The sequence below is a fragment of the Cyrtonyx montezumae genome, unplaced genomic scaffold (genome assembly GCF_038088225.1).
Source record: "Cyrtonyx montezumae isolate F1298 unplaced genomic scaffold, pur_monq_1.0 scaffold_36, whole genome shotgun sequence".
Lineage (NCBI taxonomy): Eukaryota > Metazoa > Chordata > Aves > Galliformes > Odontophoridae > Cyrtonyx > Cyrtonyx montezumae.
The window spans coordinates 10,949,154-11,093,332 of NW_027072041.1; the positions used below are offsets into that span (position 1 = coordinate 10,949,154).

At 38.6% G+C, this 144,179-nt stretch overlaps 3 protein-coding genes across 4 annotated transcripts; all 3 read left to right on the top strand.

Annotated features, from left to right (window-relative positions):
• Window positions 1-3,095: 3,095 nt before the first annotated feature.
• Window positions 3,096-69,668, top strand: MEGF10 (multiple EGF like domains 10). Its single transcript, XM_065745586.1, has 24 exons — window positions 3,096-3,211; window positions 6,069-6,170; window positions 7,102-7,202; window positions 14,211-14,303; window positions 26,994-27,240; window positions 27,537-27,657; window positions 29,519-29,655; window positions 33,862-34,074; window positions 39,920-40,094; window positions 40,975-41,095; window positions 43,870-44,033; window positions 46,558-46,660; window positions 55,344-55,490; window positions 57,875-58,009; window positions 58,398-58,526; window positions 59,410-59,538; window positions 60,723-60,851; window positions 62,338-62,466; window positions 63,419-63,655; window positions 64,899-65,026; window positions 65,197-65,320; window positions 66,925-66,969; window positions 68,133-68,339; window positions 69,226-69,668. Exons 1-24 carry the CDS (start codon window positions 3,096-3,098, stop codon window positions 69,384-69,386), a joined length of 3,393 nt encoding a protein of 1,130 aa, XP_065601658.1. The 3' UTR covers window positions 69,387-69,668.
• Window positions 69,669-80,512: 10,844 nt separating this feature from the next.
• PRRC1 (proline rich coiled-coil 1) lies at window positions 80,513-102,864 on the top strand. Of its 2 annotated transcripts, XM_065745599.1 has the most exons (9): window positions 80,513-80,586; window positions 85,241-85,357; window positions 89,116-89,499; window positions 90,719-90,882; window positions 93,163-93,265; window positions 93,647-93,810; window positions 94,819-94,922; window positions 98,149-98,251; window positions 101,536-102,864. In XM_065745599.1, exons 2-9 carry the CDS (start codon window positions 85,261-85,263, stop codon window positions 101,743-101,745), a joined length of 1,329 nt encoding a protein of 442 aa, XP_065601671.1. In that variant the 5' UTR covers window positions 80,513-80,586; window positions 85,241-85,260; the 3' UTR covers window positions 101,746-102,864. The 2 variants fall into 2 exon arrangements, with proteins under 2 accessions (XP_065601671.1, XP_065601670.1); XM_065745598.1 differs by lacking the exon at window positions 80,513-80,586 and having other exon boundaries at window positions 85,179-85,357.
• Window positions 102,865-131,903: 29,039 nt separating this feature from the next.
• CTXN3 (cortexin 3) lies at window positions 131,904-141,066 on the top strand. Its single transcript, XM_065745487.1, has 2 exons — window positions 131,904-132,036; window positions 140,634-141,066. Exons 1-2 carry the CDS (start codon window positions 131,904-131,906, stop codon window positions 140,972-140,974), a joined length of 474 nt encoding a protein of 157 aa, XP_065601559.1. The 3' UTR covers window positions 140,975-141,066.
• The last annotated feature ends 3,113 nt before the right edge of the window (window positions 141,067-144,179 follow it).

Sequence of the window (144,179 nt, forward strand, 5' to 3'; positions counted from 1 at the left end):
TAGCTGTATCCTCTCTGTTATGCTTGTGGCTCTGCTTGGAGCAGGCAGAGGAATTCATTTGAAATCACTTCCCAGTTTTCAGTAGACAGGGGAAAATTATTTATTTCTCTTTATTTGTTACTTATTCTATGTATGCAGAGTATCAGCACTGCTGGTAGTCTCAGAGAAAGTGCCTAAAAATCTCAGATGACAGCCCTTGTTAACTTTGTTTATCTTTAATATATATATATATATGTATATATATATATGTATGTATATATGTGTATGTATATATATACACACACAGGTTTTTTCATCTGCTTACTGGTGGGATTAATGTAATTCATGTAGCTGCTCACATTAGAAGTGTTTTAGGTGAGTATCTGTAATTTTAAAGAGTATATTTTTAGGGTAAACCTGTTATTCTGTCTTAAAATTGAGCTTGTTAGTAATTACAATATGCCTTGGGATGTACAATTTGTTAATATTACTATTATTGATGGCTATTAATATCTTCTTTGATATAGCAGATGTATCATGAGCTAAATTTATCTAGTAGGAGTACAGAAACATATGGGAGTAACCTACCTAAACCTAAGTTTCATGCTTTGCTTTCTTGTTAAGATTTTAAAACTGGAACTGTGTTAAAGCCCGTGGAAACAGAGATATATCTGATGTAAACAGACTGTGACTTCATTGCACAGGACTTGCCTTAAAGATACTTCTTGAATGCAAGTGAAGATGACTTTTACTCCAAGTTTTAGGGTAATCAGATGTTAAAGTTTTCTGTAGATGCCTGGTAGAAAGTATTATGGCTTAGGGTCATGAATTACACAATATTATACAGTAGCCAGTGGGGCTTTCAGTTAATTTCCCTCTCACTTGTAGTAGTCACTGATTTTCGGAGGCAAGGCATTTATTACTTAAATCAAGGTACAGTATATGTAGATAGTGAGGACACTGATGGATTACTGGGTGAGATGGTTTAAGCAAAATCTAAGAAAAGTGAATTTCTGAACAGGGTATCTCAGTGCCAACTGCAGACATCAGGAGTTAAATCAGTCATTACATTTTTTACTGCTAATATAAACACTTCAGCAATGCTAATCAGTGGTGCTGATTTTCTGTTTTGATTTTCTTTAATAATTAAGCAAAAGATCGGGAATGCAATCAAGTTTTACACTAGGGGGTTCATGCAAATGATTTTTTTTTAATTTTATTTTATTAATTTTATACTTTGTTAAATGTTTCCAAAAGAAAAGTTATTGAAGTTGAGAAGAAGAAATAAATGAAATACAGTTTACTGTCTGCATAATCAAAGTGAATACTTCTAATGAGGGAAATCACCACTTCATTGAAATTATTAACTAGAAATACAGCTGCTTTTATTCCTCTGCTTTGCAGAGAAACAGTTACAGATCTTGAAATTTTCTTCAGCAGCCATGATTTTTCAAGAGAGATTTAGCAAAATGGGATCATCTCTGTATCCTCAAATATCTTAAATACAGTATGGTCTTTCTTTGAGCTTTTTTTTATATCAACTGCTGAAGATGGTCCTGTAAAGTAAGACTACTTAATCTCCTTATTTTCATGGATTCGTAGCTGTTTTTCTCTTAAAATAAGTTACTGGTGTGTGTTGCTTTTATCTCTTCCATAATATTTAAAATAATAAATGTCTATTTTCAATTATTTTACTTTCTAAGAAGCATTTCTAATATTTGAAAAGAAGTACATGAATTGGAGCTCATTATTCTACAGATCAGACTCAATAATATTTTTTGTTGGTTTTTTTTGGTGTGACGTCAGCAGCAGTATACTGTTAAAATTTGATCAAAAATTAAGATACAAGGTCAAATGTTTTGCAGAAGAGAAAACAGGGTTGTTTGCGCCATCACAGATGACCTTCTGCCAGCTTTCATTCTGGCAGAATTCTTGTGAATTTAAGATAAATCAAATTAGAAGTGTTTTGGTATGCAAATTAAAACTGTTTGCTTGAAATCTAAGATACACTCAGTCAAAGTACTGAGATAATCTTTTAGGTTTTTATGTTATTACAGTAATCTATTTATGAGCAGAATGCTCTTTGTACAACTGGTATAGAAGGGGACATGTATGCAGATTAGATGGGGAATTTGACTTAAAAGAGCAGTAACACTGCAGAATAAAATGTGATGCTGTCTTTTGACAATTTAAAGCAAAGTGATTGAAACACTTCTCCTCATTAATCAATTAGCTTGCATGGGAATTATTAGTTAATAAAAGGCACGGTGGCATTTTTGCAAATCTTCACCTAACACTGCTCCTACTAATAGTGTTGTTTAACATCTTGAAGAACTAATAAAAAGCCATATGACACCTTTCCCTATCCCTAGCTGGGAGGTGTTTTGTGCATGCACCCAAATCATGGTAGCACCAGGTATTGTCACTCAGCCTTTCCTGAGCAGACACCAGGCACTGCTCCTTTGCTGGCCTAGGTTCTTGGTGCTTAGTCATCCTTAGAGGCTGCATTGTGCAACTGGCTCATAATTCTGGGGGTATGGTTTTATCAGGGAGTACTACATCAATTAAAGCTGTTTGTGATGCTGCTTTATCTGTGGTTTTTAAAGAGCTGGCACTGCTATCCATCAATGGGGTAGCACAAGCCACTTTTTTTGAATATGTCATTCATGTTCGGTCTTTTTGATGACATGTTGTCAGCCAAAGCTTGAATGAGAGCATTTTTATTTTCGAGGTCTTCAGAAGACTCTAGTCGTTACTTTAAAATTACAGTTACCTGTATCTGTTATCTGACAAGAACATGAAACACCATGAAATGGTCTGAGTCTGACTGACTGTGATCTGGTGATAGGTCAGTACTGCTTGCCCACTGGCTGCCTGGCTGCTTGCAGAAAACTACTCCATTTGGCTTTTTCTACCAAAAGTGGATATGTATTTTCTGCTGCTGGGCAGGCACCATGTGCTTTTTGAAGCACCCATTGGTTTGTACCACCGAGCCTTTGAACATGTTCATCCTAATAAAATGAATAATTAGTTCTAGCTCCTTCTTTGTTTGTATAATACTCTTTATATATCTTTATATAAATGCGTATCTTTTTACAGGCTACCTTTTCAAAAAGATGGTTCTTCATTTGAACTCCTTTTTTGGATTCCCTGTTATTCTCCTGTACCATTGGCTGGGAACAACTTTATCTTTGAATCTTGAAGATCCAAATGTGTGTAGCCACTGGGAAAGGTAATAGTTTCTTTAACAGAAAACTTGATATAAATTCAGATTATAATAATGTTGATATGTTCTACTTAAGACATTTTTAATGATTTAAAGCTTTCAAATGAATAATGAACTATGAATAAAATTTTATGTTAACAGTGAGCAGGGTAGGTTCAGGGTAAGTAAAGACTTTCACTCTGGGTGAAATGCAGCCATCTTTGTGGTAGTAGTTAGAATGCAAAAACGCAACAGTTGCACAGGCAATGTTACAGAACCATCTAGAGACAAGAAAGTAATTTAAAAAAAGGTTTGGTTTTTTTTGTTGGTTTTTTTTTCAAATTTAAGTAAAAAGGAGCTTTTACATATGCAAAATGTAATTAGCCATACTGGAGTTTGGCCAAATTTGATTATGCTGATTCTTACCTTTTCAACATTTTTAGAATCTAAATTAAGATTTGTTGTTTAATATTTTTTGATGAGGTTCAGAAATGTGTAATGTACAGCTCAAAATTCATTCATTTAGTTAATCAATTTGCTCACCAATTTCATGTTAATTGCGTGTGGAATACTCACAGTGGGTAGGAAAAACTAAACTGCAAGCATTTGCTGTACTTTCCTTGAGTGAGGTAGTGAAGTAGTTATAGTAGTGAAACCAGGCCTGAATGTCTCACTACTATTATTTTATTAAGACCATGACCAGTCAGCTATTCCCTGAGACAGTCTAAATCTTCATTTGAAGACATAAGTATTGCCTTCATTGGAGGTAAACTGTTTTTTATGTTGGAAGTGCTGCTGAGCCACTTCACACTTATGTGCAATTGTAGTGGCTAAATCTTTGCAGGGAAAGTTGAAACTTGTATTTAATTTTTTATAAAGTCTGCATATCAAAAAACACACTTAAGGATTGTCCTCAGCAATTTATATCAGCTTGTGTTAAGCAAGGGTAGGAACAGATACCATGCATGCAATTTAGTATATACAAAATTTGGTATATGAAACAGTTACTGTATGAAATACCTATTTACAATATTCAGGCACAAGTTGAGGTTGTTACTTGATGCTACTCCATGTTATGCATCCTTTACTTTCTGTTTTTATCCATAAAAGAGGTTTTGCAGTGAGATATATCACAGTGAAACCAAAGTGGCAAAAACCAGTAATGTTTACCAAGCATAGTGTGTTTTAAAATGATTAAAACCCACAGAAGAAAAAATACTCATCAAGCACAACCAGTTTTTGAACGAAGTTTTACATTTCTGTAATTATTTATATTCTTTATTTTAAAAATTATTTAAACATAATTAAAAAAAATTATTTATATTCTTATTATTATTCTTATTATTTTTACAATTCTGTAATTATTTCGGCCTCAGAAATGAGCAGGAACAGCAAGTGAACTTCCTGAAACGTTGGTGCTAGAACAGGCTGCAGGGGAATGAATACAGCTGTGAAGGAGTAAAACTTCCAAATATGAGTTCGGTGCTGCTGCTGTTACTGGCAGGGAGTGCTGTATGCTTTGAATAAGTCTTCCCACCCTGTAATAAAACGATCTTCACAGATGAACTCTGATCATAGCAAGAATGGATGGGCTGGGTGTGGTGTTCAGCAAGAAGCAGGCACAGACGTTTTGTCAGGCTCTGTCTTACGGCCGGATGGATTAGAGATGCTTGCCTTTTTAGGGCATTGGGAACACGGAGCAAGTTCTGGGCAGTGAGGAGTGAGTGGGTCTGGATATGCTTTCTCTCAGTATAGGTGACGACAGCAGTAGGAGAACATTGTGGCTATTGCCCCGTAGTAGGTGCTGAGGGGTCAAAGGTACCATGAGTGAAATCCAGATGGACTGTACACTCAGTAAGTGTTTTGACTGCTCCTGGGAACCAGTGATACAACAGGGAGAGACCATGCATTCCCATATTTTCTAACCCATTTACGCAACCAGGGGCTGTCGGGCTGCCAGCACAAACAGTCTGCACAAGTTTTCTAGGGTGATTCAATATTTTTCCCTTCTGCAGCAGAGATCTCTTCCTCTGACCCTACTGACAGCTCTGGAGAGTCTGGATTTCAGAGCATAGATTTATTTCTAGGACACCACACACATAATTTGGTAAAAAGCAGTAAAAGACCTTCAGTATAGTACTTCTGAAAAAAGATTCCAAAAGGGTTCCCTGTTCAAAATTAAACAGAAAACAAACAAACAAAAATTGTGGACTCAAATATAATTTCTGACTGCTGAACAGATTGTTGGTTGCCACAGCTGTTTTATCTTTTTCATTAATTATTATTTCTATGTATTTCGGTACTAACACTCACTTTCCTATCAGAGTAAACTGGTAGACCTTTCCACTACTGTGTCAATGTTTTATTACTTTTTAACTTAAACTTTTTGATGAGTTTATTTGCATGTGAATGTTTTGTTAATTTTTATACTGTTATATTGAATCATTTTTATGATTTTTTATGATTTTTGATAAATATCTAATTTCTATATTTTAAAAGGAAATTAAGAACTAGTAGCATTTAGAATGTAAATAAAAGTGGTAGCAGACTACATGTAGGTCATTGGTAACAGACAGATATTAGACTGAAACTGACTATGCAGTTTTTCTTGTGGGGATATATGGAGAACCATTTTAGCAGTCCCTCTTCCTTGGAATGCAGAAAAGTTTGTGTCAGGGTCACAGTTGTCTGTTGCTAAGCGTGCTATGGCTAAGTATGCTATGAATATGTGAGCCTCCAGGAATTACAGGATATGCTTAAATACATGACAACTTATCAGCTACAACTAATTATCAGCACTTTATAAAAGACTTAATTAAATCAGACTGTACCGGAAAAGACTTGCTCAGTAACATGCCTGCCCTCTCTCTCTGTCTCTCCCCAGTTATTCAGTTACAGTGCAAGAGTCTTACCCACATCCTTTTGATCAAATTTACTACACCAGTTGTACTGACATCCTGAACTGGTTTAAGTGCACACGACACAGGTGATGTATAATTGCTAATATTGTCAGAATGTTGGTATTGTAGGTTTTTGTAGAGATCTTACATCTGTTGAAATAGAGCATAATATATAGGATATTTTATCTAAAGTGACTTCTTTGTATAATACAGAAGTTCTTTGACAACTGGAAAATGTGCAGTCCAAGCAAAGTAACATAAATTTTATTAGCAGGTCAGGATATGTCATTCCACAAAAAGCTAACAGAGAAAGAGCGGGTTAGAAAAAAAGTGTGCAGTACATTCTACTTAATTTCCCCAGATCCTGACAGATGTATTTGTTCCAGAATGTCATGAGGCACTTTGCTGCTTTGAATACATTTTTTTGGGGAAAATGTATGTTACTTGAAAGGGAAGTAAAAATATAATTCAGCCTCTAGAGATCATTTGGCCCAATTGCTCTGCTCAAGCAGAGACACCTAGAACAGGTTGTCCTGCACCACGTCTAGATGACTTTTGAATATCTCTAAGGAACAGTTCAAGCTATCTTAAAGTGCATTCACCAGTACTTAACCAATGCAATATCTCTGTCCCTACTGAAACAAATCACCCTTGTAAGGATAAACCCCAGAAGTGTCTACCTTGGAAACTGATACTATTAGCAATACAGCAAATGTATTTGTTTTGCTAGCCTTTAATCTTCTTTAGGGATGCGAGTAGTGAAGGCAGTGATACTCCTGTTTGTGCACTGCTGAAGTATCCAGAATGCTTAACTTTACTGTTGTCTGGCCACCCATGGAAATAAGGGGGTTTTTTTGGGAACCACAAAGACTCTTGAATTCAACAACAGATAAATAAAGGACTTTTCTTGGAGTCTCCTCTTTTAGCTAATGTCTGTAGATTTTTGAAGATATATAATATAAATTGTTCATTTTTTGAACTAAAATGCTTGCAACAACCATTCATTCTTTTCTTTAGAATCAGTTACCGTACTGCCTACAGACATGGTGAAAAAACGATGTACAGACGTAAATCCCAGTGCTGCCCTGGATTTTATGAAAGCAGGGAAATGTGTGTCCGTAAGTCTAGCTTTTTTATTTATTTTTTGCTTTGATAGTCTGTGTTTTATCGCCTTGCTGGCTTCCTTTTGGTGGGTGACTTGCAGGAAGTGAGCCATCAGAGCCTCAGTTATTCAGAGACAGTCTTGTGTATACACTGTCATTTGCTGGACTGTGTATGTGAATATACTCTTAGTAATTTTAGGGAACAGAATGTGCATGAACTGTATGGGAAAACAGCTCTCTCCATTCCTTAGTTTCCAGCTGTTCCTAGTAGTGCCTTTTCCAGGCAAGACCTGGACTAGCTGGCATACACAGTGCAGCCTTGGAGCAGGCCCTGCCCATGTCCGGCACCTCGTGGCTCCAGCCTGACCCCCTGCATTATGCTGCTTTACCTAGTGCTTTTATCTCATGATTATAACAAATGGAGATGCAGTCATTGCTTTATCATCTCCCTCACTGCTACAGTGACAGTGATGAACTTCCTTCAGAGTTTGGAGGAGCAAAACCTCCTCCAGCAAAACCTTTTGCAAAATAATGGTTGATGAGAGATTTCTCTTTGCCACTAGATTTTGCTAGTAAGTTTGGAGAAGACAGTACAGCATATAAGTCTTTGGTCTGAAAATTAGTATTAGTATACACACTGAATTTATTTATTCAATATAAATGTGAGTTTCTTAATTTGTTCTGGTTTGTCTGATTCATATTTAAGATTATATAAGAATGAAAACTCTCCCATGGAGCTAACTTCGCATTTATTTGATTCTGCAATAATTGACTCTGTGTGAGTACGAGGGTCCTTTACTCTTCAGTTGGATTGAGAACTCAAGAGAAAATGGAGTAGCTCAGTAGTTAACACATTAAGGGAAACATTTTGTGCTTCACGTTTCAGATAGCTTTCTTGACTTACACCATCTAGATTACATTCTGTACTTAACACATTCTGGAGCAGATGTTACCTGCATTCAGTGTGATAGTGCTGGTTGTCCATCTTAACTTAGAAAATAAGCATTGTGTTTTCAACTGGAATTAACCTGTAAAGGTTAGTGACATGAGGAGGACCCTTCTCCTGTGTCATTATAGCAGAAATGTCACTGTCAAAAAGCCAACACCAATTGTTTGTTCACAAGAAAATGATGGCCATATTGAAAAACACACATGCACTACGTCTTTTTTTGTAAGTGAAGACAAAAGAGATTAAAAAACAAATGTATTAGATATCTTTTTCTGTCATTGCTGCTCTGCAATGCATGCAGGATTTCTGTTACAGCTATTTCCATAGTGTGGATTATTTTTTACTTTGGGGAGCATGTAGGGTGCATTTATTGAGGTGAAAAAAAAATAAAAGGGTAAAATAATTGTGCTGTTGCTCCTTTATTTAACTTCTCAATTTAAAAAGCTCAATTAGACAATTCTGCTGGTAGATGATTTTGGAATGACTCAACACTTCACTGCATAGAGTGATGAACTGAAATCCTGTGACTTCCTTTTAAAAATATTAATTGGGAATTTACAGCATGAATACTCACAGTTTGCTATTGCCCTCAAGTAACTGCTTACGAATGGCAGAGCTACTGCATTGCTTATTATGGGAAGAGAATTGCTTATCATTATATAAAGTCATTGTAAAAATGTGGTAGTCTTACATTGCTGAAGACTCCAAATGTTGTACTCACAAAAGAAAAGAATGGCCAATAGTCAGATAAAAGCATAGACTGAATTTTACGTGTTTTACATACATACTTTTCAGAATCTCTCTGAGTCCAGACTGAATGAATTAATTTGAATTTACCTTAGGATAAGGGTTCTGTGGAATTGTGACTAACTTTCACATTTGTTCCTGAAAACTTTCAGTAGCTGGGGCTTGTGTTAACTTCCCCTTTTGGTGAAAGTTACATTTGTGTTTTGTCTTTGGACTCAGTAGGTATGGAAAAGATACAAACTGGCTTTTTTTTTTTAATCACACAATATTTCTTTTGCTTGCTCATGCTTCAATAAATGACAAATAACTGCTGTACTGTAAACTATCCAAATTCATATGCAGAGTTCTAGCATAATCTTCTTTTATTTAAACCACCTATAAGCTTATACATCATGTTGTAGTTAAAAATCAGCAATTTAAATACAGATATGATCGCTACAAATACATTGAAAAAAACTTGCACAGCTTTTTTTCTAGCAACAGTCAAGTAACACTAGTAGAAGAAACTACAAGAGAAACAAATATTGTCAGCAGTACTGCCATCAGCAGAAAACATTATATCATGTGTTGTGGTAGTTCAGGGTTGTCCTACTGACACTCCCCAAAAGAATTAACATTTCTCCATTTTGCAACTAAAATTGAGGCTTCCTATCTCCTCACATGATCTTTGATCAGATAACAAATGTGATTTTCAGAGGGCACTTTTGGATGACTTCCCTGAAGTCTGTGGTGAGGCTGTGTTTAACTGTGGTACTGTGGGAGCAGGAGCAGCATTTGCTTCGTGTACCGCATATACAGAAATACCAAATAAGCTACTGCAGGAAAAAAATACAAAAACAACAGCAAAGAAAGTCTGATAAGCAACTCAAATACCCTTTCTTCCAGTGTTTCTGAATTTGTGGAAATGATATTCACAATGCTATTAAGCAGTAAAGCAGCGCCAAAAGTCAGCCTCCATCTGTGACCTTTGGAAGCTTTTCAGGAACCTCTTGAGAAAGCTCAATATTTTAAATTATGTTAATAAACATTACAGAAGAGTATTTTTTCTATGTAACCTTTGTCCAGTAGATAGATTCCCTTGCAGACTAAGTTCATTATAGCAAGCAGTATTCAGTCATACTGAACAGAAATTTTTTCACTCTTTATTAATTATGCCACCTGGGCTACACACTGGGATTGTTTTACAGAAAGTGTAACCACCTCTTTTTTTTACATTTAGAAAGTCCATCCAACTTTTAGCACCTTTCTGAAATGAAGGAATTCAGGCACTAAGATATCTGCTGATTTGTTGTACATTGACAAACATAAAGTAGATCCTTGAAGCATTTTGCTAGCATGAACATTGACTTTACATGCAATTTCTATGGTCTAACAGATTCCTAAGAACATCAAGGGAGGATTAAGCCTGTTGAATCTCCCCGCAACAGGAAACGGAAATTAGGCAGACTGTGGGAAAAATTGTGAATCCATCTTAATGTGTATAACTGAACATCATTCACCTTAACAAAAAGCAGACATCAAGCGCAGAAAGAAAAGATTAACCAAAGGGTATGTTCTAGCATGCAGTGTAGAAGGAAAGAATTTATTTGAAAAAACGCATTTCATCCAGCAGTTTAAAAGGTACATGAATTTTGTCTTGCACAAAAAGTGCTGAGGGGCCACACTTAAATTAAAAGAAGTTGAAGTTAATTTCTGTGCAATATCTAAGAATTCTTTTCCATTTTGAGTATAATTTATTTATTCATTCAAACATCACTCATAAAATTTTGAGAACTTTAGCAGGTGACGAAGCTTATTTTTTTCCCTGAAAAATGGGATGTAACTGTTCAAATTATTCTTTCTGAAGATTGTAGGTATCCAAGTACATATAGAGAGGTATTAGCACAAATGGCAAAGCACGGAGTCATGTATTTGTTATGACTTCTTGTGTTGGAAATCATTTCTCTAAATAAATTATGTGCAGATGTATTAACACCCAAAAGCAGAGCTCATTCAGTTATCACTCTGTTCTTTCTAATATTAATTCTCCTTAAAAGTTGATAAAAAATTCACTTAATAGGAGATTTCAGGTATGAAATCAGGTATGACTTCAGGGAGCTGTTTATTTGATTATGTGACTCATTTGCTTAAAAGCTGGAAGTATAGTCTGGGAACTTTAGTAGATTCTCCTGCTTATTTACCTATGTGCATGCAAGCAAAATATTTCAACCTTTTGTTCATTTTAATTGATTTATGTTTGTCTTTTCAAAGAGAATAAATGACAGATCTAAAAATGCATGCATTAACTTCAGTTAAAGGCAAGAATAGTCTTTTCATATCTTATTATTGGAAACATTTTTCTATCTTCTTATGTAATGCAGTGCACAGCTGTCTAAATGTTGTCAATTGTGACATGATTAAATAACTACATAGCACTTTCTTAATCATAGATAACAGATTTAGAAAACGTCATTCAGAAGATTTGAGTTTAATAATCCACTCTTCATACTCTCCGACAGAGAAATGGTGTGAGACACTGGAGTTAGTCCTCTCAGCTGCATTACCTCAGGTAGTAGGAAGAACAAACTGCATCTCCACTGCAGGTGGTATGCTGGAGCCCATCAACATATACGTAGATGTTTGAATTGCAGTCTTCTCTTTAGCTGGAGCACCTTCTCTCTCTCTTTGGTATCAGCAAGAGCCATATAATCAGTATGTAAAAGAGTCATCTTGATCTAAAATTGCATTGCGTACACTGTGTTTCTTGTATGACTGGCTTATCCCCCTTGGTATAAGCTCCCCTCCCAAAGTTGTGGTGATGCAGCATGTCTGCAATTGGTTGTTTTTGAGAAGACCTTGCCTCACTTCATTTTCAGCTTGCTGTAATTGCGTGTTGATGATCTTGGCACTTACGACACATCTTTCCAATCTGATTCATTTTGCTGAGTTTTCTCAGCAGGGCATTTTCATTTGGCTGGTGGCAGAAACACAAGTAAGCTAGGAAGAGAACTTGAGAAGCCTGGTGACCTTCTGTCTTGGGAACTGGGCAGTATATTTTATGGATGCTTCAAGTTGGCTGATAATACTGTACACTCAGGAAAGACAAATCTACCTCTTGTGCTTAAGAAAATGCAAATATATGACCTACTGAAATATAGATAAGTTGGACAAGGCAAAATTTGAAGGGAGATCTTTAAGGAAACAATAAGACACAGAGGAGTAGGGAAACTAAGATGAAAAAGCAAATATGCAAGTGTAAGCTCTGATTGCTTTTCATATGATAACTGATTTTTGCTTAGAAAGGAACAAGATATGACTTACACAATTTACTGCTGTCAGTGAGTTTTTGGTTCTTTACGCTACTCAGTACCAAAGAGATTTCAGATTAAGTTTTAGATTTGCTGCACAAAGGTATTTTTTTTACAGCTTGTCAAGAGAAATGACAAAATTCTCTCTGTCCTTACTGTTGTTTAGGCCTTTTCAGCTTGTTTGGTAGTACTCTACACAAGGCTTGCACCTTTCACATTTTTTAGATCATGTAGTAAATAGTGGTTCCCTTGTCCCCATATTCATACATTTTGGTATAGACAGTCTCAGGGATGTTAACTATAGTCCTGTTAACAAGAAACAGTTAGCCTAGTTAGTGTATAGAGAATAATTCTTTTGTTTACAGAGTAGGTTTTTCTGTGTATCGGGAATATGAGGGAAATTGCTCCTTGTTTAGTGTATTTTTTGACATTAAGTAACCTAAAAAAAACAGGATTTTCTAAAAATGTTACCTTTAGCATTTTTGAAACATGCTGAAATGTGTGATGTATTATTTAGTACTATTTCCATAATAGAGAGAACAATGTAATAGTTCTGTACTTTATATTATTCAACAGTTGCAGTTATACTCCTTGTTGATTTCTAGTGAAGATCATTATAATGCACATCTGAAAAGTAGCTTGTAAGGCATAAAAGTTAAGAAGGAAACTTAAAGGTTGTAACATGTAATTAATGTCTGGGATCCCAAATAACCAGCGATTTTAGTAAAATATTTGAAGGGAGCTGCTTTGGCAGGGAGGTTGGACTCGATGATCTCTAGAGGTCCCTTCCAACCCCTACAATTCTGCAATTCTGTGATATATTCATCGCTTTGTGGTGTTCTGTTTTTTTGTGGCCACGCTAAATATAAAGATGACTGTCTTGCATTATGATTATGAATTAGGGAAAAAATCACAGGACATCTTGCAGGTATTTTTCCTAATTACTGTGTATCATTTTCAATCCATTCTGAACAGAAATAATTTTCATATAATCTCATCAATCTTCCTATAAACACCAGCGTTGGCTTTTTCCATTTTTCACTTTGTGTTCATTGGTACACCGATCAGTTTCCTGTCAAAGCTTTTCTGGAAATGAAGGTACAAGAAAATTCTCATCCTTCGCACATTTTCAAAGTTTTATTGTTGTTTGAACTGGATGGAAATTATTACACTGTGTATACTTTGGAAAGCTGAGAGCATTTTTTTATGAACATGATGCCAGCAACTTGCTGACTTGTATTCTGAGTCAGTTATATTGGTGTACTGGGCATTGGAGCCATTTCAAGTTTTGTTTAAAAGTTGCAAAGAAAAAACATATTTCAAAATAAGCCATTACTGTAGAAACACATGTGCTTATGTGCTTGCAAACCAGAATGAGTAATGATAGTGAAAAGTTTCAAGCAGCTCTGCTTGGCTCTTAATGTTAAGGTTGGAGCGATTCATAAAATTTGTACCTTATGCATTACGTTAATTGTCATCAGTGTTTTGGACTGTGAAACCATTCGAAAAAATCAATGTATATATATAGATATATACTGCAAATCATTTTATCCACTCTGTTTTTGCTTGCAGGTTTCCCTCTCTTTTGACATGAGTTGGGTTCACAGAATAACAGAGTGGTTTGAGGTTGGCAGACACCTCTGGGTCCATCTGATCCAATAATCTGCTCAAGCAGAGACACTTAGAGCAAGTTGCCTCTTAACCATGGCCAGACAGCTTTTCAGCCTATATTACAATATGAATTTTTTTTCTTTTTTTCATTAAATGTGGATGATTTTCTCTTCTGTAAATGTAGACATATTTGAGTAATACCTACATAGTTTAGCTGGAGTCTTCAAAACATGGAAAAATAGAAGAAACAGAAGTTAGAAAACATATTTTGAAGGGAGGCCGTCGAACACCAATATATTATTATTTATTTTGCTTTTAAACAGTATTGTAGGAATGAAACATCTTGATTGGGAGTAAGTTTTGAATATTTTTCCTAGTAGTAGGAGCTGTAATTTATAATTATTATTTTTATATTTCCTTCTCTGACAGCTCACTGTGCTGACAAATGTGTCCATGGTCGCTGTATTGCTCCAAACACCTGTCAGTGTGAGCCTGGCTGGGGAGGACCCAACTGCTCCAGTGGTGAGTTTTCACCTGCTTCTGCCAGTCTTGTGCTCTTTCCTCTGTGTTGTCCACTCTTTGTGGCAGATTATCACTGATCCTTGCTTTGTTTCCTGCTTTCTAGTTAGAACGTTTGAGTTCTCAAATTACAATGTGTGGGCTGATATTTCTCCATTTACTTGCAGACAGCTTTTCCCTGTACCAGCACTAAATGTCATGAGGTATTTAATGCTCAGAAACATGCCAAATAGTATACAAAATAGTTGCTGCAGTTAGTAAATAACATGATATTTGAATGATAAATCTCCAGTTTTTATTTTCTTGATGAATGAATGATGTTGCAAGGACATTTTTAAAAGCCTAGAGCTTTTAAACCCAGCTGTGTTCAACAGATTTTCCCTGTTTGCTTGGTCTCTTTTCATTTTTCTCACTTTAGTGATCTTTGTCCAACTTTTTTCTTCTTCCCCTTCACCTTAAGAGTGTACAGAAGAGGAGGGCAGCAGGACAGGAATATCAGGGACACACGTGGGAGGAGGGCAGATTGGCATCTTCACTGCTTGGTTTATGGCTGTACCCAAACATTAATCAGCTGGTGGTCATGCTTAATAAAAAATTATGTAGGTAGAGGCCATGATACAAGAGGTTGATACAAGAACACAGCAAAATATCAAAACTAAAGTGAAGTACTGAATAATAGCAGTTGATGACTCTTTTAATCACCACCGCTTTCTATACCCTCTGACTGTAAAAACAGGCACTGCAGTCAAGGAAACAGGCTGCAATAAGACAGTGAGTGTTGACAGAGGACAGAAAATCCTCCATGGCAGGAGTGACATCTTTGTGCACTCTCTCTTCCTCTGTCAAAAGTAATCACTTATGTAGACCATGAATTGTTTTTTTTTTCTTCATTTTTCTCAAAACAGAGGTTCTCAGAGTAATTCTGTTTTTTGCTCATTATAATAGGTTATCTATTTCCTCTTTCCACTCATAAGTTCATAAGTTCATAAGTTCATAAGGTTGGAAAGGACCTATAAGATCATCTAGTCCAACCATCCTCCTATCACTATCTCTACCCAACTACTAAATTAAGTCCTTTAGCACCTCATCTAAACGCTACAACCATGTTCTTCACTACAATCAAGTTCAAAGAAAGTCACTGTTAGAAACTATCCACTTGAAAGTAACATGTATTTCTAGTCATTAATAAAAAATAAATGTCAGGGGCCATATGAAAATCTTACCCACAAAACAGAACTGTGTCATGTAAAGATACTATGCTTTGAGTATACTTAGTAAGAGATTCCTGTAATAACAGTAACTATGGAAAACCTAGATCTTAAGCACCTCAAAAATAATTTTAGATATATTTCAGCCTTGTTTTTTTTTCCCCACTTAGTAAAATATGAAATATGTTTTGCTTTGCAGGCAAGATGCTAATGTGACTGTGCCTGGAATTGATCTGTTGTGAAAGCAGCTTATTTTATAAAATACGGAGTAAGAAATAAAATAATTTAATTACATGAAATAGAACTTGTTACAATTTGTCATTGTAGGATTATTGTATTTGGTATATTGTCTTCATATACAACTGATTCTTTTCATAAATAGCTCTAAAAAAGTTTTACTTCAGTCATAAAACAAAAAAAAAGAGTTGGCAGCACAGTATGCAGATCTCAATCTAGAGTGTAGAATTGTCAAAGGAAGTTGTTGAAAAATGTTAACTTTACGTCTTTATCTTTAAGCCTTATGAATTGAGCTTCTCTGTAACTACTCAGATTTACAAAAGTGTACTTCACTTTTATTTATTGAGATTTCCATGTCTGAAACTCACTGAAAAGGCAATTTAGGTGAGACAGGAATCTCTAAATCCCTCTCAGGAAATAATTTGTTCTCTCTCAGGATTTGCTAGAGTCCATTTCCTTACCTGCCTGTTATAACTCATTCTGAATACGTGTACAGATATTTTCCTGTGCTTCTTCCTCAGTTTGCTGCCTTTGACTTGCTTGTCATGGAAGTCTCAATACCAAAATTATTTTCTCATGTGAGTACGTAAAAGGCTAAAACTGAAAAAGCCTTTGTTTGTGCACCTCTGAATAGTGCAGTCCCTTGAGAGTTTTGTGATCTTCTGAAGACTTCTGTAGGGCACTAGAGCTGTGTGGAACTACAGCTATTTATTTCAGATTGCTTGCCTAGCCCAAGAAGAAGAAGAGGAAGGTGCTAAGGAGATGAAAGAGTTTTGTTCACACGTTACTGGGAGATTTGGCTTGGTGTTTGTCCTGTTCCATATTTACAAATTTAAGTAAGATGTTGCTTTCACTTGATGGTCCTTTTGAGTTTGAGTGCTGCTCTTTGTTGCTAGCCATGTATTACTTCCTTGTCCCTGTGTGTGAGAGCTACAGTGCAGACCACATCAACTTGAAGAGCAGAGAGTACTCGTGGAAAGACAGCAAGTCTTTGTATATCTGGCGCTGAATTTTGTTGCTTGCCCTATGTAGAAGTTTTGCACATTTTGCTTTTAGCTGTATTTCCTGCCTGATCTTTGACTTCATTAATTTTAGTAGCATAAAAACACAATGTGATAACATAAAGAGCTATTTATTTTTAAAATAATTTCCCTTGTTACAGTAAGTTATTAATTAAAAGCAAAATTCATACAAATACCTTGCTGTGTTTATACACTTGACTACTTCATTGAGTAATAGAGAAGGAACAATGATTAAGACATGTTAGTACTTTTGTAGGGCAGATGTTCAGGAATGTAGTGCTTTACTGAAGACCAGATAAGATACTGTGATGAACAGGGGGAGATTATTCTCAGGGTGTGTGGTATTAATCAAACTCTCAGATTTGAGTACTTGATTCAATTCCACAGACACAAATACACTAATAACAACTGTTGTACATATGCAAAAAACTTTTCATAGAACTGCAAAACTAAACTTTTTTTTCTTTTTTCTTTTCCAAAATAAAATCCTTTCTCTATTAGGGTTGATTATTCTCCTTATATTGTCATTTCATTGGTAAGTACCTGAGAACATATTTAGGCCTGTAGTGGTATCTGTCCATCTACCAAACTACACACCCCACACTTAATTTTTATCTGTTGTTTCTCAGTTCTATTTACCCACTTCGTTTAAAATAATTTTTTAAACCATATGCTCTGACTTCTATGGTGAGTGGATTCCTGGGAGGTAATTGCAGTTAAGTGCTTTCTAAACACTTAAATGTTCTCTCTAAAAGTGACAGAGTGATTGCATGGACTCAATTGGTGTATTGTGCAGTAAAAGCTGAATAAGCAAGCTTCCTCCTGATCTTTGCATACCAGTGTGTGCTATTGTCTCATAAGCTTTTCAGGGACTAAATTTTTGGAGACTAATTTCTTTTTGTGGCAACCATTATCTCCTAATAGCCTCAGTCAGTGATTGCTTTCAATTGAGGGGAAAGGGATGAAGATTTAAACAGAGTACCCTATCAGTATTCTTTTTCTGAGGCTGTCCTCATTCAATGCCTATTTCTAAACCAGCTCTTAACTTTTCCTTCATTCACATCCTCTGCCTTTCTAAAATCTTAAACTCTTTTTGAGAAGAAAATATGATTGGAAGTTTTCTTCTGTGAGTAAAACCTAAGATGTGTTTCCCAGTTTCGACTCATTAAATACTATCTCTCTGGAGAATGTTGTCTGTCTGAAATGTATTTTTTTCTTTAGGCCTTTTATTTTTAGTTAAAAGTATTGCAGTAAAGTATTCAGTGCTCGCAGTGACTTTTGGTGAGAAGTGATGAAGGCGATGATGCTAACAGACGTATATTTGATAGGAAAAATGACTTGGATTGGATGGTCATTTGCTCACGGAGCCCCTCCATTCTAGAAGAAAGAATGAAACTTATGCAAAACAAGTTATTCTAATAATAATTGATGGTGCACAGTAGACGAATGACAAATGAGTGGGCAGAAGACATGTTGAACCTGTACCTCAGATCGAGTGAGTCAGCACAACTAGCACACTGTCAGCATCACTTGGAGGAAATGTTTGGGAACTTCAGGAGCATAAGTTAATTAATTCTGATCTGAGGAGAGGGGCAAACTTTAGAAAAGGATAAGGTGGTAAAGATAGCCTTATTTGTATCTTAAAAATGTGAACAAATAGATTTTATAAAAAAATATGACAGCCAACCAATACATCAACCAAACCCACCTATTTTAGATTATTTTTTATATCAGATTAGTAAATTGCATGTGTCAGGTCGGTTGTCATATGAGAACATTATTGACAACAGGTTGTATATAAAGCAGTCTTCTATAAAAGTTGCTGTATACAGTGATAACTGTCTATCTAGATGTGTAGAGTTGATCAGACTATCTTTTCCATTTGTAGATTAGTTTTTCTGCTCATTTTCTATTCTCACCAGTAAAATATTATTTGCTATAAAACATAAAATATGGACCTGATCATCAGTTTTTTCAGGTACACATGCAGTCTAATGTGGAGCCCCAGTAAGTAATCAGGACATTCCCTTTGTTTTTCTTCTCATGCCTAGTAGTCCACAAATAATTCTGTCAAAATCAATAGGACAGTTTCTGCATAAACTGGAGCAAAATCGATAATACATTGGCTTGACTGAAAACGATACAGCATTCCTGGTCCCCAGCTGGCCTGAGTAATAAAGCAAAAGAGGAATGAATGACATATATTCCATTTTGGTTTATGATTAGTACACTAGAACTGCCTGTGGGAACATGAATAGTCTCCTTCTGTGTGATTGTTTAATCTCTGATTTGTTTGAGTTGCTGTATTTTCACCTGCAATTTAGTTCTGATGGTGATTAATAATAAATTATTGGGAGGGCACGGTGGTAGAACAGGTGGCATTAAGGCATAATCTAGCTCCATGGTTTTATAAACCATGAAAAGAGAGCAGCTTTGGCTTTTTCTCTAATATTTCAAGCCATGTGTTTACTATAATCTAAGAAAACCATCTTTTAACCTATAAGTACATGTGTTAAGGAAACTTCCGAGGTTCAGTAGCTCTGCTACAGTTAGATTTCACTTACTGACATGGATGCTGGTAAAGTTCTCAAATTCCATGAAAACCTTACTGTTTCCTTCATGATACTTGGCAGATGCGGAATATGGCAGAAACTGGATCACTTGGCACAGCTTGTGTGAGGCACTCACGTGAGCTGCAGGCACTGCCAGTTTCTCAGTGGAGCTTGTAATATCCATTAACCCTTTTGAAGTGGACACGTGAATGTTTTCTGCAGGCACCTTTGCACCCAAATGAAACAGCCCCTGAGTGCAGGCACCTGGCAAGTTGCCCAGGAGCATCTCATATGTTCAGTAGCACGGCTTTGTGAATCTCGAGTGCTGGCACTGCTTCCTGATTTTTCTTTTTTCTCAGAAGAATTCTGACTGAAAGATTACAAGATATACACAGAGAAGTAGCACTTTCTCAAGTTTACTAAGCCAGAGGAGTAGATTCTGATTTTACTTAAGGAGTAGATTCTGATTTTAACCACAGGCTCAAGCTGCTGAAGTTTAATTCATGGAACATTATAATTGCTGTACACACTAGTGAACAGTGCAGTGTCCTGATACAGAGCTGTTTGCTTTTATGGAAAACATAGAGGAATAGCTCATTCAGGTAATGTAGAACATTTCCCTCCAGCTTCTGAATGGCCACATGTGCTAATACATCCTGTTAGCAAAAGTGACAGCACATCATAAGCAGTTTTAATTTAAAGTTTTCCTACTATACATAACATTCCCATGTCCTTCATTCTGCAATTGTCCTGACCAGCGTAACACTTTTGCCAGCTGAATAATTTATTTTTGCCACAAAGAAGGCTAGTATCTATGGACTAAGAAACTAAACCATTAACAAGTTAGATCAGGTGCTAAGAGGGGAAACAGATATTACTGGAAGTTGCTATCACCTTCATTGTCAGTGTAGTCACTACAGAAAAGGATGAAGAAAAATAAATATATTTTCTGCAAAACTTAGTTATCAGTTACAGAATTTACTTATGTTGATGTTTACTGAAGAAAGGCATTACAGTAAGTGGTAATAATTTTATTCCTTTGTAAAAAATTTCTGCATCAGAGAAAAATCTTTTTTTTGTCTTTTATCATTTTTTAATCTCAGTATACCTGTGGTTACTTTAGTTGAGTTGATTTCTTGGATAACTTCTGTGTGATTATTTTTCCCGGTAACAATGCAAATATACTTTCAGCATTGGTTTTGTTTTAGTCTGTCTTATGTGTTTAGTCCCTGGCTAAATACAGAAGATAATATTTTATACCAGTTTAAAAATTAAGGTGATCTTCAAGATTTTACAAAGGCTTATGCAAAGAAAAAAGTATAAGAACTAATATTCTGTAAGGAGATCTGTGCAAAATGGGGATCGTGGACAACAGTCAATTTTTTAAAAATACAATCGTATTGTTATAATTTTATAACTTTTCCTGTAATAGTGATTATTTTTAACACATATTATTTCTGTACCAAGATAAATCAAACACCAAGACCCATCTGTATGTGTTTTCCTTAGCAATTATCCAGCTTTGTGTTCCAGTGTCTGAAGCACTTTAAAGAGTCTTCTGAAATTTGTGGCATGTGAAAGGCATATAGTTCCAGTCTTTCATAGGATCTGAAAAACACATTTTTATTGTTCTTCCACTTCACGGGTCAAAAAGCTTTTACAAAGTAAAAAGTGGAAAAAAAAAACCCTAAATTAAATTGAAGCTTAGCATTTTGAATAAAAATCCTTTCTTTCTTTTACACAAAACGAAAAGCAAGAATGAAAAGTATGCCACAGGGTAAAAAGCCTTCAGTATAACAAATGAAATCAGATAGAAGCAGAAGACTCAAAGGAAATCCAGATTTAATAGAGTGTGTATTTTGGAAAAAAAAAATCCACTATGCATTGCTGTATCTGGGATGTTGGTAAAATAAGCCTTTTACTAAAATTCACTGATATTTTATAATTATCATGAGTGATTTTTTGCAGGAAAATATTTGTTTTATGGTATGTATATGCATGAATTTTCATAATATCTCAGGGTGACTAGAACAGACTTTCTCCAGTATATGGAGAATAATTTCATGTTTTTATTAAATAAGACTCTGAAGCTTTCTAATTTTTCTAATTTTTGTTGTTATTTTCTGGCCTTTTAGACACATTTCTGAAATTTTTGTTTGCTATATTCCACATTTATTATCTTGAAATCTGGGCCAACACATGGGTTGACAGCACTAGGGATAATGCATTTTGTCAATTTTTAAGTATTTATTGATTTCAGAATCTGCAGGACTTGACTTTTATTTGGTTTTAATTTCACTAGGGAAAATAATTCCCTGTTTCCTACCATGCAGGAGTATCATAAGGGAAACAAAGGCCATGAATTTAGACTCAGCTAACCAAATTGCAGTATCAAAGAATAATTTCAGTACTCTGTAGGCTTTACAATATAGATTAGGACAACTTCTGTATTGTTTTATGTGAATCAATATATGTTTTAAACAGAAACAAACTTAGCAATTAAAATCACTAAGAATAGCATCTACAAGGCTATGACCTTTGTTGTCCATAGCAGCAAAGATTTACTCAGAGCCCATAAAGTGTTATTCATATTTAGCTTTGCACATACCAAATGTACATAATGCATTTATGTAAAATATGATCTAGGTGATTGTTGTTACAGAAATGAAATATTCTCTTTCCTGTCAAGAAGGATATTGATCCAATTTTCTGATAAGATTTTGATTTGAAGCATGATGTATGTTATGTCTACTTATGACTTGTAAAATACTAGTTCTATTCATGAGCATTTATGTTAAGCAGATTTCTGACTTCTGGGGTTGAGGGAAGAGATCCAAATTCTAGAATACTGATAGCCGTAGGGTAATTTATGATAGCAAGCTTGTCAGTGGGTTATTCTTTGGGATAAATAAGCATTTTCTCTCTATTGGTCTATTTTACTAGCATGGGGTATTCTTAGCTATTAGTAGCTGTTATTCCCTGATGATCATAGAATGACAGAATTATTTGAATTGGAAGAATCATCTAGTCCCAACCATTCTGCCATGGGCAGGGACATCTCCCACGAGATGAGGCTGTCCAGGACCCCATCCACCTAGCCTTGATCACTACTAGGGTTTATCTGAACAGCTTGTGCCAGCACATCACTGCCCTATGAATCAACATTTTTTTCCAAATATCTAATCTTAACCTATCATCTTCTGGTCAGAAGACATTGCATCTTGTCCAGTATTATACTCACTAAGTCTTTCTCTCCTGCTGCAGGCCCCCTTTAACTATTGAAAGTGTGAGATGAGGTCTCCCCAGAGTCTTCTCACCTCCAGGTTGAACAAGCCCAGCTTCCTCAGCCTTTCTTTGTAGGAGCAGTGCTCCAGCCCTCTAAGCATCTTTATGGCCCTGCTCTGGACCCAATCTAGCAGCTCCGTATCTTTCTCGTGCTGGACGCCCAGGCCTGAACTCCAGGTTCTAATGAGAGTGGAGTAGAGGGTGACAGTCACTTCCCTCAGTCTGATGTTCACACTTATTACCTTGCAACCTGGGATATGGTTGATATTCTGTGAGTAAAAATATAGAATGGAAAGTTGCATTTGTCCTAGAGAGCCTGTAATTGGTGGCAAAGAATAGATAAAAAGAAAGTTCAAAACATGTAAGAGATGAGGGAGGAAGCAAATGACAGTGACAGGTAGTTAGCATATTTGCCTCATAGTGTTAACTTCTTGTGGACTTCACAGAAAGGTAGAGGCATGGAGAAGGACAATTTGGCAGTTTTATAGCTTGTGGGATGAAAAACTTTGCCAGGTTTCAGTGGCTACTCGAGGAGGAGCAAGGAAGACAACAGACTCAAAATATAACAAAGCCTAAAGTAATGGCAGTGCAAATTCAGCAGTTCAAATTTAATACTGAATGAGCAACGATAGATGAGGGCTAGACCATAAAGGCCATGAAAGTAAGGACAAACTAATAGATATCTGAGAGTCAAAGAAGGGATGCCAAGGGATGCCAAGGAAAGGGGCAAAGATTTAGACTTGTCCTTGACATGACAACTTAGAAACAATAAAAGGACAGTCAGAGTTAATGCTGAAGTTACAGGCAGCTTCAATTTATTTTACATACTGGAGCAAAGGAAAACTTCCTTGCATTTACTAGTGGCTGTGACTTATTTGAGGAAATTATGTTAGTGTTTTGAAGAGACAGAGAGGAATTCTACATATTTGCTACTGTTTATTTATTTTAGATCTTTACTTGACAATATTGTGTTACAAGAGAAGGAGTGGTTCACTTTATATCTGCTTTTTGGAGATGGAGATTTTGTTCTCAGTTAAAACAACTGAGAAACCATAGAAAGACCATAAAAAAGACTGTAGAAGTATGATAGCCCAGAACTACAATAACAGTCCCCTCTGTTTTGGTGACAGTGACAGATGATCCCAGAAATACAGTAGTGTTTTCCTGTAAAAAGACAGAAAGACATGTAACCCAAAATAAAATTGTAAGGATAGTTTCAAACAACAACAGTAAGAATAGTAAATCTTAGGTTTGCAATGATTTTTTGCTTTCACATCCCCATTCCTAAAATTAAAAAAAAAAATCTCACTAAAAATCACTGTCTGTCTTGAATACAATTTTATGAAGTGAAGTACCCATTCTTATAGGGTAGTTGTAAGTCAGAGTTTCTAAGTATAATTTTACTGAAATGTTCTTTCGTCTTGATTTGATGCCCTTATTTTGTTCTCATTATAGGCCATTCTTTACAGAAGTACAGAATTGTAGGTGATCAAGATGGGCCAAGAATGTCAAAAATAAACTTATTCATTTTTTTCTTCTTTTGCCTTTCAATGAAATCATCTAAAAGGCAAAAAAGCCCACCAAATATGCAACTGCATTTTGTTTAAAATTTCTTTGTTTATACAGAATAAGAAAGAAGTTACCAAATTCATCAAACATACTTCTCAATAATTACTGAAATAAATATTTTGTGTTATAAAATATCAAGTTTTTCTGCTGCAATTTGAAAATGACCAGCAGTTTGGAAACCATTTGCATAAAAGCACATCTAGCTTCACATAATGACAATGAAGTTATGGGAAATACAGAACATTAAACTTTCACAAATGCTGAAAAGGACCAAAAACCGATGTCAATTTACGTCACAGATAGTCGTTTATTTTTTTTATTATTATTTTTTTTTCCCTTGAAAGTGGCTTTTTCACGCTTGAAATCTTGAGCGTCTCTATGTTCCTAAAATCAACATTTGGCACTCAGTTTCAGAGACGTTTTCTTCATCTTCATAGACTTGTACTGTCTCAGTGTTTTGTGCCATACCTGCTCATTTAATTGAGGGCTCATGCATGCAGCCTGCTGAAGGAACAGTTTCCCAACTGATATTTGTAACATTGTGTGATGTGCAGACAAACAGAAAATATAAAAGCAAAGGTGGCAATAAGATATGGTATCAACATGTTGTTAAACTTTTCCATTAAAAATTTTTTCCCCAGCAGTGTAAAATGAAGGTAGGGAAGACCTCAGGAGCAATGGTGAGCAGTGCAGTTAGATAACTCATCTGCTTAAAACAGAAAAACAAAATGGGGGTAAATATGTGCAAAAAGAATGGTGTTCTGCATAAAAAAAAAAGCAGTATTGGGCTATTTCTTTTTGGTAATGCAGAAAAATAAGCGTGGTGCACAGACTGGGGGGAGGGGGGAGGGCTTGATCATAAGACTCTTGTTTCTATACTTTGCTCCTCTTTCATGCACACCCTGTGCTGAGACGGATGATGTACAACCTCAGCTCTGTTTGGCAGCCAGTAGCTGGCACTTCGGTGTATGTGTGCATGCAGTGTTAGCATATGTGCATGTGTTTGTGACCTTGGTGCAGTCAGGACAGCAGAGCAGCTATTCTGATTAAACTCCAGCTGACAGTCTGTAATCCGACGAAAGTTATTAATGCAGAGAATATCCATTCCATCCGATCAGCAGCTGTGCAAGTTCCAGCCCAGCTTTCTCAGTTTCTGAATACTAGAAAGCATCTGAAGCAGGCTGATGTAGTAGTTGGTAAATTCAGCTTTCAAAGCTAATTAAAAATGAAGTCACCACAGAAAACATTTCTAACCTTTGTCTTTTTCTTTCTTCAGTGATAAACTGAGTATCGGTTTCTGACAAATCACCTTAATTTCCTATGGGGAAAATTATTGATTAGCAGTCATTGGATATACAGATAAATACACGATTTACATGTCTTATTCAAAAATATTTTTTTCAATTAATTCTGCACATTTCTCCACAGCTCTGCCCATAACTCACAGTTAGATACTAGGCTGGTGACAGGCCTTGCATAATGGACTGTTGTGCATCTATACTATGGTACAGCTGTCACAGTCCTGATGGGATTCTTCACCGTTGTGCTGTATTGAAGAATCACGCACTCAGTATTTGTTATTCACCTGGACATTGCCAGGAGAATGGTCACGAGACTGGAAATCCTATTAGCAATCATATGTGTTAAGCAAAAAAATAAGTATAGAGGTGTCTGATCAGTCATGAGAGAGCTTCCATTTCAGAAGTTCCACTGCTCTTACACTTGTAAATATATCCCAAAATAATCTAGTTGTCTGAGGACAATCTCCTGCTCATTGAGCAGATTACATTTTCTGTTCCATGTGGGTATGCTGAAAATAAGTAGACAGAAGTTGTGACACACTGTGAGTTACCATAGGTGAAGCCATCTTGTGATGAGTTGTATGCCATAGGCAGCATGTACAGTGTTGTGTGTGTAGTCCAGAGCAGAAAATAATAATCTCCAAGTCGATAAATGGAGAAACCAGAGGGACAGTGAGGTGGGTAGTCATTCTGTCAGTGTGACAGTATTGCAGGGTGATTTTAATGTGTACAGCATTTTCTGTTCCTCCGTGCTTTGCTATGTGTAGGTGTTCCCAATATCCCCATTAAGCATGCAGTTTCTTGAGATCTTTACTGGGAAAAGAAATCTTAAAAGGCTCTAATCCCTTTTCATTTGTGTAGCCTAAGTGAACAGCTCCCATAGCAGAACAATTCCTACCCTGAGGATATGTCTCAAATTACTTTGCTGTACTCCAGGAAATCGTGCCTGTTCTCTGCCTCTTTTTTTTGCCCCAGATGAAGACAGGAGAGAACAATGGTTGTCAGTCACTGGAGGGAGCCCAGACTTCCAGTAGCTGCAACTGACGTTTTTCCATTGCACTGCTGTTATTGATAGAAGACACAAATAAAATCAGGTCATTTGACCATATGATTAGCGCATTCCTGTTGAACTCTAAGTGACCTTAACCTTCCAGCTCTTCACAGAATTCCCATGTTTCTCACTTAAGAAAAATGGATTCCTGAGCAATAGGCTTTTTCTTTTGATTCTGAAATGCCCTTAGTGGTTACTTATAGGGTTCTAATGGGGTACATTGGCACAGACAAGAAAAGATGCACTTGAATGATTGTGAAGACACACTGGATAACCAAGCCTATCACATCCAGATAATGTTTTGCCACTAGATATTTAACTTCTATTAAGGAGCTGAGGATGTGCCGAATAACAACTTTGGTGTGTAACTTCTTTTTTTTCCTTAGGGTTGACTTAGTATCATCAGTGCTCTAAGTTGAAAGTGCTCTGCTGTGAAAGTGGTTCACATTTTTCCTTCTGCCCTTCCAGCTTGTGACAGTGACCACTGGGGACCTCACTGCAGCAGTCGCTGTCAGTGCAAAAATGGAGCCTTATGCAACCCCATCACTGGAGCCTGCCACTGTGCGTCTGGTTTCAAAGGCTGGCGCTGCGAGGAGCGCTGCAACCAAGGGACATATGGAAATGACTGCCATCAGAAATGTCAGTGTCAGAATGGAGCCACCTGTGACCATGTGACTGGGGAGTGCAGATGTCCTCCTGGATACACTGGAGCCTTGTAAGCAGAGGACATGTTGTATACAGGGGGGAGATGCAGGGTATAAAGAGTGCTAACAGGGGAAGTCAAGTTTGGAGTAGCCTCTGTTGGTTAGAAGGTAACTTGTTACCTTCCAGGTCTGTTCCCTTAGGTGTGTTGCATGGGTGCTATACAACATTGTTTGCTTCTGTTTTGAATTGCTTTCTGTTGTGTAGTTTTGACCACAAACAAATGATAGCATTAGCAATATGAAGGTAGCTGGAGGGTAATGCTTGTGTTGAAGTAACAGTTGTGTCTGCTGTGTACCACCTCTGCAGCTGCGAGGATCTCTGCCCTCCAGGGAAGCATGGGCCACAGTGTGAGGAGAGATGCCCCTGCCAGAATGGAGGCATCTGCCACCACGTGACTGGGGAATGTGCATGCCCTCCAGGATGGATGGTAAGATAATTTTCTGAAATCAACAGGGGCCTGCAAAATTTTCAGATTACTAGATTTCAGGCAGCACCAGAAAGCAGTAGTAAATCAGAACATGTAATGCAGTCTGCCTGTAGCTAGGAGTAATAAGAAGTGTATTTCTGCCTAAAGAACTGGAATAAAATGCTTGAAAAACCATCTGTTGCTGAAAATCTTCCAGTTCTGCACTGCCTTTTTAACCATGGAAGGTCCTGGGAAGCAAAGGTTGTGAATTATACCATAAACAGATAGTATCCTTCAAATTTTATCTAGAAAGTGTTCGCTTCCAGATAGAACTTAGTACTGTAGGGAATTGATACCTCCCTAGAGAGACATTATATATTTTTCAGGGGGGACTTTGCATCTATTTTCAAATGTATAGTATGTATTTCCAAAACAAAACAAAACAAAAATTGAGGCATTGTTTTTAAATTGATGATACCAGAAACAAGACATCAGTATTTGACCATTATCATATGACTTTCTACCCTCTGGTCAGCAGGTAGGGAAAGAAGCTACAAATGAATTTCCTCATTTACATGTAGGCTCCTTTACCAGTCTGCCAGTTCTGAGTTAAAAACAATGGAGTTGAAAGGTGATTAAAAGGATGGAAAGTGATCAAAGCCCAACTGTTTCCTTAGAAAACATTTGCAGATAATATTTATCAATTGTTTTTATTCATCATTTTTTATATGTACATACTCATGTTGGGTGAAAATCCACATTTATTGAACTTACAATTATCTCATGATATATGAGGAGTCCAGTAGTAACGTGAAGTCTTCACCAGCTTAAATACATTGCTGTAGCAAATAATGCCTCACTGTGTGAGCATTGCTCACCTGTCAGCCCAACTTGGACTATGGTAATTTCAACATATATTCCATTTCACGATGGAAGGAAAAGCATAAACTATTGATCACAGGATACAATTATTTGCATGTTTTCTTCACTTCTTCTATTGGCCTCAAGGCCACTAATGTAAAAACATGCAAGATATGAAGAAGTGGGGAAAATTTTGTGCCAGTGTTTATCTTTACTAATAAATTACTATTCAGCTTTTTGACTAATTATCCATTCCAGATAGTTGTTTAAGCATAATTCAGCATTAGTTTTAGATTTTTCAATTTTGTGTGACACAATTTTGTTAATATAATACTTTTTGCTGTCTGTGTAAAGTTGACATAAATTAGTCAAATACAAGCTCATAAGTGTTTAATGTTAGCTAAAATTCCTGTGTACCTTTTGTCTAATGAGATACTTCTTAATCCTATTCTCTTGAATTGGCTTCTTAAATATCTTAAGGTCTGATACTTCTCTCATGACATAGGTGCAGTTAATTCCAAATACGTAATTAGCAGAGCAGAAACTGAAATCTTGTGGAAAAAAAGCTTTTAAGGTATACTGTTTTTGGTGAAATTAGGCAGCTTTTCCTTTCATCAGAAAGAACAAGTGATCCTGAAGTTGTATAATTGGAGTGTTAACAGCAGTTGTGGATTTATATGTTAATACTTGCTGGAGAACATTTCTAAATGTCTTGATATATACCACTGCTGATAAAGAAATTGGGAAGAGTTTAACATCAGTTAGTCTTAAGTGTTTTTAATTTTTAGTGTTCCTTGGAAATAGTATTTTCCATGAGATGGAAATGGAAATCCAATGGAAATCGTAGAGAATTGTTAGTATTTAATACTGAAACATACACTGTGAGACTGAGGTGAGCCTTTCATTTCCTGGGACAGCGTTAGATGAGTGACATTATCTTGATCTTCCTTCATTAAGAATCTTACTTTCTTGTCCACTCAACCTGAAATTGAAATTTAATATTTATTTTCTTTGTACACAGGGCATGGTCTGTGGTCAGCCTTGTCCTGAGGGTCGTTATGGGAAAAACTGTTCTCAAGAGTGTCAGTGCCATAATGGAGGGATCTGCAACTCAGCAACAGGTCAATGCCATTGCAGCCCAGGCTACACAGGGGAACGGTAAGAAAAAAAGGATGAAGTGGTGAAAGAAATGCTTTCCTGAATATATTTTAAACAGCACACAACTCATTTGCTGAAGTCAGCAGTGGCTTAATCACTGTGGTCAGTCCAGGGGATCTCTGCCAACAATAGTAAGTATTATAAACATATGCTCTTCCCACATGAATTTCAGGACATAGGGAAAGTTGGGTCATGCATAAAGGAAAAAAAATATGGAGACGCAATTAGTTCAGAGCCATTTGCCTGCCAAAATTATGAGGGCTGCTCTGAAAGTAATGCCTCCTAATTTATTATGTTGGCCCATGATGCCAGAGGTGGATGGTGGTGGTATGGCAGAAGAGGTTGAACCTTCCCACTGGTATCCCATCACATATTGCTGGTGTCTGACAGATGACAGCAGAGGGGCAGTTTGACAGGATTGTGCCTGACATGGAAGAGACAAAATGAAGGCAATTGATGTCATCTATTTGGACTTCTTCAATGCCTTTGACATGGCCACAACCCCACACCGTACATCCTTTTCTCTACATCGGAAAGATATGGATTTGAAGGGTAGACTATTCAGTGGATAAAGAAATGGTTGGATAATTGCAACCAGAGGGTTGTGATCAACAGATATATGTCCAGGTGGAGGCCATTGATGAGTGATACATCCCCAGGTGTACTCTTTAACATCTTTATCAGTGACATAGATGATGGGATTGAGATTACTTATGACACCAAGCTGAGTGGTGCAGTTGATATGGCAGACAGAACAGATGCCCATCCAGAAAGACCTTGAAAAATTTGAGAGGTGGGCCTGTTTGGACCTAATGAGGTTCATTAAAGGAAAGTGCAGGATTTTGCACTTGGGATGAATTAATCCCAGGTATATTTAAAGACAGGGAGTAAGGGTAGTCTTGCTGAGAAGGACTTAGAGGTCCTGTTAGATGAAAAACTTAACATGAGCCAGCAGTGTGTGCTTGCTGCTCAAAGGGCCAACAGTATGGGTTGAACAGAAGAGACGTGGCCAGTGGGGAGGTCATTACCACCCTGTGTTCTGCCTTAGTGAGTCCCCAGCTGGAGTACTGCCCTCCACACAGGAAAGATGTTAAGCTTTTGGAGAGGGTCCAGAAGAGGGCCTTGAAGGTGATCCAAGGGCTGGACACCTCTCCTGTAGACAGGCTGGGCTGGTTAAGCTTGGAGAAGAGAAGGCAGAACTCATTATGGCTTTCCAATATTTAAAGGGAGATTATAAACATGAGAGAAAATAATTTTTTGCATGGGTAGATAGTGACAGGACAAGGGGCAGTGGTTTTATACTAGAGGATGTGGATGCCCTATCCCTTCAGGTATTCAAGACCAGACTGGATGGGGCCTGAGTAGCCAGATCTAGTATCTGATCTAGTGGCTGGCAATCCTGCCTGTGGCAGCAGAGTTGGAACATGATGATCCTTGAGGTTCCTTGCAACTCAAGCTGTTCTATGATTCTGTGGAAGCTTGTGCCAGGTGGAATCCCATAAATGTTCACACAGGAACAGAAAAAATACAATATGCAAGTTTGTCAGGAACTATTGAATGAAGGCTGAAGGTGACAGTGTCCTGAATCACATCATTACCGGTGATAAGATATGGTGTCACCACTATGTGCTGGAGCCAAAACAACAGTCCATAGACTGGAAATGTAAATTCCCCATCAAAGAAAATGTTCAAGACAAAGCCCTCAGCAGGTAAAGTGATGTGCACTGTCTTCTGGGATAGGAAAGAGGCGATCCTTCTGCATTTCCCGGAACCCAGACAAACCATTGCATCAGTGACTAAGCTGAAGGCTCAACCTTCAGAGTCAGGACAGATAAGACAACCTTTCTCTTGCAACACAGTAACTCCAGGTCCCATATCAGTTTAAAGACTGGAGCACATTGCCAGTCTTGGATGGACTATCCTACTATGTCCACTATATAGTCCAAATTTAGCACTGACTTCCTTCTGTTTGGGCTGACAAAAGATGCACTGCATGATGTCATAGCAGCTGTGAATCAGTGGGTCACCTCTGCTGGTACAGATTTTTGCAAGCCTGACAATTGCCGATCTTTTGTTTTTCAAGATAACTCTTAAGGGCGGGAATGGGTCAGATTGTAGAAAGCCAGTTATTTCATTTCTGTAGATTGGAAGCATTACAAGTAATGCAAGCTACTCGCAGCTTGTGTTTTTAACTTACTACTGTTTGATATTTCAGTGGCGTTAGTTGCTCCTGGAACTTGGTCATACAGCAAGAAAAAAGGATAATCACAGTTTCTAGGTGGTCTAATTTAACCCAAGAGGATCTAGTTTAAAGTTGAACTCCTCGAAACCGGCAAAGATGCAATTAAAAAGAAATTGGAAGGATAAATTTTGTCTAATTTGTCTGGGGTCACAGGTTCTCATTTGGAGAAATTTCATCCTCAGCTTTATTTGTGTAACTTCATTAGGAAAGATTTAGATAGAGATTTCCACTACATTGTAATGCTACCCCTTTGAAGAGATTTTATTACTGGCTCCAGTCAGAGAATTTAAAAACACCTTAAAATTGCCAGATTGAGGCATGAAATGAATATGTGTTCTCATTCTACCTCAGAGGGCTCTGCTGAACATGTTAACAGTGTCTTGTATCATATTAGTCATTATCATATTTGAAATTCTCCTGATGTAAAGCATCAATCATACTTCTATTTTTTATTTTTTTTATGATAACTGTATAAGAAAAGTGGAAAGAGACTAGCATTTTGATATTTTTATACGACTAGTCAAATGAGCAAGTTTTAAGCTGATTAAAACATTTACAGTGTGCTGTATTTTCAGGTAATCTGTAACTTGATAAAGTGTACAGGTACTCAAATTCAGAAGATTTTAATTGCATGTTATTCCATGATGAACTGACAGCAGGACTCAGGGCTTTGGTGTCAGAAGCTTTGAGATTTTGCTATTTTATTGTTTCATCTATGTTTACATAATTAATAGTTTATAGGATACTAATTAATACAGATATTTTCCCTGACAGACAACCTAGAAAATGTTACCGTCCCTGGTCCTGGGCATGAGCCTGTTGAGCTGTAAGGTCTACCCTGACACACACAAATATTTTAAGTGTCCTTGATGTTGCAGCCTTTAGTGTTGCTGTGGTACTACTGACAGTTAAAGATGAAAACAATAGGCTTGCATCATATCTTTTAAATCCCTTCATTTTGTGAAGGAACTCATTAGGAATCAGTTTTCAAGTTCACAATTGTTGTAAATTGTCCTTTAGTAGTCAGGCCTAGACAGTTAAACATACAGTCTGATCTGTATGTAAAATGTCTTTAATGTATGAAATATTAATTAAATACATGTTAGCTAAATCAGTTATCTTCTAAACACTCTGTGAATGAAAGGCAAATATTATGGTGAATAGCTATATTTATTATGAGATATTTTCCTTAAGGAGCAAGAAATTATTATTCCTACTTACCCTGGGTTGAATGCCAGTCTATTCTAACGTATGTACACAAAATGATTAAAATCAGATGAAATAAAGAGTTTTGGATTCTTGAAGATTTTCCCAGGTAGATTTCATTGAATCTACAAAGGATAAAGAAATCAGTATCGAGAAAAAGTTAAGAATTAAATTCAGGAAATAAAGTCATTGTGCAAACATCATATGTTTGGAAACATAATTAGAAAATACTCTTTCTGGAGTCATCTGAGAGCAGGGGATCTCCTACGTGAGCATCTGCAGGAGCACGGATGCCTGCTGGCTGTTCACAGTATTGCTAAGTGGAGAATGAAGATCACTAACAAAAAATAAATGAATAATGATAAAAATTATGGGTGGACAGCTTTTGAAAGAAAATTCTTGAAAATTTATTACATTTCATACTTAAGTTCTGATTGAAGAGCATTCTTTTTTGTTCTGGTTATTGAATTTGAAATGCAGTGATCTGTGTGTGCTTGTTGTCTCCTTCGTTGGAGAAAAGAGAGAACTTTTCCAGAGGAATATGCAGAGGCAGTGTTTTTAAGCCTGTCTTGTTAATAAAGGGATCCAGAGAGATGGGCATTTTAAAATATAATGGTATATAAATTCTTGGTCTGCTTATGACTAATTTTAGTCCTGTATCAGAGATTCCTCATAAAAATAGCATTCCCCTTATATGCCTAAAAGCTGTAGTTTATGCAAAGTAAAAGTAATGGCTTTCCTGTTTGTTTTTCTCACAGATGTCAAGATGAGTGTCCAGTGGGCACATATGGAGTACGTTGTGCTGAGATCTGCCAATGTATGAATGGTGGGAAATGCTACCATATTAGTGGTGCTTGCCTCTGTGAACCAGGGTATACTGGAGAGCAGTGTGAAACAAGGCTTTGCCCTGAGGGAGTTTATGGTCTCAAATGTGACAAAAAGTGTCCCTGCCACTTGCATAATACCTGGAGGTAGGCTTTACACCATTTAGCCTGTTCTCTTTTTCTGCATAGGGCACAGTAATCAGAATATAATCTGAAAAGAAATATTTTCATGTGAAGGAAAGCAACTAAAGACTTCTGGGTATATTTAGTATTTTATAGCCATAATAAGAAAGAAAATACCAACTCTGAACAGCTGCTGATTATTGGTACTCGTATATGAATTTGATCTTAATATTAACTATGTTAAAGTGTGAACTACTTCTGTATTTACCGCATGAAAAAATCTTTACATTGTTCACTATATGAAGTTTGTTCTCTGGGATACTTAGATATGAAGTAAGTCAGTTGTAATCAGTGGATAGACAGTCCTGAATCTGGCAAGGGAGGAGAATTCGTTTTTCTCTCTTCTCACCCTCACCCTCTGCTCTGTATAATAATTGGAGCAGATGAGTATTCTAATTCAAAATTTCTGAAGCCCTACCAAGTGTAAATCTAGATTTCTTTTCTTTTTTCTTTTTAATCTGTCACTTAAGCACTAGAAAACTCTTAAAATCTGATCCCTGAAAACCATTTAAAAGTAGTTTTTCATTTTTTACCATCTTTCCTTTCTCAGGCATAGTTAGTCCTATTTTTTGAGTTTGGTGTGTCTTTTTAGACTCCATTCTGTTTGAACATATTGTTAGGAAAATCTGTAGACTAACTATTTGGAGACAGTCTGTCAGCTGTGAAGGAGGAATGTCGGTAGAAGCAAGTCAGTGTACTAAAAGAACAATTCTTATGACAAAACACTGTTCTTTTGATGAAATTCTTTGTTCACTGTGCATTTGCTTACGATTATTTTTCTCAGTAGTCACAGTACCTTATATAACTTCTGTGAGCATATGATGAGATTAGTTGTTGAAAACTGTTGTCGAGAAATTTGCAGAAATTATTTCTACAGCGTAGAATGCTGTTGTACTTTGTATAAAGATTAAAATAAATAAATAAATAAAAGGCTTTAGTCAGAATGGAGAAGTGATGTTAAAGCACTCAAGCACTTAAGTGGAAATAACCTGTTAAGGCTTTGTGAAAAATTGTTTTGTGGATTGGCTGAGTTGTTGAACATACCATTCATTGGCAAGCAGTGCAACAGCAAACTGAATTTACTTTCCATACATGTGCTTGTACAGTCGTGTTCTACACTTCTGTTTATCCCATTTACTCGAGATGTCTTATGAAAAAAAATACTGTGTTTTTGACATAAAATCTAGCCACTTTTGGGCAGTACATTCAAGAGTAAATGGAATCATAATGCTGACCTGTCTAGCTCTCAAATTATGCTGGGAGACCAAATACTATTTTGTTATGAATTATGCTAGCTGCTTTCCTGAGAATTTGTCTGTAGACTGTTGCAGAAGATTTGCTTGACAGGAATGCATTACTGTGTATAGTGTTTCTGATATTACAGGGATTACTTCTGGTTCATTTTCAACACAGCTGTTTCTTCATTTATACTGTGCAGGACAGCTTGTGGTCAAATCAGATATCACAAATGTTCACATGTAAACAGTAACATGTGGTGGACTAATCTTTTTTTGAACATTTTCACCTCCATATGATGAATAAAAAGACTATAGCACTATAGGTGTGGGGGCATATTTGCAATAGCATAGTAACCAGCAAGGAAAACAAAAGACTTTGCAACTGTATTTGTCATTCTTTGGTTTCATCCCGTGAGGTCAGGAGGCGATTAGGACTGCCAGATAACAAAAATGAAAGGCTAAAAGGCTATCTGAGTTATCACTGGAAGGGACTGGGTTGGAAAGGACGTCAGAGCCTCCCCAACCCTGTGCCATGGGCTGGGCTGATCCCCCCCCAGCTGAGGCTGCTCAGGGCTCCGTCCAGCCTGGCCTTGAATGCCTCCAGGGATGGGGCACCACAGCTTCTTTGGGCAGCTATGCCAGGGCCTCACTGCTCTCTGAGTAAAGAATTTCCTCCTAACAGCTAATCTTAATTTCCCTTCTTTTACTTGAAAAGCTTCACCTATATCGGTTTTGGGCCCCTCACTGCAGAAAGACCCTGAAGCCACTGAGGCCCTGGAGTGTCTCCAGTGAAGAAAAACGAAGCTGTGAGGGTTCTGGAGCCCAAGTCTTATGGGGAGCGGCAGAGGGAGCTGGAGTTGTTCAGTGTGGAGAAGAGGAGGCTCAGTGGACTAATATTGCTCTATATAACTATCAGAGGGGAGATTGTAGTGAGCTGTGCATCAGCCTCTTCTCTTGTGTAACTGCGATAGGATGAGAGGGAATGGCTTTAAGTTGCACCAGGAGAAATTCAGACTGGATGTTAGGAAATACTCCAAATGAGTGGTCAGGCACTGGAATGGGCTGCCCAGAGTGGTGGTGGAGTCACCAACCCTTTAGGTATTCAAGGAACTTTAGACACTGTCTTGAAGAATGTGTTTAGTGAGAACTGTTGGTGAAAGGTGGACGGTTGGACTGGATGATCTTGTAGGTCTTTTCCAACCTTGGTGATTCTGTGATTCTATGATTACTGTCTGTCTGTGTATAAAGTCAGTCTTCCACCTTCTGAGCTCTGAATATGTACTGAAACAAATAGTTCAGAAGTGAGAACTCCCTGCAGACATGTTCCTTTACACTTCTTAAAGTTTCTTGAGAAGCCAGTTATCCAGGAGACAACTAAATATCAGTCATCTAGGATAAGACTTTCTTAATGCATTAGGGAATATCCTCATTTCATACTGTGTTACCACAAATAATATTTGGGTTTGTTGTAGCCAAAGGATCTTCCTGGCATTAATCCATTTAACAGCAGCAAATCAGCCAGTGATCCCAGGGCACTAAAAAGGAGATGCATCTCCTCTTTGAATAAACTCAGTATATCTGTATATCTAGAATTTTGAAGGGACTTCTAGACATCTTTCATCTACATTTGTCTACTGATACAGATGTTCTCAAGAGGAGTTGTTGTCAGGCCCTGAGCCCCATGTTACTGCTTACATTCTTGCATTCATAGACAAGAAAATGAAATAAAGGTTAATTAAAAAATAATTAGAAGAAAAAAATATTCTTGATCTCAGATGAAACTAACTGCACTATATACACTTATGAAGTTATGAAAATCTGGTTATTATGCTCTTGTAAACATGCTCCCACACCTACAGTACTACTGAGTTCCTTTTTTAGTCATATGCAGGTTAAAACATTCAAAAAAAAAACAAAAAAAAACAAACAGCAAAGAACAGCCAACTATATCCTACTATCAAAACAACTCTGCTAATAATTCTTTTTTTTTTTTTAATGATGTCAATTTACATGTAGGATATGCTAAGCTATAAGTATTTCTCTGCTGCTGTTGGTTAATAGAGCTCCTGAGAGTGAATGGTATGCACACTGTTGTTCTAGCTATGAACAGTGGCAGCCAAAATAGCCATACACCCCATGAAGGTTTAGATATAGATTTATTTCAGAGATTTTGTTCCTTTTGGACAACAGCAGATAACAACCTTCTTGAGTCAAGTGATGGTTCTTCCCTGTTATATCTTTTCATAGATCTGAGCTAGAGTGAAAATCAGATGCAGACTTCTGTTCCCTGATTAGGTGACACTACTGATACTCCTGTTTTTACTAGATAGCCAAGAAATAAATCCAGAGTGAGTTAGCTAGCTGGAAATGAAGACATTCATTTACATGATTATAATATATATTACCACAGATATATTTTATGTCAGTGTAAAAAGTAAGGTTTTACTTCCAGAAAGTGGGAACAAAAGACTGCAAATAAGAGTGAATGTGCTGGCAGCATTTCTGAACATCTCTTTATTTCCCTATCTTAACATAAATCTTATTGGCAATTAAGCTAACTGCATGAGAACACATCAAAAAGCTTTAGAACAGCTCCAGCTTCCTACATCTAATTACAAATTATGGAATCCTAATTTTGATGTCAATCAATATCTGTGCAAGTATGGCTTGGTAACACTCACTGGGGGGCATGGAATATCGATGCCTCTGTCTGCTTCATACCTAATGGTTGCTCATGCATGTAGTCTCCCTCTCTTCTTAAAGGAGAAGAACCAACAACGAATAAAGCTGGGATTTACTAATGTGTCTTAAAATGACAATACTACTAATTTTACATTTAAAATATTCTGATTCATATTCTAATGACTGTTCAGTAATGGATTGAACAACCCTTCCATATTCCCTACCCTATATACCTCCACTGGTAAGAAACCTGGGGATTGGATCCAAAATGCCACTGAGTGCCTACAAGAAAGGAGTTAACAATAGGGTACAAATCTGATTCTCCCATCATGTTTTCATAGCCTAGCTTTTTGTTTTCCATGAGAATAGTTCAGTTTCAAGTTATTTCATTGGTAAGTATACTTCTAACTGGAATAAATAACTAGAAGTGTTGGCTATCAATCCCATGAGTTTTGAATCAATTTTGCATGCATCATTTAGCTAAAATGACTTTTCCTCTTGATTTTATGTAAGCTAGCTGAACACTTTTAAAAAGAGATTTTAATTCGTCATGACCCTCAAATTCTTGTGTCGTTACAGTGTATACAATTATATTATAGAACTGTCTGTATAATAATGTTCCATACCTTTTTAATTCATATTTTTCTTTAATCAGCACTACTCTGTCAGCTGTGCTTTGCAGTAGGAAACTTTTGGTGCATCTTGAGACCAAGAGCAATTAATACTGCTTTTCCTTGCTGTTATGCAACTTTTTCAAAGAACTCAATTATTACTTATGTTATAGTACTTAGAAATGTAGTAGTTGTTTTTTAAACTTTCCAGCGATTAGGAAAACACTTGATTTCATACACACCACACACCCCCACACAAACTGTCTGCAAATCTTGCAGAATCAGTCTCTTGTCATGGGTCATTTAATATGCCTGGACAGAGGCACATTTTTCCAGCACACTTAAAGAAACTTCAATCAGTGACAGACAAATATCTTTAAACAGTCTTCCCATTGTAAATATATTGGATTTGGATTTTAATGCTTTCCTTTGGTGAGAATTAAGCAAGTGCTTTGTCTGCCAGAGTCCTACAGAGTACCCCATTGTGTCCACTTTTCCAGCACATACATCTTAGCACAGCTGATGATGTCCATTTGTTATGAGGCAACAGCTGTCTTACTGGTTTTTCAATGGAACTGCTGTTCCAGGTAGGGACAGATGGTCTGCTACCAGGTATGGCCAGCATAGGGGAGATACTCGCCAAAAGATTGCTATTCTAATGGTGTATCTGACTTCTGCCCAGTGCAAATGATTTTGTAGCATTCCTGGAAAGATGCCTTTTGTTCTTCTTTCAACTAGAGGGCTGGAAGGAGCATGCTTGTGACTCATACAATGTTGTGTTACTGTTTAAGGATTAGTTGTTGTATTGTTATTTTAGTGAATCGTCATTTCTCAGACAAAATACTGCTCAATTTGGTCAGCCTTATGAAAAGGATCCTATTCTAGTTAAAAATCTAGTGATACATTTTGAGGATTTTAATGCTTTCACCACTTTAAGATCTATAAACATGGGTATGTATTTTATTGTAAAAACTATGTTTTAAGAGAAAAGTTTGTTTTCAACAAGCTGCAGAAAAATGATATATCTTCTTTTCTCTCCATGTCCTCCCAAAATAACTATATGATACGTAATACTACTTTTCTTATCATAGTTGGCATGCATTTATACATGTATAGACAGAGCCCTTTGCTTTGCGGTTTGGGCAGGAAACCCATCTCTATGCATAGAATGCAAGATCCTTTATACAACCTATCTATAACAGCATTTTGTTCTCCAGAAAAAAATACTGGTGTCATGTTTAGCCCTGAATTATTTATCCTTTCATCCCCTCCTGGCAGCTGTCACCCTGTGTCTGGGGAATGCTCCTGCAAACCTGGCTGGTCTGGGCTCTACTGCAATGAGACATGTTCTCCAGGGTTCTATGGCAAGTCTTGTCAGCAGATTTGCAGCTGCCAAAATGGTGCTGACTGTGACAGTGTGACTGGAAAATGCACCTGTGCCTCTGGATTTAAGGTAAATACGTTTCACTTTCTTTATTGAAGTGCAAAATAATTAAAGATGCCAGAGTGCCCTTTCTCTACCATAGTAAAGGAGAGGTAAGAATGTTTGGCTGTCACAGGGTGTGTTACAGAATAAGACCCTGGAAAGGAAGAATCTGTAATTAGCTCTAAGTACTGAGATGTAATTATTTTAAGAAAGAAAAGTTCATTGCTTTGTAAGACATTGTTACATGAATGAGGAAGTGCACCTGAGACATAAATACAGGAATGACTTATAGATTTCAGTCATTATCCTACTGTATTGATTCCTTGTGTTCCATTCAGAGAAACTCTAGACAAAGACATTTGTTTTTACAATTTAAGATACATTATTCAGAGGCTTTTACACATTTGCTGTTCTTTGTGCATTGGATGCTAGTAGTACAACACAGAAAACATTTTAGAGTATGACTGTTACAGGAGTAATATTTCAACTAAATTAATTCTTAAAAAGACTTCACATATTTACAGTATTTTCCACTACTCTACTATCTGACTGTGTTTTGGTTTTGCAGTGGGCTTCTTTATTACTAAAAATACCATCTATTGATCTCACCACGTGCTGTTCATTAGCTACGTGACATGAGCTCTCATAGCAACTAAGAGAAAACTAATGGCTATTGTAGACCTAAAAGTCATGAAGAACCCAGTGCAAAAGACTCCTTTTCCCCTAAATTCAGAATAAATTAGTGACAGCTTAAGATAGTCACGAGTTGTGTGTTTTCTGACTTGTGCAGCATCTAAGTCAGATATCACAATCAATCAATTTCATGTCCAGGTAATTTGTTACAGATACAGTTGTATTGTCTGAACTTTCTGTAAGAGTTTCTAGACTCTGTTTTTGTATAATTCAGGGTGCTGATTGTGGTACTCCTTGTCTTCCGGGTACATATGGTGTAAATTGTTCCTCTGTCTGCAACTGTAAAAACGAAGCCATCTGTTCACCAGTAGACGGTTCTTGTACCTGCAAAGCAGGTAAGTGTGTTTGTCTTCAAATTAAAAATCACGTTGAGTTTTTGAAGTTGAGAAGAAGCAGGGCATTTGATAAACAGCAGACCAATTCAAAGGCCGTATCACACAGATATTTTATTCTGTCTGCTTCTGCTGCACTGGGAGGTGAAAAATGGGAGAGCATCTGCTCAGGGAGGAAGACAGGTACTTCATATTCATCTGAAAGACCTGGATATTGTGGTTGGGTGAATTGCTAGTATTTATTTATAAATGCTAGAATGGGCTGCTACTTGCCTCTCATGCTAGATTTTGCTAGAATGACTTATGGTATGCAGTTTGTGTGTTGTTTGGTTTCCTAGACAGAACACCCCTATTTCTGCTCCATCTGGATGAGCACCACCTCTGTCTACCACACTCTTTTGTACCACAGAGACACAATCATCTTTCTGCCATTTTAGCATTGATGTTGGTATCTCCCAGTAAGTTTTTCATTGGGATGTTATTTTTCTCAGCATTTCCTTTACAAAACTTTGCCTAACTCCCTTCCCAACCTGAAGACACCATCATCAGTCCTATCTACTTTTCCTTGCTTCCATGAGCAATTTTCTGCATCTCCCAGCAACACTGTGAGAGGACTCACAGGGCTCTTCAGCGCCTCTGACCAACACTTTCCTGACAACAGTAATCTTGATGGGCAGTATAACTCCACCAGAAACTCTGTGTGCCTGTCTACTCTACATCTCCCAGCAGCAGGTAGCTTTGGCAGGAATTGAATATTTCTCAGATACCCACAGACAAATTCTGCAGAGATCTTTTCACATGTAAAGATCTTCAGGTCTACCTGAGTTCCCATTCAGTACAAAATAAAGATCCCTTCCTGAAATACACACTGAGAACCTGCTCTCTTTTTCATTTCTGCTATAAGAAAGTATTTAAAGGGAAGCACCCCTCAGCTGTGATGCTGGTTTACTGAGAAGAGAGGGGGCAGGCTGTTAAATACTCCCAAGCAAACCCTGTGCCCAGATTATGCACTCCAAAAATGTTGGAGGGGCTGGAGGGGACATCGAAGTCCACCCAGTTCCCACCTCTCTGCCATGGGTGGAGACACCACCCACCAACTCAGGCTGCCCAGGTCCCCATCCAGTCTGGTCTTTAGCACCTAGAGGAATAGGGCACTCACAGCTTCTTTGGGCAGCTGTGCCATCCTCTGAGTGATTAATTTTCTCCTAATATGTAATCTAAATCTTTCCTCTTTTAGTTAAAAGCATTCACCCTCAGAATGTTTAAAAAGTCAGTCTGCTCCCTGTTTTTAAGCCTCCTTTAAGTTCTGGGAGACCTTCTCTTGAACAAGCCCACCTCCCACCACCTTTCTTCATAGGAGACGTGCTCCAGATCTATGACAGTGTCTCTTTACATCCTTTCCCTGTTAACTGGAGATATTTTCCACAGGTTTAGTAACTCAGGTGCCCAGTGCTTTGGAGGTTGGTTTGACACCAGTAAGACAGTGATGAAAATCATTCATTGAAATCAAATGATTTCAATGAAATGAGAATACCTGCCAGTTTTCACGTGTTGCATCTAACTACAACTTCCCAGCTCCTCCTATGAAAATTCTTCCTCTGCTTTCTGAATTAGTAGTCACATTGCTTTTCAGTCATGATATTTAGAAATGAGGCATCTGTAGCTCTGAGAAAAGAAGGTTAGTGTGGGTGGATCAGCGTGTGGTTGGAAAATATAACCTGTTTGCCATTGAAAGATTCCAAATCTGACATTATTTGGCTCTTTTAATGATGCTTATGCTATGGGAAGCCCTGTAAGGAGACACAGAATGAAATTTAAAAGCCTTGAAAAAACACTGGAGAGAAAGTGTCTAAATTTTCTGGTTATTACAGTATAACATTTTTTCCTGAAATGACCCCTAAACTCTGAAGTTATCAACCTAGGACACGAGGCAGCTCTATTTCAGCACATTTGTTTTGCATAGTCCATTGATTATACTCTGTGCCGAATTATTTTTCCCTTCACATTGTAAACAAGGTATAAAATTAGAAACTTGGCTTGTGTCATTGCTGATGATAACATATGACTGGCTCACTTGGTTTCTGTCATACCTAGTAGTTAATCACAGTTTTGAAAACCTATTTACATATCCGTTATCCAGTGCACAGTCTGTGAATCATTGCTATCAGACATAATCAGAGGTGAATGCTGCATTTCGGAGATGCTTTTTATTACATTCTATTCTGTGTTTGGAGAGAAGTACAGAAATCATCTACAAGATCTTCTGTGTACCTTTGGAGAAATCCAGCTTGTGCACTACTTTACTGTTAATGATTTCTCCATTTTTATGTTTTTTCTTTGTGGAAGTGCCGTGGGGAGGACAGTCTAAGATTTCTGTTAAAACCACATGGCATAACTCTCTATATTTAATAATGTTATAAGAGCTATGAAAGCAGCAGCTTTAAAGTTAAAAAATTCTATTTTTTTCAGGCTATCCCTTAAAGCTTTCAATATAGTTTGTGTATCTCAGCAAAACTTCAAGGTGTCTGTGTTTTCTTTTCTAATCTCTCATCAATAGCTCCAGTACATTGGCACCGTCTGCAGTGTGCTGTGCACAGATGTTACAAGGTGCCCTTCTGCATCTTGGTTCAAGTGCGGACAAATTCTCAGCTGAAATAGTAATATAGTGATTTTGTGTGTCACAGAGATTTTCAATGGGAGGTGGAGGGAAATGTGTCCTCAGTGAGGAGCTGGGGAAAACCTGATTAATTTGTCCCTTTAATTCTTATTTATGGTAGGTTGGCATGGTGTAGACTGTTCAATCAATTGTCCCAGCGGTACCTGGGGTCTTGGCTGTAACTTAACTTGCCAGTGTCTTAATGGAGGGGCTTGCAATGCTCTGGATGGAACCTGTACCTGCGCCCCGGGCTGGAGAGGAGAAAAGTGCGAGCTCCCTTGCCAGGTACTTCAATAATTTTGCTCATTGTGGCACTGTCCAATAGCGGGCAAGGGGGCACTACTGTAATTCTTCACACTTCATGGGAATAAATCCTTAAGAAGCACTGCACTCCATGTTTGACAAGATTCTAGATTAGGAACACACACCAAAAAATCTTCTGGAAGAACTCTGCTGTGCAGCACACTGAAGCACAAAGTAGAATGACTAGGATGATTAAGGTTGGTAAAGACTTCTAAGATCATCAAGGCCAACAGTGATGACCATCCAGAAAATGACTACACAAGACAGAGATGCACATATGAATGTTTTTTTCTGTTTTCATACCTGAAAGTTCAACCTGAGATTCTTCCCTTTTTCCTTTAGGAATTAATGAAAAACACAATACCAAATTTTTTTTCCCTCTTTTTCAGCATCAAATGCCATCCAAACTGCTTCTATCAAACTACTTTAAGGAAACACAATGACAGAAAAATGTAGCAAAGATATATTTCCACATTTAGCACCATAATTTTCTTTAGATAAGGCATGTCTGTGGTAAGGTATGAAGAACTTCTTATCTCAGTCAGGCATGAGAAGGCACTCCTACCATGCAATCATATGACAGACCTTTGCCTTTTTATCAGAACTCTGCCTTCTGTTATACCCCAGACAGAAATCAGTATGTAGACAGACACATCTAATAAGTTCTGTTCTACACTGTAATAAGCCATAAAAGCCCACAATTTCAAAACATAGAAAGATGGAAAATGCAAGCAATTTGTTTTACTATTCAGTTATTCTAAGTACACTTCATAAACAAAACCAATTTTTTTTGTGTGAAAAAATGTATTTTTCCATCTTCAGTTTTCTTAGATATTTTAAACAATTTCTTTTTTTTTTTTCTAAGAAACTTCTCTCTGCTCTCCTTTACCCATCTTTGTCCTCCTTTCATTTCTGCAGTGTAATCTCCCTAGAAGGTTATTGGTGTAATGTAAAGGTAAAGGAATCATTTGAATTAAATATGAACTATCTAAATTCCCTGCATGCATCATATTCAAGCTTCTGTCAGTTAGGATTACCTGTGTTTAGCAGTAACATGCTAAAAGTAGCTAACTACAGTACATGACTGGAAGCTATACCTTCATTTTGAATGAACTGCTCACAGAGTATTCTAAAAGATTTTTCTGAGATGGTTTTTGGTTTTTTAGATGTAGTTTAGCATATGCCCATTCTGATATAGTAAATAAAGTGGCATACGATTGCTAAAATACTCTGGAAAGCTGATTAGGGTGCTTCCCATTTGTGTTTATGCAACGTTCCCAACAAATGTATCTCAAATTATAGGACTAATTTTTTATTTTCTAAGGAAGCTTTTCTTATCACTTACCGTCTAATTCTGAAAGATGTTAAGTCTCTCCAAGGTTTCATTAGCTCTTCTAAAAGTGACACAGTGTGGTTTCAGTACTGTTTCATGTCATTCACTCTGTTGTTTCAAATACAGAAAGCTAATGCTGGAAAGAAATTCTCAAATAAAATAGAATTCCCATACTTACTGTCTTGTACTCTCTCACTATCCACTGACCTCCTTTGATTTCTGTGCCAAATACTGTCCAGAATCATTTCCATACACAAATATATATCAATTAATTTCATTTTTTCATTAGATTTAGACAGTGAATATCACTGTTCAAATTATTAATCAAGATCGACTTACATTTGGACAAAATATGTAGCAAACTAGAATTAGAATTTTTAAGCTGTATATTTTGGAATTTTCTTTATTTCCAAATCCAAATTTATACAAAGGAAGTGCCTTCCTTATCTTTTCTTTTCCCCTCTATAAAAATGGATTCTTGAGATAAGCAAAACACTCCTTACTCTCAAGTAATGTATGATTTTTTCTACTTCAATACTGGAAAGACTGGGAATTGGATATCTGTATACTTTGGAACTCTTCCAGAAAAAAAATAAGAGAAAGTCAGCTGTGTTCTTATGGCACAGTTGAACATACTGAGAAGGTAATTTAACTTGTATTGTTAATCTTTTGATAACATTATATTTTGGTTTGAAAATATTCAACATTCAATATAATTTCATTTTGTGTAATGTGTAGTAGCCAAAGAGCTTGTTTTCTAATATATTCTATGCTGTTCTGCAGAGGGAAACATTATCAGTCAAAAGAAAAAAGATGATATACCGAGCATTATTTGTGAAATAAACTTTACACTGAACATGGATTTTAATAGTGTTTCACTTCTATTTCACAAGAAACTTTCATCGCTACCACTGATAGTGTAGGATTCTGTTTTCTGAATATTTATCCAGAGAATTTAATTAATTCTTTATGTTCCCTTCTCAAATAGAAGAATGAAAATATAGAACATGAACATTTTCCAAAAGCCAGAAGCATTTTATATTAAGCTGATTACAGTTAGAAGTGATCTGCAGTTTCTTTTTTAAAGAGGCAGGACTGGCCAGATCTTGTTCTCGTCTAAGTCTCAGTTCTCATCATCTCTTGTTTTGTTTTATTTTGTTTTCCTGGCTGCAGGACGGCACATATGGCATGGATTGTGCTGAACGCTGTGACTGCAGCCATGCAGATGGTTGTCATCCTACCACGGGTTACTGTCGCTGTCTGCCAGGATGGTCAGGTACAAAACAGACCACTGCAAAGTACCCTGAGAGTTTCCTGTATGATGGGATTTGGTCTTGCCTTTCTTTTTATGTGGGAAGAAGAGCAGTATGTGGGCTTGGAAGGAGAGTTTTTAAGAGCTGGTTCTGTGGCCATTGTGTCCCTTCCTGTGATTCACAGTCATGGAAACTTTGTTGGATGTGGTTTGTATAGAAAACTGGGAATAGAAGATGAGATCTTAGAAGCTGTGTACCTCCACAGTGTGACTCCTCATAAAACTAGTGAACAGCTGCTGACAGTCAGCCATGTGCTGGCTGTTTTGGTATAAGGTGTGCAGCAGTTGTATTGTCATTGGAGTTCGTCATACTTTTGGAAAAAAAAATTGTTTCTCTGTGTATAATTTGTCCGTGTGAAAACAGAAATGTTTATAGTTATCAGAACTGTCATGTGTTGTCAAACTGTTGTTTATGGAAAGCAGGGTTTTTGAAAACATGATGAGACTATGTGGAAGGTTTCAATATCATGAAATAAATGTTCCCTACAGGAGATTTAATTCTCACATAGATCTCTATACTGTAAATGTTGGAAAAACTCATTCATCTTCCGTTACAATTAGTTGGCTTGAGTTTGTCTGGTAGAATGTTCTGGATTTTGTGTCTCAACTGTGAGGTGCTCAGTGCTGTAGTGTTGCTAGAGTTGGATTTCAAGTATGGAGTAGTTCAATTTAATAATGAAAAGCTAGCATGAAAAACATACCTTTTTACTTCTGCTGCTTTATGAAAGGAGTGCTTTTTGTGATTTCAGATTAATATAGTATTACTTAATATCAGCTTACCCAGTCACAGGTTGGTATTTTTCCTACTTGACTGGTGGTCCATTATGGAATTGTTTTCTTTTTCCTCCGGTGCGTCTAGGCATAGTAGATGTAGGTGAGCAGATCATCTGCAGCAAGTAACGGATTTGAAACAATAAATTACTCTGCTCATAAAAGTTTGTATTGAACTTAAGACTTCTCAGATACAATCTCTGTTGATTTTTCCCCCAAACTTCACACATGTTTTTTTTCAGCTCTGTGGGTGGATCACAGGCATTACGTTCAAAAGTACTCAGTCTGTGTCTGAAGTTCAGGTTGATCAGTTTTAGCGGAGCACAGCTTACCCCTTTCTTATTTGCACAATTTATCTGTAGGCTTCTGCCAAGTTCTTTAAATAAGCTTTTTCCTTATTGCACTGTCCTGTAGCTGGTTTCAGTGTGAAAGACAGAGGTTACCAGAACCAGCACTTACCTCTGTGCTAGGCTTTGATTGATTTAATCTTCTCCCACAAGCTGCAGTGTGACTTGCTGTCTGCCACTCAGATACCTCTGGGAAATGGCATCCACAATAGAAGTGATTTGAGTGCATTGTTAAAACAAAAAACAAAAATTAAACAAACAAAACAAGAAAGGAAACAAATAAACAAAAAACAACACAACCCAATATGAAAAAAACTAACATTATTATTTCATACATTTCTTGGAGATGCTGCTTTGTGTTATGGGTTATTTTGTTAGGATATGAATGGCCACTGATGTTCTTGTTTGCAGGCAGTCTCAGAATTGCATTTGAACATTTCTTTCTCAAAATTTTATTTGAACTGTTCAAAATGGCAACCAGTATGATATAACTAACGTAGGATGTGACAAGAATTTCAAGCATAGTACACATCTTAAGTGTTGGGATTCAGATGTTGAAAAGGACAAAATAATTTTGCCTTCAGTAAAAGCTCGCTTCTTCTGCATATTTAGATTTCCTGCATGATTGTAGATATAATTGGGTATCCAACCCTGCATCATGTCATCTCAGCAGTGTATGTAAGACTAGTTTCAACAAGTTGGTGATGTCTAGACATACAACATGACATAAATGGGATAGTTTGCTTTATACTCAGTGTCTGGAAAAATCCTCCTCCCACACTTCACATGTTGGAGCAGTACCCAGAAGGAATCTGTTCTTTGTGTAGACATTTATATTTAGAATAATTTAAAAAAGGAGAGAATATTTTAGAAAGAAGTTCTCAAATAGCTGTAATGTAATGTTGTAGTGCAGAGAATAGCATTAGACCTCAGGATTAAGAAGGGCTGTTGTATACATATGTTAATGAGTAATAGATGGAGAAACAGGTGGAGAATTTGTAAAGAAAAAAGAGAACAATGAAGAACAACCCAAAACCCAAACAAGAAACCAGTTTGAGATGAGTCTCATGCTAAAACAAGTGAGGGGTATTATTGCTGAACAAACATCGGAGGAAGTGTTAATAAAAAGCATATTTAAACAAGCTTATAAATATCCCTCTGAACAGAGCATTTTTCTACAGTTTCCTCAGGGAAACAGAGAAGAGTTTATGTGCAGAAACAAATCAGGAGTTGAAGATTTTTCCCTTGCTGGATGACACAGTTGTGCCGTAGCACCAGGGCGGAGGAAGCACAATGGCCTGGAGACAAAGACCTGGTTGGATGTATGCACCCTGGATAGCCAGGGAGCTCCCTGCTTCTAAATCAGGCACGAGTGCTTCTGTCATGCACCAACCAAAGGGTAGCCTTGCTGACATGCTTCCTGCACTTTTGTCCTCAAACAGAACTGTAGCTGAGCGTTATGTCAGCAGTAAGATGCTAGATTGCTTAGTTTCTTAAATAAGCTGTATTGTTGAACACACCTGTTGTATTATCTGGAAATGGCAGCTATGAGTAAATCAGTAAGTTCAGTTTCTGACTACTACAGTGTCAGGAGTGGTGGCAAAACTCTATAAATAATTGAAATTGTTTTAAATAACTTTTAAACTTTTAGTTTATTTTACCTACAAGAATACTTAGATTTTAAGTCTTAAACAAAAGCCCCTTACTCTATTGGACTCCAGTTAAAGATTACACTGCTTAAGCGCTCACTCTGTAGCAGATACATTCTGTTGAGAGAAGCAAGAGTTAAGGGTGATGTTTTTTTCCAGGCAATCTCACCATTCCCTCACATTCCAGGAGCCACATGACATGATGGTACAAATGAGAAACATCCGCCCACACTGAAGATGATGTCTGCCCCAAACACTCTCATCCCTTGACATTTTCGCTATGACTTATAAATAACTTTTCTTCATCTGGAGAGAATGCAATAGCCTGACAGTGAAAAAGAGTAAGAAGCATTAAAATAAAAAGCAGTAAGGTAGAGGAAAGACAAAATTTATCTCCTCAATAAGTAATGATAATTAATTCTCCTAATAATTCATACCAAAACCTTAAGGTAACTTCTGTGTAGAAGCCACCTATACACAATTCAGCAAGCACCACAGTGCCTGCTGATTTTGACCCTAACACTTAACCTGTCCTATGAGCAGCTGTGAAGAACACAGACATTCCAAACAGCCTAAAATATTACATAGTTCACATTTTTGCAAACTGAAGTTTGTCATTAAAGCCATGTAAAAGAGGGAAAGGTTTTCTTCCAAACAGTTGGGTGTCAGTGATAACACACTGCTGTTGTGCTTTCTTGGGTGTAGTTCTCATGGACCTTTCAGTTTATGAAGAAATGTCATGTCACACTCCTACCACACTTGTTATTTTAAAAATCAATTTAAAGGCTGTGGCGTGCCACGGATTGTGAAATACCAGTAGTCTGCTATCTGAACCAAAACAATAGCACTGGTTTATGGAAAAGACAGATGCAGAAATGTCAGCCTACATTCTACCAGCATGCACGGTGCTTATTCATATGCTATGTCAGATAGGATATTGGTGACTTTGCTGTGCTGGACACCTGCCGATGCTATTCAGATTGTACATCACCAGATGTGTTGTTACTGTGAGGAAGTGCTGTGTCTTTTCCATGTGCTCGCAACGCTATTACTAAGAGGCACATTTGTTGCTGGATTAGAGCAGACAGGACTGTCATCTGACACCCACCCCAGTGATGCAAATAGCCAGGTCCCCAGGGACATGCCAACTAGACCTCTCTCGTGCTCCTTAGCTTTTAGTGTGTACACAGTTTTCTTTTTCCTGCTACACAGAAGAAAAAGACATAAAAGAGTACTGTCATAGGCCTTTCTCACATTCAGACTGAGAAATGAGATGCCTATGGGAGTACACACAGTGCTGGCATCCTGGTGCACCACAGCCCAGTGCCTCTTATGGGACAGAGTTTTTCCTCCACATTGGCCAACTTCCCTCTGCTTCGGAAGTGCCAGTCCCTGTTGTTGCAAATATTCTGGAAGTTTGATATGTGCACAGTGTCATCATAAACAGTACATTTCCTCCCCAAACCTCAGTGAAGGGGTTTGGCGCACCCTAACTCTGGACTTCATTATGTCCGCATTTCTTTTGCCTATGCATTGTGGTGAGTCTGTGTGTCAAAGAAATATCACTGTTTAAAAAGAAGAATTTTAAATTAGTACATTAAGTGCATTCACTGTCTACATGCTAAGAAGGTAAGAAAGGAAGAAATGTTATTTTCCTGTGTCTACCAAACATGTTGTAGATGGCAAGCTAAGTATCACTGGGTTCAGCAATAGTATGGCTTTTGGAAAGATACCGGGGTTATCTCAGAAGTGATTCTTCCACTGAAAATTACAGTTACTGTTATTTGCTTTCAATTTGATACAGGACTGCTGTACGGAAGCTTTTGTACCTGGCTTCCTACCAAAACTCCTAGGCACAAACATTTCTACATCGTCCAGTGAAGAAGCAGCAGCCTGAAATTACAGAGAAAAAATCTTTAATCCTTTCCATAGCTGCTTAACAGGACACTTCCTTCAGCTATGGATCAAGGCCTTCTCTCCAGTTAGGGACAATGAGGGTACTTTTAAGCAGCGTCTCTGAAATTTTCCATCATTTTCCCGTGTTACTTCCTGATTTGGGCTGCTCATCCATATGACAGAGAAGCAGGGAGGCAATTCTGATCCAGTTTTCTCCCATCAGAAGTCTCGGATTGCTTAAACAGTGGTACTTTAGTGTTTAACAACATTTCTCAAATAATTAAAAATAAAGGGTGATATCTTACAGCATAATGAAATTTTATGTTGTGAAGGCTCAATCTTGTTTACGCTGTTGTTTATTAAGTTCAGTTATGAACAGTGGCAAGTAAAGCAGTATCCAAGTAAGGTTTAATTCTGAGGCTATCCTTGAAAATTCCACGTGTTGTGAAGATAAACTGCATAGCAAATATGCAAAAAAATATTTATTAATGTTTAGATATTTTTTATCAGACTAACAGAAACAAAATAAGCTGAGAAATACTGCTTAGTCCAGTGGTAACTTCACCTTGGAGGATCATAAGAAATATTGTTGCATTTTTCCCTTTTAAAGTGATAAAACAAATGAACTCCATGTTGGCTGATTCAGATGGATCGAGTCTCTATTAAAATATTAATATTAATAAAATACAGTATGGAGAGTATGTAAACACTCTGCTAGCAAGAGCAAAAACATTCCTATCCTTAAATAATTATTTTCTTTATTCATGCAATTACAAATGCTGGGGGAGTGCTGATTTAAATGTGGGGCCCCTGACATAAAGCACTGGATATAAAATGCATGAGCATTTCTTCAGAGCAGCTTAGCTGAAGTTTATCATGACCATTCAGCTATTGCCTAGCAACTTGTGGAGGCCATCAAAGAGTTCTTTGTCCATTGCTCTGGCAAAAACATTTCATCACAGATATCCTTATCAGTATTAAAATCAACACAGAAACCAATCTAAACCAATTTTATTGCATACAAAGTTAATACTCAAGATTGTAGCAATTGTAAGCCTGCTGATACCACTGTTGTGAAAGCTGAATCTAATCTTGTTTCCAACTTGTAGTGTTGCTTCCTTCTCCCTTATTTACAGCTTTTCTATAAAAATGCTTTCTCTGTGGAAATCTAATATAAAGCATCAGATTCTGTGAATTTCTTATTTTCTTTTTCAACTTTTAATATTTCCCACCTATTCTTTTTCAGAAATATGTATGCTTAATTTTGTGGAATTTGAAACTCAAGTTTCCCATGTATAAGTCCCTTGTGGATTTATCTAATTACCAGTGATTGAGTGAGACTTAAAAATCTTTTTATTAAAGGAGAGGTACTAAGTCACTGAACTGATTTCTATTTGTTCTCTGCTGCAGTCATTCTTAACACCCTCAGACACAGAAGTGCAGATGATGTTGTTTATGATCAGCAGTATATATAATAAAATTAGTTTCATAGTGAAACAGATGTCAGAATCAGCAGTCTTTCATTACACTAAATAGTCATAGCTCTAATTCAGGGATGTGCTTGTGCTGGGTAAAGGAATATTGCTCAGTCTGCCTCCTCATAAGTGCTGAAAAGGGGAAACAAGGGGTAACTTGTTTCTTTTTTATTTTTAGTAGTCCCAGTTTGCTTTTTTAAGTTTCGTGGATCTGTGTAGCACAGTCTTTTCTGTCCCAGTATGTCCAGTATCACCCTTTGACACCACACTGTCATAAAGCATCCTGTGTGCACCGATCAAGACGATATAATTGAGCCGGGTGTTATTGTATGTCACTGGTCTACATAACTGCACATAATGCACTGTGGTAACACTTGGCAACCACTGACTTGTTAACAGTCACCATTGTATACTGAACACCACTGAAACCCATTAAGAATCCGTGAAAAATGTCTTTTCTCTAGCAGGGTTCACTGAGCAGAGCTCTGTATGATATGATGGATAACATTCAAGTGAACAGAATGTCAGGCTCAGCACTGAGAGCCCCTGCATGTGTCAGCTTGTGCTTACACTGACATAAACCCAAGTTTTCAGATTTGGGAGCCTCAAGCAGAGAAGTTCTGAGTGCCTGAAATATGTGGTCTTGTTTGTAAAAAATGCAGTGATCTCATCCAGCTTGTGTGCATCAGGATCTCTCAGAATCAAACTCCTCTTTTATATCCATTCATGCACAAGTAGAGACTTTATGAAAAAGTTGACCCAGATGCTGAGAAGCCAGCTTACGCTCTCTGCCTCTCAAATGTGGTAGGTGAAACAGGCAGGATGGCATTGCCTGTGCAAGCAAAAATCAGAAAGTTAGTCGTGGTAGAAGGCGGCTTTCGTTTCAGGGGGCTCCTTTTGTGTGTTAGGTTGATATTAAACAAATAGTTCTTGGGCTCTCAGGTGCCAGTGTGCTGTTTTATGCTGGTTAGTACTTGGCCTCTAAAATTCAAGTGTTTACTGCTAGTGTTAGTTGGTGCAATCTCTTGAACCACAGATTTGATTATACAAACTGTTGATTGCCTTGCAAAGAAACAAACTCAAGGAGACAGACCTTGGACATAGGCAGCATTACGCAGCCCATGCCATGGCGGTTGGGGAATTACCTCTGTGTCTGATTTGTGCATAAACACTACAGTTATTTTTCAGTGTTGCTATGAACACTGCATTTTGCTCTTCAGACTTAAAGATTTTTTCTCAACACAAGTTAAACTGTTTTGCCTTTTTAGAACTCTGGCAGCCCATGGACCTGTGACATATTTTTTTCTGGAAATACTTACAAAGCAAGACATACTTGTGGTTGGATGCCATCCATTTTTCCCTTAGCAAAGGGCTTCGTTCAGTAGAGGCACTACAATAATACTTAATTGTTAATGCAAAGTACTGTAGACACAATATGGTCTGAGTTCCACAGCGGTGCTGCCTGCTGGCACATAGCGTGCAGCTTACTTTCTGAAAGCAGATAGTGTTACAAGGAACTAGGAAAGTTATATTTAATGTTTCTGTGCTGCAACAGAAAAAAAATCTGTGATGAAGTGTTGTTATAATGAGCGGTTTGCATCATGGCTCACGTATGAGGGTTCACACTAGTGATCTTGTAATCAATTTTATGCCAAAAATGGTTAGACAAAACAAGTGACTGACCAGCATCCTTAAGAGTGCTGCAGCTAAGCATTTTGGAATGCTGGTGTGTGGTGTTGTGAAACTGTGTGTGTGCTACATTTTTCCATTTGCTATAAGGCTTAGCAGTAATCAGCTCACTACTAATTAGAAATCATTCTGTGTTCTGCACACCATTATTACACAAAATTATCTCAGACCTTAAGAATTCTTATATTCAGGGGGAAAAGCTGCTGCAATGCCTTTTGTCATCCACATCCCTAACATTAAGTTTGGAAATAAGCTTTTTCCATTTTAAAGCAACCATTATGGAAGAAGCAAAACCCATTATTTTGTTGCATTTGAATTACTTTCTACTTTTTTTTTCTCTTTATTGATACAGTTGATGAAAGTGAGAGGAATAAAATAATTTTTATCCTGGAAAATGATGGAGCTCTTTATAATGCTGAGGGATTTGCGTTTGTCTTTGACTAGACCTTAAAGTGCTAGTGGGACAGAAGCCTGAAGATAGCATCCCATGGAGCTCTTACGTTTCATGTGAATTGGCTACGGAAGTACTTCCTTGTTACATAGCTCAGAATCAGCTCTTAAGTACATCTATAGCATAGAACAACTAGAATATTAGAGAAACTCACTGCTCAGGGTCCTGGGGAATGCAGGCACAGAGATGCATTTACTCTTGTAAAGCACCTTACTCTTGTTCTTTCTCCTGATGGTAGTAATATTTTCATAAACAGTCTTTTCTTATCAGTGCTTTGAAAAATGAGTCCTCTGAGAACCAAAAGTTTAAAATAACCGTTCATAAAAGCTCTTCCTATTTACGTGCTGACAACTGTGCTTATGGTTGCAGGTATACACTGTGACAGTGTGTGTGCTGAGGGACAGTGGGGACCCAACTGCTCACTGTCTTGTTACTGCAAAAACGGGGCGTCGTGCTCTCCTGATGATGGAATCTGTGAATGTGCACCAGGGTACCGTGGCACCACCTGTCAGAGAAGTAAGGACAAATAAAACTTTCTGTAACTGAAGCTTCCATGCAATGTCTTCCTCTGTTACAATGAATGTTAGACATAATACCTCACTAGCTTTGTTAATTGCACTAGGAAATACCATGCAGCAGTGCTCTATAGCCTCTTTCGATTGTAAAAATGTATGAATGCACAGAATGGCTATCTGAAATCAACAAATCCTTACAGCTAGCAGTGCTCTTCTTTTTGTGGTATAAGTGAGACAGCAGAAGAATGTGCTGCCATTCAACAAAACCTGGTCAGACCGGAGAGTTAGGCAGAGAGGAACCTGAGGAGGTTCATCAAGAGCAAGTGTAGAGTCTTGCACGTGTGGATGAATAACCTCACGCACCTGTACAGACTTGGGGCAGCCCTGCTGAAGAGGAGCTCTGCAGAGAAGGACGTGGGTGCCCTGGTGGACAGCAGGTTGGTCATGAGCCAGCAGTGTGCCCTTGTGGGCAAGAAGATTGATGGTATTCTTGGTTTCATTAAAAAGAGCATGGCCAGCAGGTGGAGGGAGATGGTCCTCCCCCTCTGCACTGCCCTGGTGAGGCCTCATCTGTACTACTGTGTCCAGTTCTGGTCTTTCCAGTTCAAGAAAGACAGGGAACTTCTAGAGAGAATCTTAGCAGAGGGCCACAAAGATGGTTAGAGCCCATAGGCATCTCCCTTATGAGGAAAGGCTGAGAGCCCCGTGACTGCTCAGCATCAGGCATAAGTAAAGGATATCATAGGTATGCATATTTGCATTTGAAAAATGTGCTCCTGTAAAATCTAAATGCTCCAAGAGAGAAGATGCAGATACAATGAGGCAATTCATACCAGAAACAGGGAGGCAAAAATATGGCTTACAAGTATCTACCCCCAGGAAAATCAGTAACACGTTTTCCAGCAGCCTAGATTTCTTCAGTTCACACAGTTGTAGTTCCACATGAAAAGTGCTCAGAGCTGAGAAATGCAAGTCCTCTGCAAATTGAGATAGCTTTCACAGGGTCAAGAAGCAGGGGAAATAAGGCCAAGAAGTGATGCTGCTAGGTCAAGGCAGAAAAGAAAGAAAAAGACATGAAGTTAATATTACCAGAAGTTAAGAGAACCAGAAAATGAACAGTCCTCAAATAGCAAGATTTCACACTGATGAATGTGTTTGCCTCTAATTCTACCAAATCCCACATCAGTAGAGCATTAGTATTCCTTAAGCATTTCTAACTAAGTGCAGTAATTATTCTCACTATCTAATCTCTAATGGCCTTGCAGTTAATCAGATAATCCAATGGCAGAGTAAATGCAATGCTACTTGTAAAAGTATTCCTTGTGTTTTGAAACTATGCCTAAAACCAGGCCAAGCAGTTTCTATGTCAGTGGCTCTCAGAGCCCTTCCCTGATGCATGGTCTGGAGGCTGGAAAGACAAAGGTCATATTAATAATTTGGATTCCAATCAGAAAGTGCCTTTTCAGTAAACAGGAAGACCTTTTGGCTCTGTCTCACTTGGAAAAGTTAGTCTCTCTGGAGAGATCTGGCCACATAACTTGTATCAAATGAAAGACGTGAATGAATCTGAAATGCTGAAAAGATTCCAAGTGAATTTTTGTCAGTGCTGATTGCTGCTTTGCAACAGTTATTTCTCTTGATCTATCACATAATATTATAACTTACCAGGAAAAAAAAAAAAGGTGAGAAGGAGTTAAAGCAACAAAGGAATAAATTTTGTGCAAAAGTCTATTTTATTTTTCTTAATTTTTCTCTCTTTTAAAAATATTTTTAAGTGCTTTTGGCTCAAGAATTAAGAGCACTCTGTATTTCTAATATCGTTATATTAGAATTAGCTGATGTGCAGTTTATCTGTACCATGTAATGAGTGCAGTGAATACCTAAGTGAAAGGATGACCAGACATCATTTGTACATTTTTCTCAGTGAAGAGATGGCAACTTATCTGTCAAGTTAGGAAACGTGGAAGTCAAGGTTTAAGATGATTGTACTCATCTGTTGATAAAACTAGATCTGTCTTTAAGGTATTCTTTGAATACACATTACAGGTATTCACATTCATGTATGTAGAGAGCATATCATGTATGGCCAAATATGTATAATATATGAAATACATAGGCATTTCAAACATAGCACAAGTGAAACGTGGCCTGACAAGTTACAGAATGTCAAATGCGTGCTTACTGAGTGGAGCACAGTAAGCTACTGAGAAAGATGAGAAAACCTTACATGAGGGCACAGCACTGAGCTGTATGAATACTAACAACCACTGTTGCAATCCTTGCATATTTAGAAAGCAGAGCTAATTGGTAGTTAGGAACAAGTGCACTGAAGAACTCTTGTAGAAAGTGCAGCAATAAATGACAGTTTGTCCTTTCTGATTCCAGTTTGTTCCCCTGGGTTTTATGGACACCGGTGCAGCCAGACATGTCCACAGTGTGTACACAGCAGTGGCCCCTGCCACCATATTACTGGGTTATGTGACTGCCTACCTGGATTTACTGGAGCTCTGTGTAATGAAGGTACAAGCTTTAGTAAAGACTGAGGGATGCCAAGACCAAGCACTGTAATAATTCTTATTCTGTCTACTGAAAGTATAAGAACAAAAATGCTATATGCAGTGGTATGTGCAGCTTATAAATGTAGAATCTTAAGCAGTTTTTAAGCTCTTTAAAATTTGATCCTAAAGTACAAAAAATACCTTTGCCCAGAACAGAACCATATTCTTTATATACATTACTTGAAAAACAAGTACATATACTGGGCTTACCAGAGTTCATAATGCATCACTGTAATATTACACTAAGAATAACTCTTCTTAATCCAAGTATAAATTGATTATTCTTGAACTAATAAAAAGAACGTTTTGCTAATTATTAAGGAATAATAATAATGTTAATTTGTTCTCAGTATGTCCCAGTGGCAGATTTGGCAAGAACTGCATTGGAATATGCACGTGCACTAATAATGGAACATGCAATCCTATCGACAGATCCTGTCAGTGTTATCCTGGGTGGATTGGTAGTGACTGCTCTCAGCGTAAGGATTAACATTTTTTTCCTTTATTTCAAATTAAAGGTTTACCTGTGTACATTAATTAAAAGTTTATCTGTGTAAATTCTCTATTTGTTAGTACTGTGTAAGCCAGAAATTTGGACTTTGTGGCATATTAGGAAGAGAGCCTAAGGTTTTCTGCATTTCATTTGCATGCAATTGGAGAATCCACTTTCTGCCTTCCACTGCCTAAAGAGGAGCTGTAGAAAAGAAGAACCTGAATTGTCTCAGAAAGGCACTGTGGAAACATAAGTGGCAATGCACACAGGTTGCAGCAAGGGCAACTCTAACTGGATTCATTAATAAAATTCTTTGGTGTGAGTGGTCAAGCACAGCAACTCCTCAGAGATGCTCTGAAGTCCTTACTGTTGAAGAGCCTGTGAAATTCTCATTGTTGAAAATCCTCATGAGTATGATATTGGACTAGATGATGCCAGAGGTCTCTTCCAACTTAAAGAGGAATTGGGTAGAGCGTAATAAGAGAGACATACTTATTGTATCAATAACAAGAAATATACTGCCAGCAGTATGAGTGGGTGTGTCTGCTGAGGCTGGGCACACAGACTAGAACAGAGGAAGTGTATATGCTTTGTATGAAAGCCTTTCATTCACATGTAAAATAATCATTTCATTATTTTCTTTTGGAATTCATGACTTTTTTGAACTTCTAACTTTGCACCTATGTGTGATTCTTTCTTGTCTGACAGCTGATTACAGACAGTCGACAATCCAGCAGCCCCAAAAATCTGTTTCTAAAGAAAATAAAGCCCAAACCAAGCAGTGCTCTCATGAATATAATCATCTCTCCAGCCATGAGTACCAAAGATCTTTTTCACTTGAGGTTATTAGTTGTTCTGTGTTTTTTCAGCTTGCCCACCTTCTCACTGGGGACCAAACTGCATCCACACATGCAACTGCCATAATGGAGCTTACTGCAGTGCCTATGATGGAGAGTGCAAATGTACCCCAGGATGGACTGGCCTTTACTGCACACAGCGTAAGTGACCCTTATTGCCTGCTCACAGTCTTCCAGCCCTACAATAATGGCAGGGTATTCCTTCAGTACTTTCACACGTACTTTCACATCAGTTTTCTTCCCGCTGCTGAACCTTTCTGACTCAGAAATGCAACAGATATTCTCTATGGTTTCAGGGGAAGCCCTTGTGCCATTGCTTTTGGGCTCCCCTTAAAGCTTTCTTCAAAAGAAACAACTTTTTTTACCACAGGCAGATATCCTGGTGGAAGAGTCTGGCGTGTGGACATGCAGAATGAATGGGTGACATTCGGGTGCTATCACTGCACTTGTGTGGTTGGTGTTAGCTATACATATAGCTACATATATAGCTATCCTAGCTATATATGTATATATTCCTCATCAGGCAGGTTATGGTGCCGTGTAAATTGTTTCCCTTTCCAAAACCTCCCTAACCAAATATTTTGACAGCGGAGACCCAACATTGCTGGTGGAGGCTAAAGAGAGTAGCTTTTTCTGGTTGTCTGTGGCTGTGATAGATGTCTTCTGATTTCAGTTACAAGCAGTGCAGTCACTGAGTATAGGTGTGTTACCTGTTTGATAACATTCCATATGATGTATTAGAAACATTAGATATTAATAAAGTAATCTTTAACATCAGTAGTTACATTTACAGCTTCAGTCTGATTTATCTTCAGTACAGGCACCTCTACTTTCTGCAATCTGGGCAAAAGCATTATTTTTAAACTAAAGATTGTTTTCCATTCAGTATCTAAATGCATGTTTTTCATTAAATCAAAACTTAGCTTTTTCTGCAGAATAATTTCATAGTGTCGGGAAGTAACACGTTCATTATAATGCCATATGGATTCAGCTCTGCAGGGCTTTCCGTTTTGGTTCAGTTGTCAGCTCTCATGGTTATTTTGCTTCTTCATGATGAATAATGATGTTTTTGCAGTGATATGTCTTTGTCACATTGAAATGATATCTTTGTGAGAAGCTGTTACAATATGTTATTATTTTTATTCTTGTATGCTTCAACATCAGCTGTGAACACTGGAAAACATAACCAAAGGTTCATTCATCACTAACCATCTGGCTCACAAAGTGGCCTCTTTCTCCTTAAAGCATAAAGTCCTTCTTGCTACCTTTTTCTGATTGCTAGAGCACCTCTTACTCCTTTTTCTCTCCCCCTCCTTGCATTGCAGGATGTCCCCTTGGATTTTATGGAAAGGACTGTGCATTGATCTGCCAGTGCAGGAATGGAGCCGACTGTGACCACATCAGTGGGCAGTGTACCTGCCGCACAGGATTCATGGGGAGGCACTGTGAGCAGAGTGAGTAGGAGTCGGAATTGCCTTGGAAAACAGTACAAAATCCTGAGGTTGAGCTTCTGTTGTTTTAGCTGGTGTTGTGATGCAGTCTTTTGGCTTCAGTGGGAATTTTAACTGGGCAGCAGCTTCCGGAGTCAGAAACGGGCTTTTTCCAAATAAATAAACGCTCACAGAATTAGAAACTGTTGAGAATGATTATGACAGTGGTGCTTCTTTCTCTCAATTTGTAGCTATTCTAGCTGCTTTGGACATAATGCTTAAAAAAAAAAAAACACAAAAAAACGCAGTTCTGAATGTGAAAGTAACAGATGAATCAGAGTAATTGTCATTAGCATAAAGCACGATGAAAATTACTAGATGGAAAACTAAAGACAAGTAGTACCACATCAATCCTAGTGAGCACAATTAATCTTTTCAGTGTCTTTACACTCAAATGGATTATAGAAGCATAAAAAATGGTATTTTGTTTTCTTACATGCATGATTCTTTGCCTGAGAAAAGTAAAACTAACAGCACTGACATCAGTGGTGGTATGATGTTGTACAACATTAAAAGAATAATTAAGCTCATAAGCACAGTACTTTATCAGTCTAGCTCTAGCTGATGTTCCGAAGTGGTGTGGTGTTCCAATATTTCATGAATTACTGCCATGCAAAGAAACCCCTTCAACACAAAGTCTTACATACACTTATTTTACTTAATGACTATTTTGAAGGTTTAAACTTGTGCTTGGCATCAGCACTGTGCACAGAACTTTGGTTTTTGATAGGTGAGGGACAGTAATTATGTACAGCACCTGTCACACTTGGCAGTACTGTAACTGAAAGGACTGGAGGTTACCATGTGCTGAACTTTATCCCTGTAGACACACTTAATTTCCTCAGCAGTAAGCCTAATTCCAGCTTCAAGAAGTGTTATGTAAGGACACCTGTGGTAGAACCACTAAAAATAAGGAATTTTTACTTTCTTAAGAAAAATACAACTACAATAAAATCTGATTTTCTTTTTGGAAGAGTGTGTTTATTTCAGTGAAATAATATTTTGGAACGTGTAATTTTTCATTATTTAAATTTCATTCTACTTTGATAATGCAAGATGTTTCACTTTAAAAGCAGAGTAATGTTCAGGAAAAGATAAAGAATGAATTATTATAAACTGGGAATACAATCAGAACCACACCAATATGACAATCTACCCAGAAACTGAGATAGGAATACGAAAGAAGTTATTCTTATCAGTACAGGGTAATTTAAACACAGTTTCTTTCTCTCTCTAGGTGTGCACGTATGTATACACGCACACATAAGCAGAGGTCCTCTTACGTAAATCTTTTCAGATATTGCCATCTGCTGGCCGTGCACATAAGCACACATGGTCAGACGGGCAGCAGGGAGCAGGTACGGTGCCACAGGTCTGTAACAAAAAACACTTCAGAAGCACTAACTACATCTCCTCTTTGTTTGTGCTTCTGTTCTCTCTTTTTGTACAGAATGCCCTCAAGGTACCTATGGGTATGGATGTCGGCAGATATGTGACTGTCTGAACAACTCAACCTGTGATCACATCACAGGAACGTGTTACTGTAGCCCAGGCTGGAAGGGGGCCAGGTGTGATCAAGGTACAGCCTCGATGCAGTCACATTACCATACCTATTTTCTCTAAAACTTAGTCAACCTATTAGATGTCATTTATGGAACAGCTGTTAAATTAATTTTTATCTGTTCAATGTGTTTCAATAGTCTGTTATTGAATTATATTCAATAGATTTGTAAGCATTAGATGCCTCAGTGGTAGTTTATGGCATCAAAGCACTCGTGTAGATTGCATGACTTGTTTTACAGTGCTGTGCTGTCCAAAGCTGCTGATAGAGCATATATTTAATATACTCCGTACTTCTGCATGCAAGATGTTCTCACTTTTTCAGCTCTTTCTATGAATCATAGGATCATAGAATGACTTTTGTTTGAAGGGATTTCAAGGATCATCAAGTTCCAACTCCCCTGCTACAGGCAGGATTGCCAGCTGCTAAGTACTAGATCACACTGCCCGGAGCCCCAGTCCAGCTTGTCCTCGAACACCTCCCGGGTTTGGGCTTCCTCAGCTTCCCTAGGCAGCCTGCACCAGTGCCTCACCACTCTCTCAGTAAAAAACTTCCCATTAACATCTAATTGAAATCTCTCCTCCTTTAGTTAAACTACCTACCCATGTAAAAAAACTGATTTCCCTCATGTTTATAAACTCCCTTGACGTATTGGAAGGCTACGAGGAGATCTTCCTGCAACCTTCTTTTCTCTGGGCTGAACAAGCCCAGTTCCTTCACTCTGTCTTCATAGGAGAGGTACTCCAGCCCTTGGATCATCTCTGTGGTCCTCCTCTGGACCGTCTCCAACAAGAAGATAAATGCTTTTCATCAGGGCTAAGGTTGTCTTTGCATTGTGTTTGGATGTGGTTCTATTTTGGCACTATAAAATATGGTTAAGATTTATTAGATACAGAAGTGAAGTCCCATTTACTCATGACACAAGCCTCTGAGTTCATGAAATATATTTTCATTTATTTTTCTATTTCAGCTGGCGTAATTATAGTGGGAAACCTGAACAGTTTAAGCCGTACCAGTACTGCCATCCCTGCTGACTCTTACCAGATAGGGGCCATAGCAGGCATCATCATTCTTGTTCTGGTTGTGCTGTTCCTGCTAGTGCTGTTCATTGTTTACAGACATAAGCAAAAAGGGAAAGAAACAAACACGCCTGCAGTGACCTATACTCCTGCAATGAGGGTCATCAATGCAGATTACACCATTTCAGGTAAGTGAGATTTAGAATTAATTTTTCCTTCTGTCTCTTGACTGAGTTTTCAGCCAAGTTCTGAAGGGGTTCATATCTGCTCCAAAAAGGGCTTCAGTATGCATTTTATCTTGCATTAGTGAGGGCTAATGTGAGCAGGAAACTATTTGTTCCCAGGGAGAATCTGCAAGTCTGCACTGGAAGCATCTTTAGACAAATTTCCTTGGGAAGAAGGAAACTGCAACTCACTGCTCCCTGTGTCCCTTTGTTAGCAGAGCAGTGCCTAGGATGACATGCTGCTGGTAAAGCAGAGCACCAGCATACTGGGATGGAATGGTAGGACAGTGAGACCTTCCTGCTGCTGCCAGAGACAGGGTTTGGAGGGAGCATGGGCCAGCATCTGTAGCCATTTCATTTGTTGTGTATCGCAGTCTTTTAATCTGTGCATTTAGTGCTAGGAAGCTGGCATACATTGGGAAAATATGTTAATTGATGAATGAAGAATCAAGTAACTATATACCTGGCTTTATTGTGGAACGTTTTAGACCTCTAAATGTTTTTCTGTGTTAAACAGTGGAAGTGTGGGTTTTACTCTTCCTCTGTGCCTAGCTTTAAACAGACTTAGAAAGTGTATGATTTCTGCTGAGATGTTAAATTTGATGCCAACTGTCTCAATATGGAAAGGCTGCTATAGCTGGCTGTGGTTCACTAGACTGGCACAGAACAGAGTGGCTGATGTTTGAAGCCGAACAAGGGAAGGAGCAATGCTTCTGAAACAGGAGTTTTCAAGCTATGGAAGTGCATGTGAGTTGGCATTAAATGGATACATGAAAGTGCAGGCAGTGCTGTCTTTTGCAAACAACTGTAAAGGAAACTGACAGGTAAAGAAGCCAGCAGAAGCAGTTGTCAGAGTAGAGGAAGATGTACTAGCATAGTTAACGGTGCAGTTTAAGCACCAAAAAGAAGTTGCTATGAACTCTAAGGTAAAAGTGTGCATAACTAGGACAGTGCCATGATTACAGTTGCAAAAGAGAGCAGGGTGCCACAGCTGAAAGACAGCTAGTAACATTTGAGAATGCTCTTTGGGAAAGGAAGGACACAGCTAGTCACACTGCTGTGTATCTCTGACTTATTCAGAGGTATGCCACCTTTTTATTCAAGAAATACTGGACTAATTTCTGAAATCACTGCTGCACTGTGAAAAATAAGACCAATACAATGCATTATTTTAAGTTCTTCATTTTTTCTTTCTTTTCCTTTTCAGAAACTATCCCTCACAGTAATGGTGGAAATGCCAACAGTCACTATTTCTCTAACCCCAGTTATCATACTCTTACACAGTGCACTACGCCACCTCATGTCAACAACATGGACAGACTGACCCTGGCAAAGGTAAAGTGGAAAAATCTAGATGCTTCTGTGTAGATTAGCCACTGAATTATGTTACTGCATTGCTTGTGTCTCTCATTGGATTCATTTTGCTTTCCTTTATTGCCACCTAGTGGAATTCAGCAAACCCCACATTAGTTTCAGGTTCCATCATCTATATTTCTTTGAAATAGGCAAAAAGTAATCAGCTATTTGTGAACCTTAAAAATGTGGAACCTGGAAAGCGAGGCACCATCGTGGACTACACTGGAACACTGCCTGCTGACTGGAAACATGGAGGCTACCTCAATGAGCTTGGTAAGAAGAAAAAGGAAGACAAAATGTTGGGATGGAATAGAAAGCTGAGATATTAGGAATGTTCTCCAATCTCTGCTTATCAGAATGGTTCCTTTGTGACACTAAGTAAATCCTGTTTATTAATGCCAATCTTGTCAGATTGTGTGAGATTCAGGGCTATGGGTCCTTCCCTCAAGCAATACCCTCACAGATGAAAGACATATGAAGAATAGTCAATCAAAGTCTGATGTCCTGTGCAGGAACAGTATGCAAAATATCTCATACTTTTATATTAAATATATATATATATATTTAATTAGTGTCATAATACAGTGGGTATTTTACAATATGTGGGAAAAATTTAGACTCTTGCAATATAAAAGTCACTGTATCCTGCTTTTATCTTTTGTGCTGCCTCTTGCTGTCTTTTCATTTTTTCACATTTCATTGATGATTATCTCCGAACACTGAAAATTTTGTGAGGGACTTTCAGTGCCAGTGTAATTCACAGTATCATTTTATTATGTACTTTTCTGATCCATAGTAGTATCAGATTCTGGGAACCAGAACAATAGTGTGGAACCATTATTCTTCCTCCTGATCATCCCTGATATTTTTGATACCATAACTGAGGCTCAGACCTGGATTTTAGAAGAGTTTCAGCCATAATTTTGTTCAGCTTTACATTTTCTTAGTTAAGAGTGTTTGTACTAGCACGCTAAGCTTTGCTCAACCTAATGCAGTGTACCATCAGTAATAAATTGATGCTGAAGGACTGGGTGAGTGCTGGTCCTGTGTCCGTTTTCTAGCTGGGCAGATGAAATGACTTGGGTAACTGCAGGCTGGTGACCAGAACATTAGTCCTAGCAAAAACAGCTAAAATGAGATCTAATTAATAAAATATCTGATAGGTATACAATTTACTATTTAAAGATTTCTCAAATAGCATAATTCCATCCTTCAAAACTATGACTTTTGTTTGTAGACATACTACATAGATGATTTGGGGTTTGTAAACTTTCTAGCATAGAAAAGAAGGCTCTGAATGGATTAACAACTGATTGAGCATCAGGTCTCAGATGAGAGTTGTCAGTCATTGCTGACAGTTGATGTTTATAGTAGGACTGATACTGAGGTAAGTCTGTTCCAAGAAGACCGTTGCAAACCTGCAGACCTAGGCAGTAGGATTTCAGACCATTCCCACAGGTCAAGGAACTGTTAAAGTGACCTTGGACAATGCAGTGGGAGTGATTAACCTTGGAATCATCATACTAAGAACTGGAATGAAATTTCCATACTCTGAAGGTTTCAGGTCAAGATGTAGTGTCGCTGCAGTAGATTCGGTATACCAAGACAAAAAATATACTATATGGTCAAAGTAGAAAATTTAATAGTCTCTTCTGACCTTAACCACCTTCTTTATTGAGGGAACTACTGAAAGCATGGAAGCAAATTGTAACAACGCTTTTGTAACCCTCTAACCAGGCTCTTTCACAATGCTTGTAAAAGAATATTTCTGCTAAGCTAAAAATTAATCCCAAAGCTAATTTTAAAACTATAGAATCTGTTATGTAATCACTTTTAATTTATTCTAAAATGATTGGTTTTTGTATCATTTTTCCCAGGTGCTTTTGGACTTGACAGGAGTTATTTGGGAAAATCTCTGAAAGGTGAGGTTTATTTTCTGGTGCTTCTAGATGAAATTACATTGATATTCAGTAAACTCTTCTAAATTGTCTTTTGTTTGTGCAAAGCAAATATAAAAAGGAATATAAAAGTTTGGACTGAATTACTTACTGTCAGTGCCCAGATGCATGAAGTTTTGTTTGTGAGGCTTTGTTGTTGTTTCTTCGATTTGAAAGTGAGGCATTTTAAAAGGATGAATGATCAATAAAAAAAGTATAAGCTTTTCTATGTAACTTTTGTTACCCATACAGTAAATGTTTCTGTAATGCTTTAGTCACAAAATGACTCAATTGTAGCCACCAAAAGGGGGATAAAAGCCAGGTAAGGATGAATGCTTCTGGTGAAAGGCTTTAAAAGAGAGACAATTCCTCATGCAAATGATGTAGTCAGGGTAGGACTGCATAAGCACAGACAAACCCACAGTACCGTAATCTTCATGCTTACTGCAGGCATTTTTAAAGCTTATCCACGTATGAATGCACAAAGAGGAATTAAAAACTTAGTTTATTCAGGGCTGTAATAATTATTTTCATATTTCAAGTTATCCAGTTTTCTCTTAAGACTTTATATGGGACTATATTTGTTTGCATCACTTTTTGTTACAAGGTTAAGATACGAGAAGGGTAACTAGAATGTCTGGATATCCAAACAAGGAAAAAAAGGATAGCCAAATAAATATGCAGAAGAGCATCTGGTTTGTCACCATACTTACAGGACAAATAATCTTAAGGAGTGCTTTATTGTATACTGCTATGATATACAGATGTTACTTATATTCCTTTGTTTTGTAGGACTAAGGGAAGCTGAATTTAACTTCCTGTAAATGAGGCACAGGTTAATGAGCAGATATCATCTGAGAGGTTTAGCTAAATTGATGCTGCCCAGATATTTTGCTGATGGCAAGATCAAGCCCATAGAAGAGTGGAACAGCAGAGATATTTTCATTAATTGCTTTATAAAGGTTTTAGAGTGTTACATCTAGTTTCAGTTTAAATACTCATTTATAAGTGACCTTTTAAAACTCAGAATTAAAGAACATCTGTATAATGGCAGAGCTTTGTAACAGTGAAAACACATTTTGCTCTGTTTAGTGGCAAAATCTACCTTATGTAGTTTGAGAAAATAGTATGTTTTTTATGTTTTCCAGATCTAGTTAAGAATTCGGAATACAATTTAAGTAATTGTTCATTAAGTAGCTCCGAAAACCCATATGCTACCATAAAAGACCCACCAGCTCTTGTACCAAAAAGCTCAGAATGTGGATATGTTGAAATGAAGTCACCAGCACGCAGGGACTCACCGTACGCTGAGATTGCCGGCTCTGCTTCAGCCAATAAGAACGTTTATGAAGTTGGTAAGTAGGAAATCGGTTTCCACATCTTGAAGGTTTAAAATAGAGAGCACAGGTAACTCTAATGAAAACATAAAAGAAAACACACAAAAAATGATGGCTATCAGATTGTTTTCTGCTCAAAAGCTGTAACAGCAAACTCGTTCCTGTAAGTGGTGTAATTCACACGACCATCATTTGAAATATCTTCAGCTCTTTTATTTAACATACAGCTACTTCTGATTTTTCTCAGTTTGAATGCCTTCCTGTAAAGAGCAGCAGAACATATGCTTAGCATTTAACTGCAATATAATTAATCTCTGGACTAGGCTGGTAAGTACTGAATACAGCTGGATTAAGTGTATAGGAGGGATAGAAAAGGTCTGTTTCATGTCGTTGGTAAGAAAAATAAAGTATTTTCATCCACAGAAGTGGTATTCTACTAATATGGGACCAATGTGCTTGCTATATTATTGATACTAAAGAAACTTTTGGAGTTTTGTGGAACAGTTACTTTACTTATGATCAAGACACTACTGACCACTTCTGTCCTCAGATAGAGATTATTCTGAAATCCATCAACGTCCGCACTGGACTGATAAGGATTTTTATAAGGTCTTGACCCATGCTGGGGCTTTTCTTTTTAGTTTGTCCACACACAAATATCAGATGTTGTCAGAAGTATGAATGGCAGGGCTCTGATGCAAGCTCAGAGGTGTTTAGTGCAAAGCTGAAAAAATTTTAGTATCAACTTTTGTTTCTGTACCTTCAATTCGGCACACAATATGACAAGGAACCTTCATATTGAAGCCAAAAAATGAGAGTATTTTGTAACACAAATGGAAATTAAATGCATTGCCTTCTGTTATCCATTTCTCACACTGCATGTATGTGCTCTCTTCTATCACAGAACCAACAATGAGCGTTGTCCAGGGAGCATTCAGCAGCAGTGGACGTTTCAGCCAGGATCCTTATGACCTTCCAAAAAACAGCCACATTCCATGTCACTATGACTTGCTACCAGCTCGAGACAGCCCCACGTCCTCTACAAAGGAGGCTGGCAGTGAATGACTCCAAAAGCTGAAGTGTGGCACAGTGGGACTCTCAATGGGACAAGCAGCATGTTGTGCTCCTTCCTTAGTTTACGGTCATATTTGTTCCCTGATCTCTCCAGCAGAAAATCTGTCCAGCTGTACATCAAAAAGGAATCTCAACGTGAGTTTTGTATTGCGTATAAAAGTGACACATGGACAAGTGTCACACTTGGGAGACCCTGACTGTTCTTCTTTTGGTGGCAGTTAATTTTTTAGAAGTATGCAACACATTTATACTGTAATATACAGGTTTAGAAATCTTTGTAGATCAGTTTGATAACAGATCCCACTTCCGCTATTTTTAAATATGGACTTGGTATCTGTCATGTTTCAAAGTAGAAATACTCCTAGACAGTATAATTTACCAAATGCTACTTCATACAGGTGATTAGCTATGTAGAAGAAAAACTTGTCGTGCCAAATTTTGCCTTTCATTCTGATCTTTAGTCGAGACATATTAAGAAAAGAGATCAGATGAAGTAAGCACAACACTGCTTTGGGAAGTCCATCAACAGACTTCTTTGCCCATTACTGTTGGTGGGAATACTTTGTTTGAATAGCTTTCAAGATTATAACAGCATTGCATACACTGATATTATTTGATGCCTCATGATCACTGGGTCCAGACCCAGCACCAGTCCTCAACAAATATTTGCTACACTTCAACTCCATATATTGCTGTTCTGACCACTGTTTCTGCCAAACACAATTAATAATACATAACATATCAGTAATTGTTTCATAAAATATGTAAATTAAATCTGTTTATTTTTGTCAGCATGGACTGAGTGTGTAAGGAGTGGAAAAAGGTGATGATTTATGTAAACCTGACTAGAAAGGAAAGGTTTATGTTTTATAAACAGGTAGTAATAATTACTGTAATATAGGGTAAAAACAGTAAAATGTTGTGATTTTTTTCTTAGAAATAACTAAGCAATCTCTGTGCATACTTGCTAAAAGGCACCTTTTCTTTTTTTATAGTTTATGTAGGGAAAAACATGCTTAAGCTGGTCTTTTGCATTGCTAATAGTGTGACACATGTACCCTCATTCTTCATTAACTTTGATCTCAATTTTTAAGCTGTATGTCTGTGTTTCTAGTGATCTAGCTTGTAATTCAAAAAAAGTATTCTACTGTGTGTCCATATTTTTTTCTTGCATTTTTGCCTACTGGACTTTAACCTGTCTGGTTTAAGAGTCCTCTGGGCAGAGGAAAAGGATTAAAGTACAGATAATGTCATACTGATACTCCAAGGGGTGGTTAGCAAATACATAATAGTTTATGGAATTATTTAATTGGAAAAATAAAACATCAAGGTGTTTTTATTGGGGATAGTTGTAAGAATGTAGGAAAAAAAGTGAAAAACTAGACTCCCCCTTTGAAGTGTGGATTATTCTGCTGACTGTGTGGATAGAAGCCAACCCTTCCAGAAGGCTCCTTTCTCTAGGACCTACACGACTCATCAGATTTGCCAATATATCCATCCACTGAAACAAGAGAGTTCTCTGAACATTTTTAGGCAACTTAAAAGTAAAATGGTTGATATGGAATAGACATTCTTTTTCAGTGAAAGGATAGCTTTAGAAACCTAAAAATTATATTTTCAGCTGTGGCAGATTCTAGCTGGTATTATTTTCTAGGTTGCAGTGATGCCATCAGCTAATGTGCTGGTCACATAACCCAGCAGTCTCCTCCACGCTGCCTTGCTGCTCACTCTGTAGCTTGTTGTGACGGGTTTTCCCCATGGATTGGTGCTTCCCTTGCAGGAAGGGTATAGATGGTTGCCTCGTATGACATATAATGGGAAGGATAAAGTCTCTTCTGTCTGCACTGGGGCTACATTTTTGGCACGTGAGACCTGTGATATGAACAGAAGTTGATAAGGTATAAATGAGGAAGAATGTCAGCTGGATAAAAAAAATGAAAAAAGACTTTTGGAAATGTTTTTGAAAATGACAATGGAAACACCATTTCTTTTATTCTTTTATCTCACCAATAGTTTCATTTGTTTTCACTGCTGATAACTGAAAACGCTGCAGTCAGTGTTCTTGCAAGTGTTCCCGAGCCTGAGAAAGTATACGCCCGTTTGCAGTGCCCCCTATGTTCCTGGTTCTTACTGGCTGTAAGCACTGACTGTTTTTCAACTCCTTGCACATTGTTGGTCTTTGCCAGCACAGAGATTAAATGCAAGGTTTCAAAAGCCAGTCACTCTTTAATCTCTCCACACTGACGGGATTTGGATGCATACAGGTACATGCATGTATTTGTGCTGTGGGAAAGACATGTTACAATAGAACCTCTCTTCGAAGCCGTGAATACAGAATGCTGTATTTGGCAATTGTGAGCTCACAAAAAATATAAAATATAAAAAATAGCATTCATTTGAAAGGAGACAAAAAAAAAGGAAATATGGAACTTGTGTTAGCAGTCCTATCTCCTTTATGAGTGTTAGGGAGGCTTATTCTGGAGTGCACACTGCTGTCCATTCAAAGGAGATTCAAAATTCAATCCTCCTGACTGTCAGAGTCATTTTTACTGATTCTGAACCTGTACCATATTCTGGTGGGAACTGAATGAGAAAGTTGATACAATGATTTCACAAGTACTGACTATGCAGAGAATTGGCTTCAGCACAGATAGGAGTGGAAAGAGATGCATTGTGTCTACGTGTTCACATTGTAAGAGTGAGAATGACATCACTGACAATGGAGACAGCTCACCTCTACAAACTTATTTAGTGGTTGAATTGAGTGCAAAATTCTGCACAAGGTTAATAGCTGATTTTAAAGTGTGTAGTGAGTATAAACATTATGTTTTAAATAGTATAGGTGTGTTAATTCTAGTCACTTAGAAACATAATGAACCTCAATGGCTTTTTACTTTATCAAAGATTTTTAATCACAACACACTGTTACACACAAATGTTGTCCTCATGTTTTTCTAACCAGACAATTCTCATTAGTTTTAATTGGAGATGCATATGCAGATTACAGGGGAACAAAGATTTTGTGGTACTTTTCTGCTGAGACAATCTGCAAAATCAAGTTAATATTGAAATTAAATAAGAAAACAGAAGTGGGGATGCATTATTTAAAATATACTGAATTTTCGAAGTACTGTGAATATAACTGGATATTTTAATCAGATATTTCCGAATTACAATTCTTACAATGAAGCTCTAAAATCCAGACTGAAGAATACAGAGCTAATTTTGACAAAAGTGCTTTATATTAAAGATTGTATATATAGTAGTTTAAATGACTGAAAACAAATGTGTGCATGTTTATTAATTCCTGTATAGAAAATCTTTACATTTTTTGGTACACTAGTGCTAGAGCACTGAACCTAACTCTTCTATTTTCATTTTTTTAGCCCATAAGACTTCTCTTTGAGAAGACTGAATTGTAATCTATTTTTAAAGAATACCTATTGAGTATGTCTGGCTTCTTTTTCTTAGCTGTAACAAACAAACAAACAAACAAGTGATTTGTTGTTAAAATATATCTATTTTCCAAAGATGACTGATGTTCATCATTTTGCCCTTCACTACCATATTCACTTCACATACTTGTAGGTTAACGTAATAAAGTTTCTAATGAAAGATAGGAAATGGTTGATTTTTTCTTTTTTTCCTTTTTTTTTTTTTGAGGAAAATCTTAAATTGAATGGGAAATGTAAATAATGTTATCTTTGCTGGACTATTAAGTACTGTATTTTATTTTCCCTCGTATAAAATCATGTCATTTTTTCTATGCTTTGCAGAACACCAAGGCTGATTTTGGATTTTAAACTGCTGAACTTTTGTAAGTGCTCACACAGGGGTTAATTCTGTGAACTGGGTGATCATTTCAAATCTGCTTCTTGAATGTGTAAAGCTTTACCCTTGAAAAAGATGTGGCTCTGAACTGTCAAAAGCAAGGCACTCTGCCTTTTCTTACATAATAACCATGGACTGATCACTGTAAAGCCAAAACTAAAGGACAAACTTGAGATAATGGGAGGTAACGTACTGTCCTGGTGTTTGATGTGGTTTGTTTGTATTTTTAACTTAGACTCCCTAGAATGAACCTACAGCACTGGCCACAGGTTGTGGTGGTGTGGGAAATTGTTTAACTATCAGTCTGCTCAAGAATGAAGGGTTTGACAAAAGATTCTTTAAATCTGGTTCAATTTGGTTATGGCTTAAGTAAAGTAGTAGTTAGATACCATGACCACTACTCAGAAGATCATGCCTCAGGTGTGCACTTATTCTGAGGGTTACCTTGGTTACTTTTAGGAGTCTAACTAACAAGAGAAAGGAAGTGGATACTCTACCAGGAGCCTTGAACACACTGAGTGAACAGCCTTGAAGATAGTCAATAGTAAGCAAAATGCTTCAGACATATTTGCACGTGTTTTTTAATATGACAGAATCTGGTGATAGTTGTGTATTTACCTCATCAGGAGGTTTCTGATCAGAATTAGACTGGATGTAGAGTGACAAAGGTATGCTTTAAGGTGCCTGAAAATGAAGAACGTTTCATCGTTCAGATTGGGACTGGCCTGAGTCTGTGAAACAGTAAGCATCAATAGGTGGCAATGCAGAAGCTTAACCAACTTTTTTTTTGTATTATTTTCTTTATGAAGAACTAGAGCAATTTCTGTAGCATTATAGATAAAGCCTGCTTCTTCCAGAGGATTGTTGAGTGGCTTCCACTGTGTCAAGATTAATGTCATTGCTCAGTTCCGTATTTTCAAGATGAACTGGGTTTCTGAGAACTGCTATGTCTTTTTTGGCGTAAGAGAAGTAAAATCTTACTTTTGTCTTGCAAAATGTTTGGGTAGGGAGCCACACTGCTGAGTTTAAAAATCTATTAGCCTTAGGAAATCCACTTCTTTAGCCAAATGGGTTATTTCACATTACATGTACACACTGAAACTAAATGTAATTTTAGAAGCTAGTAAAAACGTTGTGAATTTATAAGTAACTTAAAAAAAATAAACACACTGTTTATATAGCTATGTTTTATAAAATGCCTTGGAGGGTACATAGTCTTCAGGGTACAATCCAAGGGTCATGAAGTAGTTTCTCTCTACTGTTTTGCATTATGCAAACAGATGCACAAAGGGCATTCGGTCACTGTTTGTAGTTTATCTCTGCTGACTACTCCCAGACATCATACAGCACAACCTAAAAGTATGTGTATATGTTTGTCTATTTACTCAAGGAAAATAAAAAACAAAAAAACTAAATAGTTTAGAAATACATCCCCAGCTGCCCCTCCCTGACACAGCTCCATGCCATTCCCTCTGCTCCCTGTGAGGAGCTGTGCTGCCATGAGGGCTGCCCTCAGCTGCCCTGCTGTGCCCTGAGCACACCCAGGGACTGCAGCTGCACCTCTGGTGTCCTCTCATGTTACCTACCCTCTCATACAGTGTCCACACACTTTGTTTAAACTCGTGCTCATCCAAGCTAGCCTTCTGCTCCACTTGCTTGATTTCCAACATTTTGGAACTGCCTGATGCTGTGCTCCTAAGTGGCTGTACTTAGATCACCCCTGATGAGCCTCAATGCCATTGAAAGCAATTTCCCAGGGGACAGTGCTAGCTAGTTCTTTGAGCAGCCTGAAGAAGTTTTCTCTCTCCATATTCAAGGTTGAAGTTCTGGTGGCAGTTTTCTTCCTTTTACCAAAGATTTTATGCTCAACAATTTCATAGTCACCACAGCAAATACAGCCACCAGTCACCACTTCACTCACAAGACCATAATGGACCAAAAACAACCACCTGCTGACTTTCTGGGGTGTGCTTGCTGTGTCTCAAATGCAGTGTAAGACCACTGCCATTGACAAACAGCTGAAGGCTGATATCATCAAGTATAATATCCCATCCCTCAGCAGGTTAGTCCTGCTTCTCTGACAAAGGGGCCTAACTTTACCATGAGAAAGTTTGGGCTACAAACTTATTTTTGACAGGCCTGTTGCTATGAACTTGCTTGTCTCTGGGGGTGGTGCACCTACAAGCCTACCAGGCATAAAAAGATGTCTGAGAGGGACACCAGAGAGTCATATTCTTTTTCCCTCCTTTCAGTGGTCACTGTTGCTGTTTGCCAGTTTGAGATTACAGCCTGCAGGCAAGTGGGCTCACTTCCTGGTCCATTCTCCAGCACTGAGCACTGGAACTCCTCAAAACTGGCCTCTGAAATAGACCAGTGATCAATCTTTATCTATCCATTTTTCTGAGTCTCATCCTCTGTTTTCCTCAGTTTGCTCTTCTCACTCTTTGTTTCCCTTGTAAACTCCAGCTTTAATGCTGATTAATTTTTTTTTATTACAAAAGAATGCACTACATTTATGACAGTGTAATAGAAGTGCATGGACAGAAAGATCCGCAAATGCAAGATGAATGCCTGTTACCATAAATGCTGTGAGAATAACATGATATGTATCTCAAAGGAAGGACTGGATCTGTTCACCATTCTTGGCTCATCCTATAACTGAACATCCTCCAGGAGAATGACCTTTTGAGGAACCATACACTAGTCAAAGGGTGTCCAGCCTTTTGGAAACATGGAGTAAAGAAGAACTATCTTGGGCCACGTGCATAATATAGTTAATATATATAACAAAAAAAAATCTTTACACATACTAATATGTAAATAAATTACTGAAATATGTGTATATATATATATATATATATATATATATATAAAGAGAGAGCAACAAACTAGTGGAATATCTAACCTTGACCAAAAGTGCACACATGTGTACACAGACCGAAATATAATTATTGCCATCATTGTGTTCTACTCACTGAGTGGCACACACATAACATGGAATAGGCATGGGTTTAGATTCAACTCAGTGTGTGTGCTGGGTGTGAGAGGTGGAGTCAGCCCTACTCTGTGCATTACCCTCTGCAGTGCTCCATTGTGCAAGGACATCCAGGTCCCCTGAGCTGGCTGCAGGGATTAAAGTTCACACTGGTGGCTAACTTTATGCACTAACTTCAACCTGAGCCTCAATCGATAAAAACAGAAACAGCCCTTTGCTCAGTCACCTGTGCCATGCTGCATTGTGACAAAAAGTACAGCAATAGTAGCAGGGTGGCATGTTGCTAGGCTGCAGCAAATGAGAACAAGAACAAATGCAGTAGCTGCAGACACAGAAACAAATGAACAAAAACTGCTTATCTTTGGAAGGCAATCCAGCAATATATCCTTGTCCCCAATGCCAACACCTAAATGAGGTCTGGGGAGAGATGGATCCTGGCTTCACCCTTTCCAGTCATTCAGGTACACTGCATGCACCTGAGCTCCCCTGGGTTTGCCCTGCCTTCCTACCAGGTGCTCCATCAGTGGTTCAGGCCAGGACTAAGCATTTCCACTACAATCCACCCCTTCCATGAACCAATGTCTGAGCAGGTTAAAGGTAAGGCCTTTCCATTATGGTGGTCCAGTGCACTGTGCTTGTACTACTCTGCTTGTACAGTTTGCCAACAGTAGTTTAGATTGACAGAATATGAGACTATTGATGACTGGCTCGTGGTTGAAGTCTGTGTTACTTCATGAGCCAGTACTCGATTTTCTTCTGAAGACACACAGTTGCTCAACCAGGGAAGGTTTGTGCTGTGTTCCATCAGTCCCACATAGTCCAGCACCAGATGTCACACTGATCTGACAGTGGTACTGAAGCATCTTGATGCCATTTTACTCCTCCTGGTAATCCTGTGGACTCAAAGAGGGTCACAGGGAATAGCATAGGGGTAGGACCTACCCCAGAAGGGGTAGGTCTGCCCTTCACATCAAGATACAGGCCATATTCCTGTCCTGGGTCAGCACTCAGGTCTGCATAGAGGCATGTCCAAGTCATCTGTACCATAACCTTTGGCCTAACATCTGAGGCTGTGTAATTTATATTGGGTACCAAAGAGGGGCTTCTGATCTGCCAGAGGGACATGACTAAGGTCCCCTTAGCAATGAAAACCAGAGTGTTGACCACAGTGTCTGGAAGCCATGTACCTATTACCAGGCGTACTACCAATCCCCCAACATCCAATAATCTCCTCCAGGGTGCAAGTAGGCCACACCATTTTGGTCCTACCTGCACCTTCCAAGGCCATTCTATTTTATGGTACTAGGTTCTGAGAGGCATGGAGCAGAAGATTATTTTCTGAAGCAGAAATTCTGGAGCAGATTATTCTGAGTCTCCCATGGAGACCTAGTTCAGCTGGAAGGGTGGGATCAAATATACCTGTGCTTGGGCCTGTTTAACAGCTAGTTTTGCTTGCTGGAATGCCTCTTGCTCCATTCTCCCCCAGTCCCATTTTTGGCCTATCTTTGTCAGTTGCTATAAAGGCCTCAGCATGTGTGCTAAATGGGGTATAAAGGCATGCCAGTATCCCAATATACCCAAAAACTCTTGCAGCTGCTTCAGAGAGGTATGGACTGGGAACACCTTTACCTTGTCTATTATTGTACTGGGTAGTACTTTAGGACTTTCTGACTAAAACATAACCAGGAATTTCACCAACAGACCTGGTTCTTGCACCTTCTGTGGATTTTAAGCCCACCTTTTCTCTTGTAGATACATAGTGAATCTGCTGCCCTTCCTAATGTATCCTGTAAGCCAGCTCTTAACAGGAGATCATCAATATATTGGTACCGTTTGATTTAATTGGGCTTACTCCAATCTGCTAGCTCACGCGCCACTAAGTTACAACAATATGTAGATGAGTGCATATCCTTTTGGAATGTCCACTGGGCACCTGGAAGGTCCACTGCTTGCCTCCCCACATAAATGCAAACTGATTTTGTGACTCTTCATGGATGGGAATACTGGATAATGCACTGGCCAAGTCTAGTACACAACGGTAGGTTTCTATCTCCCTGCTCAATGCGTCCATCAGGGAAGCAATACTGGGCACAGCTGCATGAATGGGTGGTGTGACATTATTTAAGTCTCTGTAGTCCACTGTCATTGTCTATGACTTTCCAACTGGCCATATGGGGGAATAATAAGCGCTATGCACAGATCTTACTATTCCTACTTTGCTAGTTCCTGCACCATTCTTGAGATTTCCTTTTGCTCCTCCTCGAATCTATAGTGCTCAGTATCAGTAATCCAGCTTGGCTATGGCAGACAAATAGGCTTGTGTTTAGTATGGCCTCCTAATAGATCTTGCACCACCAGGATACTAATACATCTCTATTTTAGTCTGAACTTTCCGAAGAGCTAGAGTCAGACCCCATAGTAGATCTATGCCCAGAACATACTCAGGGACTGGGGCAATAGATGCCATATATTCCCAGGGTGGGAGATGCCCAACACGCAAATTGCATTCCCTGTGTTGGCCCTGCCTTCCTACCACGTGCTGTCACTGATTTACACTACGAGTGATCATAACCATTTCATTTGTTTTCACTCTTACCACTTCATAAGAGGAATGACAAGGCTTAGCAAAATAAAAGTCTGTGAAGCAGTTTTGAAAAAAAAAAACTCTGACTAAGCAAAATTAAGCATCTTGTTACTATGGTGGAAATTGTTTTATGAACAAGCTATTAATTAAGCTGCCTACCGAAGACTTGGTGGAAGTCAGGCAGAGATCAATAAAATTAAACATTTATGAATGGTTTCCTAGGAATAAAGTGTACAAAATCTTGATTTACAAAAATTAATGTAACTCAGTGATCTCAGCAATATCAACTCCTGAATAATGACATACCATGCTGAAAAATGATAGGCATGTCTTCCATTCAGTTAAACAGGGGATTAAATAAATGGCTTTTTATTTAGCACAGCTAAAATATTAGCATATTCCAGTCAAAGACAAGAGGGAATTCAGCTCAAGTGGATCATGAATGCCTGACTTCCTGGGACATGGGAGACAGAACATAAAAAGCAGCTTGACGCAGTAAAAGAAGCATTGCCAGTGAGCCCTTAGAAAACATGTGAGAAAGAAGTTCCCAGTGCAAAGAGGAAAAGCAACCTTTAAGGCAGGAGCAAGGGAACCGCCACCTGGATCAGTATTGCAGGACCCAGTAAATTCCTTACTGGCAATGCACAGTTTTCTGTGCTAGAAGCCAATGCTTTTCACACACCTCTAGCCTACAAGGCTGCTTTATTCAGAATATTATTAAACAGCCTGAGCAGAAAAAAAACTCATCTACGAGGTGACCCGTCCTTCAGCAGGCTGTTGTGCAAGGCCCACGTTATGCTCCTGAGCACATCTCGTGTCACACAGCCTGCTGCGCGCTGAACAACGCAACCCAGACGGCGGCCCAGCGTCTCCCCGTGCCACCATTACACAGCTCGCCGCAACCACAACCGCACACAGCCCTGAAACGTGGCTGCAGCCCCGAGCCCTGCGGAAGGACAGCCCCGCCACAGCAGACGTGGCAACGCGTGGCGGGAAGCGGCACCACAGCGCGGCGCCGCACTGCGCATGCGCCCCGCCGCAGAGCCCGCCGGGACTTGTAGTCGGCAGCGTGACCGGCGCGCTGCCCCACGGCTCGGCTCGCCGCTTTCCCCGCCGGATCGGTTCGGCCGCTCCGCCTGCGGTGCTCGGGAGGGTCGATTCGCGGCGCTGGAGATCGGCGGCGGCTCCCGCAGCGCTGCGGGAAGGAGCCGCGTGCTCACCCGTCGTGCCCGGCGGCGGCAGGGAGTGGCCGGAGGGCCGGGCCCACTGCGGAGGTTGGGGCCCGGAGCGGCTGCGGCGGTGCGGGTGGCAGGAGCGCCGAGGTGAGAGCCCGCGCGGCCGGGGTGAGAGGTCGTGATGATGCGGAGAGGCCGCGAGAGCGGCACGGTGCTCGGCGGACTCCGATGTATGTTCGGACCTTTGTGATTCTGCGATTATAGAGTGAACCAGGAGCTCTGAACTGTGGCCTGAGGTCCTGGGAGTTGTGTCCCTTGTGATATTTAAAGAAAAAGACTAGGCAGAGCGTATATGTTAAGGAACCAGTACTGAGAGTCGGTAGTATACTAAAAATCTGGGAAACATAATAATTCTCAGAAGATTAAAAAGCTTTTAGACAAGTAAAAATGTCTGATTTATGTATTCCTTACAGTGGGACTTCGTTTTTAACATTATGCATGAACTAGGACATCCCTGTCAGCAATAGGACAAGCCTTGCTAGTACACCTGGCATTTCACTCTGTCTTGGTACTGTGGTAGGTCTGAAGAACGCTGGCTTCTGCTTGGTAAAAGTCCTTTTTTTTTAAGTGAAAAATCTTTGTAGGTGTTTTGATTACTATCACTTTTGCCATTAGTGGTAAATATCTGTGGAAGTGTTCTGTTTTTCCTTTTTCTTTTTTTTTTTTTTTTTTTTTCTACGTTAGGCACCTCTTTGGACTTCAGGACAAGTCATTTAATACCAGATGTTAGACTCGTGATCCCTGTGTGCCCCTCCTTTGGCTTCTGTGAGGCTTTGTGTGTCCTCTAGCACCTGCCTGTGGGCTCTGAAGGAAGTTTTATCCCTGTCATTCTCTTCCTTCCTAACAGAGAATAAACCGTTGTGCAGAATATTTTCAAATGAATCTTTTATACTTAACGTACTTAGAATACAAATGGTGTATTTTTGATTGGCGTTAGCTTCGTTTCATCATTTTCCGTTTTCATGTACATCTTGATCCTTCTGTTTTTAACATTTGTTTTTTGGTCAAAGCTATATGAGTTCTTGGGCTTTTCTGTCTCCATTGGTCTCCTGTAGTGTTCAGTAGAACTTTGCATCTGTGACTCAGCTAGTGCAGCCTGGGATGTAACATTTTAATTGAAGTGGTGGTTGCTTTGTGAATGGCTCCCAACAGTTGGTATGTTGCGAGTGCCTGACAAAATATAAAGTTATATAGACACAAATAAGTGCCTGACTGCTGCTTGTGTAAAGCTGCCAACTTGTGTGTAGCCCTCACTAGTCTCTGTAACCGTTACTCTGCTTCGTACATTTAGGTGAAATAGATGTGTGTACTATGATTTAAACATGAGATCTTTAATAGCACTTGAGATCAATATTCCAACTACTTTTTCATTTTAGGCTGTGCTTGAAAAAAATGTTTCCCCTTCAGGCTCTTTGGTATATTGGGGTTTTCTGTTAGCAGGAGTGTCTACTGAAAGGCAAGAAGGGGTTAATCAAGGATGGCAGAAAATGTGACCTAGCATAAAATCTGACGCCTGTCTGATTTCTGGGCAGTGTGTTCTTATCCATGTGAAATTCGCCCATCTCTGTTTGTAGGTGATCTTACCACTGTCAATTTCTGTATTTTAGAGTGATAACCTAAGGAATGTTTTTGAAGCATGGTCTGATCCTCAAGATTATTACAAAGTACTGGAACAAATGCAGTCACTTCTGATTAAACTTAAGTTAAAAAAATGATTAACTTGGCAGCTCAATCTCAAAATCAAATTGTTCCTGCTATCAACATAAGCTCTGCTAAAATTTTCAGTCAGATCTTTTGTTCGTTGTTCCTTGCCTTCGGAACATGGCTGGGGGCTGAGGTTTGTCTGGTGAGAATCAGCATGGTTGCCTCTTAGCTACAGAGGGTCGTGGGTATGGACATATACCTAGGGCATATCCCTAACACTGATTCGTGCTGCTTCTTAAGGGGGTTAATTTGAGGGTAACTGAACCTTGTATACACAGGGTTTTGTGTGTGTGTGTGTGTGTTTGTTTTTTTTTTTCCTGTATTTATTTTTACTATATCCCTTCTCTTGCTCTCATAAAAGCATAAATAAAGATTTTCTTACACGTGGTGAGATGGTCAAATTTTTGAAATCAGCTTCTGGTTAGGAATCAGTAGATGGCAGTACTGCTGCAGTTTTCACTTCTTTGCACAGTCAGTTGACTTGTTTCAGAATTTTTCCTTTGTCTCTTTGGTTTGGTAATACAGAGTGTTCCAGTTTGCAAGAAGGAGCAAAAGTCTCTTTTGTTGTTGTTGTTATTTGTTTGTTTGTTTCCTGAATTATTTTTCTAGTTAATTTTTCCATCTGCTTTTCACTATGTGGCTGTATCTGTATGAAAAAATATTTGCTGATTTTTTCATAAAGCAACATTAGAGGGAAGGGGAGGAACAAATGATTTAGTAAAGTTGACATGATGTGTGTGTGCAGAAATGCAGCACAGCTGGCACTGATGAACAGTGTTTCATAGAAAGTTAGATGCATTAAAATGCATCTGTGCGAAAGCAAAAAATCTCACTGTAGCTTTCTGTGAAGATTTATATCTTCAGGAAATGAAAGTGCATTTTCGAAGGCTCTTGGCAGTTAATTGTGTCCGTGGCCTGGAGTGTTTAAAAATTATGTATTTATCTGTTTATTTATAAATCATGTAAGGACGGACCAGTTCCACATTCATCAGTAACAAGGATTTCTGGAATTTACAATGGACTTTTACACTTCAGTTCTTCGAGGGAAGTTGGAAACCCTCATTGGAAAGTTTGTTGAGGACTGAATACTGTTGAAGTCTGTGGTTTCCTTGCTTTTTTGGTTTCCGTTTTTCCACGTCTTTTCCTTATTGCTTGCTTCCCAGTTGCTCATGTACAGCTGTGTTCAGGCAGGCCATTTAGATCCAAGTGCTAAGCCATGCATGCTGCAGAATTAGTTTTAATTATGTACCATGATGGATTCTTTTGACATGATGAGCTATTATCTCTCAATTACATCTACTATACTTTTTTTTCCTTGCCTTTTGCATACTCCTCTCTTTCCTCCTTAACTGTTTAAAAGAAGACAAAAAAAAAAACAAAAAACAATTTGTTCATGTAGCAAATGTGAACTACTACTGGCTTATATGGAGAACTCAGTGTTTAGAAAGCTGATGTTTGTGCAGGCTGCCAGGTCAGAACTTCAAAATGAGTTTGATTGTGGTGTTTCTCAGTCCTGTGCTCTTTCCCTCTCAAGACTGCTTGGACAAGAGCGGAAAAGTATCTTGGGATGGAGGAGACTGAGGAGGTAGGAGCAGACAGAAACTGTGATGAGATGAGTAGCCAAAAGGAAAAGACTGTGGAAGCATTTAGGCTTTCAGAGTTCCCTGACTGCCACAGGGATGGGAAGGTGGAAAGGAAAAGAGTGAAGAAATGGGAGGGGGGAGCAATGTGTTGCAGACCACTGTTGTGTGTTGTGTGTGATAGTTAAGGATTTTGTCTGCTTTCCACCCAGCCGATTATAGTAGACAATATATGAAAGTCTGTGGGGTGTTCTGTTCAGGCAGAGGGAAACACAGGAGCAAACTGTGTGATGGTATTGCTTGGAAGGCATCCAGCTTGTTGAAGACAATGCCTAGCAGTGAATACTCAGAACCATAAGGCCTGAGGTAGGGAAGCAAGTCCTACAACTGTTAGACAGGACTCTTCTTTCATGCTGTCTGCTGGCCAGGCTGGGTTTGTGGTTAGTTGGCCATCTCATGGAGGTGGACAAATGAGGGGAGAAAATATGAAACCACAGCATTTTTGTTTAAGTCCTTTGTGGAGTTCTTGAAGAGAGGGTCAGTGTACACAGCCACAAGATTTAACTATCTTATTAGCTGAAATTAAGCAGCAGATCAGCAGAGACTTGATAAAACAAAATATTTCCAGGAGATTTTGGCCAGTGATTGAGTTGCACAGTGGAAATTTTTTTCTTGCTTTGCAGTGTGTAATCAGAAGAAAAAAGACTTCAGAAATGCTTTTACAGGAGGGAGTGTAAACTCATGTAACTTGATTAAAAGGCAGAATCTTATCAGTACGAACTCTTCTACATTGTGAAGTTTTAACAGAAGGCTGTGTGCAATTCCTTTCTAAATGATGATAAGACAGATGTACTAATTTTTCACAGACAGCCTGGAGCCCACCAATTACTGTCCTGCCCATCCCATCCTGCTTTCAAATGAATTAAAGAGTTGTATTTATTTTTTAATGCTATTTTGGTTTTATCTCTTTGAGAGAAGGAGAGGGGAAATGTATTTTTGCATGTGGAATTCTTTTTATATATGTGAGTTTTCTTAATCACATTACCTAAGCCTTTGCCTCTATAAATTGTTAAGGGAATAAGCTGACATTCCTCAGTAGCTGCTGACGTAATGGATATTGTATAAAGTGTTTTGAGCGTCTCAGATTTTCTACACATAATTACTTTATGTAGGGTTTTTCTTTTAGGAGAGTGATCTAAGTCATTGCTATGCAGGTTATCAGGGTTGGGAGAAAGCAGAGCTTTTTGATGCTTCCTCAGCAACAATGCAAGTATTGCTTTTCTGTTACTTTTCTTCTTCTGTAGCTTTATACTTCAATTTATTTATTTTTCAATAGCATATAGCTTTAATTTTTTGGAAGTAGCATATTTTCACTCAAAGGAGCTCCAAAGGAACTGCAGTGTCACTTGGCCTTCAAAATAAAAACAAATTTGGTCCTCTCTCTTGCCCTTTGTAACATTTCCCATCCTTTCATGCACCAGATCTGAAAATATTAAGTCCTTGGTTGAATTCCTACTGCTTAGTAGTGCAATGAAATGTTACCTGATAGTTCAAGGTGTTTTTTTTTTGCAGCAAGAGGAGGAATTTGAGATAGTTAATTACTTCTGTAGTTTTACTCGTCTAAATGCTATCAGCATGTATTAGAAACTGTAACTGAGCTAGCATGGTATAATTTTTAGTAAGAGTCTTGGCGTCTGACTTACTACTACGTTAAAAATAAGGATAAAGCGTAGAAGTGAGACAGTTATGTACTTGAGATCAGTCATTTTTATCTTTTATTTTTTATTTTTCCCCCTCTGGAGTTGGAATTACTCACTCTGTAGGGTAACATAAGTCACTGTGTTGCTGCCCTCACATTGTAGTTGAAAAGTCTTTACTGTCTTTCTGAAGGTATGCTTTTACTTTTTTTCTGACAGGTTTTTGTAGCTGAAGGAAAATGATGGAAGAGAGTGGAATAGAGACAACTCCACCTGGTACCCCCCCACCAAGCACAGCAGGATCTACTGCTGCCTCTGCTACGCCTGTCTCATTAGGTAAAGAAACTTATTCTGCAACTTGATCATGTTTATTCATGTGTTTTGAACTACAATTCACCCAAAAATGTTGCAATCAGCATAATTATTGTGTTCTTCGGACTAATTGGAGAATTTCAATTATTTTTTAATCATGGAAGTCTGCTTACCCAGCATACATTTGACACACAGGATACTTTAAACATATTTTTGCTCTTCAGATTTTTTTTTTAAGAAGTTAAGTGCATATATTTATGGTTTTTAAGGGTATGAGTCCAGGAATATTTTAACTGATACTGCAGTGCACAATGAGAAGATCAACATAGAAGGAAGTTAAAAAACAAATATACGTCCTTGTAGGGAATAGTGCTAAATCTGGATAATCATTTATTAACACTGTAGGTAGATATCAAAGCTATGTGTGCATTATGTCTGATTTTTTTTTTTTTTTCAAGAATCTGAACACCATGTTCTGAATACCAAATATTTAATTTTTTTCTGACATATCTTGTATTTTGTGCAGCAACCTCCCAAGTGCTGTGCTTACCCTATGGGGTGTGCAAAGCAACACTGTGGGAGAGAAAACATTAGAACTTTAGTTAATATGTATTTTTATCCCTTCCAATCCTTACAATTATGTGAAGTAAGAAAACAAGCTTTATGAGTATTTAATATTTGCCTTAGCCCTGTGGCATTTACTCGATTGGTCTGCATTGTCAGTGACATGTGTCACATGATACATGAGATGTCCTGATGCAAGGGTGGGTGTTCCATAACGCAGAGGGCTTGATCACTACCACTCTTGCTGGCTTGGTTTCCATGTATTGCAGTGTTGTCTGTGAGGTTTAGTGGATTTATGAATTATGCTATCCAGTTTTAACTAAACTAACCCTCACAAAATGGAAAAGTGGCCTAGAAATATTCTAGTAAAGAGATTGCAGACTGATGATAGCAAATGATGTGAATGAATATCACTGAGCAGAAAGGAAATGACAGAGCTGACAATTCTGTTCCTCATAAGAGCTGTTGGTCAGATCTGGGAAGAAGTTGGCCAGAAAAAGAAGTAAATACAAGATGACTGTTAGAAACGTGGATCTTTGTATACCACTGTTAATGATAAACCTTAACGTATATTGTATACTGTGCCTTGTGACATTAATGAAGGATACAATGAAGCAATTATGATAAGCAGGGCATTTAAAAATTAAGCATTCATAGAGTCATGGAATCACCAAGATTATAACTGACCTCCAAGATCGTCCAGTCAACCTACCACCAGTATAACCCCACTAAACCATGTTCCCTCAGTACCACATCTAAACTTTTCTTGAACAGCTCCCAGAATGGTGTCTCAACCACCTCCCTCGGCAGCCTGCTCCAGTGCCTCACCGCTCCCCGTGTCCAACCTGAACCTTCCCTGCTGCAACTTGAGGCTGTCCCCTCTCGTCCTGTCACTGTTAATTGGTAGAAGGGGCCAACCCTCACCTTGCCACAACCTCCATTCAGGTCATTGTAGAGAGCAGTAAGATCTCCCAGAGTCTCCTCTTCTCCAGACTGAACCATCCCAGTTCTGTCAGCTACTCCCTGTAAGACTCGTTCTCCAGACCCTTCAGCTTTGTTGCCATTTTCTGGACACGCTTCAGGGCCTCGATGTCTTCCTTGTAGTGAGAGGCCCAAAGCTGAACACAGTACTTTAGGTGCAGCATCACTGTGGGATAATTGTTTCCCTGCTCCTGCTGGTGACACTGTTTCTTGTATAAGCCAGAATGCCATTGTCCTTCTTGGCCACCTGGGCACACTTCAGAACATGAAGGCTAAACTTCACAGGTGTTTTGGGGGAATGTTTTAAGTTATGTGGTACTCAGTTAAGCATAAAATTTTACTTTGGTAAATAATTTTTAAAAGTCTCCTCATAGGTTTCTTTTGTTTTAATAATGAGATACAAAAGGGTTTATACAATTGGGGTAACAGAAGTTCTTCCCATGACAGTAAACATAGCTGAAATTGTACTTGGAAAACAGTATGGTGACAAACTGAAATGCATTTGTCAGCAAATACTGGTGAAAGAAGCATAGAAAACATGACTTTCTGAAAAGAAACAAAAATAAGAACAACTGTCAGTGTTGGAGAATTGCTATATGGAACGGTTTCCATCATTATGTGCTGGCTGAATACATAAGTATGTTACCTGTACAGATTCTTGTGTCTATACACTTTGATAATTTCCTAACGTGCTTTAAAATCTTCCAAAGAATGAGTTTCTGGAGATTTTGAATCCATTTGTTAAATATTAAAAATTCAACATTAGTGTACTTCTCTTTGTTTCTTATTAGCTTACATGAATTTATGAGCTTAATTTCAAGAAAAAAACTTTATATAATTGGTGAATGGGAGTGGAAAATGTGTATCATGATTTAGTAAGCACGGTGAGTGATTCGTTTCCTCCATTTGGATCTATATATCTTTGTGAAGCAGCTTTTCCAGCTATGACAGCTATTAAAATACAGCGTCAGAATAAACTGACCATGGGACAGCTTTGAATCACTGTATTGCAAAGTGTTAAACCAAGATTTTAAATAATAGTTAGGTGTATTCAGTCACGTTTTTCTCACTAAAAATTCAGTATTAATGAACGTATTACATAGTATACCAATGCTTGAATTGAGCTGGTTACTCTCCCCACATAGCATCCTTGTCTGTATAACAAACAGACATGGATTTGATAGATGGACCACTCAATGGATGAGGATTGGTGGGATGATTGCATTCAAAGGCTTGATGTCCAGGTACAGTCCAGTCATCAGTGGTGTAACACATGAGTTAATACTGGGATTGCTGTTATTTAATGTCTTCAGTGACGTGGACAGTGGAACTGAGCGTACCCTCAGCAAGTTTGTGGGTGACACCAATGCTGAGTGGTGAGATAAGTATGTTGGAGGGAAAAGATGTTGTGCAGGGAGACCTTCACAGGCTTGAGAAGTGTGTACCAAATGAGATTCACCAAGTCTGAGTGTAATGTCCTCAGTCTGGATCAGGGCAATCCCATACCTGAATACAGACTGGGACAAGAGCTTCTTGAGAGCAGCCCTGCAGAGAAGTACTTGTGGATTCTGGTGAATGAAGAGCTTGGTATGAGCTAGAAGAGTACTGGTTTTAAACTGAAAGAGGGGAGTTTTAGTTTAGGGGGAAAAACTTTACTCAGAATGTGGTGAGGCATTGGAACAGGTTGCTCAGGGAAGCTGTGGATGCCCCAACCCTGAAAATGTTCTAAGCCAGGTTGTTTGGGACTTTTAACAGCTTGATCTAGTGGTAGGTGTTCCCTACCCATGGCAAGGGCTGTGAAACTGGATGATCTTTGAGGTTCATTTCTACCCAAAACAACAATGCATGTGCCCAGTTAGTGTTTTTAATATATAATGATAGCATTTAGATGAGTGATGTTACATTTCAGGAAGAATTATGCTAGCTGTAAACTTCTGAGGTGGCTTTTGGAACCTGTTAATTCATAGACAAATGCTCCCTCATTTTCCTAGCTTAAGGAAAATAGAATAATGCAAAAAAAAACAACAAAAAACAACATGGCTTACATAATACTGTCACTAAAAATTGTTTGGAGTCAGTGGTTTTTGGAAATTTAAGCAAAATTAAAATTCCCTTCGAAGGGCAAAAAGCAAACCACTTCAAAACTTACTTGTAAAAACCTAACCAGCACTTTTAACTAATCTATTACGTTAAGGCTCAATATTTCTAAAATGTTTTTTTTTCCTTCTCTCTCTTAGCTTTATCCAGTCCCCTTGCTACACCAAGCATGTCATCTCCAGCATACTCACCACCTTTGCCAGCTGCAGTGACTCCACTTCCTCCTCCTATAATGACTTCAGCTACACCTTCGTTTGTGCCTTCTGTGGCAGTTTCTACTACTGTGCCACCTCTAGTTCCTGGCCCAGGACCTGTTACCTGTTCAGCTTTTAGTACCTCTCTGCCCCAATTCTCTGCACCTCCTCTGTTAAGCTGTACAACTGGTTCTGGTCTTTCTGCACCTCCCTCTGGTCCACCCATTTCAGGATTTTCTCTCTCTGCAACCTATGACATTACCAGAGGTCATGCTGGTCGAGCACCACAGAGCCCACTGATACCATCATATTCTGCACCTCCAGTCGCAGGTAAGTTTTTCTTTTTTGCCTGTTTGTTTGTAAGCTTTATATTGATGAGGCAGAATGAGGGGTCTCTTGTGTGGCTTTTTCCACCACTCTTCTGGAGTCCTGCAAATTCAAATTCTTAGTGTTCCAGGTACACTTAGTTAACGTAGCTGCACATGGCAGAAAGGGGAGTAGCCTTTAGAAGACAGACAAAGTCTGGAACAGAGTTCCTTTTTGCTGAGTTCTTATAGCATCCATACTTACATAAAAACCTTCTTTTGGGAGTTGTGGTTTTTGTGAACTTGCACATGAGAGTCCAGCTGAACATGAATAAATAGTCAAATTCAACAATTGTAGGAATATCTCAGGCTATAATCTCATATATAATGTATCTATAGTAAACTGCTCATCCCACGAGACCAGCTTCTTTATTCTTGTTTTCAGTCACTAAATTGCATTAGAAGAGCTAAAAACAAACATCTTTCGTGTAAATGGTTGCTGTAGTTGCTGAACTGATGTCATTTTTTGCTAGTGGAGTGGAAACGTGGCTGTTGGCTATCAGGGTACTGTTGTTGGCGATCTCTTTAAGTGGTCTGTGTTAGGAAAATATTTAAAAAGACGTATCTGTTGAGCAGTGTAAAATAAAAATAACTCTTAAGTCTTGTGTTGGAAAATCATAAAATAGTCCTGAGTTATAGGGTGAAGGCTTGATTTTTCTATTGTTGATTTTTCTATTGTTTTTCTTTTGTCCTCCTTTAAAATAGGTACAGCTTTTTGTCAGACGCTCTTTTTTCTATTGCTACTGATTTCCAGTGCTCAGGGTTAGAAGTTTTCCTACCTCTTTTTATTATGTATGAGAACATTCCTATGTCTTTGTTCAAAGGGCAACACCCATTCTTCCGCTACAGAAAGCTTATAATGAAAATCCAAGTACAATAAAAAGCACCGCTATTAAACTAACCTAAGGGAAAAAAAAAAGCCTATTGCTTAATTTTACACATAAAATGTATGGGCATTCTCAATTCTATTAGTAGACATTGTTGAACTCATTTGCAGTGGTTATATCTGCTAACCTTTAACAAGCAGAATTGTTCTGGGGCCTTCACGTAATGAAGCGAAACAGCCCAGTATTCCTTTTATTCTTCCTGTTCATTTTCCTAATAAACAATGCAAGTTGCTGCAGTATGACAAATTAAGTACAGTGTAATAAATGAACATGTGTTTTATTTCTCCTTTCTGCTAGGAGTTTTGGCAAATCCTATTACTCAACAAGCATCTTTCTCATCACCCTTAGCTTCTGGAGTGGGAAGTGGTTCTGCTATCACTTTTCCTGAGGAGCACGAAGACCCCAGAGTGTCTACTGCCCAGAGTGGAGCACCTGCTGGAGGTCTTTGGGGGTTTATAAAGGTACATTGTTGGTTTTTTTTCACTGGTTACCCTTCACAAGATGATGTGACTTCTTATTGTAGTAAGGTATACGTACATCAGAGAATGAAGAATTGTTTATGATGAAGCCATAATGTTCTCACTGTGTGTCAGCACTTAATATTCTAAAGATCAGATGGAATGTGGGAGGCTACCAAGTAACTGCTGCAGACATACATCCTGGGTTCCCTGCTAAAGAAGAAGCATCATAGTTGCAGCAGTTTAACTTTGTTTCTATTCTGGAACTAGTCTTAACTATGCTTTTTTTTCTCAAGTGTTTTGACAAACCACTTACCTTTCTTGCAGATTTCATTCAAATTAGCTAATTATTTGAAGAATCTAAAACTGACAAATTGATGGTCTGGAATACAGTGAGACTTATTTCCGTTTCCAGAATCTCTTTAAGTTGAGCAGTCTTACAGATTAAGTTTCGAGATGGGTTACATATAGTGTATCAGAAACAAAGTTAGATACTAATGCAGTCGCTGCACCTCACTCATTGAGTACTTGACTGGTTGAGCAATTGAGAATCAAGAGATTCGTATTTTTAGTCTGCCAATGTGGAAGATTCTCCATCTGCTTGGACTTGCATTGACTTAGCATCAACTTGGTAGAAATTTCAAATCTAATTACATTATGGTTCACAGTGACAACTTTGTGTTCTGCATGGCTGCAAACAAGTAGATTATTTCTCCCTGCTTTGTGATAGACCAGCAACCATGACCGCCATCTGCACAGGTAGAAAAACAACTCCAGCATTTCAGGAACCTGATAATCTGCCAGGGCCGTATATTAGTTATTAGGCAGTCAAGCTAGAAATATTTGGAGAAGTACTGCTTGACTCCAGACCTGGAACTTGTTTCTGCAGATGTTTCTGAGGATCTCTTAGCATTCCCTCAGTTCTTGTTAAAACAACAGACAAACTTTCAAACTGTGAGAGGAGTGAAGGAGAAATAGCTGGTCTTGACTTGAAGGCATCCTCACAGAGAACTTGCATATTAGCAGGTGAATGCTTCCATTCAGAAAAGTTACTGGGGTTTTGTGCGTTGACAGGGAAGCTCTGCCCCCAGAGCTTTCATTATACTATCATGAGTAATTGTTTCATTTTCTTTACTGAATTCTGTAACCAGACTTACTGTTCTGCTCAGTGATGAGAAGAGCACATGAACTCAATAGTGAACTCTTCCATTGTGAGATGTGAGGAAATTAATGATTATTAGTTTTTTAGTAATATCTCAGTAGATGTAGGATTGTGATTTTTTTTTTCCCTCTGTTAAGCTGGCAACAAAGAAATAGAATTCACATTTATGGAAAAGAAACCTTGTTGAGCAAAAAGTTATTCTGGAATAATTAAAACTTCTCTGGTTTTGGAGTTAATCAAAATATATGTGTGTATATTAAACAAGCACTTGTTGAAGAGAATACATGCACAGTGCTACGTATGTAATGCTTGTTCTGTAGTGAAGCAAGTGTAATCATGTGCAATTTAAACACTAGACTTAAAGCTGTCATTCTACCAAATAGATGTTATAAAAGGTTTCAGTAAATTAGTCTCCAGTGTTTTGTCTGTCAGTTATTCAACACTGGAATCATTCTTTCACCCTTTAATCTTACCTGGCTTCAAATAAACTTGTGAAGAGCTGCAATTATTAAGACTGTTTGCATGGTACAGGGTAGCGTGTGTGTTTATATTTAATCAACTTTAAAGTCTGTCAGCAGCTCCACCTGTGGTTTGACTGGTGGGTACAGAGCATTTTTTCCAGTATTGTTTAGAGTCTATTTATAAGCTTTCAGCTTAATTGCCCTAGAAATAATTTTTAGTAATGGACCATTCAGAAGTGGATTCTGCTGTCTTTAGGAATGGTAGAAAAGAGACTCTTTAGCTTAAGTTAGTACAATCTAGATGTAGCTGTGTAGTCTTACCATGCCTGTAGTTAGCCTTGGGAACCTACAGCCTTACTAAATGCTCCCTGAACAGGACTAGATCAAGTGTATTGCCCATTACTGCTGTTGAAGGTGTTTCTTTTTAAGTCATCCAAATAATGCCTTAGTGCAGAAAAGGATAGTAAAGATGGTGTCAGGTATGTGTTGTACCTGAAGAGTTGTGCAGTGATAGTCTTCTCCTGTAGCATTTTATGCTGGTGAGTGAGAAACAGTAGTTGTTAAAAAAAGGTAAATGTGATAAGAAAAATGAAAGACAACATTTGAAGAGAGACGTTTGGTTTTTAATTTTAAAATGGAAATCTGTCTGTTTAAATTTAGGGTGTAGCTGAGAATCCCATGGTGAAGTCTGTTCTAGATAAAACCAAACATTCAGTGGAGTCCATGATCACAACACTGGATCCTGGCATGGTTCCGTATATCAGTAAGTGTTGGTGACAAATCACTGCATAGTACACGTAAATAACAGACTGATTTAATAGCATGAACATTTTGAGTTATTTTCTTAAGTCCATTAGCTGTCATTGAAGATTCTTCTTTTTTTCAGGGTACTGAATATCTCTAAGTTCCTGCTGTTTCATTTGGTTTGGTTGTTTTTTTTAATCCCTAAATCTCAACTCATCATCTAACCCTTCCTAATTTACTTCTGCTTCATGAAAGAACTTCTGTGTGGTGCACGAGAGAGAGAATACGAAGTGAAGCATAACGCTTCCAATGTAGAATGTATTTGAACTAGCTCCAATACAAATGAAGAGAAACACATTCATACACTAAATATGCTTTTTGTTTGTTTGCTTTTTTAAAGAAACTGGTGGAGAGCTGGACATAGTGGTTACTTCTAATAAGGAGGTAAAAGTGGCAGCAATTCGAGATGCCTTTCAAGAAGTCTTTGGAATGGCCGTTGTTACTGGAGAGGCTGCACAGTCTAACATTGCACCCCAACCTGTGGGCTATGCTGCAGGTTTAAAAGTAAGTTAATATCTAATAATGCTCAAGTACCTCCAATGCAAAGAGAGACTGTAGAAACATTTACCTCAAAGATTCTGACTTTCCATAAAGGAAAGATTATCTTGTAAGGTAAGAAAACTTCTGCTGTTTGTTACTGTTGGATCTTGTGAATTGCCTTACTGAAACAAGCAAATTTTATTTCTTGCTGCAAGTACAATTTACAACAAATGAAGAGTAGTTTTGTCAACTTACTTATAATGTCATTGGTTGCCTCCTTATATTAATTAAGTAGATGAAAGATATCTTGATCAACACAGGGATCTTCCTAAACAGATCTATTATCCTGAAAGAATGAGAATTCACTGTGCAGAAAGGATCAGCAAGGAGTGTTTCATGAGATTTGAAAACATCCAGAATATACGTACACGTAAAGTGTATAGGTGGAACCAGTTCCTGAACAATAACCAAAACTCCTCAAGAAGCTATTTAGTTCTCTGTTTCTTAAACATTAAGAAAATTTTTCCCTTATTCATTATGAGGTAACTTCTCCTAACTGGTAGAACAGGGTTCACAAGAGAGCTAAGCCGTATATTTTCTCTACCTATTTGTCTACTGCTGTGTATGGTAGTGTTTTTATTACAGGCTCAGAGTGATAAGAGGCTTGATAACAGGCTCTCCTTTAGTCTTACAGTCTTGGTAAAGGATTCAAAACAGACAAATCTTAGGCTGCAGAAATGGCAGTGTGATTAACAGGAATATATATTTATGCTTTAATTAGTAGTGAAACTTGTTACAGTTACAGGACACAAAGAATTCCAAAGCTAATGTAGATCTTTTTCAAATTTAATGAGTCTTGTAACTTTTTAAACTGTTACGGATTCCATTTTGAATTTATTTTTTTCAGTGTTGAAGTATTATTTTTCCAAATCTCTCACATTTTAACTTGAAAAGTACAATCAATTGTTCTTCTTCGTGTTTGTCTGCAAGTATTGTGCTATGCTTTGATTCAAAGAGACTGTTGCTTTTCAGGGAGCCCAAGAGAGGATAGACAGCCTGCGTCGAACAGGAGTAATACATGAAAAGCAGCCTGCTGTGTCAGTGGAAAGCTTCATTGAGGAACTGCTTCCTGACAAGTGAGAACTTTAAATATATTCCTGTGAGAGAGTGGGAAAAAAAAGCAGAATGTTCTTTACAGACTTACAGGAGCCTATGAGGAGTCATTAGCATTACCATTCTAAGCAGAAGGCAGGAGGGACTGAGTGTTCAGTATTGTTTTGTCAGACTTTATTTTGGTGATATTGTTCAGTTTTTGATCCATACATCTTGAGAGCAGAAAAGACAAAATCCTTGTCTACTTCTTCCATCCAACGAAAATACAGAGCTGACAAAATTAATTGTTGTAAAACCTGGAATTTGGCTAGTACTTACTTTTGTGAGTGAGCTCTCTTCTCTTTCCGTGAAACTGTATTTGATTCAGAAAGCATATTTGGGACTATTCTGGCATTTGTAGTAATATTACTTTTTCAGATGCTAGATGATCATTTTCCTTTCAGTGAGAATGTACTATTTGTAATTTTTTTTTTTACACAAATGTATCTATTGTGCTTTCAAATATGTCGTAACCTGAATTTCATAATGTGCTTTTAGACAGACATTTTTAATAGCTTTATAATTAGCTTCCAAAGCATTTAGCACAGTGTTGTGCAAACTTAGATAGTTGTGTTTTTTTTCTTTATTTTTTTTCTTTTTTTTCATCTTTCTTCTGTAAGTTATAAAGTCTTGATTCATTTCTTTGCATCATGTTCTGCTCTTACTTCATTTTTAAAGTTATATTTAGTATCCTTAGTGGAAGATGGGTGGTAAATTTTCTAAAGTAAGTAGAATTAGGAAGCATTTTCATTTTTGTTTAGTGCCATCTAGTCCAATTGAGATGTTTTATCATGTTTATACAAAAGAGTAACTCTGACAGCCAGATTTCTGTTTCAAAATAATTGCTGTTCTTTTCCTTTGAATTTACTCAGCCAGAGATTTTTTAGTTGTTTTTAAAATATTCAACATGAATGGGCTGGCTTAGGACTGCAAGCAATTGAAAGGAATGCTAGCTTTTCCCTCCACACCTTACAGGCCCCACACACAGCTTAGTCTTCAATATCAGTTACAGTAGAAACAAAGAATAACTTCATGCATGCTTTAATTCTTATCAGACAGGTAATTTTGAAAGTTTCCCTGCATAGTGCTAGGAAATTAACTCTGCAGTTAAATGATAGGTCATAGTGATAATAATTGATTAATAATGATTCTGAAGTGGGCATTGTGGCGTTACATTTCCAGTCTGTGGGATCTGGTTTGTGTTTTGCTGATGTATCCGTACCATACTTAGACATATTTGAAAGAGAGGGGTTTTTCCAAGTAACCACCCAGTTCTCAATTGTCCTTGAGAAAAGAAAGACATTGCTTCCTTTCCAACTGCATAAGCCGAATACTTCTTGCAGAAAATATTGCAGTTTTTTCCTCTTACATTTCCCTTCAGATTTGAACTACTTTATAAACTGGGAGCAATTTATCTTTAACAATAAAGCTGTCTCAGCTGTCTTTTGTAGTTGCTAGTAGGAGTAGTGCTCTGTCAAATGTGCATTCCAGTGCTCTGTTTCCCCCTTTAAAAAAGGGTGGGAGTGAAGTACTAATTCCTCAACTACAGCTCCACTACACTGTTGCTCTGACATTAGGCTGCTGTGACTGCCAGTCATTTCTTAAAATTGGAGTCTTGTATTTCTCTTTGTAAGAGCAAGATAATTGCTTCCCACACTTTAAAGGATAAAGTACAATTTATATGGAAGGACATAGATATAAAACAATGTCTGCAATATTTTGCTTCCTAAATCTTTTGTGATTCTTGGCAATGCTTTTGTTTTTTTGCTTTCCCTGGAGTGTTTCTCTTCTGGCAGCTCAACTGTACAACTGTTTTGGGAATCATGTACAGTGATTCAATGATGCATTGCTCTTAGTTTTGTTTGGATTTTATCACTGTTGTCAGTTTGTTGATAGGGAGAAATGATTTAATGTTTTGAAATCTAGATACAGAAACATTTAGGGTTCTGCTTAAGTAATCCCTACGACTTCTTTTCAGAGTGATGCCAAACTGTTCTTGTGACTAAATCAGTTAAATGGTCATTGTAAGTTTAGATATACTAAAACCATTTTCTAAATGTAGAACATGAATGAGAAATCAGGTTTTTAATTGTTAGGGAAGGTTATCTTAAGGAGAATAACTCTTGCAAGGATTGTGTGAAAAATGACCAAAATAATGTAGCCTTACATCCCCAACTCTCCCAATTTTCTAGTTGTTTTATGTATTTCACGTCTACACACATGTGTTGGGAAATGGCTGCAGGAGCAGGGAGGTCACGGTGATATGTACGAGCATAGTTTGCACTGCAGCACAGACTATATACTCATGGAAAAGTATTAGATGTTGATAGGAGGTCATGATGCTCCTGGGCCAAGTGACAAATAACTCAAAGCGGACATGAACTGTTTCAGCTGAGCAACCCAAGTTGCCAAGATGTCTATGGGAAACTTCTGTGATTATGTTGCTCAGCCTGCCTTCAGCAAAGAGGACCTCACAGGACTGCTGATAATTTTAACTATAGGTATTTTTAGAGTAAGCTGTCCTTGGTAGTCTATTCTGTTTAGCTAGCAGGTGTTCCCTCTGGGCTCTGTGTTATGCACTGGCCACGCTGATATGGTGCTCAAAGGAAACTACACTGTTTGAACCTTGAAAAAAGTAAAAGCAGGAGATGGTCTGTGGCGAGTGGGAGAGGAAAAGTGCACTTTGAACAGGGGATGCCCTGCCAGCGCTGCCTTTCACATCCACTTCCGACGCATTCCTGTTTGGGTTTTTTAAGATTAGGATGATATCAAGAGTTACCTCCCTCAGGATGGCTTCTCACTGCTGTTAATTGTTGGGAACTGCTTAAAGTTGTCTTTATCTGAGGCTCTCAGCCAATGATTGTGTGCTATTCTCTGTGTGCCCCTGTGTTAAACACTATAAGAATAAGGCTGTCCAGGTAATAAACTGAAGCCTGATCATTCATGTATTGAGTCCTGTCGTGCTCCCTGCCCGAGAGCAATCCACTCGGACCCTGATATCCGCAGCACACATGGACTATAATTCAGTGTGAATAAAAAATGATTTATACAAATTTTGCTTTCAAGTTTCAGCACTTCAGTGAAACTTTATTACAAATAAATATGCAGTAGAGTTTATAAAATGACTGAGTTGTAAGTTGTGTATGAACATGCCTTTCAACTGAGTGACATTCAGTACTCAAAAGTGAGATGACTTACATGTTATTACAGATGGTTTGACATTGGATGTCTGATTATTGAGGACCCGGTCCATGAAATTCATCTGGAAGCTTTTACCCAAGCAACACCAGTTCCTTTACAGTATGTTCAGCAGGTGAGTTTCAGGTTGTTTTGTTGTTGTTGCTTTTTGCCATTGGCAGATCAGCAGTTCAGACATACGACTTCATTTTTTACATTTATGATGTCAGTTCTCACTGTTGCTCCACTTGAGTCTTTTACTTTATGACATGAGGATAAAACATGCTTCTAAGTCATGCGTATGTATTACCTGAAGTGTTTAGTCTTTTGTGCCAAAGTAGTCCTTATAATGAGAGTCTTATTCTGCAGTATGTGGCATATGGAAGTATTAGTTTTACTTTTCTGTTAAACAGAAAGTATTCTGAAAAGAAATAATCAGATAGGAAATAATAGCAAAAAAAAAAAAATTAACTGAGAAGAAATAGTCCCTCTAAATTGAATATAATTCTCCCTTTGTTCTATTTCCATCTCTCTGGTTCAGTGACTAAAAATAACCCATACCAATCATTACATAGGTAAAAAAGAATACTCTCATTTCCTCAGGTGAGAAGAGAAGGCTTTACAGCTCAAAACATGCACTAAACGTGTGTACCAGGTGCATGAGTTAAGTGCTTTTACCCATCCAATGACGCGCTTTCCTTTTCTTAAGTTACTTCACGTAAGTTTTGGAGTTTCATCCAATCTCAGCAATGTTATGTGATAGCAAAGTGTCCCTGTGCACGCAGGCACCTTCTGTCAATTTGGTGAAGTAGCTAACATTCCATTTAGGTATGAGCTGAGATCACTCAAATTTCAATAAAGTGCTCATAATACCAATTCCAGTAGAGTGAATGTTTTGGGGATTGGTTTATGTCTTATTTTTCAGAGATTTTAGAACTATGGAAAGCTGATGAGCAATAGCAGAAGAAATACTGCTTCATCTAGTTTTCCACAGTGTTCTCAATAAGGGTCTAGAAAGACATGAAGCTGCAGGAAAAATTACTAATTAGGAAAACACAGCTACACTGAGGGAAGTGAGCTGCTGTCTGAAAATAAGCACAGCAATGTGAAGTTGCTACATAAATTGTCACTCTGTCTATAGGTCACTGATACGAACTAAGCAATTTTTTTTAACATAGAGCACAAAACTGACCTTTGAGTTTGTTTTGTTGAATATATTTCATTATTTAAATGCTGTTGTTAATGGCCTATCTTCTAGAGCTTTTTTTTTCGTAGAACCACAGAATGGTTTGGGTTGGAAAGGACCATACAGCCCACCCAGCCCTATGCCATCGTTAGGGCTGCCCAGGGCCCCATCCAATCTGTCCTTGGGCTCTTCCAGGGATGGGTTACCTGCATTTGTACCAAGGCCTCGCCCCCCTCCCCTTAAATAATTTCTTTCTAATATCTTATCTAAATGTACCCTCTTTGTACTCATTCAGCCTTGTCCAACCAACATCAGACTGTATAACAGTCTATCTCCCTTTTTTATAAACCCCCTTCAGATACTCGAAGGCCAGAATGAGATCTCCCTGAAGCCTTCTGTTCTCCATGCTGAACAAGCCCAGCTCAGCCTGTCTTGACAGGAGAGGTGCTCCAGCCCTCTGAGCATCCTCACGGCCTCTTCTGGGCCCTCTCCAACAACTGAACGTTTTTCTTGGGCTGGGATTGACAGGCCTATCTAGGTTTGCAGTATGCAGGTGAAGCTTCATGAGTGCAGAGTTTTTCTCTTAGGTAAACATACTTCGTAACTTTTAAGCATGATGTTTAGCTTTGATTTGCAGAAAACATTGGAGCTTTTGTGTAACCCATTTAGTGTGTAACTTGGTTTATAGTATGAATTCAGTGGAACTGTTAAGTCTTTGAGTTTGTATTAGACAAAATTTCACTCAACTGTCTAAAGAAAAGTACTCTTGCTTATATATTAATGGCAAAAAATAGGCTCCACCTTCAGACATATAATAGCAAGACTAGCAAAAATTTATAAGTAAATGAATTTAATTTATTCATAATGCACGGTAGCAAATTGTTGGCTTTTTGATTTTGTGCCTACAGCATTAGTGTTTGTTACCTTTATTCCTGTTATGCACCATCTAGAATCAGAGTGCTTCTCTCAGGAGTGTGCAAGAAACTTTTCTATAAGTCCAGTGCAATGTCTTTAAACAAACTCTAAATCACAAAGGAAAAGAAAAGAAAAAGTCATTTTATAGTTGTGTTTCTGACTAAGAACAGAGAAGAAACACGCTTCCAATGATAAATGTTACCTGTTTTTCACAGTACAAATGGTTTTATATTGGAAATGTGAAAAGTAGTTTCATTCCTCAAAATTCTTACTGACATTGTGTTGCTTTCTTTGGTGTAGTGGGAATAGTGAAAAAGGCATCTATATGGAATTATATGGACTGACTTTTCAGAGTTAGGCCATTACATGGACCATAATGGAGATAGTGTAACTAAATATTCATTCTCTGCTTGCAGGTAGATTGATTACTTCTTACTGACAGTATGTTCTGCCTAATTAGAAGAGGTGTTGAATTTGCTTTTCCCTTTCAGAGGAATCTGACTCCTGTGAACCTTGTGGTAACAGTATTTCTGTATTGGAGCAGACCTTACATTCTTACAAATTTACATACACTGTTATTTTACAAGGCAGTAAATGAACTTGGGTCTGCTGTACATGCAGTGGAAACAGGCTAACTTGGTTATTTGTCAAGAATAACCTGTTTGAAGAATTTGGCCTGTTGTTCAGTGCTGTGAAGAGATAAATAGTACTAACAGTCCTACTGAGGCTGGAAGCCTTCTACTCATCATTGTATGTGCAAATGGACAGAGGTCAGTGTCTAGGATGAGAATGAGAAGAGATAAATGGAGTGACACTTAACACTGCTATTTTTCTTCTGCGTCCGGCATCAGGGAATTACAGTGTGTGTTCCCTCTGTGCTCTCATGCAAATAGCTCTGTACATGTTTTCTGCCAGACTTGGTTATCTTTTCTTACCTTTTTCAAAGGGACAGTTTAACCATCTTGGGGAGAGTAACCGTTACTTCTTAAAATACATGTATAGCTTTTGATTCCATATGTTGGCTTCTTCAAAAGAGAAAACTATGTAATGGTGACAGAATTTCTTTATGCTCTTAAATACGTTATTTTAGCTTTGAACTGTTCAGATGGCATTTGGATTGTGGTACAACCATCTCCAAAGTCTAACTGGTGTTCTGAATTACGGGGCAGTCTGAAATATGGATTCTGACGTTCTCCTGTTTGCTGTGTAGTGCTGCCGATGTGAGAAGGATTACTTCTGAAAGTTGGTAATGGTGAAGATAGAAACAAAACCTCTGATTTTATACTCATTCAGTAACCACTTCTCTGAATATCATACAGGCTAAGAGTCTCACTCCTCAGGACTACAATCTGAGATGGTCAGGCCTGCTGGTGACAGTGGGTGAAGTGATTGAGAAGAATCTACTGAACGTCAACAGGACTGATTGGCACGTGGCATTCACAGGCATGTCCCGCCGGCACATGATTTACAATGCAGCCAAGGCTCTAGCAGGGATGTACAAACAACATTTGCCACCTCGGACCATTTGAAAGAAGGCTGCTCCATGACAGTAAAGAATGCTGGTTTTAATTCTGGAATTATAAAAGTTACATATTCTGATTCTATGTGGGGATACAGCTCAGATTAGTAATCTACTTGTAAACTGTATTTTACTCTTTGAGAAGTGAAGGTAGTTGAAGTAAGTAATTCCAATGTTTAATAGCTCTGATTTCCAGTGTGATTCATAAAAGAGGAAATCAAACATATTTATAGCTAGGATAAACAGCATTACAGTTTATAAAGTGGAACATGCTATTACTTGACACCTTAAAAGGCATTTGCTGCGATGTTTTAATAGTTACTTTTTTAAAGTTGGGGATCGTTGTTTAGCTACTTTTATTATATTAGTAATATAAATATGTTGACAGCATAATATGTATGTTGTGTGTGCATTTCAGTCTAGAGAGGCAACTTCTGTATTAGACGTTCCCTTAATGCCTGTGCTTAAGTGGTACTTCACACCTCAGAGGTTTGGTATATCTAAGTTCTCAGGACTGACGCTAAGTTCTAATAACATGTAACAGTAAATTGGTAAAGAAGAGCACAAATCCATGCCCAGGTGGTTGAAGTGTGGACAAATTAATTTTTGAAATACAGTTTTCCAAGCTGCATCTTTTTTCTTTCAGTTTTCCTTTTTTTTTTTTTTCTGTCATGTATAGCTTTCCTGTAGCAGAGATGCTATTCATCCTCTGTTAGAACACTAGGCAGATTTATTGTTGCTTCAGTGGCTTTGAGATCAGATACCATATACACATGAAATTATTTCAGCGTTGCATTTCAACAACTTTACTACAGTATTTCCAAACCTCAAATTTTATATGTAATTATTTAGTTTCCTCTGTTAAGTTACAGTTGTCAACAATTTGATCTGGAAAATGGTGGGATGTATATCACTTGCTTTGATATCCTGCATTTTCTATACATTTGTAAGTCTTAAATGCATTCTGACTGTCGTGGGCTGTTTTTTATAAAAGTTTCTAAACTTGTCTGATTTTTTTCATGGCTAAGAATATCTTCTATCCATGCTCACACAATCTGAAATCTCTGTTGAGAAATATGGAAGAAAATATTTTGTTAATGATACTGTTTTTTTTTTTTTAAGAAACAAAGAATAAGAACAAAGAAGAATAAAAAAATACTTTCTTTGCCTTAAACAGGTTTTCAGCTTGTATTCTTCTGCCTTTACCTTTCTTAGATGCTTTCAAAGGACATTTTCATACCCAATATACTGTTAAGTCAGCTAATATTTGTACTCAGTGTAAGCATGCCTATTTCCAAATAATACATTTTGCCTTAATTGGCTAACTCTGTAGATTGATTGAATAAATATTTTTTCCTAGAGGAATATACCTATTTTAAAGGTGATTATTTTTTTAGGGTTGCTGATGAACACTGTGTCTGGAAAAAAAAATACCACACTAAAACATAACAAAAACAAACAAACAGAAACTGATTCTTGAGATGGTGAGGTCTCTCACTGGGAGGACTTCCTGGTATCATAAGCTAAAATGAGGATACATAGATTTCTGTTTGATATCAGGGGTGAAGCAAAGCTCCTGTAATCCAGTGGGATGAAAGCGAACTACTACATTGTTTGAACATCCACAAGTGTGAGGAGCTATGAGCTTCATCTAACAGTACTGAAGGAGATGGTGGAAAAGGTCACCAAGACCTTAATTATTTACCATCAGTCCTTGAATAACTACAGCTGTCTCTATGTAAGGTAGGTTAGCAAGTGGGAGGACGAAAGATCAGATCCAGAGAATTTACAGGCCTGTCAGTCTGACCTTTGTATCAGAGAAGGTGATGAAGAAGATCACTTTCAGTGGTCACCATACAGAACATGTGGGACAGCTGAATGATTAGATGCATCCAGCATGAATTTGTGAAGGAAAGGTCCGGATTAACTAACCTGATGCCCATCTGTGACAAGGTTACCTGCTTAGCAGGTGAGAGAAAGGCTCTGTATGTTGTCCAGCTGGATTTTGGTTAAATATTTGACACTATTTCCCACAGTATTTTCCCTGAGGTACTGGCTGCTTCTGACTTGTTCAGATGTACAGTTGAGTAGGTGAGGAACTTGCTGGATGACCAGGTCCAAAGGGCTGTGAATGGAGTTTCAGTCAGTCGGTCACCACAGGTGTTCCCCAGGTCAATCTTCAGGCCAGTTTTGTTTAACGTTTTTATCAGTGCTGTGGATGAGAAGAGTGAAGATATTCACAGTACATTTATGGACATACCAAGCTAGGCAAGACTGTCTGCTTCAGTGTGGGAAGGTTCTGCAGGGTGACCTGCATAAGCTGCATCCGATCTCAAGACATTCACCAAGAATGAATGCTGGATCCCACACCTGGACTATAACAGCCCCATGCAGCATTATAGGCTTGGGGAAGGCTGGAGGGAAGGTTGCCTGGTGGAAAAGAGGGCAGAACATAATCAGTAGGTTTGGTTGTGCTGGGCTTGAACTAAAATTTAAACTGGACAGGAATTTGTTTTCCTTCTTTGCCTGTTCATCTGTAAGAATTTACGTCTCCAAATACAGGCCAAGCATTTAGCTTCTTTGAGTGACCAGTAAAAAGAAAAATATCTGCAGTATGCTCTGGGAAGGTAACAGAGTTTAAGATCACTTCTTACCAGAGTGAAAGCTCCTTTCGGTGTCTGGGCTGCAGTTGGCATGAATGAATTCTGGAGTGAATTAGATATTGCATTCAGCTTTTTACAGTCCACTGTGTGGTATTGTGAGCTGTGTTAGACAAATCTCAACGGGCAGGACATTGACATCCTGTGTTAAACATGCTGAAATCCATGTAGTGAAGCACATCTCAATACATTGAGACGAGAAAAGGCAATTCTGAACCGCTTATCGCTATTGTAGAAATAGATAACAGAATGGATGATTGCTCCAATAAGGATGTTGTATGAGAAAAGTTCAGGGAAGCTCTCCTGTTTGGAAACGGAGGATATCAGCAATTGGGAATAATCCTAGGAATACATCCAGAAGGGAAAATGGTTATGTAAGGAGAGTATGTTGCTGCACTTTATTTCTAGATTTGGAATCACTGTCAAGTTGCTTCGTTTACTATAGATCTTGCAGCAAGCACTTCTGGAAGCAATTTTTCCACGACCATGGGCTTTTTCAGTACTATCATGTTTTGGAGATATATTTCTCAAAGAAGTTACAATTGTCTCAGCAGGAAATACACCATAATAAGTAATGTTGTGGAAAGAACATCATTTGGTCTGAGGTGTTTCTTGTAGCTCCTGCCTCACTGCAGTCGGGCAGGGAGCAGGTCAGGCTGTGAGACATTTCATCTCCTACATAAGCCAAAGTGTAGCAGTGATTGCACGCTCCACTGTGGTGGTAGCACTGGTTGTTTTTGCTGCACATCTTTCTAGTGATTTCTAGAAACGTTTACATGCCTGTGTGCTTGTCAAAATCTTTGTCCATTATACTACCACTTAGTAAAGAGAATTTCAGACAGCCAAATTTTCCAGCTTGCATTAAAATGAATCACATCTAGGCAAGCTGAGTTAAGGCCAAGTCCTAAAAAATGTTGGGCAATATTCATTAGCTCTGCTTTTTGCCTGTACACTTGCTGCTTCTTTGGAGCCCCTTTAGTGCAAACTGTTTCAATGCATGCTTAATACATATTAAGTTAGATATTCTGTCACCTGCAGGTTGCACAGAGGCAGCATTATAACTATTCTGGAGAACAGTAATGAGTTGTGATAAATTCAAGTTGAAGTTCAGAGGATCTCTACGTGGCAATAAGAGATGGATCAGTCAGTCTTCAAAAAAAGAAGCAGTCCAAGTATCTTCTATATAGAAGAAAAACTATATTATTATTATTGTGGGGTTTTTTTTGAGGCTGAAAAATAGGTTCAGAGCTTAGTGAAATGGTTTAAGGAATAGGATCTAGCTCCTGCTGGTGAGCAGAGGACTGAAATTCCTTCATTTTGTGTATGTGATGCCGGCTCTAAGACTCAGTTGAAGATTTTTTCTGCTTCTTCCACCAAGTACAATTTTAGTAGTTGAGAGAGAAACTAAATATAATTCCTCTAGTTTCTTTATTCTAATTAACATTCCTGAGGTGGAAAAAATAACCTGCTATATCAACAGCCATCTTGTTAAGATGGCATTCTGTATCACTCAGATATTTTCTGTATCAAATTGCTCCTACTGGACATAATAACTGAGCTTTTCCATTTGCAGGAGGTGTTTGGGGGTGATTATTAGCAATGGGCTTAGGGAATGTATGATCCTTTTGCTTTAAGCAAATGTACTGTCTGGTCCAAATCCACAACAAGTAGCCCTCACAGAAAGATAACGTTTAAATAAACCAAGCAGAAAATCTAAAATGATGGCTGAGATAAGAAATATGCCCATAAATATTCACATGTGTTGACGAAGCTGATAATTTTAATGGACCAAGAGGTCTCCTGGAGCAGAATGAATCATAGAATGACAGAATGGCCTGGGTTGAAAAAAGGGCCTCAAAGATCATTGAATTTCAACCTCCCTGCTGTGGACAGAGTTGCCACCCACTAGAGCAGGCTGCCCAGAGCCACATCCAGCCTTGAATGAACTGAATGACTGAACTGTGAAAACTCTTACCAGCCTGTGTAACAAAAACAAACAAACAAACAAACAAAAACAAAAGAAGGATCTAGTAAAGCTAGAGCTGAAAAAGGAATTCTGGTGCAAGCAAGCTATTTGCCTAAAGGTGTGGACCAGAAGTGGGATTATCTAAATAAGGCTGAGGGTTCAGGAGAGAATGAAATATCAAGGCTTAGTTTTATCTCTTTTTCCCAATATACTTCGAGATTATGTTCCCGTAGTTGTTATATTCATTCAATACAGAAGCATAAAGCACTAAGTTTATTCTAGGAAGTAATGATGACAACAGTAGGAAAAACAGTGGAACAAGTTTAGTCTGAGTCCATTGAGGTGGTTGTTATTCTGTGGTGACATCCTTGGCACTGCTTTTTTAAATGTTTGTTATCTATGTCAAGATACTGGTGGCAGAAGTGGCTGCTGGTGCTGCCTTTCCACTTGTATCATATTACGTTGATCTCCTACGGTAGATCATGAATATACATCAACAGGACGTCCAGCTGGCGTCCTGTTACGAGTGGTGTCCCCCAAGGGTCAGTTTTGGGGCCCATCTTGTTTAATATCTTTATTGATGACCTAGATGAGGGAATTGAGTGTACCCTCAGTAAGTTTGCAGGTGACACCAAGTTGGGAGGATGTGTCAAACTGCCTGAGGGTAGGGAGGCCCTTCAGGGGGATTTGGATAGGCTGAATAGCTGGGCTGAGCTCAATGGGATGAGGTTCAATAAGACCAAGTGCCGGGTCCTGCACTTTGGCCACAATAACCCCATGCAATGCTATAGGCTTGGGGCAGAATGGCTTGAAGAATGTACAGAGGAAAAGGACCTGGGGGTGTTGGTTGATGCTCGGCTTAACATGAGCCGGCAGTGTGCCCAGGTGGCCAAGAAGGCCAACGGCATCCTGGCCTGTATTAGAAATAGTGTAGCCAGCAGGAGCAGGGAGGTGATCATCCCCCTGTACTCAGCTCTGGTACGGCCGCACCTCGAGTACTGTGTTCAGTTTGGGCCCCTCACTACAAGAAGGACATTGAGGCCCTGGAGCGTGTTCAGAGAAGGGCAACAAAACTGGTGAGGGGTCTGGAGCACAAGTCTTATGAGGAGCAGCTGAGGGAGCTGGGATTGTTTAGTCTGGAGAAGAGGAGGCTCAGAGGAGACCTTACTGCACTCTACCACTTCCTGAACGGGGGTTGTAGTGAGGAGGGAGTGGGCCTCTTCTCCCTGATAAATAATGACAGGACGAGAGGGAATGGCCACAAGTTGTGCCGGGGAAGATTTAGATTAGATTTGAGGAAACATTTTTTCTCTGAAAGAGTGGTCAGGCACTGGAATGGCCTGCCTAGGGAGGTGGTTGAGGCACCATCCCTAGCGCTGTTCAAGAAGCGTTTAGATGAGGTGCTAAAGGATTTAATTTAGTAGTTGGGTAGGGATAGTGATAGGAGGATGATCTTGTAGGTCCTTTCCAACCTTATGAACCTATGAACCTATGAACCTACATCTCCTGGGAGGCAGCAGAAGTCAGAATGAGCTGTATGCTCCACGTGAGTGCTGGAGTCAGATTCAGTCCTTTTGGACTGAACCGCTGTTGAAACACCAACCCAGCCATTGAAACGGGTCTGGATAAGTCCCACTCAGCTGCCCTCTTCAGATTTGCCATAGATGTCTTTGGAGAAAGAGCAAAACATGGGAGCAGGAGCTGCTAAAACAGCAAGTATCATTTGTTTTCCTGGAACGTCCGTTTGTGCAGAATCATAAAGAAATCACATTTGAGCCCATATACTTTCCGAAGTGTTCTGCCTTAACAAGAAGTTTTTATAAATGCCTCTTAGGGTTATTCAATGCACTGAATGCAGTAGAGGGTAACTGAGGTGTGAATAGGTGTAATTTCTGAGTAAAAATGTCCGGAGTGTGTCTGTTAATGCTGATGGTCAGCTCTAGAAGAACACGAATTCATACATGCAAGTCTTTCAGAATAGTATTTAAACACAATTTGGTTTAGTAGGTAAGTTTAACAAAGTTTACAAGTTGCCCTGATTACTATCATGTACAACATACACTAGGCTTTCCAGTTAGTGCTTTTCAAGGAAGAAGTTTATGAAGAGCTTGTATAAGTAGAAGCCCACAGAAAATCCTGGTTTTTTTTTAAATATTCTTCATATTGTAGAAGTAGCCTTGTTTTTTCATAATCACAAGTTGTCAGTTTTCTATATGGAAAAGAAGAATTTGTCTGAACTGTGTTTGCTGTGAGAGCTAGAACTATGTAGGTCCAGTTTACAATTACATTAATATTTGACCAAGCGACTTTTTTTGAAGCCTTTCTTTTCTTCTTCATGTTAACAAACACTGGAATAAATAGCAAGATGGGAATACTCTGAATCGTATCAGTAGTTGTTAACACTTGAAAAATAGAAAAAAACAACTTTAACCTAGGCTAATTTTCCAGCGTGGATCTTAACTGCCAACATTAAGTCTGCCTGTAATCTATCAAAAACTCACATTTTGTCATCCTGAACCTTGGAGCCATTTGGCTTTGACTTGATGGCTCCGTTCCATCCACAGTTACACAATTAAGGAAAATCCATTACATAAAAGTAATGGTGTATAGAGCTGCAGTTCCTAAAAGGAAGAATGTCCGTTGTTTTGATTTATTGTCTCATTGTGGAGAATTCTGTTGAAGCTTTAGATATTCCAGCAAGTTGACTTTGTAAAGCAGCCAGACTATGACTGGGTAATTAAACTGTGAATAACACAGTGTTGCGAAGAATGACAGGTCCAGAAACACTCAGCTGCTTCTGAAATAATGCAGTCGTTTTTCATACATTGGAATCAAACTAAATGCAGCATTAAAAAGGTTACAGGAAAATTTAAATATCTCCCATTGGGAAAGTGATTTGCAATTATTTTGGCATTCAAAATTCCATGTAGCCATGAGCTTGCCTGTAAAATGGGGAAGTACTTCATGTGGTTGAGGAGACAGCATCTGAGTTCATTTTCTGATGTTAAAATTTGGCTTTATTAAATGAAAAAAGAAATATAATTCTGTTCTATGTCTAGGTTTCCTGGTTCTTAATCACAAAAATATGGTTTGTGTAAAGGTTTGCCACGTTCAGAGTGAACATGGTTTATTTACTTTTACTTTAAACATATGCTATTAATGATGCACTTAGACTTTTGAATTTGTTTTCATAGTATCATGGAGTCACAGAACCATTTGAGTTGGAAGGGACCTTTAAACGCCATCTAGTCCAACTCCCCTGAACTGAAGAGGGATGCCTACAGCTCCATCAGGTCCTCAGAGCCCCGTCTAGCCTGACTTTGAGCATCTCGACGAATGGGGCACCCAATAAGTTACTAGGCAAACTGTGCCAGTGCCTCACCATGCTCTGTTAAAGACTTTTTCATTATATCTAACCTAAATCTACCCTCTTTAAGCTTGAAATCATTTCCGTTTTTCTGTCACCACAGACCCTGCTAAAGTCTGTCCCTTTCTTTCCTGTAGCTCCCCTTCAGATAATGAAAGGCTGCTCTCAGGTCACCTCACAGCCTTTTCTTCTCCAGAGAGAGCTCCAGCTCTCTCAGGCTGGTCTCATAGGAAAGTGTTCCATCCCTTGGATCATTTTTGTGGCCCCTTCCCTGGATGCACTGCAACAGCTGCATGTGGATGCAGGACTCCAGGTGAGGTCTCACCAGCTCAGAGCAGAGGGGCAAGATCATTACCCTTGCCCTATTGGCAATGCATCTTCTGGTGCACCCAGGATATGGGATATTTCTGGGATGCAAGGGCACGCTGCTGGCTCATGTCCAGCTGCCATCCACCAGTACCTCAAAGGTATTTTAATCTGTTTCTGGCAGATGAAGTGAAACAGCATGTATCTGATGAAATTCAAGCTTAAAGTTCAGTAATGCAGAAGTTATGTAGTGAACAATGCATTGAACAACTGAGCCAAATTCATCAATTTTCCCTTGAATTCTGTCACAAATTCTCTGAGGTTAAAATTTTCATTGGAAAAATGTAAGTTCATGCTCTACATCTTGCTTAGTTGAACCAGTTCCATTCCGAATTTTTAGAGCTATTTCTTAATGGAAGAGAACTTTTCTCTTATCTAAGGGGACTCTAGAAGGAATTTATTTATTTTCTATATCAGAAGGGAGTGGATGTTGTCCTGCTTGTATGCTAAAAATAGATTAATTATGGCTCATGGTGAGAAAATGGATACATATATAAGATATTGAGTTAATTAAATTCTCATGATTGGCAGCATTTACCAATCTGAAACTGTAAGGAGAATTTAACTGGAATTTTTTCTTCAATATGTAAAAAATGTTTTGTCTGCTTTTACAGTGGATCACACATTAATTAATAGTATTTGGTATCCTTGTAATAATTTAATCCTTTCAACTGCAGGAATGGCTGCTGCAAGCAAGTGGAAATTGCACTATGGCTTTTGGGGAAAATTTAAAAGTTGTATTTTTTAGTAAGGAAGTTACATTTTGCCCAGTGGGGGGACTCTGAAGGGTAGCTATGCCATCCAAAAAACAGTAAAAGCAGATATACCACAGAGATTCGGATTTAGAAAGTCTGTCCATATCGGTCAGGTGGTGTCCCACAAATTCAGCACGAGAGATTGACCCCAGGGTACTCAGAGAGCTGGTGTATATCTTTGCAAGATCTATCCCTATTACTTTTCCAATGCTGTGGGAATTTGGAGAGATCCAGTAAAGTAGGAGCTGAAAAACTTTCACCTGATTTTCTAGAAAGGAAGAAACAAAGTAAAGAGTAGCTGTTGCATGGTGCTCAAGAAACAGCATCAGAATGCAATACTTGCACACAGTCATGTGTGTGAATGCATGACTGTAATTTGTTTTGCTAATTTTAGCTACCTGTCACTGCAGCCAATTTGTTGCCTATTGTTTGTTCTGTTTTCTTGGTGCAGAAATTCATCTCTTTCTCCCATTTCTGTTGGATGAAAACATGGCAGTTTTTAGTCACTCTGGATTCTTTACTAGCACAAATCACTTTTGTTTTATTAACATAAATGGAAACAGCAGTCTGCAGGCCCCATGTAGGTAGCCCCATGTTTTCATGATTTGATTTTGCTGTTAAAGACCGTAGGTCATAAGATACCTTTAGGAATTCTGCAAAACTGGAGAATTTGAGGCCATTGCTCCCATGCAATTAATTGGATAGAAAAATAGTTTCTTCTTTTCATACTGTGTTGACTTCTGAGCTTTGGCAAAAACCAAGACAAAGGGAGTTTGTATCCACAAATACAAGACTTAAATAAAACACACAGAATCCTAAACTAGCAAATGGCTTGCAGATGCCTCATAGGTTTGGAAACTGGAGAGATCATATGCTGTTCAGTGTTTTGTAGCCTCAGAAATGAATCTTCCTACTCATTGGCTATGATCAAAACCAATCCCCTTGTTTGGGCTAACTGAACTCATCTGATATTAAAGAGAAGGGCTGAATAAACACTGTTTTGTGTCAGCAGATCCCTCTAGACAATGCTGACACATATTTTCAGGATGAAGCTGAGCAGAACATCTTGCCTCTGTCAACATAGTATCCTTCTAACTGTTTGCCTATAAATTTACTTTTTAAAAGTAAGACCTTTATTTTTGTTCTAAATTTTTTGAAGCAAGGCAAATATTGTTATTCGGAAATTTGTTCCTTTTGTTGCAAGTTCTACCACATTCCAGCATCTTGGAATGAATAAAACAATTGCAGCAATACAGTACATTGTTGTATAGCATACCCTTTAATTTAATCAGTTTCATGTAATGAGGGGCAAGTTGCCAGTAAATAATGCAATTATATACTCTATACATTTTCAATGCAGTAAGCATTGCAGGAGAATGGCTCCAAGACAGAAAACAAAACAATCCTTCAGGCTTTTGTAAGCAATCACAAATAATATGGTTTTGCACACTGCCCAGGCATCTTCATAAACGGAACTGTTGCTTACAAAAGCTTACAAAAGCAACAGTGCGTATATTTATTTACCATCATCCTGCTCAGTCTATGTATCCTATAGCACTGAAGATTTTCCTTTTTTGATCTCTTCTTATATTCAGTGAAAACAAACTATTTCTGAGGGAGTACAGTTAAAATAATCCAAAGATTTGACATTCATCTGTCGGGCTACTGAGATGTTCACAGTGCAAGCTTGATCACTTGTACATTCAGCAATATTCCCTTTCAGTTTGACTACAGCAGTATGCTGGTGATGGCAAGCTTCCACTGTGCAAATGACATGTTCACTTCCTTCATTCGTTGCATGCATTTACCACTGTTTGCATGACAGCTGTATTTCCACGTGAACTTGTCGAGTGATAGAAACGAGCTCCACAGAGCACTTATGAGAATAACACACATCCATTCACAAAATCTGCTTGTGATTTTGAATCAAAGTGAAGTGCCTCTCAGTCTTCAGAGGTCTATGTTTCTTCAAATATTGAGCTGCATATGCCAGGTACTGGACTGAAAGCATTTGCCATTTTACATTTTGGACGCGTAATCCATCACCACTTATTTTCTTCTGTGTACTCCTGTAAAAGTGAGATGAGATTCTGTGAAAGCTGTCTTGCACTAGTTACATTCTTTCCAAATTAAGCATCACTTATTTTACCATTTGTTTGAGTTGGGTTTGTTTTTCATCTTAGCAGGGACATTTCTGTGGTCCTCCTCTATTCTGTTTGCAGTTTTGAACACTTATCCCCAAGTCGCTTTAACAAGCAGCAAACCACAAGAGAAAGGATAGCTGCTAGCATCCAATGAATTTGTTCAGCTGTATTTTTAACTCTCATTTCCAAAGATCTATCATTTCTGTCACCCTCATATGCTTTTTTTTAATTTCCCCCCAACCTGCTTTGGTTCATTTGTGATCCCTTACTGTAATTCCTTTTCTTCCTTTAATTCTCTTCACCTAGCTTTATTATGTGAATTCATTTTAAGGAAGTTTCACAGCTGTGATAAGCCTTTTATCCTCTTCTTGAATGCCTTTAGGGACATCTTACTTCCTCTCCACCCCCTGGCGGTGCTTCATTCCATCCTTACTCTAAAGAATAACTCAACATCTTGGTCAATGTAGCTTATCATTTTGGCTCTTCAGCGCTGAACATCAGTGAAGTGGGCTGCTCTGGCAGGCGCAGATCCATCCTTAATGCTTCGGGTTGTATTTCTGTGTGTGTGTTCTTGTCTTCTTTTTGAAGAGCTTTTCAAAAACTGCAAGGCACCAGTGTTGCTCAGAAGGCCGTTCACAGCAACTGAGGAGTTGCTGGTTTCCTACAGAGGAGGGCAGTGTTGTTCATGCAGTAACCACCGAAGTACTGTATTCACAGCAAACGCTACAAGACTCGTCTTGGAAATGTCTGATTTGAAGACTATTGGAAAAAATCATTATGTCCATCCATTTCCTGCTGGCGTTTGCTCCCACTTGTTAAACCTGCCAAGGGAACAAGAAGATGCAACCTGAGCATTTCCAGAGCGGATGCATTTAGATCTTGGTTTAAATGGTTTTTTTTTTTTTTTGAACAAAATTTGATCTGTTTTAGTTATAAGTAGAAAACCCAAAATTTGGTGTTTCCTGAATTATTTTTGAATTCCATAGAAATAAGTGTGGGTGGAAGTGTGAAGTCTTTGTTCTGTTTCGTTGCTGAATAGTAATGTGTCTCAAGTTACAGCATGGCTGAGCAGCCAGCAGAAATATGTTCTCATGTAGAGGGCAGACTCTTCAAAAAACCACAGTTCATCCATCACCAGAAGAGTAACAAAGGACAAATGTCTTTCTAAAGTCAACTAAGGCTGTAACATTTTAAATGTATGTGTATTTCTCATACAGTGAATATGTGAGAAAGTAGACCCTCAAATGATACTCGGGATAATGAGTTGTGCAGTTTTTTGAGAATGTATTTCAAGCTGTTAGTGGCTGTAAAGATCTGCTTTTCAGCGGTGTTGAGTGAGGAACTCACTCAGCCCAGAAGCAATATATGAATGCTGAGCATCACTAATGAGTTAAACAGAATCTTAGGCTACGAACAGGCTGCAAATTTCTGTTTAGCTGAAGTTTCACTTAATTTCCTCTTTTTTTTTAATAGAAGTAGGGAAAAATGTTATTCTTCTCATTCTTCAATTAAAACAAGCAGGGAAAACATGTAAAGCAGATGGAGAGAGATACAATGGAGAAGAGTTCAGCAAATAGAAGTACTTTTCACTTTGTGCTCTAAGCATTCACTGAACGTACCCAAACTTTAGGCAGAATATTACTGGAATGTTAGTGTCCCCCTATAGATGATGATTCCAGAAGGGCCTCAGAAAACAATTTGAAGAGTCTATGTTAGTCTTCTCCAGGGAGTGTTTTAGTTTCTGCGAGTATACAAGAAACCTTGTTTTCTAACTTGGATGCCTTTTTTGGTGGGTGAAAAATCTTTCTAAGGTGACTGGACCTGGAACCTGGACATACTTGAGAAATGAACCCATTCCAACCTCATGAAGTTCAACAGGACCACGTACAAGGTTCTCCACCTGGGTCAGGGCAATCCCAAGCACCAATACATGTTGGGCAGAGAATGACTTGAGAGTGTTGGTTGATAGACGATTCAGCATGAGCCCTCAGTGTGTGCTTGCAGCCCAGAAGGCCAACTGTATCCTGGGTTATATCTATAGAAGCATGATACCTGGGATAAAGAATCCTAGGCTCTGCAGTACAAAGGAGACATGGACATAACGAAGATAGTCCAGTAAAGGGATGTGAAGATGGCTGAAGGAAATGGACCCCTCTCCTAATACTGAAAGGCTGAGAGAGCTGGGAATGCTCAGTGTGGAGATAAGAAGACTCAGGAGGGTCTTAACAATGCATATAAATAACTAATCAGGTGGATGAAACCAGGCTCTTTTCACCCAGTGACAGAACAAAAGGCAGTGGGCACAAACTGCAACAAAGAATGTTCCTTCTGTGCACCAGGAGGAACTTCTGTGCTGTTTGGGTGACAGAGAAGTACAGACTACCAGTATTTACAAGAATATAAATTCAACAATCTCTATGACACTTCTCACATGGAGCCTGCTTCTGATGCATGTCAGAAATAAGATGCAGAGCTAGAGGCAGTTCTGTCCTGATCCACAATGTGTTTTGATTGTATACAGCAGGAGAGCTGCTGACAGAATTCTCTCTAACTCTCTAGAGGTTGTAGAAGAAAATGGGCTTTCAAATATTTATCCACAGCTTTCTTAAAAACCAAAAATCCAATATTCATCCAGCCTTCATTCTAGTTCTTATTTCTTAGTGACTAAGAAATAGCATTTATTTCCCTGATTCTGACATATTCTGCAGAGAGATATCTATACCAATATGACCACATACTCTTCTGTGGTTTCCTTTATTTCTTCTGAAAACTCAGCTTACTTCTGTTTCTTATGTTCACCCCTTTGGTCTCCTACTATCAAATTCCCCCGAAATCACAGAATCATAGTTGGAGAGGGCCTTTAAAGAATTTGGTTGGCTTTCTGGGCTGTGAGGGCACATTGCTGGCTCATGTCCAATTTCTCATCCACCAGTACACCCAGGTCTTTTTTGTCAGGGCCGCTCTCAATACTTTCACCCCTCAGCTTGTATTGGTAAAAAAAACTTGAAATACTTTTTTTTCTTTTCCTCCCTATGTATCGAACAGCCACATACTTTCCATTAATTCATTTTCTAGGTTATCTGACCAGATGCTCAGAAAGCAACTAAGTGGAAGAGCAAATCTGAACCCCCAAAACTACAGTCTAAGTTGTATCTGTTGTCTCTTGGGTCTCAAATTCCTTCAAGGTTGAACTGTGTGGGGAGTTTGAATGGGAAGCAGCCTTGTTGCCTAAGACCTAGCTCAGGCAAAGAAATGATTCCTGTATTCAATGAGATTTTGCAGAATGAACTCCAGGAGGCAGCCCCACTCTGCTCATTTTGTCGTGGAGTGGAATTATTGGGTCTACTTCTTTATTTTGCAAATCTGTTTCGTGATTTTCAGTACTGTCAGTTCCCTAAGCTGGACTAAATGGCAGTTATTACAGACTTGTCTTTAATTGTCAGTTACTCACTCAGCAGGTAGATGAAAATATTCTCCAAACATTTTGAATTATCTCTAACAGAGCTGTGTGTGGAAACATACCCTTCAGACAGGACTCACAAAAGAAAAGGTATCAGCAAACATTTGGAAGGTTTTGAATTGGATAAAACAAGTTACAGAATTAAAAAAAATATATGGCTAAGTACAAGACTGGTACTAAAACACAGGCAAGCAGTTTGAATTTGGTGATTTGATAGAGAATTTATGGTGCAGGAAAGAAAAGAGAGATGGGAGACAATATGAAGAAGGTTCAAATGATTCTGGGTGGGAGAGGCTAGGTCAGGGATGGGTTAGGAGAAGCTGAACAAAAGAATATATTGCCAGCTTTTACGATCACTGAAATTTTGTAACACACTTTCCTTTGCATGTGTAATAACCATTGAACAACTGTCAGAAGGGAGAAGGAAGGAGGGAAGTGTATGGGAACTGCTAAATCACAGCCTGAACCACTGATTGGTCACCTGAGGTGAGCACCGAGTCAGCCATGGGGCCACAGGTGAAGGTGATATACCTGTGTGACTGGAAGGGGTGGAGCCTGGCTCCACCTCTCCCAAACCCCATTTAAGGGCTGACCACCACCGGGGAAGGATCTCTTCTCGGAGATCCCTCCCATGTGGAGTCCCCTGTGAGCTTTGACATCCTGAAGGTGAGCCATCTTCTCTTTTGTACTACTTGTATACTATCTGTATAGAACTACTCAAAATATACCATCATCTCTACTATTTCTTTGTGAAGTACCATCCTTGGGAGTTATTTACTCCACAGGAAGGCAGTGAACAACTGTGGGAGAAGGACAGAGATGTGGAGAACTAGACAGAGGCCACTGTCCGAAAGCCTGGTATGATGGCCATAGGTATTTTGGTGCAGCATAGGAATGTGCAACTTGAAACTGCTGGAGGTGTTGGATCCCATCCTCTGTGATTGTACTGCACAAGCCTGTTCACCTCTCAGCCCTAACATATCTTCACAAGGCTTTCCCTGGCTCTGCAGACATCTCATTCAATGCACCTCTTGATTTGGTTCTTACTTGTGCAGGTCCCAGATTGGCTGAGGTATTGTGGGGCAGAGCACAGTATGGCCTGTACTGGAGTGATGCTGGTGGCTGTGCTAGGTGTTAAGTAAGTAGTGCTTGAGCCCCTTCCTCAATTCTGCTAGTTTACTTACATACAGACATGGCCTAAAGGTCAGTTGGATGATACCTCCTTGACAGTGTATTCCCTTAGGCTATTCACCACTAACGTAACCCAGGTTAACCCAGACTTTACCCTTGCTCGTTCTCCAGTTAATTAATAGAACTATTGCCAAATTCATGTGGCAAACTGTAGTTGCTTTTTGGGCTTTTGACACTGAATGAAATGTAGCCATTCACTTTCTTTGTTTTATATCTTCAAACAATGCTTGAGCTTTATTAAATGGGGGAGACCACAGGCTATCACTTCAAGTAGTTAATATGTTGTGGTTACTATTCAGACAAGAAAACCCTGCTTGGATGTACTTTAAAGAAATACTGAAGTCTTGCTTGTTTGAAGGTGATTTTGGCCATCTTCGATGACTTGCTATCAAAAAGCCAGTTCTGTTTGTTTTTTTCTCGGGAAACATACAGCCAAAGCAAATCAGTCCATAGCACTACCTGACATTTGCTAACAGGAGTCTCAACTGTCATCTGTATTTTCTGGCCATTCATGTCCTCATCCCAAATTGCTCCTTTCTAAGTGCAGGGAACTTAGTATGCCTGATGATTAAAGTAAAATTGTATGTGTACTTAAGTCTTTCTAAATACATGTGTATGTATATATGTGTGAATGAAGGTTAACACTTTTTTTTCTTGAGTACGTGCCTTGAGGAAAGCTAGTGAAAAATATAGTCCCCAGTAAGCTAGAGAGATTATGCTTTCACACCAGTTTTAGATAATCATGGTGAAAGAGACTCCATATTACCTTAAGAAAGAATTGTTGTATTTCAAACTAGGGAGAAAAATGTGGTAGCTGTCTGAATGGATGTCTAGTGTTAAGGCCACATCATAGCCAAAGATCTTAGTGGCCAAGTATATTAATTAGGAGATTTTTTTCTTCCAAAATTTCTTTCACTACTGCAAACACAGTTTAAATGGATTTGCTACTTTATCCCAAGATCTTGACAACAGATAAAGGTAAATCAAGGAGATCTGTCATGCAAAAATATCATTCCCGAGGATCTCCATGTCTATACCAAAGTACAGTGCCTTTAGACAAATGTTGCATTTCAGGCATCCTGCCCAGGATGGCCCTGCCTGTCAAGTCCAGCCCTGTGAGAAGAAAATGACCTCCATCAGTCAGCATTACAAAACAAGTTCCCTAACATTCGATGAATAAATGTTAACAATTCCCTAAAATCCTAGGTGTCTTTGTCACTTGTGAATTTGAAAAGGAGACCTCAGTGATGGTGATGAAAATAGTGCATTTAGATTCCATTACTTTTTGCAATTCTGTAATTTCTATCTCAGAATTTGTTGTGTTTTGGAAATTGTTTCCCACTGCAAATGTTACCCCTGAAGCCACCTTTTGAAGAGTACTCTGGAATCTATTCATTTTTCTGGGGCTTGGAGCCATCACCAACCAATTGTAAAAAAGTTTCTGTTTTGGAGGGAGTATAGTCAAAGCATACTGTTTCTCTTAAATTATTTGGAAACATCTTGTTCAAAATACACAGAAAAATCTTGAAAATACTCAGCAAATTTTAACCTGGTTAACTTGGCTCTGGATTTTAATCTGTCCTTTCAAGTAAAATTGGTTTTTAGATTTCATCAGCTAAAGAAATAAACTAATTAAAAAATATTCAGAATGGTGATTCCCCTGAGATCATATATCTTTCCACCTGCAGGAAATATTTAAACTGTTTATCCTTCCTTCCTCTAAGGCCATTTTCCTGTAGATTTTTCATTAATTTAAACATTAGCTTTTTTTAAGGCTACAGAAAAGTTTAAATTTCTCTTATTTTTCTTGATTTTTCTTTCTTTCCATTTTTTTTTTTATTTTTATTTGGGTTGGAATTTTTTAGCATGTTTCCAAATAAATCAAAATGGATCAATAATAGGTAGGTACTTCCAGGTAAAAAATATATTAAGGCCAGCTTTCTGTAATAACCTTTCTTATTTCAGATTTGTCCTAGTCCAGAGCACTACTACATACTACTACTACTGGAGTTTTAGGTAGCTTAAATCCATATAAAATCAAGGAAGCATAACTAATCTATAACAACAGAGTATTCAATTTATTCCTTAAAGCTTCTTCAGGAAAAAAAGAAAAAAACAAATTTATTTACTGGAAAGTCTTAAATAGAGGAGAGAATATTAATGTCCATTATTTTTACTAGACATATTTGTGAATCTCTTCTCTCTTTCCCAGCATTGACCTCAAACTGCCATGATTATGTCAGTCTTGTTACACTCACAGAGTTTCTCCAATGTCAGATAACATGTGAGTTTTCAAAACTCTTCTTTCGTATCCTACAGAACCTCTCTTTTTGAACTAAATAGAAAATTATCATAACTTCTTAGCATTTTTGAGAAATATACATGGGAATAGGCATGTCTATTTGATATCTCAGTGCTGTGTCCATTTGCAAAGACATTTAGATAAGCACTTAGCTTACTGATAGCCTGGTTTCCCTTTAGTGGAATGTATGTTGTCTGGTATTGTTGTTCAGCCCTTACTCATCAGCCTAGATAATTATTTCTCTGTTAATCAAAGGATAAATGTCAGATTATTTTCTCTTCCTATTAACTCCATGCCTATTCCTGCCAAGAACTGTAAACTTTGGTACAAAACTTCCACTTCCTTCTTTGTTGACTCTTTGGAAAAACAACACAAAACTGAGTGTTTCAGGTGCTATCTGTGGCATTTACTCCCATCCTGTCACTGCCATGGAAATACAAGTCAGGGTTAGCAAATAGTCACAATTCAGTCATCAAACAAGAGGAAACACCTGGATCCAAGCACAGCCAGCAAGGAAACACGTACCACTTGCTTATCACAGAGAAATGCTCAGATGCTTTGTGATCTCAAAGTGGTTGCAAGGAAACCCTATTTCTAACAGCATCCCTATGGGAAAAGTGCCAGCTGACATGTACTTGAGAGCTGATCTCTCCAGGGGGAGCACCCTTCCCATCACACACAATATAGCCACATGCCACATTGGTGCTTTTCACTGCTTTAAATTTGCCTATGTTCTTATGTTGGCATTCAGGGGAGGGTGGGAATGGTGGGAGTCACATCCTACCACAGCATGCTTCCAGGTGTCAGAGCTTCATGAGGTCCTGAGCAGGAATGAAAGCTAGAGACTGAAACACTTCATTCAGAGAGAAAGTATGCTTCTATAACCATCTTTCAAGAGCAGCCAGATGAGCTTTTTGTTCATTCGTTGTTTTAACTTCAAGGGGAGAATTATTCTTTTGAAGATAATCTGAATCTCCTCTGTCCATCTTCAGCAACACTCCTGATGCACCCTTCCTTACCAGTGGGGATTTAACATTGCTGCTTATCAGAAGATGAGTTTGTGCTGCAATCACAAAGAAAATCACAGAAAGTGATTACAATGGTTTGGGAATTTAAGATACATTTCAATGTCTGAAATGACTTAACTTGTCGGTGACATGCTGAAATCTCAGAAGGCAGCAGAAAATGGAATTACACAATAAGATGCTTATGGAATATTCAGCAAGAATATGATGTCTGAGAAAATGACATCTTGTTTACAGAACACAAGGTATCCGAATGTAAAGCATGTAGTTACTACCAAAAGTAGTTACTACCAAAAGTATATTGGAATGGAAGCACTAAGCATGATCTCTTCATTCTTTCTCCTCTGTGGCCATTTCCTTTCTTTCTTCTTTATTTCTCTCTTCTTCAACACAAATTTCATTTTTATTTATTCCTGTCTCCATCTGCATCTACTTTTCTTCAAGGTTTTAGGTCCCTGAACTTGCATTTTGCTCCTTCTCTATTTCTCTCTTCAACTCTTAACCTTGAATAAACCTTTTCTAGACCTGTTTCCAGTTATTTACCCTTCTGGAAGTACAGAGAAATCAAGAAGTTTTTTTTATCTTGTTACTTTCATTCACGAGGACACTGGGAGAATAGACAACCTATTCACAGATGTGCAGGGCGTATCTCAGCGGAAAAATACACTGTTTGCAACTGCAAAGTAAGTCAGTCACACTTTCAGTGTTTCATGGTACGGAGTGTACTGCACTTCGCTGAGGAATAGTGAGGACCTTGCATGTCTCCTTGTGAAGGACATCTGGGATCTCAGAGCACTTCTGAAGGAACTTGTATCTGAAAAAACACTGTAATAAAATTTCACAATATGGAGTCTGTGTTTCTTTGTGGGTAAGGACAGTAATGTCTGTGATTTACAATACTGCTCTTCAGAAAACCACTTGAGCCCCAGGGCTGCCAAATTAGATTAAGGTACAAAGAAAATCTCTCAAAGTAAGATCATGTGGCTTTCCTCTGTGTGAGTCAGAATGTCACTTGAGAGGTTCCAGCTATTCAAAAACTTGCCTGCTTTTCTTTCTCAGCAAGCTAAGACAATGATGCCAACTCCTGCAACTTAATTATGGCCATTTGATATTTTACTTAAAGACTGGTTCCTACTGGCATTTGACCATGTGAGAAATTCAGCTTCTACTGAAAGAATAATGAAGATCCTACCCATCAAATTGAAGAAATAAGCACTCAGTAGGGTTCCAGATGCACATCACTGGCTCACAAAAAGGAGGAGAAGAAAAAGCATTCTTTGCTGAATGTTAGACAAACATCTGCCAGAATAATTTTGGGGTAGTTGGGTTTGCCTTAGGAAAATCTCATGTTGGCTTCGAATAATGGAAATGAAAAGACATCAATTTCAACTTTTGTTTATAATTCTGGGAATAGATTTTGAATGAGACAATGAGATTTCATCCTTATTTCTATATTTTCAAGGAGTAGCTCTAGTAATTCTAATGCAAAAATATGAAAGCTTTTTGTTGCTGCTTTTGGGAATTTTCAAAGAAATCATGGAATCATAAAATGGTTTAGGTTGGAGGGGACCTTAAACATCTAGTGGGCAGGGCTGCACCACACGAGCTCAGGCTGCCCAAGGCCCCATCCAACCTGGCCTTGAGTGCCTCCAGGGATGGGGTACCACAGCTTCTCTGGGCAGTTGTGCCAGGGCCTCGCTGCCCTCTGGGTGAAGAATTTTCTCCTAACATCTATCTTAAATCTCCAAAGTTTTAGTTTAAAGCCATTCCCCCATGTCCTGTTACTATCAAATCATGTAAAAAATTGGTCCCCCTCCTGCCTATAAACTTTCCTCAAGTACTGGAAGGCCACAATGAGATCTCGCAGCCTTCTCTTCTCCAGGCTGAACAAGCCCTTTTTTGTAGGAGAGGTCCTCCAGTCCTCTGAGCATCATTGTGGCCCTTCTCTGGACTTGCTCCAACAGCTCTGCATCTTTCTTGTGCTGGGGGTCCCATGTTTGGACGTAGTACTCCAGATGGGGCCTCACAAGGGCAGAACAGAGGGGAACAATCATTGCCTTAATGCACTGTTCTTAATGCAGCCCAAGACAAAGGTGACCCTCTGGGCTCGCTGTATGAAGTGCATTTCACTGGGAAAATAAAATCTCCTAAAGTAGAAGGAACTTCATTATATGTTATGGAGACACTTGATACACTCATTACACAATTGTAGAGTTTCCCATTACAGATAACCTGTAAGTATGACACCCTTTCTTCTCATACAGGTGAAGTTTTCTCTCTGTGACATTTTGCCAAGATAACGTGAAGAAAAAATGAAATGGCCTACCTAGAAACCTGTAGGCTTTTCTAAATGGGAACTGAAAAACAGCCAAAGAGAATGTCCTTATGTGCCCTCTCAATAGCAATAAAGAAGTGGGTGAAACTTAGACATTAAATATAAAACCAATAGAAATTACTTATGTTATTAGTTATTGTAGAACTCTCTGAAATGAAAGACATATAGGCAAGTGACAGAGCAGAATAAGCAAGAGAAATAGATGAATTTGCTTGTTTTTCATATTTACAGTTTTTGCAACCACAGCTAGACAAGGCTGTACTTTGAAGTGTCAGGACTTCACCTTGTCAAGAAGCAGAGGGTAGAGGTTCAGATGAAGTGAAGTAGCTCAGTATTTAACGCTGAGAAAGCTTGTGTACACAAGGTGAACTGCAGCATCAGTGCTGTGAAGGCATTCCCATTGCCTTGCAAATGCCAATGCAGCACTGATGAACAGACAGCAGCCCATCTGTTTCCGAGAGCCTATTACCTAGAATGACCTGAAAAAAATAACTCAAATGCAGCTATTTTGCACTAATCCTCTGCTAGAGGTATAGATTAAAAGGATGGTAAAATGTTTTTGTGGTCTAGAAGTAGATATGATTGCAAGTTAGCAAAATCCTGTGGAAGTCAGCAGCTTCCTTAGCATTTTCCAATGGGACCTGTTTTAGGCAGGCTGTGGGAAAGATGAAAGATCAAGATGAGACAGGGAGGGCTATGCAATACAGATTTTTGGAGTGACTGCGCATAGGAAGAAAATGGGAAGTAAGATTAATAAGTTTGCTGGTTTGAATGAGTAATTGCCAAACTCTTAGACAGATGATCACAGTGTGTGTACACTGCTCAGAGAGGACTACCTTTACCCTTGATATGAGAAGAGACACAGATAAATTGTGAGTTGTTCTTCCTCACCCTTTCAAAAGGAGATATTTCAAGTAATATGAGATAGAGTAGCTGACTGGCTCTAATAGCAGTAGTGGTTTCTGACAGCTTCATGATGTTGGTTAAGCAGCATGCAGCATAGTGAATATTCTAATAGAAACAGAGTTTGATATTTGAAATCATGTGAGGATTTGGTGAAATATTTCATTAATCTTCTCATTTTCTGGCAATAAAAGAATAAGTAATAGGTTAATGTGTTAAAAAGTTGCTAGTCGCTTTTCTCACTCCCATCATGTTTCTCACCAAGCCAGACTGAAAATACCTGAATAAGCAGGATAAGAGAGACACTTGTATCTCTGGAGGTCTTGAGAGGTAAAAACTTGAAGTTCTGTTAAGTCAGCTTCACAGTCGTTTCAATATTATTTAATATCTTTAAAAATGAATAATTTTAAGTATGGTTTTGTCATCTGAAAAGCTCTAAGGGCCACAGAGTTCTAATGTCACCAGAAAGCTGATAAATTTTGTGCTCATGCAGCCTGTTTGGTGGAAGGCAATCAAATGCTCTTTTGGTAGCATTTTCAGTGTTCATGGCTCTCAGTCACAACTGGAGTTCCTCCAAAACCTTACCTGAGCCTACCTTTTGCTAGACTGCAGTCTGCCTGTCACAGTGCTGAAGGTCAAGTTACTGGAAGCTGGCGTTCATAGTACTGTATCATCTACTGGTGGAGACTAATCAGAGTAATTTAAGTGTACTGAAATGGATTTATTAAAATGTTGTGGGCTTTATTTATTTATTTATTGCAAATTTTTGACAAGGTTCTTTTTCTGATTTTGTTTTTAATCTTGTACCTGTCAGACGTATCAAACAGTTCTCATTATTTTCAGTAAAGTAATTCAAGAAGGGTATAAAATGTGAGGAGGGCCTTTGGATATTTCTTTTACATCTCTTTATGTGGAGAAAGTAACCTCTGGAGTCTTCATTTTGCAGTGTATATCATACTAAATTTAAAGCCACCACAAACCTATTTTTCACACGATATGGAAGACATATCCCAAAACTCCGAGTTCTACTTTCAGTGTCACACTTACACCTTTCTAGTAAGAAGCTAAGAAAAATGAGGTGTTTAGGAAAAGTCCCTTGTGTGAGAGCAGATGCACAGGCAGCTCCAGCAGGACCAGGCACCTCAGAGTTGTCAATTACTGCAGGTGCTGACAGGGAGCATACAAACAGTGCAGAGAAATGGGGTATGTAAGGCTCAGAATCTTGTAGTTTGCTATAACAGACCTGCTCCTTTACCAGAAATGTCTTCAGCTTGTGGCACAATTACAATCTGAATATCATAATACACATTTGTATTTGTATCTATACACACTTTTGGCTTCTTGCAAAGTATTCTGACACACAGTAAATTCTTGTTCCTTCCTGTGAGCCATTAGACCCCCAACTTGATCTCATGAATGCTTAACTCACACTGTGGTTTTGCAATTAACACTCCTTCAGCCTTCAGCTTCTCTCTGTCTCCTCATACAACTTATTTTTGCCTTGCTGTGTGGATACAGGTCCCCTGCAAGCCTGCTGAAATCATTCCTCCTATCTGCAGCTCTCTCGCTTTATAGCCCAGATCTGTGACAGCCTTACTGTGCATCTGCTTCTCAAGGTAGACGCAGCTGTGGCACATTCATGGATTTTTCCATCTGTTACAACCTCTTTCTTTGTCCATCTCTGAGGAGAGGTCACTGCAGCATCATTTTCCTCCTCAGCTTTGCAGGAAGGCTTAGGATGCAGTTTCAAGTTGCAGTGAAACTAATCTAATAATAAGCTGCTGCTGAAAGAGGCAGTCGTGCTTCTCTGTTCCCCCATCTGTGCCCATCTCTCTTGCAATGTGAACTATTCTGACAAGAACTTCTTTTTTGTTGGTTTTTTTTGTTTTTGTTTTTGTTTTTGTTTTGTTTTCCCTGATGAATTTTCCATACCTGATTTATGATGTAGTAGCACAATAGCTCCATCTGATGCAAAGGGGGTGGTGGGAACCTTCCAGGCTGGAAGGCAGGGAGGGTGAGTTTGCCCCTTTTTGTCCATAGCTTGCACACTGATTCTGCTGCAGTCTGAAATGTCTGTCTGGGACCAAGAAGTAGAGAGACAAAAGACTGGCTACAAAGGTCATCTTGTTCCTCCTGCCTAGTTGCTGCCTAGGAAGAAAGTGGTGACCTCAACAAGACTGTAAAAGTGAGCGGGAAGAGGTTTAACTTCTTTCACTGCTGCCTATCAAAAAGCATTTTAAAATCAGTATTTTTTTTTCTTTTTTTTTTTGCATGTGTGATTTTGGTAACTTTTCATTTCTGCTTCAAAGGAAAGGAAAAAGGCTGAAGAAGCAGTTTTATTTTAGTTCACTGCAGGTTATTGAAATCCCAGCCTAACCAGACTGAAGGCTGTACAATCAATTTTCAATGTAGGAATTTATATGGATTTCACTGATGTATACACAGTCATAATATGAGTCAAAATAAAGGTAATAAATTTTCAGATATATTTCTTTTAGTAGGTGATAAATTTATTAATATGTAGCAATTCAGTAAATGCACAAGGAAACTTTCTGGTTTTGAAATACTTTTTGCAAAGTACAATTGAGGATTTGGCATACCTTTCTTTTGTTGCAGCTCAACAGCATACTGCCTTATTTACAGAATCCTTCAGATTAATCTTAACTAATGCTTTAAGGGCCTTTCAAAGAAAAGCTGTTACACTTGCTACCAACTTCTGAAATAGAATGAAAGCCATTGCCCCAGTCATGAAAAATGTGAACTTAAGTGTGTTGATTTTAAACTAACTGCTGTGTTAGATATCTCTTTTGCCTGTCTGTGTGTCTCTCCATGAGGGCTCACGTGCTTTTAGCTCTAATTAAGGAAACTCATTTTAGTTTTGTAGAAGTATTAATTTCCTGCAACAGGGCAGAGAGAGGTAGAATTACGATATGCTACTTATTATGCTCTTCGAAAAAGAGAATTGCACAAATAATCTTTTGTCATGTGAAATTCATTATGCTCATATGTGAAAGGCATTCTTTGCAGCCTTTGTGCAAGTACTAATCTTGAACACTGAACAGCTTGTACGAGCACTTTTGTAAAATACTTAATATTTCACTCTGTTACTTTCTGATACAAATTCATAAAATGTTTGTATGATGTTATATTAATGACAGAATTATAACATAGCTGTAGGGAAAAAAACTACCTCAGCTGTGTCAGTGTGACTTGTTGTTCTGATGGAAGTGTGAAGCACACATTATGGAAGCTGTGTTTTTTTACTGAAAAAGCAGCCAGCTTTGGCATTTATTTCTGAGTTAGTGAACAGGATGCCTCACATTCCTTTAAGACCCAAACTTAACCAAAACAGTGGATAAGAATCGCCTGGGCGTTACCACCTTTCCTGGCTGACATTCTGTAGCACACTGTATAGAAATCTGACTGTATGGGTTTATTTAAGGGACCTACCTTTTCCTTTTATGACACACTCTCAAAAGATGACATCACTGGGAGAAGGAGCGGCTTTTATAAAGGAAGCAGGATTCTTGAAAGGGAAAAACATACTCATCATTCCAAATTGTTCTAAAGGTCAGCAGTTATCCACAGCTACACTCAACCTCTGCTGAGACAATACTGTCTTGCTGCTTTAGCTTGTATTGCTGCAAAGTTACTGAAAATATGTGGAGCAGTTGGTGTGGGTCTGGAAGAGGCCATGAAGGTGCTCAGAGAACTGGAGCTCCTCTAGTATAGAGAGGCTGAGGGAGCTGGGCTTGTTCAGCCTGAGGAAGAGAGGCAGTGCAGAGACTGCACTTCCTGTACTTAAAGGGAGCTTGTAAGCAGGAGGGGGCCTGACTTTTTATGTGATCTGGTAGTAATAGAGCATGAGAGCATGGCTTTAAACTAAAAGAGGAGATATTTAGGATAGATGTTAGGAGGAAATTATTTTCTCAGAGAGCAGTGAGGCCCTGGCACAGGTGCCCAGAAGAGATGTGGTGCTCCATCTGGAGATGATCAAGGCCAGGTTGGATGGGGCCCAGAGCAGCCTGAGCGGGTGGGATGCAGCCATTCCCATGGCAACTGATAGGAACTAGATGATGTGTGAAGTCTCCTCCAACCTAGGCCATTCTCTGACAAGGACAAAATCAAACAGCAAAGAAATTGTGCTCTGCTCATTAAAAGATCTCACACACGTTTTCAAACTCATTACGTCAAACTCATTGTGTTATTCTGAGATGACTTTTAAGGCAAGATGGGAATGTTAAGTAGAATTTATAATTTTTTAGCAATAAAATCTGTTCAGTGACATTACTCTGTGTTTATTTTAATGCATCTTTAATAGAAAATGTTCCTTTACTGACATTATGGAGCTACATTATATGAAATTATAATTCCCACATGATGCATTGATTTCTTTTGGAAGTCTATCCATCCTCCTCTTGGAAGTCTATCCATCCTAATTCAATCTCTCAACTTTGAGCTACATAGCAGTAAAATTGCACATTGCTTGTTTTATGGCTAATAGCTATGGATTAAAGATAGAAACAATTGCATGCTTTTATGCTTCTGTGTCCAAGCAAGATAGAAGTTTAAAACGTTGCTTTTTTAAAGCTGCTAGTCACATTGTACCTAGCACTCTCTTACATAAGGACACCATAAGAATTTTAAACCACTTCTGGTGTAAATCATTCATAGATATTTTTACAAAACTTTACATTCTCACAGCAGAAACACTGTCATGTTATGTCAGGTGTCATGTCATGTCAGGTGTCATGTCTGCATTATGACAAAATGAGGAAGAGGTGAAAAATGCAAAAGTAAATTCCCTTTGGAATCTTGGCTTTTCTAATGAATTATGTTAATGATGTTGAGTTTCTGTTGTTGTTTTTATTATTTTTTTCATGTCCTTACAGTGAAAACTAAGGAATATGAATTAAGAAAATATGAATTGATATTCACGCTGTATCATTTGCAAACACAGGCTGAGGTACTGGAGAAGAAGGAGTTAGCATATTGAATGCCACCTCAGGTTTAAGACATCAGCATACGGCACATTATAAGCATTATGCTAAACTCCTCGGTGTCTGATCCCTGTTCTTGCCAGTCTCTGATGCCAGTCAGAGGTGAGTGATTCAATTGCACTTTGGAACAATTTGAAGCAGAATGGGTTTCGACAGCTTTTGTGGCAAAACTATCTCTGAGAAACTGAAGAAGAGCCTTGAGCAGGGCCTTATGGAGCACAGTCATATAAAACTAAAACACACAAACAAGAACATGAGTGCTTGATGTAAGTATCATACTGCTGGTACCAGAGAGGGTGCCGTCATCCTAAAACTTAAATCTTTTTCACATTCACTTCCCAAGGCATAGCATTTCTTCCTCTGCAAGAAAGAGTACTGTTTTCACCATGTCCACAAACAGATTTCAGCAGTCATTGCAGATTAGGATTGTATAAACAGATGTCAATGCTGGCAGTCAGAATATGAATGATATTTACACTGAATGCAAAACAAAATCTCTCCTGGCTTTCTCTGGCCAGTCTAAGATAGAAATATGCGCAAACACAAAATATACATTTTACACTTCCTCTCGCATGTGCAAAACAAAGCAAGCAAAGGAATTACCCTGAAAAGACAGCACAACTGACACAGAATGCGTTCCTGAGTATAACCTGTGGATTTATTTTTTGAAATGTTCTTCGTGCTGGATGTAATGGGTACCTATGGCAGCACCACGGGTCCTGGGAGGAGAAGTAGGTCTGGGCATCCCAGTGTCCAGCCAGTGATAGCTGGCCAGACACCGTGCCTGTGCTTGTAATGCTTACAGCACCTGCCAGTCCCTGCTCATTCATTGGCTAAACATGTCAGTAGAGAGATACTTCCAGATTTCTATGGACATTAAAGCCAGCTGCAGGAAGAAAGAAGATTCAGTGAGTTCAGCAGCTTAATGTGCGACCTGGTGGCTGAACCTACTGGGCTTGCTCCAATTTTGAAGAGACAACAGGCAAAATGGGCTGATGACTTTCCTCCCTGCTCGACCTTTTAGCCTGGTGCAGGAAGCCCTGCAGTGTTGTTGGCTGGAGGGGCTCATCTGAAACACTTGGCCCTGCAGCTCCTACAGGAGAAGGAAGGCTGGTGACAGAGGGTCTGCAAAGGGACATTGTCTTCTAAACCCTCAGCTGGCCCTGCTCTGCATGGGTTGTGCACATCTAGCTGCTGCCCTGAAAGTCAGTGATAATTCTGTGGATGGACAGACATAGAAGCACATAAAAATTTGTCAGGAGTGTCTCTTAGAGAGCTGTGGTGGATGCCTCAGGATTGCATTTATGGTTTTTAATCATAATCCAGTTTTTACCTGAAGGATTGCCCCCTATGCATTTTGGGCTTGATACAGATTTTGGAACTGAAGCCTGTGTCAATAGTAAATACAATCCAAGTCTCCTACTTCAAAAACAAGTTATTAAGAATGAAATATGGCTTTATAGAAAAAGAAGTCAAAGCTATGGAAAATATTTTAATGATACTGGCTGAGAAAACTTTCTTTGAATAACAGTAAAGGAACTTTCCTCTTAAATAACTGGAGATGCAAATTCATCCAGTTACCAGCATGGTAGGAAATTACCTGAAATACCAATGTTTCTGATATTTTGGAAGTCAGAGCTATTTCCTTTCAAAGGCATATGCTCAACATTCTACTTTCAAATGTGATAAAAATGTAGTCCCTAGGGCTGAATATGATGCACTCATTCCAGGCCCTGGAAGACTGACCTGAGGTACGTGGTAAAACAAAAGTCACACACAAAACCTTTACAAGCCTAAAGCACCATTAAGCAGACTGCAAGAAACTAGCTCTAAGTATTATCTGCATGAACTCTCCACTCTGTCCTCCTCTCTTTCCTTTCCAAGAAAAGCAATGAGCCTGTGGGACACAACCCAGGGTTCCCCACTCAACTCCTGGTTCTACTGGTACTTTATGGGAAGCAAAACATGGGAAGAGCACTGCACAAGCCTCCTCGGGGTTTCAGTTTACATTGATTGGCAACTGTTCTCAGCTTATAAAAGTTAACCAACCTGTTACCAGGATTACTTCTGATTTTTATTTCTTCTCTCTAACAAAATATGTGCAGAGTAATAGGACAAAAACATCTTCCATGGGAATTCCTTTGTTGCTGGGTTACAGATATGTGCTCTTATAGTTTGTCTTCCTGCATGGAATCACAGCATCGTGAAATTGTAGAATTGTTTGAAGGAAGGGACCCTTGAAGACCATCTAGTTTGACTCCTCCGCAATAAACATGGACACCTACAGCTAGATTAGATTCCTCAGAGCCCTGTCCAGGATGACTTTGAATGTCTCCAAGGATGGAGATGATTCTGTGACACCTCTGGGCAACCTGTGAAAGTGCCTCAGCACCCTGCTTATAAAACTTTTCTTTATACCTATGCTATATCACTCCTCTTTTCATTTGAAGCCATTTCCTCTTGTCCTATCACCACTGAATCTGCTAAAGAGTCTGTTCCCTTCATTCTTATAGCCCCCTTCAGTACTGTAAGGCTGCTCTCAGGTCTCCCCGGAGCTTACTCTTCTCCAAGATGAACAGCACCAGCTCTCTCAGCCTGTCCATGTAGAAGAGGTGTTTCATCCCTTGGATCATTTGTGGAACCCTCCTCTGGACATGCCCAACAGGTCTGTGTCCCCCCTGTCATGAGGACACCATGCTGGATGCAGTACTCCAGGTGAGACCTCTCACTTGCAGAACTTCTCAGCTTCTTGGATCTGAGTGGATGACAACATGCATGATGATGAGGACTCTTAAAAAGGAAGTAGGAGTTTCTCTGAGACAGAAAGGTACACTCTACAAAGCCCATCAGTTTGCCAGGATTACAGAGCAGTGGTGCTGCAGCAGGGAGCTATTGAAACTGTGAGACTCTGTGATATGAGAGAAGATAATGCAAAATGAAGCATGTGCCTGGTGTTATGAAATCACTGTCATGAAATTTCCTGGGAATGTAATACAGCCTCTTTTGTCATGTCTTGTCATGAATCCTACAGACAGGAGGGAGAGGGGAGGAGGGGCCACTAGTAGACAATTAGCTGTGCAACGATCGCTTGCTATAGCAGTGGGGTGAATCGAATGCACCTTATCTGCAGGACTTCAGGTTGAGAGAGTGAAAAATCCTGGAAGAATGAAAAATTAAAGTTAAAAGTTGACTCACAAAGGGAGAAGCAGTGGGACTAACACACCCTTTACTGAAGCCAGCCTACAGGAAAAAGATCCAGAGGGACTTGGAGGATGCAGACCACTGCATCAGCATGATGAATGTCTGTGTGCACAAGGGAGAAAAAGGAGATTGAATGTCATCCCAGAGTGCAAAAGGAGTTGCTTCACTCTTTCTTTATGTCAGTGTAAAACATGAGAAGCCAGGCTGTGAACGGGTTTAAAGCAGACCCCCCCATGGGAGTGTGGGTTTCACTGGTTCTGTAGATGTGTGTTCACAAAATAACCATCTCTGCATTGTGGTAATCTAGACAGCAGCTTTTTTTTTTTATCTATGAAAGCATATTTTGTTCTATAAAATGCCCAAAACCATGGTCCAACACTCCCTGCCAACCACAATGGGATTGGCTAAGTTAGAGCTCTAAAATAAAGGATACTTCCACAGGAAAATCCATATGGGGCAGAGAAAGGAAGATTGCTGGGATTTGAACTTCAAATCTATTTTCCATGTCAGAAACCTGAAGGAAAAATGAAAAATAATTCTATCCCATATTCTCTTATTGATCTATTGCAGAGTGGGACATCTAGAAACACAAGTTCCCTTTAAAGATAATAATGAATGACATTCATCGCCCTAGAATGGTTTGGAGTTTCTGTGTGTGTGTGTGTGTGAAGTTTTACTTGCTTTTAAGTAGAAACTTTTGGGGAAGAAAACATCTTACATTTTTTGATGAGTCTATCTGACTGACATGCTGAAACTGAGTTTATTTTCCCCTGGGTAGGGAAAACAGAAATCTTATTGCTGTAGTTATTATCCCTCAAAATAAAATGCAACTATATCAAGGGCAGCTTTAGTAGGTGGAAACAAGGACAACTCCCAGGGCAAAAATCTATAGACAAAATTTGAGCAGTAAATGCACTGTAATGTCAATTTATTTTCTAAAAAAAATGCTCTATTGTTATGTGTATGATCCATTGCAGTTTTGTAAGAGTTAATCCATCTATTTATAATTTATTTTGAATTTGTAATTTATAACCAATATGAAAATGTTAATGTATTTCCCTGAAGATCACAAATTGTCATCAATATGGAGATTGTCTGATAAAAGGAGAGTTTATTGCTAAGATAAAGAAAGATTACTGACAACAATCAATACAGAAGAAGAGAGAATACTAGCAGATTATACCTCTGATTTTACAAAAATGTGGGAATATCCCCTGTTCGTTTGTTTTTTTGGTACACCTTTTGAATGTTAATGTTCAGCTGAAGATGGTTTCAGACAGCCTGCAAGGTTCCTGCTGTACTTATTCATTGAAGCAGCATCCACTGAAGTGTTGCTGAGGCAGAACAGAGATTATAGCCTCCTTTTAAAGAATGACAGCATTGTCAGATAATTACTTCTAACAAACAAATAGGATTCTCAATCTTGTTTGTGAGGTGCTTTTTCTTCATTTTTTTGTTTCTGTTTTTGTTTTTTTGTGAAGAATTCTAAGCCTTAAAAAGGCAGGTTTTGAAGTTGCGTGTACACCAGTGTCTTTGCAGTCCTGATCTTTTATGCTTAGGAACAGCAGAGAATGGAAACTAACAGTACAACTTGTAACTACCTGTAACTGCTGCAGTGGGAAATGGGTGACATTTCCTCTCAACTAGATCAAGGTATTTGTTTCACAGAAATTATCTAATTTTCTTTATTTATTTAAAAAAACTACAACCTTTATATTACATATGCATGCTTAATACCATCTGTATACAATACATCTTACAGCGCAAATTGGGGATATTGACATTAGATTTAAAATTTACAATAATTACATGAATGTGAACTAATTATGTTGTCGCATATTCTGTTTTTTTTTTCCCAGAAAGCATGCTACAATTTATCATTTACTTTCTTAAAGAAGAAAAAGGAGTATAAAATCCATTTCATGTCATTTTGAGCTGAATATGATTTTTTTTAATTTTTATTTTTTGAGAAGTGAGGAGGTGGTGTAAAGATTTGTGACTTAAGGAAAGAAATTTTTTACCTACTGATTCATATAGGATAGAGCCTGTGAGGATTTAAGCTATATTCCTGCTCTTAACAGTTTTAGCATTTTTTTTTTGTATTAATTTTATTACAACCATATATTTAATATAAATGTGCAGACTTGCAACACTGATGCCTGAGTATCTGTATGCTCTCTTTTTAAAATAAGAAGGCATAGAGAAGATGGAAAAGAATCTGTCATGTACATATTTGAAACCACTGCACAGGTTCCTGGGAGGTATAAGTACTTGGCTGTTTCACAGATTCTTGCCTGCAGATCTTCACAGGTAACATTCATGAAGCTATCAATTACTTCAGCAAAGAGAGTGAGTAATTCCATCTTTTAGAGTAACTTTGGCTTTTTTAATGCATAAATCATCCTTGCACAGATTATAGTATATGTAATCCTTCAAAGGTGAGGTTTCCCTGTCAGCATTCCATGGTGCATTAAGTAGAAGTGAGGTATAACTACTAGAGAGGGTCTAGAGAAAAGAACTGATCGTCCTCTGGCTTTGCCTTATTACTAAATTTAACCCCATCAATTTGCTTTAGCAATGTCAACAGCTGATAGGCACACCAAGAGCATCATTTATTGGGCAAAGAGCTGTTAACAAGATGATGAAGACACATATATGCAGGGAAAGCAGTGTCAGTATGATAACAAATAGTGAACAAGAAGAAGACAAAATATAAGAAAAAAATAGGCGTTGTTAATATATCCACTTAGAATGTGCAGTGACTGCTGCAAAGCGCAGTACAAATGTGTGTAAAGCAAATTTGAATACAAGGGTAGGTCATATGTAATTTAATTTTTTAGCCTCAGTCTTTTCTGTAATCAGGTTTTGTTTACCAACAGCAGGCTTAAAATGTCTGTCACAGCAACTGAGCTGTGGTATGGAAATATCTTTGCTCAAATAGTTTGCATACAGATGTTTGAGCCTGAAGAAACTTGCTATGTGTTTTTGTAGCTAAGGAAGTGAGTAATCAGTGAAACTAGTATGGGTGGTATAGGAAAATCATGCACATGGTCTTGGCACTATTGTGTGCTTGCTACATTCCATGAGATATTTCATAATGGAAACCCAATTGCTCCATTAACATAGGATGCCTACATGTTGTGCATATACTGTGAAGCACCCAGCCCAGTCACAAGACCATATTGTGCCCTTAGAGATTATTCCAGTAAATCTCAAATGAATGAGAAACGTGCAGAGAAAATTCCCCAGGGGTTGACATAAAACAAAGAGAATACTCTGTTTCACCTTGGTCTTGATGTGTTCATTGCTTAATTGCAATTTTTATCACTTACATTTTACAAGGTCAAAAGTGTAACTGGGCAAGATAGTAATTAAGTTATTAGAATGGTAGCTTGTTGCAGTAGCAATATATTTGGCCTTGGATCTTCTTAGCACCATACATCTCCATGACTCAAGAAGAGTTTTTCAACCAGCTCATTTCAAAGGCCTATTTGTTTTATGTGATAGAGACAGAACAGTGCTGTGAATGATCTGACAAGAAACAGTTATGAGCAGTTGCTGCTAGTCTATGTGGTGCTTCATTATAAGGTTTTTTTTTTAATTATTTATTTAATTAAAATACCTGCTTTAAATCCATGTTCACATAGACTGTGTGTATTGCATTTTAATTTGGATATCTTTAATAGTTTCTTCAGTTAACATTTCCTCATTACTTTTGGAAGATGAGAGGCCACTAATGCTAATCTGAGTGATTAGTCTGAAGGTCATTTGCAGTGTCTTTCTTGTGTCTCTGAGTATTTTTGCCATACTACGACCATATGAGCAGGGTCTCTGGAGAGTTTATGAATGAGTAGGATACATAAATTCAAAAAAGGTGTAGAATTGAAATTATAGCACAGTGTGAGTACAGTTTCTTACAGTCACTTTGTGACTTCTCATGAACTTGACAGACTTTCACAGTAAGAATGTACATATATGGGTATTACCACAAAATGCCATTTGTATTGTATATGGTAATGATGAGGGCTCTTTAAACAACAGAAAAAGGGCACATTTAATAGTTTAATAGTAACTATTTATTCCTAGAGATACAGCTCTTAGAGTCATTCTTTCCATTTGTCCTATTATTTTTAAAGTTTTAAAAAAATTTTAAAAAGTCTTTAAAATTTCCCTGTGGAAACTTTTATTCTAGAGCAATTTCCAACTACAGTCAACTTTGAAACAAATGAGACGCTGAAAGTCCAGAAACACCAGTCTAAGGTACTCTATTAACTAACTAATTCAGTCTCATTATAACATCAAACACCGTGGTGGATGAAACAGAAAAAATTGCTATTTGGTGACATTTGAACATGTCCTGTGCTAGTAAGTCATGTAGTGGGTTACACGTAGGCACTTGAAACTATATGAAGTTTATTTAGTCTTGGGATGTACTAAGGACTGATTTGTCGACCCAGCGCTTTTAATAATATGCAGGTTCAGTCTATTTCTTAATTTCTTTAAAAATTTAGTATCTTAGCACCACCTGAGGATGATCCATAATTGAACTACATAATGGACGTGCACACACTGGAAAGGAGAAGTAATAGGAAGAACCTGATATGAATAGAGTGATGTGCAACTGTGTACTTATTAAACAAAGGATTAGTCACATCTGCTAGGAATCCATTATAGGAAGTAATTGAATAGCACGCATCTGCTAAGAAAAAAAAAAAAAAAAAAAAAAAAAAACCAAGGCTAGCAATTTAAGTGAAGTATACTCACTTTGTTCTATCACTTTAAAGTTTATCTAAGATGTGAAAAAAGAAGATCTGCACCTAGAAGAATCCATCAACTAACTTTTAAACAACCTTGAAGTTTTTCCACTCTAGCATAACTTGCCTCATTTCTCAGTGACTGGAACAAACTGAGAATCATAAAATCATTAATACTGGGACAGACCAATAAGAATGTTTAGTCCAAATACAAACCTATCCTCAACATGTCCCTCAGTGCCGTGGTTCTTGAACAACCTCAGAGATGGTGACTCCAACACCTCCCTGGGCAGCCTGAGCCAGTGCCTCACCACTCTTTCTAAGAAGAAAACTCTCCTAAATGCCCAACCTGAACCTCTCCTGGTGCAACTTCTGTCCTGCTGCTGTTAACTTGGAATAGAAGCTAAGCCCCACTTCACCACAACCTCCTTTGGTAGCTGTAGAGAGTGATAAGGTTTCCCCTGAGCCTCCTCTTCTTCAGACTGAACAATCCCAGTTCCCTCAGCTGCTCCTCATAAGACTTGTGCTCCAGACCTCCACAGTTCCGCTGTGAATCTCTGGACATGCTCCAGGACCTCAATGTCTTTCTTGTAGTAAACGCAGTACTTAAGATATGGCCTAACCAGTACTGAGTACGGTAGGACCTCCCTAGTCCTGCTGACTACACTGATTCTGATACAAACTAGGATGCCAATGTCCTTCTTGGAAAGCTCTTTTCTCCCATGTCAGCCTTCATTCAATACCACAGGGGTGGGATGGAGTTCACAAGGCTGGAGGGATTCTTACGAAGACTGTAGTCATTCTTACGCAAGGAAATACCACTTACCATAATGTTGCCAGTTCTGTGTGGCCACCTAGATATTCATGCCTGGCTCCAGTGAAACTCTGCTGACACAATTGGCATTGGCTGGCAGGGATGGAGATTTCAGGCTTGGCATCACCCATGCACCATTCACCAGCTGCTGCAGACAGGGATAGGAATGTGGCAGTCCACACTGCTGTGGCCAGAGTGCCAAGATTCTTCCAGGTCAGACTACTTATTTGTGCCTACAATTGACACTTGATTAACATCATCAGCTGGTTACATTCCACTTTTGAATACCTGTGTACTTGTATCACTAGAGACTAGTAATATTTTGGTGCATGGAAAGTGAACAATCTCACTTACATTTTAGCTTGCAGTAGCAGTGGTCCAAGCAGGGCAGCGTATGTGGTTATGCCAGGTACCATGCTACTCTGTGGGGACAAACTGCCTGCCCATCAAAACCTTGCAATCATACCCTGTAATGATTGCATTCAGAAAATAGTCTGGAGCCCTAGGCCTTGGAAAATATGTGCCTTTCAGCTTTGCAATGCAGTCTTATTATTTTGCCGCATATAATCTATAGCACAAAGATTAGCATTCAGTGTGTGAAAAGCTCTTAAGTGTAAAATTATTGGACATCCTGCCCATTCCTGTGTTCAATGAATAGCTCTAATGGTATAAAAACAAGTATATGACTCCTCTCTGTATAATTAGGAATAAGTGCCTATCCAGAGCCTAAAGAAAAATAATGAACTACATTTACTTGTTGCTGAGTCATTGATTGCATATATCTTTCTGAAGTCAAGTTTCATCAAAAACTGGAAAGATACTGTGTGCTGAGACTCGTGTATTCTGAGCTTGACACTGAAAACCAGCATGTCAAATGCTGATCTTTCCTGACAGTGACAGATTCTCCATTTTCTTCATTTTCTCCCATAGTTATGCACAGCATTCAGATAATGACTAGAAAAATATTAGGAAAGCATTTCCTAGAACCCTCAGATCTGTGAGAGCAAACACAGGATACTGTATCTTGAGACTGCAGACTGAGGGAAGAGTGTTCAGAGTGTATAATATGCATACAGTTGGCAGCATATTCCTAAACAGCACAAAACACTGTGGTATACTATGTGTGCTGTAGAGTTTCCTGAAGTCAAATTAGAATCATAGAATCACATAACCACAGAATCATAGATTCATAAAACCATATAATTGTTCAGGATGGAAGGGTCCAAAGCGCACTCTGTTTCAACCCTGCACCATGGACAGGGCTTCTCCTCACCCAGCTGAGGCTGCCCAGGGTCCCAAACAACCTGGCCTTGAGGGATGGAGTACCCACAGCTTCTCTGAGCAGCTGTGCCAGCACCTCACCACCTTCTGAGTAAGTTAAACTGTACAATTCCAGTATCTGTGCTGCTTTAATAATTTCTTATTTATTTATTTATTTATTTTATTATCTTATTTGATATATGTTCTTTAGAATAATCCCAGCAGAATAACAGTCACCTTTTAACTGTTTTTTGCTGAGGCATGCTTATAGCTGGTTAGTGACTCAAGACCAGTGGCAGAGTAGACCTTAATGTGTGGAAGTTCCATTATGAACATTCTATCCACAGTGTTGTGTTCCTCTGTTCCTATTTCTTCCTTTTACAGCTAGCATGACAAGATCAGCTTGCCCTTCAGCCTTCCTTGTTTCCTTTTCCTGAGAATACATTTCAGGTGATTTCTGTGGTGTCACAGATTAGGCCTGCTGACATATTCCTTCCCATGGGCAGCAGAACCCATCATTGCAAGGCCAGCAGACACCCAGGCAGATGGTGAAGGCTGCTCAAGTGCCAGTCTGGTAGTGGCACAGCATATGCCCTGCTGTCCAGCAACAGACAGATTCAGTCACCAGTCTTGGCAGTTCTTTTGGTGTCAATGGGCAGGTGACATAAATGCCATTTGCATGCTAACTGCATTTGTAAATCTTACTGTGATTTTAATTAAGAGGAAACATTTGCCTTTAAGCTCAACTACCATTTGTTGGGTAGTTTTTATTTTTTAGGGTGTTTTCCTAAACATTTCCCTCTCACTTCAAACACAAACAGTTTATGCACTATCCTCCTTAAAGGTGCAGTGTTACAGAACACTGAATAGTCATTGCCTTCCATCTTGTAGATACACGTATTCTACTGTCCTGCATCAAATCCTGAACCATACCACCTCAAAACATTTTTGGTCATTGTGTTTAAAGCCACAAATAGACTTTTCTTTCAAGCCCCCCACTTAGGGTCAGCTGCAGTTCGTCTGTCCTGTAACAGAGCATGCAGTTTGCCTCCCACTTGCTGTTTCTTTTTTGTGAGCCAATAGAGCAGTGTGATTAAAACCTTCCTCTTTTTTACAAGAAGAAATGTTCTGCCTTAGTCTGAGTGACAAGGTAAAGCAGAGTGGTTACTGCCAGTTCAGCTTCTGGTGACATTTAACATTGGTGGCCAGACTGTGTACTGTCATCAGGGCTCTATGGGATTTCTGCAGGTCTCGCATACATGACACAGAGAGGCGAGCAAAACTGTAGTCAAGATCTTTTTCATCTCATTTTTCTCCACTAGGAGCAAGTTGCATCGAAGTAAACGAACAAAAGGGCTATTCACATTTAACATGGCTTTCCCTCTTGCCCCACAGATAACAAAGTGCATCTAAATGGCTTCTACTATGGCCTCAGCAAACTAGTGATGAAAAGAAGGAGACTGTGGGATTATTCGTTTCATCTTCCCTGGATGATGGACGGAGAGATATTCACTGCCACTTTGGTGCCATCTGGGAATGTGATACCAGATTCTAGCATGACGTTGGAACAGAAAACAACCTTTGCCTTTGTGATTTTATTATTTATGTTCTTGGGAATCCTCATTGTTCGCTGCTTCAGAATTCTCCTTGACCCTTACCAGAGTATGCCAACTTCAACCTGGGCTGATGGACTTGATGGACTGGAGAAAGGCCAGTTTGATTATGCTCTTGCCTAGAGACTGAGATTTATGGGGTGTTATTTAGCACACCACTAAAGAAACACAATTCTGGAATGCCTGTTCATTCTGTTTTTGTTTATCATTTTATTAAATATTAGGAGTTACAACAGGCAGATGTGCACAAAATGGATTTATTTATTTATTTTAATTAAATCTCAAAGCAAGTTAACTGATTTTTTGAAAGTAGGATACTGAATCTCCTCATAGGGAAAAGAGGAGTGTTGCATTAGCAGAATGCTGCTTCAAAACACTTTGGAACAATATGCAGTATATGTGATCTCATAACTGAAATGGGGTATATTTAATCATCAACAAAATGCTGTGGTAGGAGTCTCACAAACGCTGTAAGAATGTAATTTTATGATCCGTATATAGCAAATAAATTCTACTTTCCATTCTCTGAGAACAAATTAGGAAATTTTCTGTTCTGTAATTTAAATTTGAAAGCTCTAGAAGATTTCAGGAGAAAAACACCTCCTTCATTTCTCAGGTATTCAACAGGATGCTGATTCCTAGAATTAATCATTGGTTGTGCTACTTAATACTATCAAATCACTGACTGTAATCTTTGTTGTGAATAAAATACGTAATGATTTTGACCTATGTTTATCTTTTTCGCCAAAACTGATTACTACTAAGATTGGTTTTTGAATTGTTCTTCCAGCAGCTTATGCAGACACATTTCAGGCTGTGAATTTCAGTGTGTTTACTTGGTGTGTGTGGGTCACATTGCATTGTTTGTATTTCCTAATTGGATGACTGAAACATCAACAGTGAGAATCAATGAAAATTCAACCCCCCCTTCACTCATAAAGTACCTTTGAAAGTGTTTGTACAATGGCAAAACATTCCTAGATGTCACTGTAAATAAAAACACATCTACGTGATTGATTGGGGGAAAGAACAGTTTAAAAGGTGGGATGAAATTCTGTGGAATGGCTTACAGTCCACGTGGATGTTTCCAAGCTCTTTTCAGCAGCACTGAAATACTACAATGGTAACATCTGATGTACTGCCAGAAGGGAAAGGCCACGCTCCCAAACATACAAGTGCTGTTAAAACATCACTGGTGATGCCCAGCTTGTGAAAAATTCTGTGCAGTGGGGACAGGAAGCAGCATGCTGCCTGTTTTAAGGCAAAGCCTCCGATATAGCTGTTTTACACTCACTGTAACAATGGCAAGCAGTTGGGAAGTTCACCCTTTGTGTTTTGGCATGCAACCTGTAAGTGAAGGAGCAAAGCCAGCCTGGAGCTGGTGCAGCTGGGACTGTGCTGACTCATTCGCGCTGAGGCCTTGACTTTAGCTGTGGCACTTTGAGCTATTTATTTCCCTTTGCTTCTTATCCTGTCCTTCGGCTAAAGGTTGCAGCTATTTGTGGCAGAGAGTGGGATGGGAGGTGGCCATGCACAGTGGCTATCACAGTTCACAGGGGGGCAGCAAGAGCTCTGTGATGGGTTCAAAGAAAGAGGAAGGGCTATGATCTGTGTCTGTGACATACAAGCACATCTTTGCCCCTCTCCGTCACAGAGGCAGTAATCTGTTATATGGACAGGCAGAGGGGGATGGTGACACAGCCATGCTCTCCTCAGGGTACTGGCTTTCGCTGCTTCTCTAGCAGTACCAGGGCACCCAGGTCAGAGCTAATGCAAACTTGCAGACTGTTAACTAAAGGCAATGACAGGATGGCATACAAAAAATGTTCCTGTTGTTGTGTCAATGCTCCCTAAAGCAATGTGTTGTCAATATCTATGGAGCTGCGATAATAGCTCCCTCTGGGCTGGGATTTCTCTCCTGTATCAGGGTATCTCTCTCTATATATACATATATATATTTAAGACACAATAAAATTGAGTTTACTTTAAAAGAAGAAGGCTTTTCCTTATCATTACACTGTTGTGGTTTAATCCAGCAACAGCTCAGCACCACACAGACTTTCACTCCTCACTGCTCCCAGGGGAATGAGGGAGAGAATGGGGAAAACGATGTAGAAATTGTACACTGAGATATAAACTATTTACTAACAAAGAAGAAGAAGAGAGAAATAATAGTAATGATAATAATAATATATATTTATATATTTACAATGCACAGTACAACTGCTCAGCACTCCCTGACCAATGCCCAGCCAGTCCCCAAGTGGTGGCCAACCCCCCACAGCCAACTCTCCTCAGTTGTACAGCTTTTCCACAGGACGCCATATGGCATGGAACATCCCTGTGGACATTAGGGCCAGCTGTCCTGCTTCTGCCCCCTCCCAGCGCCCTGTGCTCCCCCAGCCCCTCTCTGCAGACAGTAGAGAAAGTGGAACTGTCTCGGCTGTGTGCAGCACTGCTCAGCAACAACTGAAACATCGCTGTGCTGTCGACACTGTCTTTCTCCTAAAGCCAAAGAACAGCATTGTACCAGACTTGATGAAGAAAACTAACTCTGCACCCAGTGAAACCAAGACATACACCTGGAGAGGGAAGTGACGTCTCTTGCAAATGGAATGTAGCTCCATGTTGAAGTGAGGCAATTTGATTCTTCTGTGGAGCTTGGAAGCTGTTAGCAGAGGACTATTTTTGGAAATGAGCTTGCTAGCATCTGCGGTATGCTTGGAAGCATTCCAGGGAGATATTTTTGTAAATCACTGGCATAAGTCAGGCTGTTAAAGGGAATTTAATACTGCTGGCCAGTCACTTTAAGTCAATCTGTGGATGTAGCTAAATTCACGACAGCAGAGAAAGGAAATTCACACCAGTTCCCCCACCAGTGCAGGAATTTTTCCTTAGTACTCTCAAAGTGTAGCAAAAATTTTCTGAAGACATACTGGTACTTCAGTTTTGTGATTGCTCGCTTTTCCTTTCCCTGGAGAAGCAGGACCAGACTCTGAATGGAAATACGAGTGCTATTCCACTCCATGAGACAGTCTCTGGCACATTGCTGGGCCTCATAAGAATAAGTCTTCACTGTGGAATGATCTGAAATATTAATGAGACTGGAAAGAGAGGATCTGTGTGCTAATGCAGCTGGGCTCCGGCAGCTCTGCAGCTCTGCATCACTTTGACTTATTTGTTACACTTCCTTCTGTGGAAAATCTATGCAGTTTTTAAAAATTGTTTTCAGAATGAGTAGTTCTTGATGTCAGACAAGCAAATATAATTATGTACTGAGGACTAAGAAGTAATATTTGTAAATTTTTATAAATATCACATTCATATT

What these genes read in the sequence shown, in the direction of transcription:
- MEGF10 (XM_065745586.1), top strand. Translation starts at nt 3,096, where the DNA reads ATGGTTCTTCATTTGAACTCCTTTTTTGGATTCCCTGTTATTCTCCTG. An exon ending in GTGTGTAGCCACTGGGAAAG is followed by an intron (nt 3,212 to 6,068) that starts GTAATAGTTTCT and finishes GTCTCTCCCCAG; the next exon opens with TTATTCAGTTACAGTGCAAG. An exon ending in CCTGGATACACTGGAGCCTT is followed by an intron (nt 27,241 to 27,536) that starts GTAAGCAGAGGA and finishes CCACCTCTGCAG; the next exon opens with CTGCGAGGATCTCTGCCCTC.
- PRRC1 (XM_065745599.1), top strand. Translation starts at nt 85,261, where the DNA reads ATGATGGAAGAGAGTGGAATAGAGACAACTCCACCTGGTACCCCCCCA. An exon ending in TTCTGCACCTCCAGTCGCAG is followed by an intron (nt 89,500 to 90,718) that starts GTAAGTTTTTCT and finishes CCTTTCTGCTAG; the next exon opens with GAGTTTTGGCAAATCCTATT. An exon ending in GAGGAACTGCTTCCTGACAA is followed by an intron (nt 94,923 to 98,148) that starts GTGAGAACTTTA and finishes ATGTTATTACAG; the next exon opens with ATGGTTTGACATTGGATGTC.
- CTXN3 (XM_065745487.1), top strand. Translation starts at nt 131,904, where the DNA reads ATGCTGGATGCAGTACTCCAGGTGAGACCTCTCACTTGCAGAACTTCT. An exon ending in AGTTTCTCTGAGACAGAAAG is followed by an intron (nt 132,037 to 140,633) that starts GTACACTCTACA and finishes CTTGCCCCACAG; the next exon opens with ATAACAAAGTGCATCTAAAT.